Source organism: Schistocerca americana, chromosome X (assembly GCF_021461395.2).
Source record: "Schistocerca americana isolate TAMUIC-IGC-003095 chromosome X, iqSchAmer2.1, whole genome shotgun sequence".
In the NCBI taxonomy this organism is placed as follows: Eukaryota; Metazoa; Arthropoda; class Insecta; order Orthoptera; family Acrididae; genus Schistocerca; species Schistocerca americana.
The window spans coordinates 13,316,625-13,460,803 of NC_060130.1; positions in this window are offsets into that span (position 1 = coordinate 13,316,625).

Below are 144,179 nucleotides of genomic sequence, written 5' to 3' on the forward strand. Positions count from 1 at the left end.
CTGTATCCCTCTGACCGGCTTATTGACGATGTAACACCGAAATTGAATCGGAATTAAATACAAAAGGCACAATGCCCACTTATGTTCAAGAAAACTGACTCTTCTTACTGTCTATGTTATGAAATATTCCTGTGACACTACTTATAGATTCCGATGCTTCACTTCAGGTTTACTGTATCCCTCTGACTTTCATATTGACGATGAAACACAGAAATTACATCGGAATTACATACAAGTGGCACAATGCCGACTTAAGTACAAGAAGACTGACCCTTCTTATTGTCTAAGTTTTGAACCATTCCTGTGACACTAGTTATTGATTCAGATGCTTCACTTCATGTTTACTGTATCCCTGTGACCTTCTTATTGACGATGAAACACAGAAATTGCATCGGAATTAAATATAAAAGGCACAATGCCGACTTCAGTACTAGAAGACTGACTCTCCCTACTGTCTATGTTTTGAACCATTCCCGTGACACTAGTTATAGATTCCGATGCTTCACTTCAGGTTTTCTGTAACCCTCTGATCTTCTTATTGACGATGAAGCACAGAAATTGCATCGGAATTAAATACAAAAGGCACAATGCCGACTTAAGTACAAAAAACTGACTCTCCTCACTATCTATGATTTGAACCATTCCTGTGAATCTAGTTATAGATTCCGATGCTTCACTTCAGGCTTACTGTATCCCTCTGACGTTCGTATTGGCGATGACACACAGAAATTACTTTGGAATTAAATACAAAAGGCACAATGCTGACTTAAGTACAAGAAAACTGACGCTTCTTACTGTCTATGTTTTGAACCATTCCTGTGACACTAGTTATAGATTCAGATGCTTCACTTCAGGTTTACTGTATCCCTCTGTCCGCCTTATTGACGATGAAACATAGAAATTGCATCGGAATTAAATACAAGAGGCACAATGCCGACTCAAGTACAACAAGACTGGCGCTTCTTATTGTCCATGTTTTGAACCATTCCTGTGACACTAGTTATAGATTCCGATGCTTCACTTCAGGATTACTGTATCCCTCTGACCTACTTATTGACGATGAAACACAGAAATTGCATCGGAATTAAATACAAAGGCACAATGCCGACTTAAGTACTAGAAGACTGACTTTTCTTAATGTCTATGTTTTGAACCATTCCTGTGATACTAGTTATAGATTCCGATGCTTCACTTCAGGTTTACTGTATCCCTCTGACCGTCTTATTGACGATGAAACACAGAAATTGCATCGGAATAAAATACAAAAGGCACAATGGCGACTTAAGTACAAGAAAACTGACTCTTCTTACTGTCTATGATTTTAGCCATTCCTGTGACACTAGTTATAGATTCCGGTGCTTCACTTCAGGTTTGCTGTATCCCTCTGACCTTCTTATTGACGATGAAACACAGAAATTGCATCGGAATTAAATACAAATGGCACAATGCCGACTTAAGTACAAGAAAACTGACTCTTCTTACTGTCTATGCTTTTAGCCATTCCTGTGACACTAGTTATAGATTCCGGTGCTTCACTTCAGGTTTGCTGTATCCCTCTGACCTTCTTATTGACGATGAAACACAGAAATTGCATCGGATTTAAATACAAAAGGCACAATGCCGACTTAAGTACAAAATGACTGACTCTTCTTACCATGTATGTTTTGAACCATTCCTGTGACACTAGTTATAGATTCCGATGCTTTACTTCAGGTTTACTGTTCTCCTCTGACCTTCGTATTGACGATGAAGCACAGAAATTGCATCGGAATTAAATACAAAAGGCACAATGCCGACTTAAGTACAATAAAACTGACTCTTCTTAATGTCTATGTTTTGAACCTTTCCTGTGTTACTAGTTATAGATTCCGATGCTTCAATTCAGGTGTACTGTATCCCTCTGACCTTCTTATTGATGATGAAACACAGAAATTGCAACGGAATTAAATACAAAAGGCACAATGCCGACTTCAGTACTAGAAGACTGACTCTTCCTACTGTCTATGTTTTGAACCATTCCTGTGACACTAGTTATAGATTCCGATGCTTCACTTCAGGTTTCCTGTAACCCTCTGACCTTCTTATTGACGATGAAACACAGAAATTGCATCGGAATTAAATACAAAAGGCACAATGCCGACTTAAGTGCAAGAAAACTGACTCCTCTTACTGTCTATGCTTTGAACCATTCCTGTTACACTAGTAATAGATTCAGATGCTTCACTTCAGGTTTACTGTATCCCTCTGTCCGCCTTATTGACGATAAAACACAGAAATTGCGTCGGAATTGAATACAAGTGGCACAATGCCGACTTAAGTACAAGAAGACTGACCCTTCTTATTGTCTAAGTTTTGAACCATTCCTGTGACACTAGTTATTGATTCAGATGCTTCACTTCATGTTTACTGTATCAATGTGACCTTCGTATTGACGATGAAACACAGAAATTGCATCGGAATTAAATACAAAAGGCACAATGCCGACTTCAGTACTAGAAGACTGACTCTTCCTACTGTCTATGTTTTGAACCATTCCTGTGACACTAGTTATAGATTCCGATGCTTCACTTCAGGTTTACTGTAACCCTTTGACGTTCTTATTGACGATGAAGCACAGAAATTGCATCGGGATTAAATACAAAAGGCACAATGCCGACTTAAGTACAAGAAAACTGATTCTTCTTACAGTCTATGTTTTGAACCATTCCTGTGACACTAGTTATAGATTCCGATGCTTCACTTCAGGTTTACTGTATCCCTCTCACCTTCATGTTGACGATGAAACGCAGAAATTGCATCGGAATTATATACAAGTGGCACAATGCCGACTTAAGTACAAGTAAACTGACCCTTCTTACCGTCTATGTTTTAACCATTCCTGTGACACTAGTTATAGATTCCGATGCTTCACTTCAGGTTTACTGTATCCCTCTGACCGTCTTTTTGACGATGTAACACCGAAATTGAATCGGAATTAAATACAAAAGGCACAATGCCCACTTAAGTTCAAGAAAACTGTCTCTTCTTACTGTCTATGTTATGAAATATTCCTGTGACACTACTTATAGATTCCGATGCTTCACTTCAGGTTTACTGTATCCCTCTGTCCTTTATATTGACGATGAAACACAGAAATTACATCGGAATTACATACAAGTGGCACAATGCCGACTTATGTACAAGAAGAATGACCCTTCTTATTGTCTAAGTTTTGAACCATTCCTGTGACACTAGTTATTGATTCAGATGCTTCACTTCATGTTTACTGTATCCCTGTGACCTTCTTATTGACGATGAAACACAGAAATCGCATCGGAATTCAATATAAAAGGCACAATGCCGACTTCAGTACTAGAAGACTGACTCTTCCTACTGTCTATGTTTTGAACCATTCCTGTGACACTAGTTATAGATTCCGATGCTTCACTTCAGGTTCACTGTAACCCTCTGATCGTCTTATTGACGATGAAGCACAGAAATTGCATCGGAATTAAATACAAAAGGCACAATGCCGACTTAAGTACAAGAAAACTGAATCTTCTTACTGTCTATGTTTTGAACCATTCCTGTGACACTAGTTATAGATTCCGATGCTTCACTTCAGGTTTACTGTATCCCACCCACCTTCATGTTGACGATGAAACACAGAAATTGCATCGGAATTATATACAAGTGGCACAATGCCGACTTAAGTACAAGTAAACTGACCCTTCTTACCGTCTATGTTTTAACCATTCCTGTGACACTAGTTATAGATTCCGATGCTTCACTTCAGGTTTACTGTATTCCTCTGACCGTCTTATTGACGATGTAACACCGAAATTGAATCGGAATTAAATACAAAAGGCACAATGCCCACTTAAGTACAAGAAAACTGACTCTTCTTACTGTCTATGTTATGAAATATTCCTGTGACACTAGTTATAGATTCCGATGCCTCACTTCAAGTTTACTGTATCCCTCTGACCTTCTTATTGACGATGAAACACAGAAATTTCATCGGCATGAAATACAAATGGCACAATGCCGACTTAAGTACAAGAAGACTGACTCTTCGTACTGTCTATGTTGTGAAACATTCCTGTTACACTAGTTATAGATTTCGATGCTTCACTTCAGATTACTGTATCCCTCTGACCTTCTTACTGACGATGAAACACAGATATTGCATCGGGATTAAATACAAAAGGCACAATGCCGACTTAAGTACAAAAAACTGACTCTCCTCACTATCTATGATTTGAACCATTCCTGTGAATCTAGTTATAGATTCCGATGCTTCACTTCAGGTTTACTGTATCCCTCTGACGTTCGTATTGGCGATGACACACAGAAATTACATCGGAATTAAATACAAAAGGTACAATGCCGACTTAAGTACAAGAAAACTGACTCTTCTTACTGTCTATGTTTTGAACCATTCCTGTGACACTAGTTATAGATTCAGATGCTTCACTTCAGGTTTACTGTATCCCTCTGTCCGCCTTATTGACGATGAAACATAGAAATTGCATCGGAATTAAATACAAGAGGCACAATGCCGACTCAAGTACAACAAGACTGGCGCTTCTTATTGTCCATGTTTTGAACCATTCCTGTGACACTAGTTATAGATTCCGATGCTTCACTTCAGGATTAGTGTATCCCTCTGACCTTCTTATTGACGATGAAACACAGAAATTGCATCGGAATTAAATACAAAAGGCACAATGCCGACTTAAGTACTAGAAGACTGACTCTTCCTAATGTCTATGTTTTGAACCATTCCTGTGATACTAGTTATAGATTCCGATGCTTCACTTCAGGTTTCCTGTATCCCACTGACCGTCTTATTGACGAGGAAACACAGAAATTGCATCGGAATTAAATACAAGAGGCACAATTCCGACTTAAGTAAAAGTAAACTGACTCTCCTTACTAACTATGTTTTGAACCATTCCTGTGAAACTAGTTATAGATTCCGGTGCTTCACTTCAGGTTTGGTGTATCCCTCTGCCCTTCTTATTGACGATGAAACACAGAAATTGCATCGGATTTAAATACAAAAGGCACAATGCTGACATAAGTACAAAATGACTGACTCTTCTTACCCTGTATGTTTTAACCATTCCTGTGACACTAGTTATAGATTCCGATGCTTCACTTCAGGTTTACTGTAATCCTCTGACCTTCGTATTGACAATGAAGCACAGAAATTGCATCGGAATTAAATACAAAAGGCACAATGCCAACTTAAGTACAATATAACTGACTCTTCCTACTGTCTACGTTTTGAACCATTCCTGTGACACTAGTTATGGATTCCGATGCTTCACTTCAGATTTACTGTATCCCTCTCACCTTCATGTTGACGATGAAACACAGAAATTGCATCGGAATTATATACAAGTGGCACAATGCCTACTTAAGTACAAGGAGACTGACCCTTCTTAACGTCTATGTTTTAACGAGTCCTGTGACACTTGTTATAGATTTAGATGCTTCACTTCAGGTTTACTGTATCCCTCTGACCTCCTTATTGACGATGAAACACAGAAATTGCATCGGAACTAAATACAAAAGGCACAATGCCGACTTAAGTACAAGTAAACTGACTCTCCTTACTATCTATGATTTGAACCATTCCTGTGAAACTAGTTACAGATTCCGATGCTTCACTTCAGGTTTACTGTATCCCTCTGACCTTCTTATTGACGATGAAACACAGAAATTGCATCGGAATTAAATACAAATGGCACAATGCCGACTTAAGTACAGGAAAACTGACTCTTCTTATTGTCTATGCTTTTAGCCATTCCTGTGACACTAGTTATAGATTCCGGTGCTTCACTTCAGGTTTGCTGTATCCCTCTGACCTTCTTATTGACGATGAAACACAGAAATTGCATCGGATTTAAATACAAAAGGCACAATGCTGACATAAGTACAAAATGACTGACTCTTCTTACCCTGTATGTTTGAACCATTCCTGTGACACTAGTTATAGATTCCGATGCTTCACTTCAGGTTTACTGTAATCCTCTGACCTTCGTATTGACAATGAAGCACAGAAATTGCATCGGAATTAAATACAAAAGGCACAATGCCGACTTAAGTACAATAAAACTGACTCTTCCTACTGTCTATCTTTTTGAACCATTCCTGTGACACTAGTTATGGATTCCGATGCTTCACTTCAGATTTACTGTATCCCTCTCACCTTCATGTTGACGATGAAACACAGAAATTGCATCGGAATTATATACAAGTGGCACAATGCCTACTTAAGTACAAGGAGACTGACCCTTCTTAACGTCTATGTTTTAACGAGTCCTGTGACACTTGTTATAGATTTAGATGCTTCACTTCAGGTTTACTGTATCCCTCTGACCTCCTTATTGACGATGAAGCACAGAAACTGCATCGGAACTAAATACAAAAGGCACAATGCCGACTTAAGTACAAGTAAACTGACTCTCCTTACTATCTATGATTTGAACCATTCCTGTGAAACTAGTTATAGATTCCGATGCTTCACTTCAGGTTTACTGTATCCCTCTGACGTTCGTATTGACGATGACACACAGATATTGCATCGGATTTAAATACAAAAGGCACAATGCCGACCTAAGTACAAAAAGACTGACTCTTCTTACCATGTATGTTTTGAACCATTCCTGTGACACTAGTTATAGATTCCGATGCTTCACTTCAGGTTTACTGTAACCCTCTGACCTTCGTATTGACGATGAAGCACAGAAATTGCATCGGAATTAAATACAAAAGGCACAATGCCGACTTAAGTACAAGAAGACTGACTCTTCTTACTGTCTATGTTTTGAACCATTCCTGTGACACTAGTGATAGATTCCGATGCTTCACTTCAGGTTTCCTGTAACCCTCTGACCTTCTTATTGACGATGAAACACAGAAATTGCATCGGAATTAAATACAAAAGGCACAATGCCGACTTAAGTACAAGAAAACTGACGCTTGTTACTGTTTATGTTTTGAACCATTCCTGTGACACTAGTTATAGATTCCGATGCTTCACTTTATGTTTACTGTATCCCTGTGACCTTCTTATTGAAGATGAAACACAGAAATTACATCGGAATTAAATACAAGAGGCACAATGCCGACTCAAGTACAAGAAGACTGGCTCTTCTTATTGTCCATGATTTGAACCATTCCTGTGACACTAGTTATAGATTCCGATGCTTCACTTCAGGATTACTGTATCCCTCTGACCTTCCTATTGACGATGAAACACAGAAATTGCATCGGAATTAAATACAAAAGGCTCAATGCCGACTCAAGTACAAGAAGACTGTCTCTTCTTACCCTCTATGTTTTGAACCATTCCTGTGACACTAGTTATAGATTCAGATGCTTCACTTCAGGTTTACTGTATCCATCCGACCTTCTTATTGACGATGAAACACAGATATTGCATCGTAATAAAATCCAAAAGGCACAATGCCGGCTCAAGTACAAGCAGACTGGCTCTTCTTACTGCATATGTTTTGAACCATTCCTGTGACACTAATTATAAATTCCGATGCTTCGATTCAGGTTTACTGTATCCCTCTGACCTTCATATTGACGATGAAACATAGAAATTGCATCGGAATTAAATACAAAAGGCACAATGCCGACTTAAGTACAAGAAAACTGACGCTTCTTACTGTTTATGTTTTGAACCATTCCTGTCACACTAGTTATAGATTCCGATGCTTCACTTCAGGTTTACTGTATCCCTGTGACCTTCTTATTGATATTGAAACACAGAAATTGTTTCGGAATTAAATACAAAAGGCACAATGCCGACTTCAGTACTAGAAGACTGACTCTACCTACTGTCTATGTTTTGAACCATTCCTGTGACACTAGTTATAGATTCCGATGCTTCACTTCAGGTTTACTGTATCCCTCTAACCTTCTTATTGATGATGAAACACAGAAATTGCATCGGAACTAAATACAAAAGGCACAATGCCGACTCAAGTACAAGCAGACTGGCTCTTCTTACTGTCTATGCTTCGAACCATTCCTGTGACACTAGTTATGGATTCCGATGCTTCACTTCAGATTTACTGTATCCCTCTCACCTTCATGTTGACGATGAAACATAGCAATTGCATCGGAATTATATACAAGTGGCACAATGCCTACTTAAGTACAAGGAGACTGACCCTTCTTAACGTCTATGTTTTAACGAGTCCTGTGACACTTGTTATAGATTTAGATGCTTCACTTCAGGTTTACTGTATCCCTCTGACCTCCTTATTGACGATGAAACACAGAAATTGCATCGGAACTAAATACAAAAGGCACAATGCCGACTTAAGTACAAGTAAACTGACTCTCCTTACTATCTATGATTTGAACCATTCCTGTGAAACTAGTTATAGATTCCGATGCTTCACTTCAGGTTTACTGTATCCCTCTAACGTTCGTATTGACGATGACACACAGATATTGCATCGGATTTAAATACAAAAGGCATAATGCCGACCTATGTACAAAAAGACTGACTCTTCTTACCATGTATGTTTTGAACCATTCCTGTGACACTAGTTATAGATTCCGATGCTTCACTTCAGGTTTACTGTAACCCTCTGACCTTCGTATTGACGATGAAGCGCAGAAATTGCATCGGAATTAAATACAAAAGGCACAATGCCGACTTAAGTACAAGAAAACTGACTCTTCTTACTGTCTATGTTTTGAACCTTTCCTGTGACACTAGTTATAGATTCCGATGCTTCACTTCAGGTTTACTGTATCCCTCTGACCTTCTTATTGACAACGAAACACAGAAATTGCATCGGAATTAAATACAAAAGGCACAATGCCGACTTGAGTACTAGAAGACTGACTCTTCCTACTGTCTATGTTTTGAACCATTCCTGTGACACTAGTTATAGATTCCGATGCTTCACTTCAGGTTTCCTGTAACCCTCTGACCTTCTTATTGACTATGAAGCGCAGAAATTGAATCGGAATGAAATACAAAAGGCACAATGCCGACATAAGCACAAGAAAACTGACTCTTCTTACTGTCTATGTTTTGAACCATTCCTGTGACACTAGTTACAGATTCAGATGCTTCACTTCAAGTTTACTGTATCCCTCTGTCCCCATTATTGACGATGAAACACAGAAATTGCATCGGAATTAAATACAAGAGGCACAATGCCGACTCAAGTACAAGAAGACTGGCTCTTCTTATTGTCCATGATTTGAACCATTCCTGTGACACTAGTTATAGATTCCGATGCTTCACTTCAGGATTACTGTATCCCTCTGACCTTCCTATTGACGATGAAACACAGAAATTGCATCGGAATTAAATACAAAAGGCTCAATGCCGACTCAAGTACAAGAAGACTGTCTCTTCTTACCCTCTATGTTTTGAACCATTCCTGCGACACTAGTTATAGATTCAGATGCTTCACTTCAGGTTTACTGTATCCATCCGACCTTCTTATTGACGATGAAACACAGATATTGCATCGTAATTAAATACAAAAGGCACAATGCCGGCTCAAGTACAAGCAGACTGGCTCTTCTTACTGCATATGTTTTGAACCATTCCTGTGACACTAATTATAAATTCCGATGCTTCGATTCAGGTTTACTGTATCACTCTGACCTTCATATTGACGATGAAACATAGAAATTGCATCGGAATTAAATACAAAAGGCACAATGCCGACTTAAATACAAGAAAACTGACGCTTCTTACTGTTTATGATTTGAACCATTCCTGTCACACTAGTTATAGATTCCGATGCTTCACTTCAGGTTTACTGTATCCCTGTGACCTTCTTATTGATATTGAAACACAGAAATTGCATCGGAATTAAATACAAAAGGCACAATGCCGACTTCAGTACTAGAAGACTGACTCTACCTACTGTCTATGTTTTGAACCATTCCTGTGACACTAGTTATAGATTCCGATGCTTCACTTCAGGTTTACTGTATCCCTCTAACCTTCTTATTGACGATGAAACACAGAAATTGCATCGGAACTAAATACAAAAGGCACAATGCCGACCTAAGTACAAAAAGACTGACTCTTCTTACCATGTATGTTTTGAACCATTCCTGTGACACTAGTTATAGATTCCGATGCTTCACTTCAGGTTTACTGTAACCCTCTGACCTTCGTATTGACGATGAAGCACAGAAATTGCATCGAAATTAAATACAAAAGGCACAATGCCGACTTAAGTACAAGAAAACTGACTCTTCTTACTGTCTATGTTTTGAACCATTCCTGTGACACTGGTGATAGATTCCGATGCTTCACTTCAGGTTTCCTGTATCCCTCTGACCTTCCTATTGACGATGAAACACAGAAATTGCATCGGAATTAAATACAAAAGGCTCAATGCCGACTCAAGTACAAGAAGACTGTCTCTTCTTACCCTCTATGTTTTGAACCATTCCTGTGACACTAGTTATAGATTCAGATGCTTCACTTCAGGTTTACTGTATCCATCCGACCTTCTTATTGACGATGAAACACAGATATTGCATCGTAATTAAATACAAAAGGCACAATGCCGGCTCAAGTACAAGCAGACTGGCTCTTCTTACTGCATATGTTTTGAACCATTCCTGTGACACTAATTATAAATTCCGATGCTTCGATTCAGGTTTACTGTATCCCTCTGACCTTCATATTGACGATGAAACATAGAAATTGCATCGGAATTAAATACAAAAGGCACAATGCCGACTTAAGTACAAGAAAACTGACGTTTCTTACTGTTTATGTTTTGAACCATTCCTGTCACACTAGTTATAGATTCCGATGCTTCACTTCAGGTTTACTGTATCCCTGTGACCTTCTTATTGATATTGAAACACAGAAATTGCATCGGAATTAAATACAAAAGGCACAATGCCGTCTTCAGTACTAGAAGACTGACTCTACCTACTGTCTATGTTTTGAACCATTCCTGTGACACTAGTTATAGATTCCGATGCTTCACTTCAGGTTTACTGTATCCCTCTAACCTTCTTATTGACGATGAAACACAGAAATTGCATCGGAACTAAATACAAAAGGCACAATGCCGACTCAAGTACAAGCAGACTGGCTCTTCTTACTGTCTATGCTTCGAACCATTCCTGAGACACTAGTTATGGATTCCGATGCTTCACTTCAGATTTACTGTATCCCTCTCACCTTTATGTTGACGATGAAACACAGAAATTGCATCGGAATTATATAGAAGTGGCACAATGCCTACTTAAGTACAAGGAGACTGACCCTTCTTAACGTCTATGTTTTAACGAGTCCTGTGACACTTGTTATAGATTTGGATGCTTCACTTCAGGTTTACTGTATCCCTCTGACCTCCTTATTGACGATGAAACACAGAAATTGCATCGGAACTAAATACAAAAGGCACAATGCCGACTTAAGTACAAGTAAACTGACTCTCCTTACTATCTATGCTTTGAACCATTCCTGTGAAACTAGTTATAGATTCCGATGCTTCACTTCAGGTTTACTGTATCCCTCTGACGTTCGTACTGACGATGACACACAGATATTGCATCGGATTTAAATACAAAAGGCACAATGCCGACCTAAGTACAAAAAGACTGACCCTTCTTACCATGTATGTTTTGAACCATTCCTGTGACACTAGTTATAGATTCCGATGCTTCACTTCAGGTTTCCTGTAACACTCTGACCTTCTTATTGACTATGAAGCGCAGAAATTGAATCGGAATGAAATACAAAAGGCACAATGCCGACATAAGCACAAGAAAACTGACTCTTCTTACTGTCTATGTTTTGAACCATTCCTGTGACACTAGTTACAGATTCAGATGCTTCACTTCAAGTTTACTGTATCCCTCTGTCCCCATTATTGACGATGAAACACAGAAATTGCATCGGAATTAAATACAAGAGGCACAATGCCGACTCAAGTACAAGAAGACTGGCTCTTCTTATTGTCCATGATTTGAACCATTCCTGTGACACTAGTTATAGATTCCGATGCTTCACTTCAGGATTACTGTATCCCTCTGACCTTCCTATTGACGATGAAACACAGAAATTGCATCGGAATTAAATACAAAAGGCTCAATGCCGACTCAAGTACAAGAAGACTGTCTCTTCTTACCCTCTATGTTTTGAACCATTCCTGCGACACTAGTTATAGATTCAGATGCTTCACTTCAGGTTTACTGTATCCATCCGACCTTCTTATTGACGATGAAACACAGATATTGCATCGTAATTAAATACAAAAGGCACAATGCCGGCTCAAGTACAAGCAGACTGGCTCTTCTTACTGCATATGTTTTGAACCATTCCTGTGACACTAATTATAAATTCCGATGCTTCGATTCAGGTTTACTGTATCCCTGTGACCTTCTTATTGATATTGAAACACAGAAATTGCATCGGAATTAAATACAAAAGGCACAATGCCGACTTCAGTACTAGAAGACTGACTCTACCTACTGTCTATGTTTTGAACCATTCCTGTGACACTAGTTATAGATTCCGATGCTTCACTTCAGGTTTACTGTATCCCTCTAACCTTCTTATTGACGATGAAACACAGAAATTGCATCGGAACTAAATACAAAAGGCACAATGCCGACTCAAGTACAAGCAGACTGGCTCTTCTTACTGCATATGTTTTGAACCATTCCTGTGACACTAATTATAAATTCCGATGCTTCGATTCAGGTTTACTGTATCCCTCTGACCTTCTTATTGACGATGAAACACAGAAATTGCATCGGAATTAAATACAAAAGGCTCAATGCCGACTTAAGTACAAGAAGACTGGCTCATCTTACCGTCTATGTTTTGAACCATTCCTGTGACACCAGTTATAGATTCCGATGCTTCACTTCAGGTTTACTGTATCCCTCTGACCTTCATATTGACGATGAAACACAGAAATTGCATCGGAATTAAATACAAAAGACACAATGCCGACTTAAGTACAAGAAAACTGACGCTTCTTACTGTTTATGTTTGAACCATTCCTGTGACACTACTTATAGATTCCGATGCTGCACTTCAGGTTTACTGTATCCCTGTGACCTTGTTATTGATATTGAAACACAGAAATTGCATCGGAATTAAATACAAAAGGCACAATGCCGAATTCAGTACTAGAAGACTGACTCTTCCTACTGTCTATGTTTTGAACCATTCCTGTGACACTAGTTATAGATTCCGATGCTTCACTTCAGGATAACTGTAACCCTCTGACCTTCTTATTGACGATGAAGCACAGAAATTGCATCGGAATTAAATACAAAAGGCTCAATGCCGACTTAAGTACAGGAAGACTGGCTCTTCTTACCGTCTATGTTTTGAACCATTCCTGTGACACTAGTTTTAGATTCAGATGCTTTACTACAGGTTTACTGTATCCCTCTTTCCGCCTTATTGACGATGAAACACAGAAATTGCATCGGAATTAAATACAAGAGGCACAATGCCGACTCAAGTACAAGAAGACTGGCTCTTCTTATTGTACATGTTTTGAACCATTCCTGTGACACTAGTTATAGATTCCGATGCTTCACGTCAGGATTACTGTATCCCTCTGACCTTCTTATTGACGATGAAACACAGAAATTGCATCCTAATTAAATACAAAAGGCACAATGACGACTTAAGTACAAGAAGACTGGCTCTTCTTACCGTCTATGTTTTGAACCATTCCAGTGACACTAGGTATAGATTCAGATGCTTACTTCAGGTTTACTGTATCCCTCCGACCTTCTTTTTGACGATGAAACACGGAAATTGAATCGGAGTTAAATACAAAAGGCACAATGCCGACTCAAGTACAAGCAGACTGGCTCTTCTTACTGTCTATGTTTTGAACCATTCCTGTGACACTAGTTATAGATTCCGATGCTTCACTTCAGGCTTACTGTATCCCTCTGACCTTCATATTGACGATGAAACACAGATATTGCATCGGAATTAAATACAACAGGCACAATGCCGACTTAAGTACAAGAAAACTCACGCTTCTTACTGTTTATGTTTTGAACCATTCCTGTGACACTCGTTATAGATTCCGATGCTTCACTATAGGTTTACTGTATCCCTGTGACCTTCTTATTGACGATGAAACACAGAAATTGCATCGGAATTAAATACCAAAGGCACAATGCCGATTTCAGTACTTGAAGACTGACTCTTCCTACTGTCTATGTTTTGAACCATTCCTGTGACACTAAGTTATAGATTCCGATGCTTCACTTCAGGTTTACAGTAACCCTCTGACCTTCTTATTGACGATGAAGCGCAGAAATTGCATCGGAATTAAATACAAAAGGCACAATGCCGACTTAAGTACAAGACAACTGACTCTTCTTACTGTCTACGTTTTGAACCTTTCCTGTGACACTAGTTATAGATTCAGATGCTTCACTTCAGGTTTACTGTATCCGTCTGTCCGCCTTATTGACGATGAAACATAGAAATTGCATCGGAATTAAATACAAGAGGCACAATGCCGACTCAAGTACAAGAAGACTGGCTCTTCTTATTGTCCATGTTTTGAACCATTCCTGTGACACTCGTTATAGATTCCGATGCTTCACTATAGGTTTACTGTATCCCTGTGACCTTCTTATTGACGATGAGACACAGAAATTGCATCGGAATTAAATACAAAAGGCACAATGCCGACATAAGTACAAGAAAACTGACGCTTACTTACTGTTTATGTTTGGAACCATTCCTGTGACACTAGTTATAGATTCCGATGCTTCACTTCAGGTTTACTGTCTCCCTCAGACGTTAGTATTGACTATGACACACAGAAATTACATCGGAATTAAATAAAAAATGCACAATGCCGACTTAAGTACAAGAGAACTGACTCTTATTACTGTCTATGTTTTGAACCATTCCTGTGACACTAGTTATAGATTCCGATACTTCACTTGAGGTTTACTGTATCCCTCTGACCTTCATATTGACGATGAAACACAGATATTGCATCGGAATTAAATGCAAAAGGCACAATGCCGACTTAAGTACAAGAAAACTGACGCTTGTTACTGTTTATGTTTTGAACCATTCCTGTGACACTAGTTATAGATTCCGATGCTTCACTTCAGGTTTACTGTTTCCCTCCGATCTTCTTATTGACGATGAAACACAGATATTGCATCGGAATTAAATTTAAAAGGCACTTTGCCGACTGAAGTACAAGAAGACTGACCTTTCTTACTGTCTATGTTTTGAACCATTCCTGTGACACTAATTATAGATTCCGATTCTTCACTTCAGGTGTACTGTAACCCTCTGACCTTCGTATTGACGATGAAACACAGAAATTGCATCGGAATTAAATACAAAAATCACAATGACGACTTAAGTACTAGAAAACTGACTCTTCCCACTGACTATGTTTTGAACCATTCCTGAGACACTAGTCATAGATTCCGATGATTCACATCAGGTTTACTGTATCCCTCTGACCCTCTTATTGACGATGAAACACAGAAATTGCATCGTAATTAAATACAAAAGGCTCAATGCCAACTCAAGTACAAGATGACTGGCTCTTCTTACTGTCTATGTTGGAACCATTCCTGTGACACTAGTTATAGATTCCAATGCTTCACTTAAGGTTTACTGTGTCTCTCTAATCATCTTATTGACGATGAAACACAGATATTGCATCGGAATTAAATACAAAAGGCTCATTGCCGACTGAAGTACAAGAAGACTGACCTTTCTTACTGTCTATGTTTTGAACCATTCCTGTGACACTAGTTATAGATTCCGATGCTTCACTTCGTGTTTACTGTATACCTCTGACCTTCTTATTGACGATGAAACACAGATATTGCATCGGAATTATATACAAAAGGCACAATGCCGACTTAAGTACAAGAAAACTGACGCTTGTTACTGTTTATGTTTTGAACCATTCCTGTGACACTAGTTATAGATTCAGATGCTTCACTTCAGGTTTACTGTAACCCTCTGACCTTCGCATTAACGATGAAGCAAAAGGCACAATGCCGACTTTAGTACAGGAAAACTGACTCTTCTTACTGTCTATGTTTTGAACCATTCCTGTGACACTAGTTATAGATTCAGATGCTTCACTTCAGGTTTACTGTATCCCTCTGTCCGCCTTATTGGCGATGAAACACAGCAATTGCGTCGGTATTAAATACAAGAGGCACAATGCTGACTCAAGTACAAGACGACTGGTTCTTCTTATTGCTCATGTTTTGAAACATTCCTGTGACACTAGTTATAGATTCCGATGCATCACTTCAGTATTACTGTATCCCTCTGACCTTCTTATTGACGATGAAACACAGACATTGCATCGGAATTAAAAACAAAAGGCACAATGAAGACTTAAGTACTAGAAGACTAACTCTTCCTACTGTCTATGTTTTGAACCATTCCTGTGACACTAGTTATAGATTCCGATGCTTCACTTCAGGTTTACTGTATCCCTCTGACCTTCTTATTGACGATGAAACACAGAAATTGCATCGGAATTAAATACAAAAGGCTCAATGCCGACTCAAGTACAAGAAGACTGGCTCTTCTTACCGTCTATGTTTTGAACCATTCCTGTGACACTAGTTATAGATTCAGATGCTTCACTTCAGGTTTAGTGTACCCCTCCGACCTTCTTATTGACGATGAAACACAGAAATTGCATCGGAATTAAATACAAAAGGAACAATGCCGACTCAAGTACATGTAGACTGGCTCTTCTTACTATCTATGACTTGAACCATTCCTGTGACACTACTTATAGATTCCGATGCTTCACTTCAGGTTTACTGTATCCCTCTGTCCTTCATCTTGACGATGAAACACAGAAATTGCATCGGAAATAAATACAAAAGGGACAATGCCGAATTAAGTACAAGAAAACTGACGCTTGTTACTGTTTAAGTTTTGAACCATTCCTGTGACACTAGTTATAGGTTCCGATGCTTCACTTCATGTTTACTGTATCCCTGTGACCTTCTTATTGACGATGAAACACAGAAATTGCATCGGAATTAAATACAAAAGGCACAATGCCGACTTCAGTATTAGAAGACTGACTCTCCCTACTGTCTATGTTTTGAACCACTCCTGTGCCACTAGTTATAGATTCCTATGCTTCACGTCAGGTTTTCTGTAACCCTCTGACCTTCTTATTGACGATGAAGCACAGAAATTGCATCGGAATTAAATACAAAAGGCACAATGCCGACTTAAGTACAAGAAAACTGACTCTTCTTACTGTCTATGTTTTGAACCATTCCTGTGACACTCGTTATAGATTCAGATTCTTCACTTCAGGTTTACTGTATCCCTCTGTCCGCCTTATTGACGATAAAACACTGAAATTGCATCGGAATTAAATACAAGAGGCACAATGCCGACTCAAGTACAAGAAGACTGACTCTTCTTACTGTCTATGTTTTGAACCATTCCTGTGACACTAGTTATAGACTCCGATGCTTCACTTCATGTTTACTGTATCCCTGTGACCTTCTTATTGACGATGAAACACAGAAATTGCATCGGAATTAAATACAAAAGGCGCAATGCCGACTTCAGTACTAGAAGACTGACTCTTCCTACTGTCTATGTATTGAACCATTCCTGTGACACTAGTTATAGGTTCCGATGCTTCACTTCAGGATTACTGTATCCCTCTGACCTTCATATTGACGATGAAACACAGATATTGCATTGGAATGAAATACAAAAAGCACAATGCCGACTTAAGTACAAGAAAACTGACGCTTGTTACTGTTTATGTTTTGAACCATTCCTGTGACACTAGTTATAGACTCCGATGCTTCACTTCATGTTTACTGTATCCCTGTGACCTTCTTATTGACGATGAAACACAGAAATTGCATCGGAATTATATACAAGTGGCAGAATGCCGACTTAAGTACAAGTAAACTGACCCTTCTTACCATCTATGTTTTAACCATTCCTGTGACACTAGTTATAGATTCCGATGCTTCACTTCAGGTTTACTGTATCCCTCTGACCGTCTTATTGACGATGTAACACCGAAATTGAATCGGAATTAAATACAAAAGGCACAATGCCCAGTTAAGTACAAGAAAACTGACTCTTCTTAGTGTCTATGTTTTGAAATACTCCTGTGACACTAGTTATAGATTCCGATGCCTCACTTCAGGTTTACTGTATCCCTCTGACCTTCTTATTGACGTAGAAACACAGAAATTTCATCGGCATGAAATACAAATGGCACAATGCCGACTTAAGTACAAGAAGACTGATTCTTCGTACTGTCTATGTTGTGAAACATTCCTGTTACACTAGTTATAGATTTTGATGCTTCACTTCAGGTTTACTGTATGCTTCTGTCCTTCTTACTGACGATGAAACACAGATATTGCATCGGGATTAAATACAAAAGGCACAATGCCGGCCTAAGTACAAGTAAACTGACTCTCCTCACTATCTATGATTTGAACCATTCCTGTGAATCTAGTTATAGATTCCGATGCTTCACTTCAGCTTTACTGTATCCCTCTGACGTTCGTATTGACGATGAAACACAGAAATTGCATCGGACTTAAATATAAAAGGCACAATGCCGACTTAAGTATAAGAAAACTGACTCTTCTTACTGTCTATGTTTTGAACCATTCCTGTGACACTAGTTATAGATTCCGATGCTTCACTTCAGGTTTACTGTATCCCACTGACCATCTTATTGACGATGAAACCTAGAAATTGCATCGGAATGAAATACAAAAGGCACAATGCCGACTTAAGTACAAGAAAACTGACGCTTCTTACTGTTTATGCTTTGAACCATTCCTGTGACACTAGTTATAGATTCGAATGCTTCACTTCAGGTTTACTGTATCCCTGTGACCTTCATATTGACGATGAAACGCAGAAATTGCATCGGAATTAAATACAAAAATCACAATGGCGACTTAAGTACTAGAAAACTGACTCTTCCTACTGTCTATGTTTTGAACCGTTCCTGTGACACTAGTTATGGATTTTGATGCTTTACATCAGGTTGACTGTATGCCTCTGACCCTCTTATTGACGATGAAACACAGAAATTGCATCGGAATTAAATACAAAAGGCACAATGCCGACTTAAGTACAAGAAAACTGACTCTTCTTACTGTCTATGTTTTGAACCATTCCTGTGACACTAGTTATAGATTCAGATTCTTCACTTCAGGTTTACTGTATCCCTCTGTCCGCCTTATTGACGATAAAACACAGAAATTGCATCGGAATTAAATACAAGAGGCACAATGCCGACTTAAGTACTAGAAGACTGACTCATCCTACTGTCTATGTTTTGAACCATTCCTTTGACACTAGTTATAGATTCCGATGCTTCACTTCACGTTTACTGTATCCCTCTGACCTTCTTATTGACGATGAAACACAGAAATTGCATCGGAATTAAATTCAAAAGGCTCAATGCCGACTCAAGTACAAGAAGACTGGCACTTCTTACCGTCTATGTTTTGAATCATTCCTAGGACACTAGTTATAGATTCCGATGCTTCACTTCAGGCTTACTGTATCCCTCCGACCTTCTCATTGACGATGAAAGACAGAAATTGCATCGGAATTAAATACAAAAGGCACAATGCCGACTCAAGTACAGGCAGACTGGCTCTTCTTACTGTCTACGTTTTGAACCATTCCTGTGACACTAGTTATAGATTCCGATGCTTCACTTCAGGTTTACTGTATCCCTCTGACCTTCATATTGACGATGAAACACAGAAATTACATCGGAATTATATACAAGTGCCACAATGCCGACTTAAGTACAAGAAGACTGACCCTTCTTATTGTCAAAGTTTTGAACCATTTATGTGACACTAGTTATTGATTCAGATGCTTCACTTCATGTTTACTGTATCCCTGTGACCTTCGTATTGAAGATGAATCACAGAAATTGCATCGGAATTAAATACAAAAGGCACAATGGCGACTTCAGTACTAGAAGACTGACTCTTCCTTCTTTCTTTGTTTTGAACCATTCCTGTGACACTAGTTATAGATTCCGATGCTTCACTTCAGGTTTACTGTAACCCTCTGACCTTCTTATTGACGATGAAGCACAGAAATTGCATCGGAATTAAATACAAAAGGCACAATGCCGACTTAAGTACAAGAAAACTGACTCTTCTTACTGTCTATGTTTTGAACCATTCCTGTGACACTAGTTATAGATTCCGATGCTTCACTTCAGGTTTACTGTATCCCTCTCACCTTCATGTTGACGATGAAACACAGAAATTGCATCGGAATTATATACAAGTGGCACAATGCCGACTTAAGTACAAGTAAACTGACCCTTCTTACCGTCTATGTTTTAACCATTCCTGTGACACTAGTTATAGATTCCGATGCTTCACTTCAGGTTTACTGTATCCCTCTGACCTTCATATTGACGATGAAACACACAAATTACATCGGAATGATATACAAGTGGCACAATGCCGACTTCAGTACAAGAAGACTGACCCTTCTTATTGTCTAAGTTTTGAACCGTTCCTGTGACACTAGTTATTGATTCAGATGCTTCACTTCATGTTTACTGTATCAATGTGACCTTCTTATTGACGATGAAACACAGAAATTGCATCGGAATTAAATACAAAAGGCACAATGCCGACTTCAGTACTAGAAGACTGACTCTTCCTTCTTTCTTTGTTTTGAACCATTCCTGTGACACTAGTTATAGATTCCGATGCTTCACTTCAGGTTTACTGTAACCCTCTGACCTTCTTATTGACGATGAAGCACAGAAATTGCATCGGAATTAAATACAAAAGGCACAGTGCCGACTTAAGTACAAGAAAACTGACTCTTCTTACTGTCTATGTTTTGAACCATTCCTGTGACACTAGTTATAGATTCCGATGCTTCACTTCAGGTTTACTGTATCCCTCTCACCTTCATGTTGACGATGAAACACAGAAATTGCATCGGAATTATATACAAGTGGCACAATGCCGACTTAAGTACAAGTAAACTGACCCTTCTTACCGTATATGTTTTAACCATTCCTGTGACACTAGTTATAGATTCCGATGCTTCACTTCAGGTTTACTGTATCCCTCTGACCTTCATATTGACGATGAAACACACAAATTACATCGGAATGATATACAAGTGGCACAATGCCGACTTCAGTACAAGAAGACTTACCCTTCTTATTGTCTAAGTTTTGAACCATTCCTGTGACACTAGTTATTGATTCAGATGCTTCACTTCATGTTTACTGTATCCCTGTGACCTTCTTATTGACGATGAAACACAGAAATTGCATCGGAATTAAATGTAAAAGGCACAATGCCGACTTCAGTACTAGAAGACTGACTCTTCCTACTGTCTATGGTTTGAACCATTCCTGTGACACTAGTTATAGATTCCGATGCTTCACTTCATGTTAACTGTAACCCTCTGATCTTCTTATTGACGATGAAGCACAGAAATTGCATCGGAATTAAATACAAAAGGCACAATGCCGACTTAAGTACAAGAAAACTGACTCTTCTTACTGCCTATGTTTTGAACCATTCCTGTGACACTAGTTATAGATTCCGATGCTTCACTTCAGGTTTACTGTATCCCTCTCACCTTCATGTTGACGATGAAACACAGAAATTGCATCGGAATTAAATACAAAAATCACAATGCCCACTTAAGTACAAGAAAACTGACTCTTCTTACTGTCTATGTTATGAAATATTCCTATGACACTAGTTATAGATTCCTATGCCTCACTTAAAGTTTACTGTATCCCTCTGACCTTCTCATTGACGATGAAACACAGAAATTTCATCGGCATGAAATACAAATGGCACAATGCCGACTTAAGCACAAGAGGACTGACTCTTCGTACTGTCTATGTTGTGAAACATTCCTGTTACACTAGTTATAGATTTCAGTGCTTCACTTCAGATTACTGTATCCCTCTGACCTTCTTACTGACGATGAAACACAGATATTGCATCGGGATTAAATACAAAAGGCACAATGCCGACTTAAGTACAAAAAACTGACTCTTCTCACTATCTATGATTTGAACCATTCCTGTGAATCTAGTTATAGATTCCGATGCTTCACTTCGGGGTTACTGTATCCCTCTGACGTTCGTATTGACGATGACACACAGAAATTACATCGGAATTAAATACAAAAGGCACAATGCCGACTTAAGTACAAGAAAACTGACTCTTCTTACTGTCTATGTTTTGAACCATTCCTGTGACACTCGTTGTAGATTCAGATGCTTCACTTCAGGTTTACTGTATCCCTCTGTCCGCCTTATTGACGATGAAACATAGAAATTGCATCGGAATTAAGTACAAGAGGCACAATGCCGACTCAAGTACAACAAGACTGGCGCTTCTTATTGTCCATGTTTTGAACCATTCCTGTGACACTAGTTATAGATACCGATGCTTCACTTCAGGATTACTGTATCCCTCTGACCTTCTTATTGACGGTGAAACACAGAAATTGCATCGGAATTAAATACAAAAGGCACAATGCCGACTTAAGTACTAGAAGACTGACTCTTCCTAATGTCTATGTTTTGAACCATTCCTGTGATACTAGTTATAGATTCCGATGCTTCACTTCAGGTTTACTGTATCCCTCTGACCTTCTTATTGACGATGAAACACAGAAATTGCATCGGAATTAAATACAAAAGGCTCAATGCCGACTCAAGTACAAGAAGACTGGCTCTTCTTACCGTCTATGTTTTGAACCATTCCTGTGACACTAGTTATAGATTCAGATGCTTCACTTCAGGTTTAGTGTATCCCTCCGACCTTCTTATTGACGATAAAACATAGAAATTGCATCGGAATTGAATACAAAAGGCACAATGCCGACTCAAGTACAAGCAGACTGGCTCTTCTTACTGCCTATGTTTTGAAACATTCCTGTGACACTACTTATAGATTCCGATGCTTCACTTCAGGTTTACTGTAACTTTCTGATCTTCTTATTGACGATGAAGCACAGAAATTGCATCGGAATTAAATAGAAAAGGCACAATGCCAACTTAAGAACAAGAAGACTGGCCCTTGTTATTGTCTAAGTTTTGAACCATTCCTGTGACACTAGTTATTGATTCAGATGCTTTACTTCATATTTACTGTATCAATGTGACCTTCTTATTGACGATGAAACACAGAAATTGCATCGGAAATAAATACAAAAGGCACAATGCCGACTTCAGTACTAGAAGACTGACTCTTCCTACTGTCTATGTTTTGAACCATCCCTGTGACACTAGTTATAGATTCCAATGCTTCACTTCAGGTTTACTGTAACCCTCTGACCTTCTTATTGACGATGAAGCACAGAAATTGCATCGGAATTAAATACAAAAGGCACAATGCCGACTTAAGTACAAGAAAACTGACTCTTCTTACTGTCTATGTTTTGAACCATTCCTGTGACACTAGTTATAGATTCCGATGCTTCACTTCAGGTTTTCTGTATCCCTCTCACCTTCATGTTGACGATGAAACACAGAAATTGCATCGGAATTAAATACAAAAGGCACAATGCCGACTTAAGTACAAGAAAACTGACTCTTCTTACTGTCTATGTTTTGAACCATTCCTGTGACACTAGTTGTAGATTCAGATGCTTCACTTCAGGTTTACTGTATCCCTCTGTCCGCCTTATTGACGATGAAACATAGAAATTGCATCGGAATTAAGTACAAGAGGCACAATGCCGACTCAAGTACAACAAGACTGGCGCATCTTATTGTCCATGTTTTGAACCATTCCTGTGACACTAGTTATAGATACCGATGCTTCACTTCAGGATTACTGTATCCCTCTGACCTTCTTATTGACGGTGAAACACAGAAATTGCATCGGAATTAAATACAAAAGGCACAATGCCGACTTAAGTACTAGAAGACTGACTCTTCCTAATGTCTATGTTTTGAACCATTCCTGTGATACTAGTTATAGATTCCGATGCTTCACTTCAGGTTTACTGTATCCCTCTGACCTTCTTATTGACGATGAAACACAGAAATTGCATCGGAATTAAATACAAAAGGCTCAATGCCGACTCAAGTACAAGAAGACTTGCTCTTCTTACCGTCTATGTTTTGAACCATTCCTGTGACACTAGTTATAGATTCAGATGCTTCACTTCAGGTTTAGTGTATCCCTCCGACCTTCTTATTGACGATAAAACATAGAAATTGCATCGGAATTGAATACAAAAGGCACAACGCCGACTCAAGTACAAGCAGACTGACTCTTCCTACTGTCTATGTTTTGAACCATTCCTGTGACACTAGTTATAGATTCCAATGCTTCACTTCAGGTTTACTGTAACCCTCTGACCTTCTTATTGACGATGAAGCACAGAAATTGCATCGGAATTAAATACAAAAGGCACAATGCCGACTTAAGTACAAGAAAACTGACTCTTCTTACTGTCTATGTTTTGAACCATTCCTGTGACACTAGTTATAGATTCCGATGCTTCACTTCAGGTTTACTGTATCCTTCTCACCTTCATGTTGACGATGAAACACAGAAATTGCATCGGAATTATATACAAGTGGCACAATGCCGACTTAAGTACAAGTAAACTGACCCTTCTTACCGTCTATGTTTTAACCATTCCTGTGACACTAGTTATAGATTCCGATGCTTCACTTCAGGTTTACTGTATCCCTCTGACCTTCATATTGACGATGAAACACACAAATTACATCGGAATTATACACAAGTGGCACAATGCCGACTTCAGTACAAGAAGACTGACCCTTCTTATTGTCTAAGTTTTGAACCATTCCTGTGACACTAGTTATTGATTCAGATGCTTCACTTCATGTTTACTGTATCCCTGTGACCTTCTTATTGACGATGAAACACAGAAATTGCATCGGAATTAAATATAAATGGCACAATGCCGACTTCAGTACTAGAAGACTGACTCTTCCTACTGTCTATGTTTTGAACCATTCCTGTGACACTAGTTATAGATTCCGATGCTTCACTTCAGGTTAACTGTAACCCTCTGATCTTCTTATTGGCGATGAAGCACAGAAATTGCATCGGAATTAAATACAAAAGCCACAATGCCGACTTAAGTACAAGAAAACTGACTCTACTTACTGCCTATGTTTTGAACCATTCCTGTGACACTAGTTATGGATTCCGATGCTTCACTTCAGGTTTACTGTATCCCTCTCACCTTCATGTTGACGATGAAACACAGAAATTGCATCGGAATTATATACAAGTGGCACAATGCCGACTTAAGTACAAGTAAACTGACCCTTCTTACCGTCTATGTTTTAACCGTTCCTGTGACACTAGTTATAGATTCCGATGCCTCACTTCAAGTTTACTGTAACCCTCTGACCTTCTTACTGACGATGAAACACAGAAATTTCATCGGCATGAAATACAAATGGCACAATGCCGACTTAAGTACAAGAAGACTGACTCTTCGTACTGTCTATGTTGTGAAACATTCCTGTTACACTAGTTATAGATTTCGATGCTTCACTTCAGATTACTGTATCCCTCTGACCTTCTTACTGACGATGAAACACAGATATTGCATCGGGATTAAATACAAAAGGCACAATGCCGACTTAAGTACAAAAAACTGACTCTTCTTATTGTCTAAGTTTTGAACCATTCCTGTGACACTAGTTATAGATTCCGATACTTCACTTCAGGTTTACTGTATCCCTCTGCCCTTTCTATTGACGATGAAACACAGAAATTGCATCTTAGTTAAATACAAAAGGCTCAATGCCGACATAAGTACAGGAAGACTGACTCTTCTTACCGTCTATGTTTTGAACCATTCCTGTGACACTAGTTATAGATTCCGATGCTTCACTTCAGGTTTACTGTATCCCTCTGACATTCTTATTGACGATCTAACACAGAAATTGCATCGGAATTAAATACAAAAGGCACAATGCCGAGTTAAGTACAAGAGGACTGGCTCTTCTTACTGTCTATGTTTTGAACCTTTCTTGTGAGACAGGATTTAGATTCCGATGCTTCACTTCAGGTTTACTGTATCCCTTGGACTTTCTTGTAGACGACGAAACACAGAAATTGCATCGGAATTAAATACAAAAGGCACAATGCCGACTCAAGTACAAGCAGACTGGCTCTTCTTACTGCCTTTGATTTGAACCATTCCTGTGACACTAGTTACAGATACCGATGCTTCACTTCAGGTTTACTGTATCCCTCTGACCGTCTTATTGACGATGAAACACAGAAATTGCATCGGAATTAAATACAAAAGGCACAATGCCAACTTAAGTAGAAGTAAACTGACTCTATTTACTATCTATGTTTTGAACCATTCCTGTGAAACTATTTATAGATTCCGATGCTTCACTTCGGGTTTACTGTATCCCTCTGACGTTCGTATTGACGATGACACACAGAAATTACAACGGGATTAAATACAAAAGGCACAATGCCGACTTAAGTACAAGATAACTGACTCTTCTTACTGTCTATGTTTTCAACCATTCCTGTGACACTAGTTATAGATTCCGATGCTTCACTCCAGGTTTGCCATATCCCTCTGACCTTCTTATCGACGTGAAACACAGAAATTGCATCGGAATTAAATACAAATGCACAATGCCGACTTAAGTACAAGAAAACTGAATCTTCTTACTGTCTATGTTTTGAACTATTCCTGTGACACTAGTTACACTTTCCGATGCTTCACTTCAGGTTTACTGTATGCCTCCGACCGTCTTATTGACGATGTAACACCGAGATTGAATCGGATTTAAATACAAAGGGCATAATCCCCACTTAAGTACAAGAAGACTGGCTCTTCTTATTGCCCATGTTTTGAAAGATTCCTGTGACACTAGTTATAGATTCCGATGCTTCACTTCAGGATTACTGTATCCCTCTGACCTTCTTATTGACGATGAAACACAGAAATTGCATCGGAGTTAAATACAAACGGCACAATGCCGACTTAAGTACTAGACGACTGACTCTTCCTACTGTCTATGTTTTGAACCATTCCTGTGACACTAGTTATAGATTCCGATGCTTCACTTCAGGTTTACTGTATCCCTCTGACCTTCTTATTCACGATGAAACACAGAAATTGCATCGGAATTAAATACAAAAGGCTCAATGCCGACTCAAGTACAAGAAGACTGGCTCTTCTTACCGTCTATGTTTTGAACCATTCCTGTGACACTATTTATAGATTCAGATGCTTCACTTCAGGATTACTGTATCCCATCGACCTTCTTATTGACGATGAAACACAGAAATTGCTTCGGAATTAAATACAAAAGGCACAATGTTGACTCAAGTACAAGCAGACTGGCTCTTCTTACTGTCTATGTTTTGAACCATTCCTGTGACACTAGTTATAGATTCCGATGCTTCACTTCAGGTTTACTGTATCCCTCTGACCTTCATATTGACGATGGAACACAGATATTGCTTCGGAATTAAATACAAAAGGCACAATGCCGACTTAAGTACAAGAAAACTGACGCTTGTTACTGTTTATGTATTGAACCATTCCTGTGACACTAGTTATAGATTCCGATGCTACACTTCATGTTTACTGTATCCCTGTGACCTTCTTATTGACGATGAAACACAGAAATTGCATCGGAATAAAATACAAAAGGCGCAATGCCGACTTCAGTACAAGATAACTGACTCTTCTTACTGTCTATGTTTTCAACCATTCCTGTGACACTAGTTATAGATTCCGATGCTTCACTCCAGGTTTGCCATATCCCTCTGACCTTCTTATCGACGATGAAACACAGAAATTGCATTGGAATTAAATACAAATGGCACAATGCCGACCTAAGTACAAGAAAACTAACTCTTCTTACTGTCTATGTTTTGAACCATTCCTGTGACACTAATTATAGATTCCGATACTTCACTTGAGGTTTACTGTATCCCTCTGACCTTCTTATTGACGATGAAACACAGAAATTGCGTCGGAATTAAATACAAAAGGCACAATGCCGTCTTAAGTACAAGAAAACTGATGCTTCTTAATGTTTATGTTTTGAACCATTCCTGTGACACTAGTTATAGATTCGGATGCTTCACTTCTGGTTTACTATATCCCTGAGACCTTCTTTTTGACGATGAAACGCAGAAATTGCATCGGAATTAAATACAAATGCACAATGCCGACTTAAGTACAAGAAAACTGAATCTTCTTACTGTCTATGTTTTGAACTATTCCTGTGACACTAGTTATACTTTCCGATGCTTCACTTCAGGTTTACTGTATCCCTCCGACCGTCTTATTGACGATGTAACACCGAAATTGAATCGGAATTAAATACAAAGGGCATAATCCCCACTTAAGTACAAGAAAACTGAGTCTTCTTACTGTCTATGTTTTGAACCATACCTGTGACACTAGTTATAGATTCCGATGCTTCATCACAGGTTTACTGTATCCCTCTGACCTTCATATGGACGATGAAACACAGAAATTGCATCCGAATTAAATACAAAAGGCACAATGCCGACTTAAGTACAAAAAACTGACTCTACTTACTGTCTATGTTTTGAATCATTCCTGTGACACTAGTTATAGATTCCGATGCTTCTCTTCAGGTTTACTGTATCCCTCTGACCTTCTTATTGACGATGACACACAGAAATTGCATCGGAATTAAATACAAAAGGCATAATGCCGACTTAAGTACAAGAAAACTGACGCTTCTTACTGTTTATATTTTGAACCATTCCTGTGACACTAGTTATAGATTCCGATGCTTCACTTCAGGTTTACTGTATCCCTGTGACCTCCTTATTGACGATGAAACACAGAAATTGCATCGGAATTAAATACAAAAGGCACAATGCCGACTTAAGTACAAGAAAACTGACTCTTCTTACTGTCTATGCTTTGAACCATTCCTGTGACACTAGTTGTAGATTCCGATGCTTCACTTCAGGTTTACTGTATCCCTCTGACCATCTTATTGACGATGAAACACAGAAATTGCATCGGAATTAAACACAAAGGGCACATTGCCGACTTAAGTAATAGAAGACTGACTCTTCCTACTGTCTACATTTTTAACCATTCCTGTGACACTAGTTATAGATTCCGATGCTTCACGTCAGGTTTACTGTATCCCTCTGACATTCTTATTGACGATGAAACACAGAAATTGCATCGGAATTAAATACAAAAGGCTCAATGCCGACTCAAGTACAAGACGACTGGCTCTTCTTGCCGTCGATGTTTTGAACCATTCCTGTGACACTAGTTATTGATTCAGATGCTTCACTTCAGGTTTACTGTATCCCTCTGACCTTCTTATTGACGATGAAACACAGAAATTGCATCGGAATTAAATACAAAAGACACAATGCCGACTCAAGTACAAGCAGACTGGCACTTCTTACTGTCAATGTTAGAACCATCCCTGTGACACTAGTTATAGATTCCGATGCTTCACTTCAGGTTTACAGTATCCCTCTGACCTTCATATTGACGATGACACACAGAAATTACATCGGAATTATATACAAGTGGCACAATGCCTACTTAAGTACAAGAAGACTGACCCTTCTTATTGTCTGTTTTTTGAACCATTCCTGTGACACTAGTTATAGATTCCAATACTTCACTTCAGGTTTACTGTTTCCCTCTGACATTCTTATTGACGATAAAAACACAGAAATTGCATCTTAGGTAAATACAAACGGCTCAATGATGAGTTCAGTACAAGAAGATTGACTCTTCTTACCGTCTATGTTCTGAACCATTCCTGTGACACTAGTTACAGATTCCGATGCTTCACTTCAGTTTTACTGTATCCCTCTCACCTTCTTATTGACGATGAAACACAGAAATTGCATCGGAATTAAATACAAAAGGTTCAATGCCGACTCAAGTACAAGACGACTGGCTCGTCTCGCCGTCTATGTTTTGAACCATTCCTGTGACACTAGTTATTGATTCAGATGCTTCACTTCAGGTTTACTGTATCCCTCTGAACTTCTTATTGACGATGAAACACAGAAATTGCATCGGAATTAAATACAAAAGACACAATGCCGACTCAAGTACAAGCAGACTGGCTCTTCTTACTGTCTATGTTAGAACCATTCCTGTGACACTAGTTATAGATTCCGATGCTTCACTTCAGGTTTACAGTATCCCTCTGACCTTCATATTGACGATGGCACACAGAAATTACATCGGGATTATATACAAGTGGCACAATGCCGACTTAAGTGCAAGAAGACTGACCCTTCTTATTGTCTGTGTTTTGAACCATTCCTGTGACACTAGTTATAGTTTCCGATACTTCACTCCAGGTTTACTGTATCCCTCTGACATTCTTATTGTCGATAAAAACACAGAAATTGCATCTTAGGTAAATACAAAATGCTCAATGCCGACTTCAGTACAGGAAGATTGACCCTTCTTACCGTCTATGTTTTGAACCATTCCTGTGACACTAGTTCTAGATTCCGATGATTCACTTCAGTTTTACTGTATCCCTCTCACATTTTTATTGACGATGAAACACAGACATTGCATCGGAATTAAATACAAAAGGCACAATGGCGACTTAAGTACTAGGAGACTGACTCTTCCTACTGTCTATGTTTTGAACCATTCCTGTGACACTAGTTATAGATTCTGATGCTTCACTTCAGGTTTACCGCAACCCTCTGACCTTCTTATTGACGATGAAGCACAGAAATTGCATCGGAATTAAATACAAAAGGCACAATGTGGACTTAAGTACAAGAAAACTGACTCTTCTTACTGTCTATGTTTTGAACCATTCCCGTGACACTAGTTATAGATTCAGATGCTTTACTTCAGGTTTACTGTATGCCTCTGTCCGCCTTATTGACGATGAAACACAGAAAATGCATCGGAATTTAATACAAGAGGCACAATGAAGACTCAAGTACAAGAAGACTGGCTCTTCTTATCGTCTATGTTTTGAACCATTCCTGTGACACTAGTTATCGATGCCGATGCTTCACTTCAGGATTACTGTATCCCTCTGACCCTCTTATTGACGATGAAACACAGAAATTGCATCGGAATTAAATACAAAAGGCACAATGCCGACTTAAGTACTAGAAGACTGACTCTTCCCACTGTCTATATTTTGAACCATTCCTGTGACACTAGTTATAGATTCCGATGCTTCACTTCAGGTTTACTGTATCCCTCTGACATTCTTATTGACGATGAAACACAGAGATTGCATCGGAATTAAATACAAAAGGCTCAATGCCGACTCAAGTACAAGACGACTGGCTCTTCTTGCCGTCTATGTTTTGAACCATTCCTGTGACACTAGTTATTGATTCAGATGCTTCACTTCAGGTTTACTGTATCCCTCTGACCTTCTTATTGACGATGAAACACAGAAATTGCATCGGAATTAAATACAAAAGACACAATGCCGACTCAAGTACAAGCAGACTGGCTCTTCTTACTGTCTATGTTAGAACCATTCCTGTGACACTAGTTATAGATTCCGATGCTTCACTTCAGGTTTACAGTATCCCTCTGACCTTCATATTGACGATGACACACAGAAATTACATCGGAATTATATACAAGTGGCACAATGCCGACTTAAGTACAAGAAGACTGACCCTTCCTATTGTCTGTGGTTTGAGCCATTCCTGTGACACTAGTTATAGATTCCGATACTTCACTTCAGGTTTACTGTATCCCTCTGACATTCTTATTGACGATAAGAACACAGAAATTGCATCTTAGGTAAATACAAAATGCCCAATGCCGACTTCAGTACAGGAAGATTGACTCTTCTTACCGTCTATGTTTTGAACCATTCCTGTGACACTAGTTATAGATTCAGATGCTTTACTTCAGGTTTACTGTATGCCTCTGTCCGCCTTATTGACCATGAAACACAGAAAATGCATCGGAATTTAATACAAGAGGCACAATGCCGACTCAAGTACAAGAAGACTGGCTCTTCTTATTGTCTATATTTTGAACCATTCCTATGACACTAGTTATAGATTCCGATGCTTCACTTCAGGTTTACTGTATCCCTCTGACCTTCTTACTGAGGATGAAACACAGAAATTGCATCGGAATTAAATACAAAAGGCTGAATGCCGACTCAAGTACAAGACGACTAGCTCTTCTTACCGTCTATGTTTTGAACCATTCCTGTGACACTAGTTATAGATTCAGATGCTTTACTTCAGGTTTACTGTATGCCTCTGTCCGCCTTATTGACGATGAAACACAGAAAATGCATCGGAATTTAATACAAGAGGCACAATGAAGACTGAAGTACAAGAAGACTGGCTCTTCTTATCGTCTATGTTTTGAACCATTCCTGTGACACTAGTTATCGATTCCGATGCTTCACTTCAGGTTTACAGTGTGCCTCTGTCCGCGTTATTGACGATGAAACACAGAAAATGCATCGGAATTTAATACAAAAGGCACAATGCCGACTTAAGTACTAGAAGACCGACTCTTCCTACTGTCTATATTTTGAACCATTCCTATGACACTAGTTATAGATTCCGATGCTTCACTTCAGGTTTGCTGTATCCCTCTGACCTTCTTCTTGACGATGAAACACAGAAATTGCATCGGAAATAAATACAAAAGCAACAATGCCGACTCAAGTACATGACGACTGGCTCTTCTTACCGTCTATGTTTTGAACCATTCCTGTGACACTAGTTATTGATTCAGATGCTTCACTTCAGGTTTACTGTATCCCTCTGACCTTCTTCTTGACGATGAAACACAGAAATTGCATCGGAAATAAATACAAAAGCAACAATGCCGACTCAAGTGCAAGCAGGCTGGCTCTTCTTACTGTCTATGTTAGAACCATTCCTGTGACACTAGTTATAGATTCCGATGCTTCACTTCAGGTTTACAGTATCTCTCTGGCCTTCATATTGACGATGTTACACAGAAATTACTTCGGAATTATACACAAGTGGCACAATGCCCACTTAAGTACAAGAAGACTGACCCTTCTTATTGTCTATGTTTGAACCATTCCTGTGACACTAATTATAGATTCCGATACTTCACTTCAGGTTTACTGTATCCCTCTGACATTCTTATTGACGATAAAAACACAGAAATTGCATCTTAGGTAAATACAAAATGCTCAATGCCGACTTCAGTACAGGAAGATTGACTCTTCTTACCGTCTATGCTTTGAACCATTCCTGTGACACTAGTTATAGATTCCGATGCTTCACTTCAGGTTTAATGTATCCCTCTGACCTTCTTATTGACGATGAAGCACAGAAATTCTATCGGAATTAAATACAAAAGGCACAATGCCGACTTAGGTACAAGAAAACTGACGCCTCTTACTGTTAATGTTTTGAACCATTCCTGTGACACTAGTTATAGATTCCGATGCTTCACTTTAGGTTTACTGTATCCCTGTGACCCTCTTATTGACGATGAAACACAGAAATTGCATCGGAATCAAATACAAGAGGCACAATGCCGACTTAAGTACAAGAAAACTGACTCTTCTTACTGTCTATGTTTCGAACCATTCCGGTGACACTAGTTATAGATTCCGATGCTTCACTTCAGGTTTACTGTAACCCTCTGACCGTCTTATTGACGATGAAACACAGAAATTGCATCGGAATTAGATACAAAAGGCATAATGCCGACTTAAGTACAAGAAAACTGACTCTTCTTACTGTCTATGTTTTGAACCATTCCTGTGACACTAGTCACAGATTCAGATGCTTCACTTCAGGTTTACTGTATCCTTCTGACCTTCTTATTGACGATAAAACACAGAAATTGTTACGGAATTAAATACAAAAGGCACAATACCGACTCAAGTACAAGAGGACTGGCTCTTCTTACTGTCTATGTTTTGAAACTTTGCTGTGAGACCGGATTTAGATTCCGAAGCTTCACTTCAGGTTTACTGTATCCCTGTGACCTTCTTATTGACGATGAAACACAGAAATTGCATCGGAATTAAATACAAAAGGCACAATGCCGACTTCAGTACTAGGAGACTGACTCTTCCTACTGTCTATGTTTGAACCATTCCTGTGACACTAGTTATAGATTCCGATGCTTCACTTCAGGTTTACTGTAACCCTCTGACCTTCTTATTGACGATGAAGCACAGAAATTGCATCGAAATTAAATACAAAAGGCACAATGCGGACTTAAGTACAAGAAAACTGACTCTTCTTTCTGTCTATGTTTTGAACCATTCCTGTGACACTAGTTATAGATTCAGATGCTTCATTTCGGGTTTACTGTATCCCTCTGTCCGCCTTATTGACGATTAAACACAGAAAATGCATCGGAATTTAATACAAGAGGCACAATGCCGACTCAAGTACAAGAAGACAGGCTCTTCTTATTGTCTATGTTTTGTACCATTCCTGTGACACTAGTTGTAGATTCCGATGCTTCACTTCAGGATTACTGTATCCCTCTGACCTTCTTATTGACGATTAAACACAGAAATTGCATCGGAAATAAATACAAAAGGCACAACGCCAACTTAAGTACTAGAAGACTGACTCTTCCTACTGTCTATATTTTGAACCATTCCTGTGACACTAGTTATAGATTCCGATGCTTCACTTCAGGTATACTGTGTCCCTCTGACGTTCTTAGTGACGATGAAACACAGAAATTGCATCGGAATTAAATACAAAAGGCTCAATGCCGACTCAAGTACAAGAAGACTGGCTCTTCTTACCGTCTATGTATTGAACCATTCCTGTGACACTAGTTATTGATTCAGATGCTTCACTTCAGGTTTACTGTATCCCTCTGACCTTCTTATTTTTCGATGAAGCACAGAAATTGCATCGGATTTAAATACAAAAGGCACAATGCCGACGTAAGTACAAGAGAATTGATGCTCCTTACTGTTAATGCTTTGAACCATTCCTGTGACACTAGTTATAGATTCCGATGCTTCACTTTAGGTTTACTGTATCCCTGTGACCTTCTTATTGACGATGAAACACAGAAATTGAATCGGAATTAAATACAAAATGCACAATGCCGACTTAAGTACAAGAAAACTGACTCTACTTACTGTCTATGTTTGAACCATTCCAGTGACACTAGTCATAGATTCAGATGCTTCACTTCAGGTTTACTGTATCCCTCGGTCTGCCTTGTTGACGATGAAACACAGAAATTGCATCGGAATTAAATACAAGAGGCACAATGCCGACTCAAGTACAAGTAGACTGGCTCTTCTTATTGTCAATGCTTTGAACCATTCCTGTGACACTAGTTATAGATTCCGATGCCTCACTTCAGGTTTACTGTATCACTCTGACGTTCGTATTGACGATGACACACAGAAATTACATCGGAATTAAATACAAAAGGCACAATGCCGACTTAAGTACAAGAAAACTGACTCTTCTTACTGTCTATGTTTTTAACCATTCCTGTGACACCAGTTATAGATTCCGATGCTTCACTTCAGGTTTGCTCTATCCCTCTGACCTTCTTATTGACGATGAAACCCAGAAATTGCATCGGAATTAAATACAAAAGGCACAATGCCGACTTAAGTACAAGGAAACTGACGACTCTTACTGTTTATGTTTTGAACCATTCCTGTGACACTAGTTATAGATTCGGATGCATCACTTCAGGTTTACTGTATCCCTGTGACCTTCTTTTTGACGATGAAACACAGAAATTGCATCGGAATTAAATACAAAAGGCACAATGCCGACATAAGTACAAGAAAACTGACTCTTCTTACTGTCTATATTTGAACTATTCCTGTGACACTAGCTATAGATTCCGATGCTTCACTTCAGGTTTACTGTATCCCTCCGACCGTCTTATTGACGATGTAACACCGAAATTGAATCGGAATTAAATACAAAAGGCACAATGCCCACTTAAGTACAAGAAAACTGACTCTTCTTACTGTCTATGTTTCTAACCATTCCTGTGACACTAGTTATAGATTCCGATGCTTCACTTCAGGTTTACTGTATCCCTCTGACCTTCTTATTGACGATGAAACACAGAAATTCCATCGGCATGAAATACGAAACGCGCAATGCCGACTTAAGTACAAGAAACCTGACTCTTCGTACTGTCTATGTTTTGAAACATTGCTGTGCCACTAGTTATAGATTCCGATGCTTGAATTCAGGTTCACTGTATCCCTCTGACTTTCATATTGGCGATGAAACACAGAAATTGCATCCGAATTAAATTCAAAAGGCACAATGCCGACTTAAGTACAAGAAAACTGACTCTTCTTACTGTCTATGTTTTGAACCATTCCTGTGACACTAGTTATTGATTCCGTTGCTTCACTTCAGGTTTACTGTATCCCTCGTCCCCTCTTATTGACGATGAAACACAGAAATTGCATCGGAATTAAATACGAAAATCACAATGCCGACTTAAGTACTAGCAAACTGACTCTTCCTACTGTCTATGCTTTGAACCATTCCTGTGACACAAGTTATAGATTACGATGCTTCACTTCCCGTTTACTGTATCCCTCTGACCTTCTTATTGACGATGAAACACAGAAATTGCATCGGAATTAAATACAAATGGCTCAATGCCGACTCAAGTAGAAGAAGACTTGCTCTTCTTAATGTCTATGTTCGAACCATTCCTGTGACACTAGTTATAGATTCCGGTGCTTCACTTCAGGTTTACTGTATCCCTCTGACCTTCTTATTGACGATGAAACACAGAAATTGCTTCGCAATTAAATATAAAAGGCACAATGCCGACTTAAGAACAAAAAGACTGATATTTCTTACTCTCTATACTTTGAACCATTCCTGTGTCACCAGTTATAGATTCCGATGCTTCACTTCAGGTTTCCTCTATCCCTCTGACCTTCTTATTGACGATGAAACCCAGAAATTGCATCGGAATTAAATACAAAAGGCACAATGCCGACTTAAGTACAAGGAAACTGACGCTTCTTACTGTTTATGTTTTGAACCATTCCTGTGACACTAGTTATAGATTCGGATGCATCACTTCAGGTTTACTGTATCCCTGTGACCTTCTTTTTGACGATGAAACACAGAAATTGCATCGGAATTAAATACAAAAGGCACAATGCCGACTTAAGTACAAGAAAACTGACTCTTCTTACTGTCTATATTTGAACTATTCCTGTGACACTAGCTATAGATTCCGATGCTTCACTTCAGGTTTACTGTATCCCTCCGACCGTCTTACTGACGATGTAACACCGAAATTGAATCGGAATTAAATACAAAAGGCACAATGCCCACTTAAGTACAAGAAAACTGACTCTTCTTACTGTCTATGTTTCTAACCATTCCTGTGACACTAGTTATAGATTCCGATGCTTCACTTCAGGTTTACTCTATCCCTCTGACCTTCTTATTGACGATGAAACACAGAAATTGCATCGGAATTAAGTACAATAGGCACAATGCCGACATAAGTACAAGAAAACTGACGCTTCTTACTGTTTATGTTTTGAACCATTCCTGTGACACTAGTTATAGATTCCAATGCTTCACTTCAAGTTTACTGTATCCCTGTGACCTTCTTATTGACGATGAAACACAGAAATTGCATCCGAATTAAATACAAAAGGCACAATGCCGACTTAAGTACAAGAAAACTGACTCTTCTTACTGTCTATGCTTTGAACCATTCCTGTGACACTAGTTATTGATTCCGATGCTTCACTTCAGGTTTACTGTATCCCTCTGACCCTCTTATTGACCATGAAACACAGAAATTGCATCGGAATTAAATACAAAAATCACAATGCCGACTTAAGTACTAGCAAACTGACTCTTCCTACTGTCTATGCTTTGAACCATTCCTGTGACACAAGTTATAGATTACGATGCTTCACTTCCCGTTTACTGTATCCCTCTGACCTTCTTATTGACGATGAAACACAGAAATTGCATTGGAATTAAATAAAAAAGGCTCAATGCCGACTCAAGTAGAAGAAGACTTGCTCTTCTTACTGTGTATGTTCGAACCATTCCTGTGACACTAGTTATAGATTCCGGTGCTTCACTTCAGGTTTACTGTATCCCTCTGACCTTCTTATTGACGATGAAACACAAAAATTGCATCGGAATTAAATATAAAAGGCACAATGCCGACTTAAGAACAAAAAGACTGATCCTTCTTACTCTCTATACTTTGAACCATTCCTGTGACACTAGTTATAGATTAAGATGCTTCACTTCAGGTTTACTGTATCCCTGTGACCTTCTTATTGACGATGAAACACAGAAATTGCATCGGAATTAAATACAAAAGGCACAATGCCGACTTAAGTACAAGAAAACTGACTCTTCTTACTGTCTATATTTGAAATATTCCTGTGACACTATCTATAGATTCCGATGCTTCACTTCAGGTTTACTGTATCCCTCCGATCGTTTTATTGACGATGTAACACCGAAATTGAATCGGAGTTAAATACAAAAGGCACAATGCCCACTTAAGTACAAGAAAACTGACTCTTCTTACTGTCTATGTTTCTAACGATTCCTGTGACACTAGTTATAGATTCCGATGCTTCACTTCAGGTTTACTGTATCCCTCTGACCTTCTTATTGACGATGAAACACAGAAATTCCATCGGCATGAAATACAAATGGCACAATGCTGACTTAAGTACAAGAAAACTGACTCTTCGTACTGTCTATGTTTTGAAACATTCCTGTGCCACTAGTTATAGATTCCGATGCTTCAATTCAGGTTTACTGTATCCCTCTGACCTTCATATTGACGATGAAACACAGAAATTGCATCCGAATTAAATACACAAGGCACAATGCCGACGTAAGCACAAAAACTGACTCTGCTTACTGTCTATGTTTTGAACCATTCCTGTGAAACTAGTTATAGATTCCGATGCTTCACTTGAGGTTTACTGTATTCCTCTGACCTTCTTATTGACGATGAAACACAGAAATTGCATCGGAATTAAGTACAATAGGCACAATACCGACTTAAGTACAAGAAAACTGACGCTTCTTACTGTTTATGTTTTGAACCATTCCTGTGACACTAGTTATAGATTCCAATGCTTCATTTCAAGTTTACTGTATACCTGTGACCTTCTTATTGACGATGAAACACAGAAATTGCATCCGAATTAAATACAAAAGGCACAATGCCGACTTAAGTACAAGAAAACTGACTCTTCTTACTGTCTATGTTTTGAACCATTCCTGTGACACTAGTTATTGATTCCGATGCTTCACTTCAGGTTTACTGTATCCCTCTGACCTTCGTATTGACGATGAAACACAGAAATTGCATCGGAATTAAATACAAAAATCAAAATGCCGACTTAAGTACTAGAAAACTGACTCTTCCTACTGTCTATGTTTAGAACCATTCCTGTGACACAAGATATAGATTACGATACTTCACTTCACGTTTACTGTATCCCTCTGACCTTCATGTTGACGATGAAACACAGAAATTGCATCTGAATTAAATACAAAAGGCTCAATGCCGACTCAAGTACAAGAAGACTGGCTCATTTTACTGTCTATGTTCGAACCATTCCTGTGACACTAGTTATAGATTCCGATACTTCACTTTAGGTTTACTGTATCCCTCTGACCTTCTTATAGACGATGAAACACAGATATTGCATCGGAATTAAATATAAAAGGCACAATGCCGACTCAAGTACAAAAAGAGTGATTCTTCTTACTCTCTATGTTTAGAACCATTCCTGTGACACTAGTTATAGATACCGATGCTTCACTTCAGGTTTACTGTAACCCTCTGACCTTCTTATTGACGATGAAGCACAGAAATTGCATCGGAATTAAATGCAATAGGCACAATGCCGACTTAAGTACAAGAAAACTGACTCTTCTTACTGTCTATGTTTTCAACCATACCTGTGACACTAGTTATAGATTCCGATGCTTCACTTCAGGATTACTGTATCCCTCTGACCTTCTTATTGACGATGAAACACAGTAATTGCATCGGAATTAAATACTAAGGTCACAATGCCGACGTGAGTACTAGAAGACTGACTCTTCCTACTGTCTATGTTTTGAACAATTCCTGTGACACTAGTTATAGATTCCGATTCTTCACTTCAGGATTACTGTATCGCTCTGACCTTCTTATTGACGATGAAACACAGAAATTTCATCGGAATTAAATACAAAAGGCACAATGCCGACTCAAGTACAAGCAGACTGGCTCTTCTTACTGTCTATATTTTGAACCATTCCTGTGACACTAGTTATAGATCCGATGCTTCACTTCAGGTTTACTGTATCCCTCTGACCTTCATATTGACGATGAAACACAGAAATTACATCGGAATTATATGCAAGTGTCACAATGCCGTCTTAAGTACAAGAAGACTGACCCTACTTATTGTCTACGATTTGAACCATTCCTGTGACACTAGATATAGATTCCGATACTTCACTTCAGGTTTACTGTATCCCTCCGACCTTCTTATTGACGATGAAACACAGAAATTGCATCTTAGTTAAATACAAAAGGCTCAATGTCGACTTAAGTACAGGGAGACTGACTCTTCTTACCGTCTATGTTTGAACCATTCCTGTGACACTAGTTATAGATTCCGATGCTTCACTTCAGGTTTACTGTATCCCTCTGACCTTCTTATTGACGATCAAACACAGAAATTGCATCGGAATTAAATACAAAGGCACAATGCCGACTCAAGTACAAGAGGACTGGCTCTTCTTACTGTCTATGTTTTGGACCTTTCCTGTGAGACCGGATTTAGATTCCGATGCTTCACTTCAGGTTTACTGTATCCCTTGGACCTTCTTATAGACGACGAAACACAGAAATTGCGTCGGAATTAAATAGAAAAGCAAAATGCCGACTTAAGTACAAGAAAACTGACTCTTCTTACTGCCTTTGTTTTGAACCATTGCTGTGACACTAGTTATAGATACCGATGCTTCACTTCAGGTTTACTGTATCCCTCTGACCGTCTTATTGACGATTAAACACAGAAATTGCATCGGAATTAAATACAAAAGGCACAATGCCGACTCAAGTACAAGAAGACTGGCTCTTCTTACTGTCTATGTTTTGAACCATTCCTTTGAGACCGGTTTCAGATTCCGATGCTTCACTTCAGGTTTACTGTATCCCTTGGACCTTCTTTATGACGACGAAACACAGACACTGCATCGGAATTATATAGAAAAGCCACAATGTCGACTTAAGTACAAGAAAACTGACTCTTCTTACTGTCTTTGTTTTGAAATATTCCTGTGACACTAGCTATAGATTCCGTGCATCACTTCAGGTTTATTGTATCCCTCCGTCGTTCTTATTGATGACGAAACACAGAAATTGCATCGGATTTAAATACAAAAGGCACAATGCCGACTTAAGTATAAGAAAACTGACTCTTCTTACTGTCTATGCTTTGAACCATTCCTGTGACACTAGTTATGGATTCCGATGCTTCACTTCTGGTTTACTGTATCCCTCTGACCTTCTTATTGACGATGAAACACAGAAATTTCATGGGAATTAAATACAAAGGGCACAATGCCGACGTAAGTACTAGAAGACTGACTCTTCCTACTGTCTATGTTTTGAACCATTCCTGTGACACTAGTTATAGATTCCGATACTTCACTTCAGGTTTACTGTATCCCTCTGACCCTCTTATTGACGATGAAACACAGAAATTGCATCTTAGTTTAATACAAAAGGCTCAATGCTGTCTTAGGTACAGGGAGACTGACTCTTCTTACTGTCTATGTTTTGAACCATTCCTGTGACACTAGTTATAGATTCCGATGCTTCACTTCAGGTTTACTGTAACCCTCTGCCCTTTTTATTGTCGATGAAACACAGATATTGCATCGGAATTAAATACAAAAGGCACAATGCCGACTTAAGTACTAGAAGACTGACCATCCTTACTGTCTATGTTTTGAACTATTCCTGTGTCACTAGTTATAGATTCCGATCCTGCACTTCAGGTTTACTGTATCACTCTGACCTTCTTATTGACGATGAAACACAAAAATTGCATCGGAATTAAATACAAAAGACACAATGCCGACTCAAGTAAGAGAAGACTGGCTCTTTTTACAGTCTATGTTTTGATCCTTTCCTGTGAGATCGGTTTTAGGTTCCGATGCTTCACCTCAGGTCTACTGTATCCCGCTGACCTTCTTATTGACGATGAAGCACGGATATTGCATTGGAATTAAATACAAAAGGCAGAATGCCGACTTAAGTACAAGAAAACTGACTCTTCTTACTGTCTATGTTTTGAACCATTCCTGTAACACTAGTTATAGATTCTGATGCATCACTTCAGGTTTACTGTATCCCTCTGTCCACCTTATTGACGATGAAACACAGAAATTGCATCAGAATTAAATACAAGAGGCACAATGCCGACTCAAGTAGAAGAAGACTAAATCTTCTTACTGTCTATGTTTTGAACCATTCCTGTGACACTAGTTATAGATTCCGATGCTTCGCTTCAGGATTACTGTATCCCTCTGACCTTCTTATTGACGATGAAACACAGAAATCGCATCGGAGTTAAATACAAAGGGAACAATGACGACTTAAGTACTAGAAGACTGACTCTTCGTACTCCCTATGTTTTGAACCATTCTGTGACACTAGTTATAGATTCCGATGCTTCACTTCAGGTTTACTGAATCCCTCTGACCTTCTTATTGACGATGAAACACAGAAATTGCATCGGAATTAAATACAAAAGGCTCAATGCCGACTCAAGTATAAGAAGACTGGCTCTTCTTACCGTCTATGTTTTGAAACATTCCTGCTACACTAGTTATAGATTACGATGCTTCACTTCAGGTTTACTGTATCCCTCTGACCTTCTTATTGACGATGAAACACAGAAATTTCATCGGAATTAAATACAAAAGGCACAATGCCGACTCAAGTACAAGCAGACTGGCTCTTCTTACTGTCTATGTTTTGAACCATTCCTGTGAAACTAGTTATAGATTCCGATGCTTCACTTCAGGTTTACTGTATCCCTCTGACCTTCTTATTGACGATGAAACACAGAAATTGCATCTTAGTTAAATACAAAAGGCTCAATGCCGACTTTAGTACAGGGAGACTGACGCTTCTTACCGTCTATGTTTTGAACCATTCCTGTGAAACTAGTTATAGATTCCGATGCTTCACTTCAGGTTTACTGTATCCCTCTGACCGTCTTATTGACGATGAAACACAGAAATGGCATCGGAATTAAATACAAAAGGCACAATGCCGATTCAAGTACAAGAAGACTGGCTCTTCTTACTGTCTATGTTTTGAACCATTCCTGTGAGACCGGTTTTAGATTCCGATGCTTGACATCAGGTTTACTGTATCCCTTGGACTTTCTTATTGACGACGAAACACAGAAACTGCTTTGGAAATAAATAGAAAAGCCACAATGTCGACTTAAGTACAAGAAAACTGACTCTTCTTACTGTCTATGTTTTGAAACATTCCTGTGACACTAGTTATACATTCGCTGCATAACTTCAGGTTTATTGTATCCCTCTGACCTTCTTATTGATGACGAAACACAGAAATTGCATCGGAATTGAATACAAAAGTCACAATGCCGACATAAGTATAAGAAAACTGACTCTTATTACTGTCTATGATTTGAACCATTACTGAGACACTAGTTATAGATTCCGATGTTTCACTTCAGGTTTACTGTATCCCTCTGACCTTCGTATTGACGATAAAACACAGATATTGCATCGGAATTAAATACAAAAGGCACAATGCCGACTTAAGTACAAAAAGACTGACTCTTCTTACTCTCTATGATTTGAACCATTCCTGTGACCCTAGTTATAGATTCCGATGCTTCACTTCAGGTTTACTGTAACCCTCTGACCTTCTTATTGACGATGAAACACAGATATTGCATCGGAATTAAATACAAAAGGCACAATGCCAACTTAAGTAATAGAAGACTGACCATCCTTACTATCTATGTTTTGAACTATTCCTGTGTCACTAGTTATAGATTCCGATCGTGCACTTTAGGTTTACCGTATCACTCTGACCTTCTTATTGACGATGAAACACAAAAATTACATCGGAATTAAATACAAAACGCACAATGCCGACTCAAGTAAGAGAAGACTGGCTCTTCTTACTGTCTATGCTTTGATCCTTTCCTGTGAGATCGGTTTTAGGTTCCGATGCTTCACCTCAGGTTTACTGTATCCCGCTGACCTTCTTATTGACGATGAAGCACAGAAATTGCATCGCATTAAATACAAAAGGCACAATTCCGGCTTAAGTACAAGAAAACTGACTCTTCTTACTGTCTATGTTTTGAACCATTCCTGTGACACTAGTTATAGATTCAGATGCTTCACTTCTGGTTTACTGTATCCCTCAGTCCGCCTTATTGACGATGAAACACAGAAATTGCATCGGAATTAAATACAAGAGGCACAATGCCGACTCAAGTACAAGAAGACTGGCTCCTCTTATTGTCTATGTTTTGAACCATTCCTGCGACACTAGTTATAGATTCCGATGCTTCACTTCAGGATTACTGTATCCCTCTGACCTTCTTATTGACGATGAAACACAGAAATCGCATCGGAATTAAATACTAAGGGCACAATGCCGACTTAATACTAGAAGACTGACTCTTCCTACTCTCTATGTTTTGAACCATTCCTGTGACACTAGTTATAGATTCCGATGCTTCACTTTAGGTTTACTGAATCCCTCTGACCTTCTTATTGACGATGGAACACAGAAATTGCATCGGAATTAAATGCAAAAGCCTCAATGCCGACTCAAGTATAAGAAGACTGGCTCTTCTTACCGTCTATGTTTTGAACCATTCCTGTGACACTAGTTATAGACTCCGATGCTTCACTTCCGGTTTACTGTATCCCTCTGACCTTCTTATTGACGATGAAACACAGAAATCGTTTCGGAATTAAATACAAAAGGCACAATGCCGACTCAAGTACAAGCAGACTGGCTCTTCTTACTATCTATGTTTTTAACCATTCCTGTGACACTAGTTATAGATACCGATGCTTCACTTCAGGTTTACTGTAACCCTCTGACCTTCTTATTGACGATGAAGCACAGAAATTGCATCGGAATTAAATGCAAAAGGCACAATGCCGACTTAAGTACAAGAAAACTGACTCTTCTTACTGTATATGTTTTGAACCATACCTGTGACACTAGTTATAGATTCCGATGCTTCACCTCAGGATTACTGTATCTCTCTGACCTTCTTATTGACGATGAAACACAGTAATTGCATCGGAACTAAATACTAAGGTCACAATGCCGACGTGAGTACTAGAAGACTGACCCTTCCTACTGTCTATGTTTTGAACCATTCCTGTGACACTAGTTATAGATTCCGATGCTTCACTTCAGGATTACTGTATCGCTCTGACCTTCTTATTGACGATGAAACACAGAAATTTCATCGGAATTAAATACAAAAGGCACAATGCCGACTCAAGTACAAGCAGACTGGCTCTTCTTACTGTCTATATTATGAACCATTCCTGTGACACTAGTTATAGATTCCGATGCTTCACTTCAGGTTTACTGTATCCCTCTGACCTTCATATTGACGATGAAACACAGAAATTACATCGGAATTATATACAAGTGGCACAATGCCGACTTAAGTACAAGAAGACTGACCCTACTTATTGTCTACGATTTGAACCATTCCTGTGACACTAGATATAGATTCCGATACTTCACTTCAGGTTTACTGTATCCCTCTGACCTTCTTATTGACGATGAAACACAGAAATTGCATCTTAGTTAAATACAAAAGGCTCAATGCCGACTTAAGTACAGGGAGACTGACTCTTCTTACCGTCTATGTTTGAACCATTCCTGTGACACTAGTTATAGATTCCGATGCTTCACTTCAGGTTTACTGTATCCCTCTGACCTTCTTATTGACGATGAAACACAGAAATTTCATCGGAATTAAATACAAAGGGCACAATGCCGACGTAAGTACTAGAAGACTGACTCTTCCTACTGTCTATGTTTTGAACCATTCCTGTGACACTAGTTATAGATTCCGATACTTCACTTCAGGTTTACTGTATCCCTCTGACCCTCTTATTGACGATGAAACACAGAAATTGCATCTTAGTTAAATACAAAAGGCTCAATGCCGTCTTAAGTACAGGGAGACTGACTCTTCTTACTGTCTATGTTTTGAACCATTCCTGTGACACTAGTTATAGATTCCGATGCTTCACTTTAGGTTTACTGAATCCCTCTGACCTTCTTATTGACGATGAAACACAGAAATTGCATCTTAGTTAAATACTAAAGGCTCAATGCCAACTTAAGTACGGGGAGACTGACTCCTGTTACCGTCTATGTTTTGAACTATTCCTGTGACACTAGTTATAGATTCCGATGCTTCACTCCAGGTTTACTGTATCCCTCTGACCTTCTTATTGTCGATCAAACACAGAAAATGCGTCGGAATTAAATACAAAAGGCACACTGCCGACTCAAGTACAAGAGGACTGGCTCTTCTTACTGTCTATGTTTCGAACCTTTCCTGTGAGACCGGATTTAGATTCCGATGCTTCATTTCAGGTTTACTGTATCCCTTGGACCTTCTTATAGACGACGAAACACAGAAATTGCGTCGGAATTAAATAGAAAAGCACAATGCCGACTTAAGTACAAGAAAACTGACTCTTCTTACTGCCTTTGTTTTGAACCATTGCTGTGATACTAGTTATAGATACCGATGCTTCACTTCAGGTTTACTGTATACCTCTGACCGTCTTATTGACGATTAAACACAGAAATTGCATCGGAATTAAATACAAAAGGCACAATGCCGACTCAAGTACAAGAAGACTGGCTCTTCTTACTGTCTATGTTTTGAACCATTCCTTTGAGACCGGTTTCAGATTCCGATGCTTCACTTCAGGTTTACTGTATCCCTTGGACCTTCTTTATGACGACGAAACACAGACACTGCATCGGAATTATATAGAAAAGCCACAATGTCGACTTAAGTACAAGAAAACTGACTCTTCTTACTGTCTATGTTTTGAAATATTCCTGTGACACTAGCTATAGATTCCGTGCATCACTTCAGGTTTATTGTATCCCTCCGTCGTTCTTATTAATGACGAAACACAGAAATTACATCGGAATTAAATACAAAAGGCACAATGCCGACTTAAGTATAAGAAAACTGACTCTTCTTACTGTCTATGCTTTGAACCATTCCTGTGGCACTAGTTATAGATTCCGATGCTTCACTTCAGGTTTACTGTATCCCTCTGACCTTCTTATTGACGATGAAACACAGAAATTTCATCGGAATTAAATACAAAAGGCACAATGCCGACTCAAGTACAAGCAGACTGGCTCTTCTTACTGTCTATGTTTTGAACCATTCCTGTGACACTAGTTATGAATTCCGATGCTTCACTTCAGGTTTACTGTATCCCTCTGACCTTCATATTGACGATGAAACACAGAAATTACATCGGAATTATATACAAGTGGCACAATGCCGACTTAAGTACAAGAAGGTTGACCCTTCTTATTGTCTACGATTTGAACCATTCCTGTGACACTAGTTATAGATTCCGATACTTCACTTCAGGTTTACTGTATCCCTCTGACCTTCATATTGACGATCAAACACAGAAATTGCGTCGGAATTAAATACAAAAGGCACAATGCCGACCCAAGTACAAGAGGACTGGCTCTTCTTACTGTCTATGATTCGAACCTTTCCTGTGAGACCGGATTTAGATTCCGATGCTTCACTTCAGGTTTACTGTATCCCTTGGACATTCTTATAGACGACGAAACACAGAAATTGCATCGGAATTAAATAGAAAAGCACAATGCCGACTTAAGTACTAGAAAACTGACTCTTCTTACTGCCTTTGTTATGGACCATTCCTGTGACACTAGTTGTACATACCGATGCTTCACTTCAGGTTTACTGTATCCCTCTGACCGTCTTATTGACGATGAAACACAGAAATTGCATCGGAATTAAATACAAAAGGCACAATGCCGACTCAAGTACAAGAAGACTGGCTCTTCTTACTGTCTATGTTTTGAACCATTCCTGTGAGACCGGTTTTAGATTCCGATGCTTCACCTCAGGTTTACTGTATCCCTTGGACTTTCTTATTGACGACGAAACACAGAAACTGCTTTGGAAATAAATAGAAAAGCCACAATGTCGACTTAAGTACAAGAAAACTGACTCTTCTTACTGTCTATGTTTTGAAACATTCCTGTGACACTAGTTATAGATTCCCTGCATAACTTCAGGTTTATTGTATCCCTCTGACCTTCTTATTGATGACGAAACACAGAAATTGCATCGGAATTAAATACAAAAGGCACAATGCCGACATGAGTATAAGAAAACTGACTCTTCTTACTGTCTATGATTTGAACCATTACTGAGACACTAGTTATAGATTCCGATGCTTCACTTCAGGTTTACTGTATCCCTCTGACCTTCGTATTGACGATAAAACACAGATATTGCATCGGAATTAAATACAAAAGGCACAATGCCGACTTAAGTACAAAAAGACTGACTCTTCTTACTCTCTATGATTTGAACCATTCCTGTGACCCTAGTTATAGATTCCGATGCTTTACTTCAGGTTTACTGTAACCCTCTGACCTTCTTATTGACGATGAAACACAGATATTGCATCGGAATTAAATACTAAAGGCACAATGCCAACTTAAGTAATAGAAGACTGACCATCCTTACTATCTATGTTTTGAACTATTCCTGTGTCACTAGTTATAGATTCCGATCGTGCACTTCAGGTTTACCGTATCACTCTGACCTTCTTATTGACGATGAAACACAAAAATTACATCGGAATTAAATACAAAACGCACAATGCCGACTCAAGTAAGAGAAGACTGGCTCTTCTTACTGTCTATACTTTGATCCTTTCCTGTGAGATCGGTTTTAGGTTCCGATGCTTCACCTCAGGTTTACTGTATCCCGCTGACCTTCTTATTGACGATGAAGCACAGAAATTGCATCGCATTAAATACAAAAGGCACAATGCCGGCTTAAGTACAAGAAAACTGACTCTTCTTACTGTCTATGTTTTGAACCATTCCTGTGACACTAGTTATAGATTCAGATGCTTCACTTCTGGTTTACTGTATCCCTCAGTCCGCCTTATTGACGATGAAACACAGAAATTGCATCGGAATCAAATACAAGAGGCACAATGCCGACTCAAGTACAACAAGACTGGCTCCTCTTATTGTCTATGTTTTGAACAATTCCTGTGACACTAGTTATAGATTCCGATGCTTCACTTTAGGTTTACTGAATCCCTCTGACCTTCTTATTGACGATGGAACACAGAAATTGCATCGGAATTAAATACAAAAGCCTCAATGCCGACTCAAGTATAAGAAGACTGGCTCTTCTTACCGTCTATGTTTTGAACCATTCCTGTGACACTAGTTATAGACTCCGATGCTTCACTTCCGGTTTACTGTATCCCTCAGACCTTCTTATTGACGATGAAACACAGAAATCGTTTCGGAATTAAATACTAAAGGCACAATGCCGACTCAAGTACAAGCAGACTGGCTCTTCTTACTATCTATGTTTTTAACCATTCCTGTGACACTAGTTATAGATTCCGATGCTTCACTTCAGGTTTACTGTATTACTCTGACCTTCATATTGACGATGAAACACAGAAATTACATCGGAATTATATACAAGTGGCTTAATGCCGACTTAAGTGGAAGAAGACTGACCCTTCTTATTGTCTGTGTTTTGAACCATTCCTGTGACACTAGTTATAGATTCCGATACTTCACATCAGGTTTACTGTATAACTCTGACCTTCTTATTGACGATGAAACACAGAAATTGCATCTTAGTTAAATACTAAAGGCTCAATGCCAACTTAAGTACGGGGAGACTGACTCCTGTTACCGTCTATGTTTTGAACTATTCCTGTGACACTAGTTATAGATTCCGATGCTTCACTCCAGGTTTACTGTATCCCTCTGACCTTCTTATTGTCGATCAAACACAGAAAATGCATCGGAATTAAATACAAAAGGCACAATGCCGACTCAAGTACAAGAAGACTGGCTCTTCTTACTGTCTATGTTTTGAACCATTCCTTTGAGACCGGTTTCAGATTCCGATGCTTCACTTCAGGTTTACTGTATCCCTTGGACCTTCTTTATGACGACGAAACACAGACACTGCATCGGAATTGTATAGAAAAGCCACAATGTCGTCTTAAGTACAAGAAAACTGACTCTTCTTACTGTCTATGTTTTGAAATATTCCTGTGACACTAGCTATAGATTCCGTGCATCACTTCAGGTTTATTGTATCCCTCCGTCGTTCTTATTAATGACGAAACACAGAAATTACATCGGAATTAAATACAAAAGGCACAATGCCGACTTAAGTATAAGAAAACTGACTCTTCTTACTGTCTATGCTTTGAACCATTCCTGTGGCACTAGTTATAGATTCCGATGCTTCACTTCAGGTTTACTGTATCCCTCTGACCTTCTTATTGACGATGAAACACAGAAATTTCATCGGAATTAAATACAAAGGGCACAATGCCGACGTAAGTACTAGAAGACTGACTCTTCCTACTGTCTATGTTTTGAACCATTCCTGTGACACTAGTTATAGATTCCGATACTTCACTTCAGGTTTACTGTATCCCTCTGACCCTCTTATTGACGATGAAACACAGAAATTGCATCTTAGTTAAATACAAAAGGCTCAATGCCGTCTTAAGTACAGGGAGACTGACTCTTCTTACTGTCTATGTTTTGAACCATTCCTGTGACACTAGTTATAGATTCCGATGCTTCACTTCAGGTTTACTGTAACCCTCTGCCCTTTTTATTGTCGATGAAACACAGATATTGCATCGGAATTAAATACAAAAGGCACAATGCCGACTTAAGTACTAGAAGACTGACCATCCTTACTTTCTATGTTTTGAACTATTCCTGTGTCACTAGTTATAGATTCCGATCCTGCACTTCAGGTTTACTGTATTACTCTGACCTTCTTATTGACGATGAAACACAAAAATTGCATCGGAATTAAATACAAAAGACACAATGCCGACTCAAGTAAGAGAAGACTGGCTCTTTTTACAGTCTATGTTTCGATCCTTTCCTGTGAGATCGGTTTTAGGTTCCGATGCTTCACCTCAGGTCTACTGTATCCCGCTGACCTTCTTATTGACGATGAAGCACAGATATTGCATCGGAATTAAATACAAAAGGCACAATGCCGACTTAAGTACAAGAAAACTGACTCTTCTTACTGTCTATGTTTTGAACCATTCCTGTAACACTAGTTATAGATTCTGATGCATCACTTCAGGTTTACTGTATCCATCTGTCCGCCTTATTGACGATGAAACACAGAAATTGCATCGGAATTAAATACAAGAGGCACAATGCCGACTCAAGTAGAAGAAGACTAAATCTTCTTACTGTCTATGTTTTGAACCATTCCTGTGACACTAGTTATAGATTCCGATGCTTCGCGTCAGTATTACTGTATCCCTCTGACCTTCTTATTGACGATGAAACACAGAAATCGCATCGGAGTTAAATACAAAGGGAACAATGCCGACTTAAGTACTAGAAGACTGACTCTTCGTACTCCCTATGTTTTGAACCATTCTGTGACACTAGTTATAGATTCCGATGCTTCACTTCAGGTTTACTGAATCCCTCTGACCTTCTTATTGACGATGAAACACAGAAATTGCATCGGAATTAAATACAAAAGGCTCAATGCCGACTCAAGTATAAGAAGACTGGCTCTTCTTACCGTCTATGTTTTGAAACATTCCTGCTACACTAGTTATAGATTACGATGCTTCACTTCAGGTTTACTGTATCCCTCTGACCTTCTTATTGACGATGAAACACAGAAATTTCATCGGAATTAAATACAAAAGGCACAATGCCAACTCAAGTACAAGCAGACTGGCTCTTCTTACTGTCTATGTTTTGAACCATTCCTGTGACACTAGTTATGAATTCCGATGCTTCACTTCAGGTTTACTGTATCTCTCTGACCTACATATTGACGATGAAACACAGAAATTACATCGGAATTATATACAAGTGGCACAATGCCGAATTAAGTACAAGAAGACTGACCCTTCTTATTGTCTACGATTTGAACCATTCCTGTGAGACCGGTTTTAGATTCCGATGCTTCACCTCAGGTTTACTGTATCCCTTGGACTTTCTTATTGACGATGAAACACAGAAATTGCATCTTAGTTAAATACAAAAGGCTCAATGCCGACTTAAGTACAGGGAGACTGACTCTTCTTACCGTCTATGTTTTGAACCATTCCTGTGAAACTAGTTATAGATTCCGATGCTTCACTTCAGGTTTACTGTATCCCTCTGACCTTCATATTGACGATCAAACACAGAAATTGCGTCGGAATTAAATACAAAAGGCACAATGCCGACCCAAGTACAAGAGGACTGGCTCTTCTTACTGTCTATGATTCGAACCTTTCCTGTGAGACCGGATTTAGATTCCGATGCTTCACTTCAGGTTTACTGTATCCCTTGGACATTCTTATAGACGACGAAACACAGAAATTGCATCGGAATTAAATAGAAAAGCACAATGCCGACTTAAGTACTAGAAAACTGACTCTTCTTACTGCCTTTGTTATGGACCATTCCTGTGACACTAGTTATACATACCGATGCTTCAATTCAGGTTTACTGTATCCCTCTGACCGTCTTATTGACGATGAAACACAGAAATTGCATCGGAATTAAATACAAAAGGCACAATGCCGACTCAAGTACAAGAAGACTGGCTCTTCTTACTGTCTATGTTTTGAACCATTCCTGTGAGACCGGTTTTAGATTCCGATGCTTCACCTCAGGTTTACTGTATCCCTTGGACTTTCTTATTGACGACGAAACACAGAAACTGCTTTGGAAATAAATAGAAAAGCCACAATGTCGACTTAAGTACAAGAAAACTGACTCTTCTTACTGTCTATGTTTTGAAACATTCCTGTGACACTAGTTATAGATTCCCTGCATAACTTCAGGTTTATTGTATCCCTCTGACCTTCTTATTGATGACGAAATACAGAAATTGCATCGGAATTAAATACAAAAGGCACAATGCCGACATAAGTATAAGAAAACTGACTCTTCTTACTGTCTATGATTTGAACCATTACTGAGACACTAGTTATAGATTCCGATGCTTCACTTCAGGTTTACTGTATCCCTCTGACCTTCGTATTGACGATAGAACACAGATATTGCATCGGAATTAAATACAAAAGGCACAATGCCGACTTAAGTACAAAAAGACTGACTCTTCTTACTCTCTATGATTTGAACCATTCCTGTGACCCTAGTTATAGATTCCGACTCTTCACTTCAGGCTTACTGTAACCCTCTGACCTTCTTATTGACGATGAAACACAGATATTGCATCGGAATTAAATACAAAAGGCACAATGCCAACTTAAGTAATAGAAGACTGACCATCCTTACTATCTATGTTTTGAACTATTCCTGTGTCACTAGTTATAGATTCCGATCGTGCACTTCAGGTTTACCGTATCACTCTGACCTTCTTATTGACGATGAAACACAAAAATTTTATCGGAATTAAATACAAAACGCACAATGCCGATTCAAGTAAGAGAAGACTGGCTCTTCTTATTGTCTATGCTTTGATCCTTTCCTGTGAGATCGGTTTTAGGTTCCGATGCTTCACCTCAGGTTTACTGTATCCCGCTGACCTTCTTATTGACGATGAAGCACAGAAATTGCATCGCATTAAATACAAAAGGCACAATGCCGGCTTAAGTACAAGAAAACTGACTCTTCTTACTGTCTATGTTTTGAACCATTCCTGTGACACTAGTTATAGATTCAGATGCTTCACTTCTGGTTTACTGTATCCCTCAGTCCGCCTTATTGACGATGAAACACAGAAATTGCATCGGAATTAAATACAAGAGGCACAATGCCGACTCAAGTACAAGAAGACTGGCTCCTCTTATTGTCTATGTTTTGAACCATTCCTGTGACACTAGTTATAGATTCCGATGCTTCACTTCAGGATTACTGTATCCCTCTGACCTTCTTATTGACGATGAAACACAGAAATCGCATCGGAATTAAATACTAAGGGCACAATGCCGACTTAAGTACTAGAAGACTGACTCTTCCTACTCTCTATGTTTTGAACAATTCCTGTGACACTATTTATAGATTCCGATGCTTCACTTTAGGTTTACTGAATCCCTGTGACCATCTTATTGACGATGGAACACAAAAATTGCATCGGAATTAAATACAAAAGCCTCAATGCCGACTCAAGTATAAGAAGACTGGCTCTTCTTACCGTCTACGTTTTGAACCATTCCTGTGACACTAGTTATAGACTCCGATGCTTCACTTCCGGTTTACTGTATCCCTCTGACATTCTTATTGACGATGAAACGCAGAAATCGTTTCGGAATTAAATACAAAAGGCACAATGCCGACTCAAGTACAAGCAGACTGACTCTTCTTACTCTCTATGATTTGAACCATTCCTGTGACCCTAGTTATAGATTCCGACTCTTCACTTCAGGTTTACTGTAACCCTCTGACCTTCTTATTGACGATGAAACACAGAAATTGCATCGGAATTAAATACAAGAGGCACAATGCCGACTCAAGTACAAGAAGACTGGCTCCTCTTATTATCTATGTTTTTAACCATTCCTGTGACACTAGTTATAGATTCCGATGCTTCACTTCAGGTTTACTGTATCCCTCTGACCTTCATATTGACGATGAAGCACAGAAATTACATCGGAATTATATACAAGTGGCACAATGCCGACTTAAGTAGAAGAAGACTGACCCTTCTTATTGTCTGTGTTTTGAACCATTCCTGTGACACTAGTTATAGATTCCGATACTTCACATCAGGTTTACTGTATAACTCTGACCTTCTTATTGACGATGAAACACAGAAATTGCATCTTAGTTAAATACTAAAGGCTCAATGCCAACTTAAGTACGGGGAGACTGACTCCTGTTACCGTCTATGTTTTGAACCATTCCTGTGACACTAGTTATAGATTCCGATGCTTCACTCCAGGTTTACTGTATCCCTCTGACCTTCTTATTGACGATCAAACACAGAAAATGCGTCGGAATTTAATACAAAAGGCACACTGCCGACTCAAGTACAAGAGGACTGGCTCTTCTTACTGTCTATGTTTCGAACCTTTCCTGTGAGACCGGATATAGATTCCGATGCTTCATTTCAGGTTTACTGTATCCCTTCGACCTTCTTATAGACGACGAAACACAAAAATTGCAATGGGATTAAATAGAAAAGCACAATGCCGATTTATGTACAAGAAAACTGACTCTTCTTACTGCCTTTGTTATGGACCATTCCTGTGACACTAGTTATACATACCGATGCTTCACTTCAGGTTTACTGTATCCCTCTGACCGTCTTATTGACGATGAAACACAGAAATTGCATCGGAATTAAATATAAATGGCACAATGCCGACTCAAGTACAAGAAGACTGGCTCTTCTTACTGTCTACGTTGTGAACCATTCCTGTGAGACCGGTTTTAGATTCCGATGCTTGTCTTCAGGTTTACTGTATCCCTTGGACCTTCTTATTGACGACGAAACACAGAAACTGCATTGGAATTAAATAGAAAAGCCACAATGTCGACTTAAGTACAAGAAAACTGACTCTTCTTACTGTCTATGTTATGAAACATTCCTGTGACACAAGTTATAGATTCCGTGCATAACGTCAGGTTTATTGTATCCCTCTGACCTTCTTATTGATGACGAAACACAGAAATTGCATCGGAATTAAATACAAAAGGCACAATGCCGACTCAAGTACAAGAAGACTGGCTCTTCTTACTGTCTATGCTTTGAACCTTTCCTGTGAGACCAGTTTTAGATTCCGATGCTTGACTTCAGTTTTACTGTATCCCTTGGACCATCTGATTGACGACGAAACATAGAAATTGCTTCGGAATTAAATACAAAAGGCTCAAAGCCGACTTAACAACAAGAAAACTGACTCTTCTTACTGTCTATGTTTTGAACCATTCCTGACACACTAGTTATAGTTTCCGATGCTTCACTTCAGGTTTACTGTATCCCTCTGATTTTCTTATTGACGAAGAAACACAGATATTGCATCGTAATTAAATACAACAGACACAATGCCGACTTAAGTACAAAAAGACTGACTCTTCTTACTCTCTATGATTTGAACCATTCCTGTCACCCTAGTTATAGATTCCGATGCTTCACTTCAGGTTTACTGTAACCCTCTGACCTTCTTATTGACGATGAAACACAGATATTGCATCGGAATTAAATACAAAAGGCACAATGCCAACGTAAGTAATAAAAGACTGACCATCCTTACTGTCTATGTTTTGAACTATTCCTGTGTCACTAGTTATAGATTCCGATCGTGCACTTCAGGTTTACCGTATCACTCTGACCTTCTTATTGACGATGAAACACAAAAATTTCATCTGAATTAAATACAAAACGCACAATGCCGACTCCAGTAAGAGAAGACTGGCTCTTCTTACTGTCTATGCTCTGATCCTTTCCTGTGAGATCGGTTTTAGGTTCCGATGCTTCACCTCAGGTTTACTGTATCCCGCTGACGTTCTTATTGACGATGAAGCACAGAAATTGCATCGCATTAAATACAAAAGGCACAATGCCGGCTGAAGTACAAGAAAACTGACTCTTCTTACTGTCTATGTTTTGAACCATTCCTGTGACACTAGTTATAGATTCAGATGCTTCACTTCTGGTTTACTGTATCCCTGAGTCAACCTTATTGACGATGAAACACAGAAATTGCATCGGAATTAAATACAAGAGGCACAATGCCGACTCAAGTACAAGAAGACTGGCTCCTCTTATTGTCTATGTTTTGAACCATTCCTGTGACACTAGTTATAGATTCCGATGCTTCACTTCAGGATTACTGTATCCCTCTGACCTTCTTATTGACGATGAAACACAGAAATCGCATCGGAATTAAATACTAAGGGCACAATACCGACTTATGTACTAGAAGACTGACTCTTCCTACTCTCTATGTTTTGAACCATTCCTGTGACACTAGTTATAGATTCCGATGCTTCACTTTAGGTTTACTGAATCCCTCTGACCTTCTTATTGACGATGGAACACAGAAATTGCATCGGAATTAAATACAAAAGGCTCAATGCCGACTCAAGTATAAGAAGACTGGCTCTTCTTACCGTCTATGCTTTGAACCATTCCTGTGACACTAGTTATGGACTCCGATGCTTCACTTCCGGTTTACTGTATCCCTCTGACCTTCTTATTGACGATGAAACACAGAAATCGTTTCGGAATTAAATACAAAAGGCACAATGCCGACTCAAGTACAAGCAGACTACCTCTTCTTACTATCTATGTTTTAACCATTCCTGTGACACTAGTTATAGATTCCGATGCTTCACTTCAGGTTTACTGTATCCCTCTGACCTTCATACTGACGATGAAACACAGAAATTACATCGGAATTATATACAAGTGGCACAATGCCGACTTAAGTAGAAGAAGACTGGCCCTTCTTATTGTCTGTGTTTTGAACCATTCCTGTGACACTAGTTATAGATTCCGATACTTCACATCAGGTTTACTGTATCCCTCTGACCTTCTTATTGACGATGAAACACAGAAATCGCATCGGAGTTAAATACAAAGGGAACAATGCCGACTTAAGTACTAGAAGACTGACTCTTCGTACTCCCTATGTTTTGAACCATTCTGTGACACTAGTTATAGATTCCGATGCTTCACTTCAGGTTTACTGAATCCCTCTGACCTTCTTATTGACGATGAAACACAGAAATTGCATCGGAATTATATACAAAAGGCTCAATGCCGACTCAAGTATAAGAAGACTGGCTCTTCTTACCGTCTATGTTTTGAAACATTCCTGCTACACTAGTTATAGATTACGATGCTTCACTTCAGGTTTACTGTATCCCTCTGACCTTCTTATTGACGATGAAACACAGAAATTTCATCGGAATTAAATACAAAAGGCACAATGCCAACTCAAGTACAAGCAGACTGGCTCTTCTTACTGTCTATGTTTTGAACCATTCCTGTGACACTAGTTATGAATTCCGATGCTTCACTTCAGGTTTACTGTATCTCTCTGACCTACATATTGACGATGAAACACAGAAATTACATCGGAATTATATACAAGTGGCACAATGCCGAATTAAGTACAAGAAGACTGACCCTTCTTATTGTCTACGATTTGAACCATTCCTGTGACACTAGTTACAGTTTCCGATACTTCAGGTTTACTGTATCCCTCTGACCTTCTTATTGACGATGAAACACAGAAATTGCATCTTAGTTAAATACAAAAGGCTCAATGCCGACTTAAGTACAGGGAGACTGACTCTTCTTACCGTCTATGTTTTGAACCATTCCTGTGAAACTAGTTATAGATTCCGATGCTTCACTTCAGGTTTACTGTATCCCTCTGACCTTCATATTGACGATCAAACACAGAAATTGCGTCGGAATTAAATACAAAAGGCACAATGCCGACCCAAGTACAAGAGGACTGGCTCTTCTTACTGTCTATGATTCGAACCTTTCCTGTGAGACCGGATTTAGATTCCGATGCTTCACTTCAGGTTTACTGTACCCCTTGGACATTCTTATAGACGACGAAACACAGAAATTGCATCGGAATTAAATAGAAAAGCACAATGCCGACTTAAGTACTAGAAAACTGTCTCTTCTTACTGCCTTTGTTATGGACCATTCCTGTGACACTAGTTATACATACCGATGCTTCAATTCAGGTTTACTGTATCCCTCTGACCGTCTTATTGACGATGAAACACAGAAATTGCATCGGAATTAAATACAAAAGGCACAATGCCGACTCAAGTACAAGAAGACTGGCTCTTCTTACTGTCTATGTTTTGAACCATTCCTGTGAGACCGGTTTTAGATTCCGATGCTTCACCTCAGGTTTACTGTATCCCTTGGACTTTCTTATTGACGACGAAACACAGAAACTGCTTTGGAAATAAATAGAAAAGCCACAATGTCGACTTAAGTACAAGAAAACTGACTCTTCTTACTGTCTATGTTTTGAAACATTCCTGTGACACTAGTTATAGATTCCCTGCATAACTTCAGGTTTATTGTATCCCTCTGACCTTCTTATTGATGACGAAATACAGAAATTGCATCGGAATTAAATACAAAAGGCACAATGCCGACATAAGTATAAGAAAACTGACTCTTCTTACTGTCTATGATTTGAACCATTACTGAGACACTAGTTATAGATTCCGATGCTTCACTTCAGGTTTACTGTATCCCTCTGACCTTCGTATTGACGATAGAACACAGATATTGCATCGGAATTAAATACAAAAGGCACAATGCCGACTTAAGTACAAAAAGACTGACTCTTCTTACTCTCTATGATTTGAACCATTCCTGTGACCCTAGTTATAGATTCCGACTCTTCACTTCAGGCTTACTGTAACCCTCTGACCTTCTTATTGACGATGAAACACAGATATTGCATCGGAATTAAATACAAAAGGCACAATGCCAACTTAAGTAATAGAAGACTGACCATCCTTACTATCTATGTTTTGAACTATTCCTGTGTCACTAGTTATAGATTCCGATCGTGCACTTCAGGTTTACCGTATCACTCTGACCTTCTTATTGACGATGAAACACAAAAATTTTATCGGAATTAAATACAAAACGCACAATGCCGATTCAAGTAAGAGAAGACTGGCTCTTCTTATTGTCTATGCTTTGATCCTTTCCTGTGAGATCGGTTTTAGGTTCCGATGCTTCACCTCAGGTTTACTGTATCCCGCTGACCTTCTTATTGACGATGAAGCACAGAAATTGCATCGCATTAAATACAAAAGGCACAATGCCGGCTTAAGTACAAGAAAACTGACTCTTCTTACTGTCTATGTTTTGAACCATTCCTGTGACACTAGTTATAGATTCAGATGCTTCACTTCTGGTTTACTGTATCCCTCAGTCCGCCTTATTGACGATGAAACACAGAAATTGCATCGGAATTAAATACAAGAGGCACAATGCCGACTCAAGTACAAGAAGACTGGCTCCTCTTATTGTCTATGTTTTGAACCATTCCTGTGACACTAGTTATAGATTCCGATGCTTCACTTCAGGATTACTGTATCCCTCTGACCTTCTTATTGACGATGAAACACAGAAATCGCATCGGAATTAAATACTAAGGGCACAATGCCGACTTAAGTACTAGAAGACTGACTCTTCCTACTCTCTATGTTTTGAACAATTCCTGTGACACTAGTTATAGATTCCGATGCTTCACTTTAGGTTTACTGAATCCCTGTGACCATCTTATTGACGATGGAACACAAAAATTGCATCGGAATTAAATACAAAAGCCTCAATGCCGACTCAAGTATAAGAAGACTGGCTCTTCTTACCGTCTACGTTTTGAACCATTCCTGTGACACTAGTTATAGACTCCGATGCTTCACTTCCGGTTTACTGTATCCCTCTGACATTCTTATTGACGATGAAACACAGAAATCGTTTCGGAATTAAATACAAAAGGCACAATGCCGACTCAAGTACAAGCAGACTGGCTCTTCTTATTATCTATGTTTTTAACCATTCCTGTGACACTAGTTATAGATTCCGATGCTTCACTTCAGGTTTACTGTATCCCTCTGACCTTCATATTGACGATGAAGCACAGAAATTACATCGGAATTATATACAAGTGGCACAATGCCGACTTAAGTAGAAGAAGACTGACCCTTCTTATTGTCTGTGTTTTGAACCATTCCTGTGACACTAGTTATAGATTCCGATACTTCACATCAGGTTTACTGTATAACTCTGACCTTCTTATTGACGATGAAACACAGAAATTGCATCTTAGTTAAATACTAAAGGCTCAATGCCAACTTAAGTACGGGGAGACTGACTCCTGTTACCGTCTATGTTTTGAACCATTCCTGTGACACTAGTTATAGATTCCGATGCTTCACTCCAGGTTTACTGTATCCCTCTGACCTTCTTATTGACGATCAAACACAGAAAATGCGTCGGAATTTAATACAAAAGGCACACTGCCGACTCAAGTACAAGAGGACTGGCTCTTCTTACTGTCTATGTTTCGAACCTTTCCTGTGAGACCGGATATAGATTCCGATGCTTCATTTCAGGTTTACTGTATCCCTTCGACCTTCTTATAGACGACGAAACACAAAAATTGCATCGGGATTAAATAGAAAAGCACAATGCCGATTTATGTACAAGAAAACTGACTCTTCTTACTGCCTTTGTTATGGACCATTCCTGTGACACTAGTTATACATACCGATGCTTCACTTCAGGTTTACTGTATCCCTCTGACCGTCTTATTGACGATGAAACACAGAAATTGCATCGGAATTAAATATAAAAGGCACAATGCCGACTCAAGTACAAGAAGACTGGCTCTTCTTACTGTCTACGTTATGAACCATTCCTGTGAGACCGGTTTTAGATTCCGATGCTTGTCTTCAGGTTTACTGTATCCCTTGGACCTTCTTATTGACGACGAAACACAGAAACTGCATTGGAATTAAATAGAAAAGCCACAATGTCGACTTAAGTACAAGAAAACTGACTCTTCTTACTGTCTATGTTATGAAACATTCCTGTGACACAAGTTATAGATTCCGTGCATAACGTCAGGTTTATTGTATCCCTCTGACCTTCTTATTGATGACGAAACACAGAAATTGCATCGGAATTAAATACAAAAGGCACAATGCCGACTCAAGTACAAGAAGACTGGCTCTTCTTACTGTCTATGCTTTGAACCTTTCCTGTGAGACCAGTTTTAGATTCCGATGCTTGACTTCAGTTTTACTGTATCCCTTGGACCATCTGATTGACGACGAAACATAGAAATTGCTTCGGAATTAAATACAAAAGGCTCAAAGCCGACTTAACAACAAGAAAACTGACTCTTCTTACTGTCTATGTTTTGAACCATTCCTGACACACTAGTTATAGTTTCCGATGCTTGACTTCAGGTTTACTGTATCCCTCTGATTTTCTTATTGACGAAGAAACACAGATATTGCATCGTAATTAAATACAACAGACACAATGCCGACTTAAGTACAAAAAGACTGACTCTTCTTACTCTCTATGATTTGAACCATTCCTGTCACCCTAGTTATAGATTCCGATGCTTCACTTCAGGTTTACTGTAACCCTCTGACCTTCTTATTGACGATGAAACACAGATATTGCATCGGAATTAAATACAAAAGGCACAATGCCAACGTAAGTAATAAAAGACTGACCATCCTTACTGTCTATGTTTTGAACTATTCCTGTGTCACTAGTTATAGATTCCGATCGTGCACTTCAGGTTTACCGTATCACTCTGACCTTCTTATTGACGATGAAACACAAAAATTTCATCTGAATTAAATACAAAACGCACAATGCCGACTCCAGTAAGAGAAGACTGGCTCTTCTTACTGTCTATGCTCTGATCCTTTCCTGTGAGATCGGTTTAGTTTCCGATGCTTCACCTCAGGTTTACTGTATCCCGCTGACCTTCTTATTGACGATGAAGCACAGAAATTGCATCGCATTAAATACAAAAGGCACAATGCCGGCTGAAGTACAAGAAAACTGACTCTTCTTACTGTCTATGTTTTGAACCATTCCTGTGACACTAGTTATAGATTCAGATGCTTCACTTCTGGTTTACTGTATCCCTGAGTCAACCTTATTGACGATGAAACACAGAAATTGCATCGGAATTAAATACAAGAGGCACAATGCCGACTCAAGTACAAGAAGACTGGCTCCTCTTATTGTCTATGTTTTGAACCATTCCTGTGACACTAGTTATAGATTCCGATGCTTCACTTCAGGATTACTGTATCCCTCTGACCTTCTTATTGACAATGAAACACAGAAATCGCATCGGAATTAAATACTAAGGGCACAATACCGACTTATGTACTAGAAGACTGACTCTTCCTACTCTCTATGTTTTGAACCATTCCTGTGACACTAGTTATAGATTCCGATGCTTCACTTTAGGTTTACTGAATCCCTCTGACCTTCTTATTGACGATGGAACACAGAAATTGCATCGGAATTAAATACAAAAGGCTCAATGCCGACTCAAGTATAAGAAGACTGGCTCTTCTTACCGTCTATGCTTTGAACCATTCCTGTGACACTAGTTATGGACTCCGATGCTTCACTTCCGGTTTACTGTATCCCTCTGACCTTCTTATTGACGATGAAACACAGAAATCGTTTCGGAATTAAATACAAAAGGCACAATGCCGACTCAAGTACAAGCAGACTACCTCTTCTTACTATCTATGTTTTTAACCATTCCTGTGACACTAGTTATAGATTCCGATGCTTCACTTCAGGTTTACTGTATCCCTCTGACCTTCATATTGACGATGAAACACAGAAATTACATCGGAATTATATACAAGTGGCACAATGCCGACTTAAGTAGAAGAAGACTGGCCCTTCTTATTGTCTGTGTTTTGAACCATTCCTGTGACACTAGTTATAGATTCCGATACTTCACATCAGGTTTACTGTATCCCTCTGACCTTCTTACTGACGATCAAACACAGAAAATGCGTCGGAATTAAATACAAAAGGCACACTGCCGACTCAAGTACAGGAGGACTGGCTCTTCTTACTGTCTATGTCGTGAACCATTCCTGTGAGACCGGTTTTAGATTCCGATGCTTTGTCTTCAGGTTTACTGTATCCCTTGGACCATCTTATTGACGACGAAACACAGAAACTGCATTGTAATTAAATAGAAAAGCCACAATGTCGACTTAAGTACAAGAAAACTGACTCTTCTTACTGTCTATGTTATGAAACAATCCTGTGACACAAGTTATAGATTCCGTGCATAACGTCAGGTTTATTGTATCCCTCTGACCTTCTTATTGATGACGAAACACAGAAATTGCATCGGAATTAAATACAAAAGGCACAATGCCGACTCAAGTACAAGAAGACTGGCTCTTCTTACTGTCTATGCTTTGAACCTTTCCTGTGAGACCAGTTTTAGATTCCGATGCTTGACTTCAGTTTTACTGTATCCCTTGGACCATCTGATTGACGACGAAACATAGAAATTGCTTCGGAATTAAATAGAAAAGGCTCAAAGCCGACTTAACAACAAGAAAACTGACTCTTCTTACTGTCTATGTTTTGAACCATTCCTGACACACTAGTTATAGTTTCCGATGCTTCACTTCAGGTTTACTGTATCCCTCTGATTTTCTTATTGACGAAGAAACACAGATATTGCATCGTAATTAAATACAAAAGGCACAATGCCGACTTAAGTACAAAAAGACTGACTCTTCTTACTCTCTATGATTTGAACCATTCCTATGACCCTAGTTATAGATTCCGATGCTTCACTTCAGGTTTACTGTAACCCTCTGACCTTCTTATTGACGATGAAACACAGATATTGCATCGGAATTAAATACAAAAGGCACAATGCCAACTTAAGTAATAAAAGACTGACCATCCTTACTGTCTGTGTTTTGAACTATTCCTGTGTCACTAGTTATAGATTCCGATCGTGCACTTCAGGTTTACCGTATCACTCTGACCTTCTTATTGACGATGAAACACAAAAATTACATCGGAATTAAATACAAAACGCACAATGCCGACTCAAGTAAGAGAAGACTGGCTCTTCTTACTGTCTATGCTTTGATCCTTTCCTGTGAGATCGGTTTTTGGTTCCGATGCTTCACCTCAGGTTTACTGTATCCCGCTGACCTTCTTATTGACGATGAAGCACAGAAATTGCATCGGAATTAAATACAAAAGGCACAATGCCGGCTTAAGTACAAGAAAACTGACTCTTCTTACTGTCTATGTTTTGAACCATTCCTGTGACACTAGTTATAGATTCAGATGCTTCACTTCTGGTTTTCTGTATCCCTCTGTCCGCCTTATTGACGATGAAACACAGAAATTGCATCGGAATTAAATACAAGAGGCACAATGCCGACTCAAGTACAAGAAGACTGGCTCCTCTTATTGTCTATGTTTTGAACCATTCCTGTGACACTAGTTATAGATTCCGATGCTTCACTTCAGGATTACTGTATCCCTCTGACCTTCTTATTGACGATGAAACACAGAAATCGCATCGGAATTAAATACAAAGGGCACAATGCCGACTTAAGTACTAGAAGACTGACTCTTCCTACTCTCTATGTTTTGAACCATTCCTGTGACACTAGTTATAGATTCCGATGCTTCACTTTAGGTTTACTGAATCCCTCTGACCTTCTTATTGACGATGGAACACAGAAATTGCATCGGAATTAAATACAAAAGGCTCAATGCCGACTCAAGTATAAGAAGACTGGCTCTTCTTACCATCTATGTTTTGAACCATTCCTGTGACACTAGTTACAGACTCCGATGCTTCACTTCAGGTTTACTGTATCCCTCTGACCTTCTTATTGACGATGAAACACAGAAATCGCATCGGAATTAAATAAAAAAGGCACAATGCCGACTGATGTACAAGCAGACTGGCTCTTCTTACTGTCTATGTTATGAACCATTCCTGTGACACTAGTTATAGATTCCGATGCTTCACTTCAGGTTTACTGTATCCCTCTGACCTTCATATTGACGATGAAACACAGAAATTACATCGGAATTATATACAAGTGGCACAATGCCGACTTAAGTAGAAGAAGACTGACCCTTCTTATTGGCTATGTTTTGAACCATTCCTGTGACACTAGTTACAGATTCCGATACTACACATCAGGTTTACTGTATCCCTCTGACCTTCTTATTGACGATGAAACACAGAAATTGCATCTTAGTTAAATACTAAAGGCTCAATGCCAACTTAAGTACGGGGAGACTGACTCCTCTTACCGTCTATGTTTTGAACCATTCCTGTGACTCAAGTTATAGATTCCGATGCTTCACTCCAGGTTTACTGTATCCCTCTGACCTTCTTATTGACGATCAAACACAGAGAATGCGTCGGAATTAAATACAAAAGGCACACTGCCGACTCAAGTACAAGAGGACTGGCTCTTCTTACTGCCTATGTTTCGAACCTTTCCTGTGAGACCGGATTTAGATTCCGATGCTTGTCTTCAGGTTTACTGTATCCCTTGGACCTTCTTATTGACGACGAAACACAGAAACTGCATTGGAATTAAATAGAAAAGCCACAATGTCGACTTAAGTACAAGAAAACTGACTCTTCTTACTGTCTATGTTATGAAACATTCCTGTGACACAAGTTATAGATTCCGTGCATAAAGTCAGGTTTATTGTATCCCTCTGACCTTCTTATTGCTGACGAAACACAGAAATTGCATCGGAATTAAATACAAAAGGCACAATGCCGACTCAAGTACAAGAAGGCTGGCTCTTCTTACTGTCTATGCTTTGAACCTTTCCTCTGAGACCAGTTTTAGATTCCGATGCTTGACTTCAGGTTTACTGTATCCCTTGGACCATCTGATTGACGACGAAACATAGAAATTGCTTCGGAATTAAATAGAAAAGGCTCAAAGCCGACTTAACAACAAGAAAACTGACTCTTCTTACTGTCTATGTTTTGAACCATTCCTGAGACACTAGTTATAGTTTCCGATGCTTCACTTCAGGTTTACTGTATCCCTCTGATTTTCTTATTGACGAAGAAACACAGATATTGCATCGTAATTAAATACAAAAAGCACAATGCCGACTTAAGTACAAGAAGACTGACCTTTCTTACTGTCTATGTGTTGAACCATTCCTGTGACACTAGTTATAGATTCCGATGCATCACTTCAGGTTTACTGTATCCCTCTGACCTTCGTATTGACGATGAAACACAGAAATTACATCGGAATTATATACAAGTGGCACAATGCCGACTTAAGTACAAGAAGACTGACCCTTCTTATTGTCTACGATTTGAACCATTCCTGTGACACTAGTTATAGATTCCGATACTTCACTTCAGGTTTACTGTATCCCTCTGACCTTCTTATTGACGATGAAACACAGAAATTGCATCTTAGTTAAATACAAAAGGCTCAATGCCGACTTAAGTACAGGGAGACTGACTCTTCTTACCGTCTATGTATTGAACCATTCCTGTGAAACTAGTTATAGATTCCGATGCTTCACTTCAGGTTTACTGTATCCCTCTGACCTTCATATTGACGATCAAACACAGAAATTGCGTCGGAATTAAATACAAAAGGCACAATGCCGACCCAAGTACAAGAGGACTGGCTCTTCTTACTGTCTATGATTCGAACCTTTCCTGTGAGACCGGATTTAGATTCCGATGCTTCACTTCAGGTTTACTGTATCCCTTGGACATTCTTATAGACGACGAAAATCAGAAATTGCATCGGAATTAAATAGAAAAGCACAATGCCGACTTAAGTACTAGAAAACTGACTCTTCTTACTGCCTTTGTTATGGACCATTCCTGTGACACTAGTTACACATACCGATGCTTCACTTCAGGTTTACTGTATCCCTCTGACCGTCTTATTGACGATGAAACACAGAAATTGCATCGGAATTAAATACAAAAGGCACAATGCCGACTCAAGTACAAGAAGACTGACCATCCTTACTATCTATGTTTTGAACTATTCCTGTGTCACTAGTTATAGATTCCGATCGTGCACTTCAGGTTTACCGTATCACTCTGACCTTCTTATTGACGATGAAACACAAAAATTACATCGGAATTAAATACAAAACGCACAATGCCGACTCAAGTAAGAGAAGACTGGCTCTTCTTACTGTCTATGCTTTGATCCTTTCCTGTGAGATCGGTTTTAGGTTCCGATGCTTCACCGCAGGTTTACTGTATCCCGCTGACCTTCTTATTGACGATGAAGCACAGAATTTGCATCGCATTAAATACAAAAGGCACAATGGCGGCTTAAGTACAAGAAAACTGACTCTTCTTACTGTCTATGTTTTGAACCATTCCTGTGACACTAGTTATAGATTCAGATGCTTCACTTCTGGTTTTCTGTATCCCTCTGTGCGCCTTATTGACGATGAAACACAGAAATTGCATCGGAATTAAATACAAGAGGCACAATGCCGACTCAAGTACAAGAAGACTGGCTCCTCTTATTGTCTATGTTTTGAACCATTCCTGTGACAGTAGTTATAGATTCCGATGCTTCACTTCAGGATTACTGTATCCCTCTGACCTTCTTATTGACGATGAAACACAGAAATCGCATCGGAATTAAATACAAAGGGCACAATGCCGACTTAAGTACTAGAAGACTGACTCTTCCTACTCTCTATGTTTTGAACCATTCCTGTGACACTAGTTATAGATTCCGATGCTTCACTTTAGGTTTACTGAATCCCTCTGACCTTCTTATTGACGATGGAACACAGAAATTGCATCGGAATTAAATACAAAAGGCTCAATGCCGACTCAAGTATAAGAAGACTGGCTCTTCTTACCGTCTATGTTTTGAACCATTCCTGTGACACTAGTTACAGACTCCGATGCTTCACTTCAGGTTTACTGTATCCCTCTGACCTTCGTATTGACGATGAAACACAGGAATCGCATCGGAATTAAATAAAAAAGGCACAATGCCGACTCATGTACAAGCAGACTGGCTCTTCTTACTGTCTATGTTATGAACCATTCCTGTGACACGAGTTATAGATTCCGATGCTTCACTTCAGGTTTACTGTATCCCTCTGACCTTCATATTGACGATGAAACACAGAAATTACATCGGAATTATATACAAGTGGCACAATGCCGACTTAAGTAGAAGAAGACTGACCCTTCTTATTGGCTATGTTTTGAACCATTCCTGTGACACTAGTTACAGATTCCGATACTTCACATCAGGTTTACTGTATCCCTCTGACCTTCTTATTGACGATGAAACACAGAAATTGCATCTTAGTTAAATACTAAAGGCTCAATGCCAACTTAAGTACGGGGAGACTGACTCCTCTTACCGTCTATGTTTTGAACCATTCCTGTGACACAAGTTATAGATTCCGATGCTTCACTCCAGGTTTACTGTATCCCTCTGACCTTCTTATTGACGATGAAACACAGAAAATGCGTCGGAATTAAATACAAAAGGCACACTGCCGACTCAAGTACAAGAGGACTGGCTCTTCTTACTGTCTATGTTTCGAACCTTTCCTGTGAAACCGGATTTAGATTCCGATGCTTGTCTTCAGGTTTACTGTATCCCTTGGACCTTCTTATTGACGACGAAACACAGAAACTGCATTGGAATTAAATAGAATAGCCACAATGTCGACTTAAGTACAAGAAAACTGACTCTTCTTACTGTCTATGTTATGAAACATTCCTGTGACACAAGTTATAGATTCCGTGCATAAAGTGAGGTTTATTGTATCCCTCTGACCTTCTTATTGCTGACGAAATACAGAAAATGCATCGGAATTAAATACAAAAGGCACAATGCCGACTCAAGTACAAGAAGACTGGCTCTTCTTACTGTCTATGCTTTGAACCTTTCCTGTGAGACCAGTTTTAGATTCCGATGCTTGACTTCAGGTTTACTGTATCCCTTGGACCATCTGATTGACGACGAAACATAGAAATTGCTTCGGAATTAAATAGAAAAGGCTCAAAGCCGACTTAACAACAAGAAAACTGACTCTTCTTACTGTCTATGTTTTGAACCATTCCTGAGACACTAGTTATAGTTTCCGATGCTTCACTTCAGGTTTACTGTATCCCTCTGATTTTCTTATTGACGAAGAAACACAGATATTGCATCGTAATTAAATACAAAAAGCACAATGCCGACTTAAGTACAAGAAGACTGACCTTTCTTACTGTCTATGTGTTGAACCATTCCTGTGACACTAGTTATAGATTCCGATGCATCACTTCAGGTTTACTGTATCCCTCTGACCTTCGTATTGACGATGAAACACAGAAATTACATCGGAATTATATACAAGTGGCACAATGCCGACTTAAGTACAAGAAGACTGACCCTTCTTATTGTCTACGATTTGAACCATTCCTGTGACACTAGTTATAGATTCCGATACTTCACTTCAGGTTTACTGTATCCCTCTGACCTTCTTATTGACGATGAAACACAGAAATTGCATCTTAGTTAAATACAAAAGGCTCAATGCCGACTTAAGTACAGGGAGACTGACTCTTCTTACCGGCTATGTATTGAACCATTCCTGTGAAACTAGTTATAGATTCCGATGCTTCACTTCAGGTTTACTGTATCCCTCTGACCTTCATATTGACGATCAAACACAGAAATTGCGTCGGAATTAAATACAAAAGGCACAATGCCGACCCAAGTACAAGAGGACTGGCTCTTCTTACTGTCTACGATTCGAACCTTTCCTGTGAGACCGGATTTAGATTCCGATGCTTCACTTCAGGTTTACTGTATCCCTTGGACATTCTTATAGACGACGAAACACAGAAATTGCATCGGAATTAAATAGAAAAGCACAATGCCGACTTAAGTACTAGAAAACTGACTCTTCTTACTGCCTTTGTTATGGACCATTCCTGTGACACTAGTTATACATACCGTTGCTTCACTTCAGGTTTATTGTATCCCTCTGACCGTCTTATTGACGATGAAACACAGAAATTGCATCGGAATTAAATACAAAAGGCACAATGCCGACTCAAGTACAAGAAGACTGGCTCTTCTTACTGTCTATGTTTTGAACCATTCCTGTGAGACCGGTTTTAGATTCCGATGCTTCACCTCAGGTTTACTGTATCCCTTGGACTTTCTTATTGACGACGAAACACAGAAACTGCTTTGGAAATAAATAGAAAAGCCACAATGTCGACTTAAGTACAAGAAAACTGACTCTTCTTACTGTCTGTGTTTTGAAACATTCCTGTGACACTAGTTATAGATTCCCTGCATAACTTCAGGTTTATTGTATCCCTCTGACCTTCTTATTGATGACGAAACACAGAAATTGCATCGGAATTAAAAACAAAAGGAACAATGCCAACTTAAGTAATAGAAGACTGACCATCCTTACTATCTATGTTTTGAACTATTCCTGTGTCACTAGTTATAGATTCCGATCGTGCACTTCAGGTTTACCGTATCACTCTGACCTTCTTATTGACGATGAAACACAAAAATTACATCGGAATTGAATACAAAACGCACAATGCCGACTCAAGTAAGTGAAGACTGGCTCTTCTTACTGTCTATGCTTTGATCCTTTCCTGTGAGATCGGTTTTAGGTTCCGATGCTTCACCGCAGGTTTACTGTATCCCGCTGACCTTCTTATTGACGATGAAGCGCAGAAATTGCATCGCACTAAATACAAAAGGCACAATGCCGGCTTAAGTACAAGAAAACTGACTCTTCTTACTGTCTATGTTTTGAACCATTCCTGTGACACTAGTTATAGATTCAGATGCTTCACTTCTGGTTTACTGTATCCCTCAGTCCGCCTTATTGACGATGAAACACAGAAATTGCATCGGAATTAAATACAAGAGGCACAATGCCGACTCAAGTACAAGAAGACTGGCTCCTCTTATTGTCTATGTTTTGAACCATTCCTGTGACACTAGTTATAGATTCCGATGCTTCACTTCAGGATTACAGTATCCCTCTGACCTTCTTATTGACGATGAAACACAGAAATCGCATCGGAATTAAATACTAAGGGCACAATGCCGACTTAAGTACTAGAAGACTGACTCTTCCTACTCTCTATGTTTTGAACCATTCCTGTGACACTAGTTATAGATTCCGATGCTTCACTTTAGGTTTACTGAATCCCTCTGACCTTCTTATTGACGATGGAACACAGAAATTGCATCGGAATTAAATACAAAAGCCTCAATGCCGACTCAAGTATAAGAAGACTGGCTCTTCTTACCGTCTATGTTTTGAACCATTCCTGTGACACTAGTTATAGACTCCGATGCTTCACTTCCGGTTTACTGTATCCCTCTGACCTTCTTATTGACGATGAAACACAGAAATCGTTTCGGAATTAAATACAAAAGGCACACTGCCGACTCAAGTACAAGAGGACTGGCTCTTCTTACTGTCTATGTTTCGAACCTTTCCTGTGAGACCGGATTTAGATTCCGATGCTTCATTTCAGGTTTACTGTATCCCTTGGACCATCTTATAGACGACGAAACACAAAAATTGCATCGGGATTAAATAGAAAAGCACAATGCCGATTTAAGTACAAGAAAACTGACTCTTCTTACTGCCTTTGTTATGGACCATTCCTGTGACACTAGTTATACATACCGATGCTTCACTTCAGGTTTACTGTATCCCTCTGACCGTCTTATTGACGATGAAACACAGAAATTGCACGGAATGAAATATAAAAGGCACAATGCCGACTCAAGTACAAGAAGACTGGCTCTTCTTACTGTCTATGTTGTGAACCATTCCTGTGAGACCGGTTTTAGATTCCGATGCTTGTCTTCAGGTTTACTGTATCCCTTGGACCTTCTTATTGACGACGAAACACAGAAACTGCATTGTAATTAAATAGAAAAGCCACAATGTCGACTTAAGTACAAGAAAACTGACTCTTCTTACTGTCTATGTTATGAAACATTCCTGTGACACAAGTTATAGATTCCGTGCATAACGTCAGGTTTATTGTATCCCTCTGACCTTCTTATTGATGACGAAACACAGAAATTGCATCGGAATTAAATACAAAAGGCACAATGCCGACTCAAGTACAAGAAGACTGGCTCTTCTTACTGTCTATGCTTTGAACCTTTCCTGTGAGACCAGTTTTAGATTCCGATGCTTGACTTCAGTTTTACTGTATCCCTTGGACCATCTGATTGACGACGAAACATAGAAATTGCTTCGGAATTAAATAGAAAAGGCTCAAAGCCGACTTAACAACAAGAAATCTGACTCTTCATACTGTCTATGTTTTGAACCATTCCTGACACACTAGTTATAGTTTCCGATGCTTCACTTCAGGTTTACTGTATCCCTCTGATTTTCTTATTGACGAAGAAACACAGATATTGCATCGTAATTAAATACAAAAGGCACAATGCCGACTTAAGTACAAAAAGACTGACTCTTCTTACTCTCTATGATTTGAACCATTCCTGTGACCCTAGTTATAGATTCCGATGCTTCACTTCAGGTTTACTGTAACCCTCTGACCTTCTTATTGACGATGAAACACAGATATTGCATCGGAATTAAATACAAAAGGCACAATGCCAACTTAAGTAATAAAAGACTGACCATCCTTACTGTCTATGTTTTGAACTATTCCTGTGTCACTAGTTATAGATTCCGATCGTGCACTTCAGGTTTACCGTATCACTCTGACCTTCTTATTGACGATGAAACACAAAAATTACATCGGAATTAAATACAAAACGCACAATGCCGACTCAAGTAAGAGAAGACTGGCTCTTCTTACTGTCTATGCTTTGGTCCTTTCCTGTGAGATCGGTTTTAGGTTCCGATGCTTCACCTCAGGTTTACTGTATCCCGCTGACCTTCTTATTGACGATGAAGCACAGAAATTGCATCGGAATTAAATACAAAGGGCACAATGCCGGCTTAAGTACAAGAAAACTGACTCTTCTTACTGTCTATGTTTTGAACCATTCCTGTGACACTAGTTATAGATTCAGATGCTTCACTTCTGGTTTACTGTATCCCTCTGTCCGCCTTATTGACGATGAAACACAGAAATTGCATCGGAATTAAATACAAGAGGCACAATGCCGACTCAAGTACAAGAAGACTGGCTCCTCTTATTGTCTATGTTTTGAACCATTCCTGTGACACTAGTTATAGATTCCGATGCTTCATTTCAGGATTACTGTATCCCTCTGACCTTCTTATTGACGATGAAACACAGAAATCGCATCGGAATTAAATACAAAGGGCACAATGCCGACTTAAGTACTACAAGACTGACTCTTCCTCCTCTCTATGTTTTGAACCAATCCTGTGACACTAGTTATAGATTCCGAAGCTTCACTTTAGGTTTACTGAATCCCTCTGACCTTCTTATTGACGATGGAACACAGAAATTGCATCGGAATTAAATACAAAAGGCTCAATGCCGACCCAAGTACAAGAGGACTGGCTCTTCTTACTGTCTACGATTCGAACCTTTCCTGTGAGACCGGATTTAGATTCCGATGCTTCACTTCAGGTTTACTGTATCCCTTGGACATTCTTATAGACGACGAAACACAGAAATTGCATCGGGATTAAATAGAAAAGCACAATGCCGATTTAAGTACAAGAAAACTGACTCTTCTTACTGCCTTTGTTATGGACCATTCCTGTGACACTAGTTATACATACCGATGCTTCACTTCAGGTTTACTGTATCCCTCTGACCGTCTTATTGACGATGAAACACAGAAATTGCATCGGAATTAAATATAAAAGGCACAATGCCGACTCAAGTACAAGAAGACTGGCTCTTCTTACTCTCTATGTTTTGAACCATTCCTGTGAGACCGGTTTTAGATTCCGATGCTTCACCTCAGGTTTACTGTATCCCTTGAACTTTCTTATTGACGACGAAACACAGAAACTGCTTTGGAAATAAATAGAAAAGCCACAATGTCGACTTAAGTACAAGAAAACTGACTCTTCTTACTGTCTGTGTTTTGAAACATTCCTGTGACACTAGTTATAGATTCCCTGCATAACTTCAGGTTTATTGTATCCCTCTGACCTTCTTATTGATGACGAAACACAGAAATTGCATCGGAATTAAAAACAAAAGGAACAATGCCAACTTAAGTAATAGAAGACTGACCATCCTTACTATCTATGTTTTGAACTATTCCTGTGTCACTAGTTATAGATTCCGATCGTGCACTTCAGGTTTACCGTATCACTCTGACCTTCTTATTGACGATGAAACACAAAAATTACATCGGAATTAAATACAAAACGCACAATGCCGACTCAAGTAAGAGAAGACTGGCTCTTCTTACTGTCTATGCTTTGATCCTTTCCTGTGAGATCGGTTTTAGGTTCCGATGCTTCACCGCAGGTTTACTGTATCCCGCTGACCTTCTTATTGACGATGAAGCACAGAAATTGCATCGCATTAAATTCAAAAGGCACAATGCCGGCTTAAGTACAAGAAAACTGACTCTTCTTACTGTCTATGTTTTGAACCATTCCTGTGACACTAGTTATAGATTCAGATGCTTCACTTCTGGTTTACTGTATCCCTCAGTCCGCCTTATTGACGATGAAACACAGAAATTGCATCGGAATTAAATACAAGAGGAACAATGCCGACTCAAGTACAAGAAGACTGGCTCCTCTTATTGTCTATGTTTTGAACCATTCCTGTGACACTAGTTATAGATTCCGATGCTTCACTTCAGGATTACTGTATCCCTCTGACCTTCTTATTGACGATGAAACACAGAAATCGCATCGGAATTAAATACTAAGGGCACAATGCCGACTTAAGTACTAGAAGACTGACTCTTCATACTCTCTATGTTTTGAACCATTCCTGTGACACTAGTTATAGATTCCGATGCTTCACTTTAGGTTTACTGAATCCCTCTGACCTTCTTATTGACGATGGAACACAGAAATTGCATCGGAATTAAATACAAAAGCCTCAATGCCGACTCAAGTATAAGAAGACTGGCTCTTCTTACCGTCTATGTTTTGAACCATTCCTGTGACACTAGTTATAGACTCCGATGCTTCACTTCCGGTTTACTGTATCCCTCTGACCTTCTTATTGACGATGAAACACAGAAATCGTTTCGGAATTAAATACAAAAGGCACAATGCCGACTCAAGTACAAGCAGACTGGCTCTTCTTACTATCTATGTTTTTAACCATTCCTGTGACACTAGTTATAGATTCCGATGCTTCACTTCAGGTTTACTGTATCCCTCTGACCTTCATATTGACGATGAAACACAGAAATTACATCGGAATTATATACAAGTGGCACAATGCCGACTTAAGTAGAAGAAGACTGACCCTTCTTATTGTCTGTGTTTTGAACCATTCCTGTGACACTAGTTATAGATTCCGATACTTCACATCAGGTTTACTGTATAACTCTGACCTTCTTATTGACGATGAAACACAGAAATTGCATCTTAGTTAAATACTAAAGGCTCAATGCCAACTTAAGTACGGGGAGACTGACTCCTGTTACCGTCCTTGTTTTGAACCATTCCTGTGACACTAGTTATAGATTCCGATGCTTCACTCCAGGTTTACTCTATCCCTCTGACCTTCTTATTGACGATCAAACACAGAAAATGCGTCGGAATTAAATACAAAAGGCACACTGCCGACTCAAGTACAAGAGGACTGGCTCTTCTTACTGTCTATGTTTCGAACCTTTCCTGTGAGACCGGATTTAGATTCCGATGCTTCATTTCAGGTTTACTGTATCCCTTGGACCTTCTTATAGACGACGAAACACAAAAATTGCATCGGGATTAAATAGAAAAGCACAATGCCGATTTAAGTACAAGAAAACTGACTCTTCTTACTGCCTTTGTTATGGACCATTCCTGTGACACTAGTTATACATACCGATGCTTCACTTCAGGTTTACTGTATCCCTCTGACCGTCTTATTGACGATGAAACACAGAAATTGCATCGGAATTAAATATAAAAGGCACAATGCCGACTCAAGTACAAGAAGACTGGCTCTTGTTACTGTCTATGTTGTGAACCATTCCTGTGAGACCGGTTTTAGATTCCGATGCTTGTCTTCAGGTTTACTGTATCCCTTGGACCTTCTTATTGACGACGAAACACAGAAACTGCATTGTAATTAAATAGAAAAGCCACAATGTCGACTTAAGTACAAGAAAACTGACTCTTCTTACTGTCTATGTTATGAAACATTCCTGTGACACAAGTTATAGATTCCGTGCATAACGTCAGGTTTATTGTATCCCTCTGACCTTCTTATTGATGACGAAACACAGAAATTGCATCGGAATTAAATACAAAAGGCACAATGCCGACTCAAGTACAAGAAGACTGGCTCTTCTTACTGTCTATGCTTTGAACCTTTCCTGTGAGACCAGTTTTAGATTCCGATGCTTGACTTCAGTTTTACTGTATCCCTTGGACCATCTGATTGACGACGAAACATAGAAATTGCTTCGGAATTAAATAGAAAAGGCTCAAAGCCGACTAAACAACAAGAAAACTGACTCTTCTTACTGTCTATGTTTTGAACCACTCCTGACACACTAGTTATAGTTTCCGATGCTTCACTTCAGGTTTACTGTATCCCTCTGATTTTCTTATTGACGAAGAAACACAGATATTGCATCGTAATTAAATACAACAGACACAATGCCGACTTAAGTACAAAAAGACTGACTCTTCTTACTCTCTATGATTTGAACCATTCCTGTGACCCTAGTTATAGATTCCGATGCTTCACTTCAGGTTTACTGTAACCCTCTGACCTTCTTATTGACGATGAAACACAGATATTGCATCGGAATTAAATACAAAAGGCACAATGCCAACTTAAGTAATAAAAGACTGACCATCCTTACTGTCTATGTTTTGAACTATTCCTGTGTCACTAGTTATAGATTCCGATCGTGCACTTCAGGTTTACCGTATCACTCTGACCTTCTTATTGACGATGAAACACAAAAATTTCATCGGAATTAAATACAAAACGCACAATGCCGACTCAAGTAAGAGAAGACTGGCTCTTCTTACTGTCTATGCTCTGATCCTTTCCTGTGAGATCGGTTTTAGGTTCCGAAACTTCACCTCAGGTTTACTGTATACCGCTGACCTTCTTATTGACGATGAAGCACAGAAATTGCATCGCATTAAATACAAAAGGCACAATTCCGGCTTAAGTACAAGAAAACTGACTCTTCTTACTGTCTATGTTTTGAACCATTCCTGTGACACTAGTTATAGATTCAGATGCTTCACTTCTGGTTTACTGTATCCCTCAGTCCGCCTTATTGACGATGAAACACAGAAATTGCATCGGAATTAAATACAAGAGGCACAATGCCGACTCAAGTACAAGAAGACTGGCTCCTCTTATTGTCTATGTTTTGAACCATTCCTGTGACACTAGTTATAGATTCCGATGCTTCACTTCAGGATTACTGTATCCCTCTGACCTTCTTATTGACGATGAAACACAGAAATCGCATCGGAATTAAATACTAAGGGCACAATGCCGACTTAAGTACTATAAGACTGACTCTTCCTACTCTCTATGTTTTGAACCATTCCTGTGACACTAGTTATAGATTCCGATGCTTCACTTTAGGTTTACTGAATCCCTCTGACCTTCTTATTGACGATGGAACACAGAAATTGCATCGGAATTAAATACAAAAGGCTCAATGCCGACTCAAGTATAAGAAGACTGGCTATTCTTACCGTCTATGTTTTGAACCATTCCTGTGACACTAGTTATGGACTCCGATGCTTCACTTCCGGTTTACTGTATCCCTCTGACCTTCTTATTGACGATGAAACACAGAAATCGTTTCGGAATTAAATACAAAAGGCACAATGCCGACTCAAGTACAAGCAGACTACCTCTTCTTACTATCTATGTTTTTAACCATTTCTGTGACACTAGTTATAGATTCCGATGCTTCACTTCAGGTTTACTGTATCCCTCTGACCTTCATATTGACGATGAAACACAGAAATTACATCGGAATTATATACAAGTGGCACAATGCCGACTTAAGTAGAAGAAGACTGACCCTTCTTATTGTCTGTGTTTTGAACCATTCCTGTGACACTAGTTATAGATTCCGATGCTTCACTCCAGGTTTACTCTATCCCTCTGACCTTCGTATTGACGATCAAACACAGAAAATGCGTCGGAATTAAATACAAAAGGCACACTGCCGACTCAAGTACAAGAGGACTGGCTCTTCTTACTGTCTATGTTTCGAACCTTTCCTGTGAGACCGGATTTAGATTCCGATGCTTCATTTCAGGTTTACTGTATCCCTTGGACCATCTTATAGACGACGAAACACAAAAATTGCATCGGGATTAAATAGAAAAGCACAATGCCGATTTAAGTACAAGAAAACTGACTCTTCTTACTGCCTTTGTTATGGACCATTCCTGTGACACTAGTTATACATACCGATGCTTCACTTCAGGTTTACTGTAACCCTCTGACCTTCTTATTGACGATGAAACACAGATATTGCATCGGAATTAAATACAAAAGGCACAATGCCAACTTAAGTAATAAAAGACTGACCATCCTTACTGTCTACGTCTTGAACTATTCCTGTGTCACTAGTTATAGATTCCGATCGTGCACTTCAGGTTTACCGTATCACTCTGACCTTCTTAATGACGATGAAACACAAAAATTACATCGGAATTAAATACAAAACGCACAATGCCGACTCAAGTAAGATAAGACTGGCTCTTCTTACTGTCTATGCTTTGGTCCTTTCCTGTGAGATCGGTTTTAGGTTCCGATGCTTCACCTCAGGTTTACTGTATCCCGCTGACCTTCTTATTGACGATGAAGCACAGAAATTGCATCGGAATTAAATACAAAAGGCATAATGCCGGCTTAAGTACAAGAAAACTGACTCTTCTTACTGTCTATGTTTTGAACCATTCCTGTGACACTAGTTATAGATTCAGATGCTTCACTTCTGGTTTACTGTATCCCTCTGTCCGCCTTATTGACGATGAAACACAGAAATTGCATCGGAATTAAATACAAGAGGCACAATGCCGACTCAAGTACAAGAAGACTGGCTCCTCTTATTGTCTATGTTTTGAACCATTCCTGTGACACTAGTTATAGATTCCGATGCTTCATTTCACGATTACTGTATCCCTCTGACCTTCTTATTGACGATGAAACACAGAAATCGCATCGGAATTCAATACAAAGGGCACAATGCCGACATAAGTACTAGAAGACAGACTCTTCCTCCTCTCTATGTTTTGAACCATTCCTGTGACACTAGTTATAGATTCCGATGCTTCACTTTAGGTTTACTGAATCCCTCTGACCTTCTTATTGACGATGGAACACAGAAATTGCATCGGAATTAAATACAAAAGGCTCAATGCCGACTCAAGTATAAGAAGACTGGCTCTTCTTACCGTCTATGTTTTGAACCATTTCTGTGACACTAGTTACAGACTCCGATGCTTCACTTCAGGTTTACTGTATCCCTCTGACCTTCTTATTGACGATGAAACACAGAAATCGCATCGGAATTAAATAAAAAAGGCACAATGCCGACTCATGTACAAGCAGACTGGCTCTTCTTACTGTCTATGTTATGAACCATTCCTGTGACACTAGTTATAGATTCCGATGCTTCACTTCAGGTTTACTGTATCCCTCTGACCTTCATATTGACGATGAAACACAGAAATTACATCGGAATTATATACAAGTGGCGCAATGCCGACTTAAGTAGAAGAAGACTGACCCTTCTTATTGGCTATGTTTTGAACCATTCCTGTGACACTAGTTACAGATTCCGATACTTCACATCAGGTTTACTGTATCCCTCTGACCTTATTATTGACGATGAAACACAGAAATTGCATCTTAGTTAAATACTAAAGGCTCAATGCCAACTTAAGTACGGGGAGACTGACTCCTCTTACCGTCTATGTTTTGAACCATTCCTGTGACACAAGTTATAGATTCCGATGCTTCACTCCAGGTTTACTGTATCCCTCTGACCTTCTTATTGACGATCAAACACAGAAAATGCGTCGGAATTAAATACAAAAGGCACACTGCCGACTCAAGTACAAGAGGACTGGCTCTTCTTACTGTCTATGATTCGAACCATTCCTGTGAGACCGGTTTTAGATTCCGACGCTTGTCTTCAGGTTTACTGTATCCCTTGGACCTTCTTATTGACGACGAAACACAGAAACTGCATTGGAATTAAATAGAAAAGCCACAATGTCGACTTAAGTACAAGAAAACTGACTCTTCTTACTGTCTATGTTATGAAACATTCCTGTGACACAAGTTATAGATTCCGTGCATAACGTCAGGTTTATTGTATCCCTCTGACCTTCGTATTGACGATGAAACACAGAAATTGGATCGGAATTAAATACGAAAGGCACAATGCCGACTTAAGTACAAAAGCACTGACTCTTCTTACTCTCTATGATTTGAACCATTCCTGTGACACTAGTTATAGATTCCGATGCTTCACTTCAGGTTTACTGTAACCCTTTGACCTTCTAATTGACGATGAAACACGGATATTGCATCGGAATTAAATACAAAAGGCACAATACCGACTTAAGTACTAGATGACTGACCATCGTTAGTGTCTATGTTTTGAACTAGTCCTGTGACAATAGTTATAGATTCCGATCCTGTACATCAGGTTTACTGTATCACTCTCACCTTCTTATTGACGATGAAACACAGGAATTGCATCGGAATTAAATACAAAAGGCACAATGCCGACTCAAGTACAAGAAGACTGGCTCTTCTTACTGTCTATGTTTTGAACCTTTCCTGTGAGACCGTTTTTAGATTCCGATGCTTCACTTGAGGTTTACTGTATCCCTCTGACCTTCTTATTGACGATTAAACACAGAAATTGCATCGGAATTAAATACAAAAGGCTCAATACCGACTCAAGTACAAGAAGACTGGCTCTTCTTACTGTCTATGTTATGAACCATTCCTGTGACACTAGTTATAGTTTCCGATGCTTCACTTCAGGTTTACTGTATCTCTATGATCTTCTCACTGACGATGAAACACAGATATTGCATCGGAATTAAATACAAAAGGCACAATGCCGACTTAAGTACAAGAAGACTGACCTTTCTTACTGTCTATGTTTTGAACCATTCCTGTGACACTAGTTATAGATTCAGATGCTTCACTTCAGGTTTACTGTATCCCTCTGACCTTCTTATTGACGATGAAACACAGAAATTGCATCGGAATTAAATACAAAAGGCACAATGCTGACTTAAGTACAAGAGAACTGACTCTTCTTACTGTCTATGTTTTGAACCATTCATGTGACACTAGTTATAGTTTCCGATGCTTCACTTCAGGTTTACTGTAACCCTCTGACCTTCTTATTGACGATGAAGCACAGAAATTGCATCGGAATTAAATACAAAAGGCCCAATGCCGACTTAAGTACAAGAAAACTGACTCTTCTTACTGTCTACGTTGTGAACCATTCCTGTGACACTAGTTATAGATTCAGATGCTTCACTTCAGGTTTACTGTATCCCTCTGACCTTCTTATTGACGATGAAACACAGAAATTGCATCGGAATTATATACAAGTGGCACAATGCCGACTCAAGTACAAGAGGAACGGCTTTTCATACTGTCTATGTTTTGAACCTTTCCTGTGAGACCGGATTTAGATTCCGATGCTTCACTTCAGGTTTACTGTATCCCTTGGACCTTCTTATAGACGACGAAACACAGAAATTGCATCGGGATTAAATAGAAAAGCACAATGCCGACTTAAGTACAAGAAAACTGACTCGTCTTACTGCCTTTGTTATATACCATTCCTGTGACACTAGTTATACATACCGATGCTTCACTTCAGGTTTACTGTATCCCTTGGACCATCTGATTGACGACGAAACACAGAAATTGCTTCGGAATTAAATAGAAAAGGCTCAAAGCCGACTTAACAACAAGAAAACTGACTCTTCTTAGTGTCTATGATTTGAAACATTCCTGAGACACTAGTTATAGTTTCCGATGCTTCACTTCAGGTTTACTGTATCCCTCTGATCTTCTTATTGACGAAGAAACACAGAAATTGCATCGGAATTAAAAACAAAAGGCTCAATACCGACTCAAGTACAAGAAGACTGCCTCTTCTTACTGACTATGTTTTGAACCATTCCTGTGACACTAGTTATAGTTTCCGATGCTTCACTTCAGGTTTACTGTATCTCTCTGATCTTCTTATTGACGATGAAACACAGAAATTGCATCGGAATTAAATACAAAAGTCTCAATGCCGACTCAAGTACAAGAAGACTGGCTCTTCTTACTGTCTATGTTTTGAACCATTCCTGTGTCACTGGTTATAGATTCAGATGCTTGACTTCAGGTTTACTGTCTCCCTCTGACCTTCTTATTGACGATGAAACACAGAAATTGCGTCGGAATTAAATACAAAAGGCACAATGCCGACTCAAGTAAAAGGAAACTGGCTCTTCTTACCGTCTATGTTTTGATCCTTTCCTGTGAGTTCGGTTTTTGATTCCGATGCTTCACTTCAGGTTAACTGTATCCCGCTGACCTTCTTATTGACGATGAAACACAGGACTTGCATTGGAATTAATCACAAAAGGCACAATGCCGACACAAGAACAAGAAGACTGGCTCTTCTTACTGTCTATGTTTTGAACCTTTCCTGTGAGACCGTTTTTAGATTCCGATGCTTCACTTGAGGTTTACTGTATCCCTCTGACCTTCTTATTGACGATGAAACACAGAAATCGCATCGGAATTAAATACAAAAGGCTCAATACCGACTCAAGTACAAGAAGACTGCCTCTTCTTACTGACTATGTTTTGAACCATTCCTGTGACACTAGTTATAGCTTCCGATGCTTCACTTCAGGTTTACTGTATCTCTCTGATCTTCTTATTGACGATGAAGCACAGATATTGCATCGGAATTAAATACAAAAGGCACAATGCCGAGTTAAGTACAAGAAGACCGACCTTTCTTACTGTCTATGTTTTGAACCATTCCTGTGACACTAGTTATAGATTCCGATGCTTCACTTCAGGTTTACTGTATCCCTCTGACCTTCATATTGCCGATGAAGCACAGAAATTGCATCGGAATTAAATAGAAAAGGCCCAATGCCGACTTACGTACAAGAAAACTGACTCTTCTTACTGTCTATGTTGTGAACCATTCCTGTGACACTAGTTATAGATTCAAATGCTTCACTTCTGGTTTACTGTATTCCTCTGACCGTCTTATTGACGATGAAACACAGAAATTGCATCGGAATTAAATACAAAAGGCACAATGCCGACTCAAGTACAAGAAGACAGGCTCTTCTTACTGTCTATGCTTTGAACCATTCCTGTGACACTAGTTATAGATTCCGATGATTCACTTCAGGTTTACTGTATCCCTCTGACCTTCTTATTGACGATGAAACACAGAAATTGCATCGGAATTAAATACAAAAGTCTCAATGTCGACTCAAGTACAAGAAGACTGGCTCTTCTTACTGTCTATGTTTTGAACCATTCCTGTGTCACTGGTTATAGATTCAGATGCTTGACTTCAGGTTTACTGTCTCCCTCTGACCTTCTTATTGACGATGAAACACAGAAATTGCGTCGGAATTAAATACAAAAGGCACAATGCCGACTCAAGTACAAGAAGACTGGCTCTTCTTACTGTCTATGTTTTGAACCATTCCTGTGACACCAGTTAAAGATTCCGAGGCTTCACTTTAGGTTTACTGTATCCCTCTGACCTTCATATTGACGATGAAACACAGACATTGCATCGGAATTTTATACAAGTGGCACAATGCCGACTCAAGTACAAGAGGACCGGCTTTTCTTACTGTCTATGTTTTGAACCTTTCCTGTGAGACCGGATTTAGATTCCGATGCTTCACTTCAGGTTTACTGTATCCCTTGGACCTCCTTATTGTCGACGAAACACAGAAAATGCATCGGAATTAAATAGAAAAGCACAATGCCAACTTAAGTACAAGACAACTGACTCTTCTTACTGCCTTTGTTTTGTACCATTCCTGTGACACTAGTTATAGATTCAGATGCCTCACTACAGGTTTACTGTATCCCTCTGACCTTCTTATTGACGATGAAACACAGAAATTGCGTCGGAATTAAATACAAAAAGCACAATGCCGACTCAAGAACAAGAAGACTGGCTCTTCCTACTGTCTATGTTTTGAACCATTATTATGACACCAGTTGTAGATTCCGATGATTCAATTCAGGCACTTGTACTTAAGTACAAGAAGACTGACCCTTCTTACTATCTATGTTTTGAACCATTCCTGTGGCACTAGTTAGAGATTCCGATATTCCACGTCAGGTTTACTACACCCCTCTGACCTTCTTATTGACGATGAAACACAGAAATTGCATCGGAATTTAATACAAAAGGCACAATGCCGACTTAAGTACAAGAAAACTGACGCTTCTTACTGTTTATGTTTCGAACCATTCCTGTGACACTAGTTATAGATACCGATGCTTCACGTCAGGTTTACTGCATCCCTCTGACCTTCTTATTGACGATGAAACACAGAAATTGCATCTTAGTTAAATACAAAAGGCTCAATGCCGACTTAAGTACAGGAAGACTGACTCTTCTTACCGCCTATGTCTTGAACCATAAGTGTGCCACTAGTTATAGATTCCGATGCTTCACTTCAGATTTACTGTATCCCACTGACCTTCTTATTGACGATCAAACACAGAAATTGCATCGGAATTAAATACAAAAGTCACAATGCCGACTCAAGTACAAGAGGACTGGCTTTCCTTACTGTCTATGTTTTTAACCTTTCCTCTGAGACCGGATTTAGATTCCGAAGCTTCACTTCAGGTTTACTGTATCCCTTCGACCGTCTTATAGACGACGAAACACAGAAACTGCATCGGAATTAAATAGAAAAGGCACAATGTCGACTTAAGTACAAGAAAACTGACTCTTCTTACTGTCTATGTTTGAAACATTCCTGTGACACTAGTTATAGATTCCGATGCATCACTTCAGGTTTATTGTATCCCTCTGACCTTCTTATTGATGACGGAAAACAGAAATTGCATCTTAATTAAATACAAAAGGCACAATGCCGACTTAAGTATAAGAAAACTGACACTTCTTACTGTCTATGCTTTGAACCATTCCTGTGACACTAGTTATAGATTCCAATGCTTCACTTCAGGTTTACTGTATCCCTCTGACATTCTTATTGACGATGAAACACAGAAATTGCATCGGAATTAAATACAAAAGACACAATGCTGACTCAAGTACAAGAAGACTGGCTCATCCTACTGTCTATGTTTTGAACCTTTCCTGTGAGCCCAGTTTTAGATTCCGATGCTTGACTTCAGGTTTACTGTATCCCTTGGACCTTCTTATTGACGATGAAACACAGAAATTGCATCGGAAATAAATAGAAAAGGTACAAAGCCGACATAAAAACAAGAAAACTGACTCTTCTTACTGTCAATGTTTTGAACCATTCCTGTGACACCAGTTGTAGATTCCGATGCTTCACTTCAGGTTAACTGTGTCCCTCTGACCTTCTTAATGACGATGAAACACAGAAATTGCATCAGAATACAAACAAAAGGCACAATGCCGACTTAAGTACTAGAAGACTGACCATCCTTACTGTCTATGTTTTGAACTATTCCTGTGACACTAGTTATTGATTCCGATCCTTTACTTCAGGTTTACTGTATCACTCTGACCTTCTTATTGACAATGAAACACGGAAATTGCATCGGAATTAAATATAAAAGGCACAATGCCGACTCAAGTACAAGAAGACTGGCTCTTCTTACTGCCTATGTTTTGAACCTTTCCTGTGAGACCGGTTTTAGATTCCGATGCTTCACTTCAGGTTCACTGTATCCCTCTGACCTTCTTATTGACGATGGGACACAGGAATTGCATCGGAATTAAATACAAAAGGCACAATGCCGACTCAAGTGCAAGAAGATTGGCTCTTCTTACTGTCAATGTTTTGATCCTTTCCAGTGAGACCGGTTTTAGATTCCAATGCTTCACTTCAGGTGTACTGTATCCCTCTGACCTTCCTATTGACGATGAAACAAAGAAATTGCATCGGAATTAAATACAAAAGTCTCAATGCCGACTCAAGTACAAGAAGACTGGCTCTTCTTACAGTCTATGTTTTGAACCATTCCTGTGACACTAGTTATAGATTCAGATGCTTCACTACAGGTTTACTGTATCCCTCTGACCTTCCTATTGACGATGAAATACAGAAATTGCGTCGGAATTAAATACAAAAGGCACAAAGTCGACTCAAGTACAAGAAGACTGGCTCTTCTTACTGTCTATGTTTGAACCATTCCTATGACACCAGTTATAGATTCCGATGATTCAATTCAGGTGTACTGTATCCCTCTGACCTTCTTATTGACGATCAAACACAGAAATTGCATCGGAATTAAATACAAAAGTCACAATGCCGACTCAAGTACAGGAGGACTGGCTCTCCTTACTGTCTATGTTTTGAACCTTTCCTCTGAGACCGGATTTAGATTCCGATGCTTCACTTCAGGTTTAAAGTATCCCTTGGACCTTCTTATAGACGACGAAACACAGAAACTGCATCGGAATTAAATAGAAAAGGCACAATGCCGACTTAAGTACTAGAAGACTGACCATCCTTACTGTCTATGTTTTGAACTATTCCTGTGACACTAGTTATAGATTCCGATGCTTCACGTCAGGTTTACTATATCCCTCTGACCTTCTTATTGACGATGAAACACAGAAATTGCATCGGAATTAAATACAAAAGGCACAATGCCGACTTAAGTACAAGAAAACTGACGCTTCTTACTGTTTATGTTTCGAACCATTCCTGTGACACTAGTTATAGATTCCAATGCTTCACGTCAGGTTTACTGCATACCTCTGACCTTCTTATTGACGATGAAACACAGAAATTGCATCTTAGTTAAATACAAAAGGCTCAATGCCGACTTAAGTACAGGAAGGCTGACTCTTCTTACCGCCTATGTTTTGAACCATTCCTGTGACACTAGTTATAGATTCCGATGCTTCAATTCAGTTTTACTGTATCCCTCTGACCTTCTTATTGACGATCAAACACAGAAATTGCATCGGAATTAAATACAGAAGTCACAATGCCGACTCAAGTACAAGAGGACTGGCTCTCCTTACTGTCTATGTTTTGAACCTTTCCTCTGAGACCGGATTTAGATTCCGATGCTTCACTTCAGGTTTACTGTATCCCTTGGACCTTCTTATAGACGACGAAACACAGAAACTGCATCGGAATTAAATAGGAAAGGCACAATGTCGACTTAAGTACAAGAAAACTGACTCTTCTTACTGTCTATCTTTGAAACATTCCTGTGACACAAGTTATAGATTTCGATGCATCACTTCTGGTTTATTGTATCCCTCTGACCTTCTTATTGAATACGAAACACAGAAATTGCATCTTAATTAAATACAAAAGGCACAATGCCGGCTTAAGTAAAAGAATACTGACTCTTCTTACTGTCTATGCTCTGAACCATTCCTGTGACACTAGTTACAGATTCCAATGCTTCACTTCAGGTTTACTGTATACCTCTGCCATGCTTATTGACGATGAAACTCAGAAATTGCATCGGAATTAAATACAAAAGACACAATGCTGACTCAAGTACAAGAAGACTGGCTCATCCTACTGTCTATGTTTTGAACCTTTCCTGTGAGCCCAGTTTTAGATTCCGATGCTTGACTTCAGGTTTACTGTATCCCTTGGACCTTCTTATTGACGATGAAACACAGAAATTGCATCGGAAATAAATAGAAAAGGTACAAAGCCGACATAAAAACAAGAAAACTGACTCTTCTTACTGTCAATGTTTTGAACCATTCCTGTGACACCAGTTGTAGATTCCGATGCTTCACTTCAGGTTAACTGTGTCCCTCTGACCTTCTTAATGACGATGAAACACAGAAATTGCATCAGAATACAGACAAAAGGCACAATGCCGACTTAAGTACTAGAAGACTGACCATCCTTACTGTCTATGATTTGAACTATTCCTGTGACACTAGTTATTGATTCCGATCCTTTACTTCGGGTTTAATGTATCACTCTGACCTTCTTATTGACAATGAAACACGGAAATTGCATCGGAATTAAATATAAAAGGCACAATGCCGACTCAAGTACAAGGAGACTGGCTCTTCTTACTGTCTATGTTTTGAACCTTTCCCTTTGAGACCGGTTTTAGATTCCGATGCTTCACTTCAGGTTCACTGTATCCCTCTGACCTTCTTATTGACGATGAAACACAGGAATTGCATCGGAATTAAATACAAAAGGCACAATGCCGACTCTAGTACAAGAAGACTGGCTCTTCTTACTGTCAATGTTTTGAACCTTTCCTGTGAGACCGGTTTTAGATTCCAATGCTTCACTTCAGGTTTACTGTATCCTTCTGACCTTCTAATTGACGATGAAACACAGAAATTGCATCGGAATTAGATACAAAAGGCACAATGCCGACGCAAGTACCAGAAGACTGGCTCTTCTTACTGTCTATGTTTTGAACCATTCCTGTGACACTAGTAATAGATTCCGATGCTTCACTTCAGGTTTACTGTATCCCTCTGACCTTTATATTGACGATGAAACACAGAAATTGCATCGGTATTATATACAAGTGGCAAAATGATGACTTAAGTACAAGAAGACTGACCCTTCTTACTGTCTATGTTTTGAACCATTCCTGTGACACTAGTTATGGATTCCGATGCTTCTCTTCAGGTTTACAGTATCCCTCTGACCTTCCTATTGACGATCAAACACAGAAATTGCATCGGAATTAAGTACAAAAGGCACAATCCCGACTCAAGTACAAGAGGACTGGCTCTTCTTACTGCCTATGTTTTGAACCTTTTCTGTGAGACCGGATTTAGATTCCGCTGCTTCACTTCAGGTTTTTCTCTATCCCTTGGACCTTCTTATTGACGACGAAACACAGAAATTGCATCGGAGTTAAATAGAAAAGCACAATGCCAACTTAAGTACAAGAAAACTGACTCTTCTTACTGCCTTTGCTTTGTACCATTCCTGTGACACTAGTTATAGATACCGATGCTTCACTTCAGGTTTACTGTATTCCTCTGACCGTCTTATTGACGATGAAACACAGAAATTGCATCGGAACTAAATACAAAAGGCACAATGCCGACTCAAGTACAAGAAGACTGGCTCGTCTTACTGTCTATGTTTTGAACCTTTCCTGTGAGCCCAGTTTTAGATTCCGATGCTTGACTTCAGGTTTACTGTATCCCTTGGACCTTCTTATTGACGCCGAAACACAGAAATTGCATCGGAATTAGATACAAAAGGCACAATGCCGACTCAAGTACCAGAAGACTGGCTCTTCTTACTGTTTATGTTTCGAACCATTCCTGTGACACTAGTTATAGATTCCAATGCTTCACGTCAGGTTTACTGCATACCTCTGACCTTCTTATTGACGATGAAACACAGAAATTGCATCTTAGTTAAATACAAAATTCACAATGCCGACTCAAGTACAAGAAGACTGTCTCTTCTTACCATCTATGCTTTGAACCATTCCTGTGACACTACTTATAGATTCGGATGCTTCATTTCATGTTTACTGTATCCCTCTGACCTTCTTATTGACGATCAAACACAGAAATTGCATCGGAATTAAATACAAAGGGCACAATGCCGACTCAAGTACAAGGGGACTGGCTCTTCTTACTGTCTATGTTTTGAACCTTTCCTGTGAGACCGGATTTAGATTCCGATGCTTCACTTCAGGTTAACTGTATCCCTTGGACCATCTTATTGACGACGAAAGACAGTTATTGCATCGGAATTAAATTAAAAAGCAGAATGCCAACTTAAGTACAAGAAAACTGACTCTTCTTACTGCCTTTGTTTTGTACCATTCCTGTGAAACTAGATATAGATACTGATGCTTCACTTGAGGTCTACTGTATCCCTCTGACCGTCTTATTGACGATGAAACACAGAAATTGCATCGGAATTAAGTACAAAAGGCACAATGCCGACTCAAGAACAAGAAGACTGGCTCCTCTTACTGTCTATGTTTGGAACCTTTCCTGTGACACCGGTTTTAGATTCCGATGCTTCAATTCAGGTTTACTGTATCCCTCTGACTTTCTTATTGACGATGAAACACAGAAATTGCATCGGAATGAAATACAAAACGCACAATGCCAACTTAAGTACAATAAACTAACTCTTCTTACTGTCTATGTTTTGAACCATTCCTGTGACACTAGCTACAGATTCCAATGCATCCCTTCAGGGTCACAGTATAACTCTGACCTTCTTATTGACGATGAAACACAGAAATTGCATCGGAATTAAATACAAAAGGCACAATGCCGAATTAAGTGCAAGTAAATTGACACTTCTTACTGTCAATGTTTTGAACCATTCCTGTGACACTAGTTATAGATTCCGATGCTTCACTTCAGGTTTACTGTATCCCCCTGACTTTCTTATTGACAATGAAACACAGAAATTGCATCGGAATGAAATGCAAAACGCACAATGCCAACTTATGTACAATAAACTGACTCTTCTTACTGTCTATGTTTTGAACCATTCCCGTGACACTAGTTATAGATTCCGATGCTTCAGTTCAGGTTTACTGTATTCCTCTAACCTTCGTATTGACGATGAAACACAGAAATTGCATCGGAATTAAATATGAAAGGCACAATGCCGAATTAAGTACAAGTAAACTGACTCCTCTTATTGTCTATGCTTTGAACTATTCCTGTGACACTAGTTATAGAATCCAATGCTTCACTTCAGGTTTACTGTATCCCTCTGACCTTCTTATTGACGATGAAATACAGAAATTGCATCGGAATTAAATACAAATGGCACAATGCCGACTTAAGTACAAATAAACTGACTCTTCTTACTGGCTATGTTTTGAACCATTCCTGTGACACCAGTTATAGATTCCGATGCTTCACTTCAGGTTTATTGTATCCCTCTGACTTTCGTATTGACGATGACACACAGAAATTGCATCGGAATTAAATACAAAAGGCACAATGCTAACTTAAGTACAAGAAAACTGACTCTTCTTACTGTCTATGTTGTAACCATTCCTGTCACACTAGTTATAGATTCCTATTCTTCACGTCAGGTTTACTTTATCCCTCTGACCATCTGATTGACGTGAAACACAGTAATTGCATCGGAATTAAATACAAATGGCACAATGCCGACTTAAGTACAAGAAAACAGACTCTTGTTACTGCCTATGTCTTGAACCATTCCTGTGACACTACTTATAGATTTCGATACTTCACTTCAGGTTTACCGTATCCCTCTGACCTTCTTATTAACGATGAAACACAGAAATTGCATCGGAATTAAATACAAAAGGCACAATGCTGACTTAAGTACAAGAAATCTGACTCTTCTTACTGTCTATGCTTTGAAGCATTCCCGTGACACTAGTAATAGATTCCGATGCATCACTTCAGGTTTACTGTATCCCTCTGACCTTCATATTGACGATGAAACACAGAAATTGCATCGGAATTAAATACCAAAGGCACAATGCCGACTTAAGTACAAAAAAACTAAGTATTCCTATTGTCTATGTTTGAACCATTCCTGTGACACTAGTTATAGATTACGATGCTTCACTTCAGGTTTTCTGTACCCCTCTGACCTTCTTATTGACGATGAAACACAGAAATTGCATCGGAGTTAAATACAAAAGGCACAATGACGACTTAAGTACAAGAAGACTGACCTTTCTTACTGTCTATGTTTTGAACCATTCCTGTGACACTAGTTATAGATTCCGATGCGTCACATCAGGCTTACTGTAACCCTCTGACCTTCTTATTGACAATGAAACACAGAAATTGCATCGGAATTAAATACAAAAGGCACAATGCCGAGTTATGTACAAGAGGACTGACTCTTCTTACTGTCTATGTTTTGAACATTTCCTGTGACACTAGTTATAGATTCCGATGCTTCACTTTACGTTTACTGTATCCCTCTGACCTTCTTATTGATGATGAAACACAGAAATTGCATCGGAATTATATACAAAAGGCACAATGCCGACTTAAGTACAAGAAAATTGACTCTTCTTACTGTCTATGTTTTGAACCATTCCTGTGACACTAGTTACAGATTACGATGCTTCACTTCAGGTTCACTGTATCCCTCTGACTTCTTATTGACGATGAAACACAGAAATTGCATCGGAATGAAATACAAAACGCACAATGCCAACTTAAGTTCAAGTAAACTGACCCTTCTTACTGTCTATGTTTTGAACCATTCCTGTGACACTAGTTATGGATTCCGATGCTTCACTTCAGGTTTACTGTATCCCTCTGACCTTCTTATTGACGATGAAACACAGAAATTGCATCGGAATTAATTACAAAAGGCACAATGACGAATTAAGTACAAGTAAACTGACTCTTCTTACTGTCTATGTTCTGAACTATTCCTGTGACACTAGTTATAGATTCCGATGCTTCACTTCAGGTTTACTGTATCCCTCTGACCTTCTTATTGACGATGAAGCACAGAAATTACATCGGAATTAAATACAAAAGGCACAATGCCGAATTAAGTACAAGTAAACTGACTCTTCTTACTGTCTATGTTGTGAACCATTCCTGTGACACTAGTTATAGATTCCGATGCTTCACTTCAGGTTTACTGTAACCCTCTGACCTTCTTATTGACGATGAAACACAGAAATAGCATCGGAATTAAATATAAAAGGCACAATGCCGAGTTATGTACAAGAAGACTGACTCTTCTTACTGTCTATGTTCTGAAGCATTCCTGTGACACTAGTTATAGATTCCGATGCTTTACTTTACGTTTACTGTATCCCTCTGACCTTCGTATTGACGATGAAACACAGAAATTGCATCGGAATTAAATACAAAAGGTATAATGCCGACTTAAGTACAGGAAAATCGACTCTTCTTACTGTCTATGATTTGAACCATCCCTGTGACACTAGTTATAGATTCCGATGCTTCAGTTCAGGTTTACTGTATCCCTCTGACCTTCTTATTGACGATGAAACACAGAGATTGCATCGGAATGAAATACAAAACGCCCAATGCCAACTTAAGTACAAGTAAACTGACTCTTCTTGCTCTCTATGTTTTGTACCATTCCTGTGACACTAGTTATAGATTCCAATGCTTCACTTCAGGTTTACTGTATCCCTCTGACCTGCTTATTGACGATGAAACACAGAAATTGCATCGGAATTAAATACAAAAGGCACAATGCCGAATTAAGTACAAGTAAACTGACTCTTCTTACTGTCTATGTTTTGAAACATTCCTGTGACACTAGTTATAGATTCCGATGCTTGCCTTCAGGTTTACTGTATCCCTCTGACTTTCGTATTGACAATGACACACAGAAATTGCATCGGAATTAAATACAAAACGCACAATGCTAACTTAAGTACAAGAAAACTGACTCTTCTTACTGTCTATGTTATAACCATTCCTGTGACACTAGTTATAGATTCCTATGCTTCACTTCAGGTTTACTGTATCTCTCTGACCTTCATATTGACGACGAAACACAGAAATTGCATCGGAATTAAATACAAAAGGCACAATGCCGACTTAAGTACAAGAAATCTGACTCTTCTTACTGTCTATGCTTTGAAGCATTCCTGTGACACTAGTAATAGATTCCGATGCATCACTTCAGGTTTACTGTATCCCTCTGGCCTTCATATTGACGATGAAACACAGAAATTGCATCGGAAATAAATACCAAAGGCACAATGCCGACTTAAGTACAAAAAAACTAAGTATTCCTATTGTCTATGTTTGAACCATTCCTGTGACACTAGTTATAGATTACGATGCTTCACTTCAGGTTTTCTGTATCCCTCTGACCTTCTTATTGACGATGAAACACAGAAATTGCATCGGAGTTAAATACAAAAGGCACAATGACGACTTAAGTACAAGAAGACTGACCTTTCTTACTGTCTATGTTTTCAACCATTCCTGTGACACTAGTTATAGATTCCGATGCGTCACATCAGGCTTACTGTAACCCTCTGACCTTCTTATTGACAATGAAACACAGAAATTGCATCGGAATTAAATACAAAAGGCACAATGCCGAGTTATGTACAAGAGGACTGACTCTTCTTACTGTCTATGTTTTGAACAATTCCTGTGACACTAGTTATAGATTCCGATGCTTCACTTTACGTTTACTGTATCCCTCTGACCTTCTTATTGACGATGAAACACAGAAATTGCATCGGAATTATATACAAAAGGCACAATGCCGACTTAAGTACAAGAAAATTGACTCTTCTTACTGTCTATGTTTTGAACCATTCCTGTGACACTAGTTACAGATTACGATGCTTCACTTCAGGTTCACTGTATCCCTCTGACTTCTTATTGACGATGAAACACAGAAATTGCATCGGAATGAAATACAAAACGCACAATGCCAACTTAAGTTCAAGTAAACTGACCCTTCTTACTGTCTATGTTTTGAACCATTCCTGTGACACTAGTTATGGATTCCGATGCTTCACTTCAGGTTTACTGTATCCCTCTGACCTTCTTATTGACGATGAAACACAGAAATTGCATCGGAATTAATTACAAAAGGCACAATGCCGAATTAAGTACAAGTAAACTGACTCTTCTTACTGTCTATGTTTTGAACTATTCCTGTGACACTAGTTATAGATTCCGATGCTTCACTTCAGGTTTACTGTATCCCTCTGACCTTCTTATTGACGATGAAGCACAGAAATTACATCGGAATTAAATACAAAAGGCACAATGCCGAATTAAGTACAAGTAAACTGACTCTTCTTACTGTCTATGTTGTGAACCATTCCTGTGACACTAGTTATAGATTCCGATGCTTCACTTCAGGTTTACTGTAACCCTCTGACCTTCTTATTGACGATGAAACACCGAAATAGCATCGGAATTAAATATAAAAGGCACAATGCTAACTTAAGTACAAGAAAACAGACTCTTCTTACTGTATATGTTGTAACCATTCCTGTGACAGTAGTTGTAGATTCCGATGCTTCACTTCAGGTTTACAGTATCCCTCTGACCTTCTTATTGACGATGAAACACAGAAATTGCATCGGAATTAATTACAAAAGGCACAATGCCGAATTAAGTACAAGTAAACTGACTCTTCTTACTGTCTATGTTTTGAACTATTCCTGTGACACTAGTTATAGATTCCGATGCTTCACTTCAGGTTTACTGTATCCCTCTGACCTTCTTATTGACGATGAAGCACAGAAATTACATCGGAATTAAATACAAAAGGCACAATGCCGAATTAAGTACAAGTAAACTGACTCTTCTTACTGTCTATGTTGTGAACCATTCCTGTGACACTAGTTATAGATTCCGATGCTTCACTTCAGGTTTACTGTAACCCTCTGACCTTCTTATTGACGATGAAACACCGAAATAGCATCGGAATTAAATATAAAAGGCACAATGCCGAGTTATGTACAAGAAGACTGACTCTTCTTACTGTCTATGTTCTGAAGCATTCCTGTGACACTAGTTATAGATTCCGATGCTTTACTTTACGTTTACTGTATCCCTCTGACCTTCTTATTGACGATGAAACACAGAAATTGCATCGGAATTAAATACAAAAGGTATAATGCCGACATAAGTACAAGAAAATTGACTCTTCTTACTGTCTATGATTTGAACCATCCCTGTGACACTAGTTATAGATTCCGATGCTTCAGTTCAGGTTTACTGTATCCCTCTGACCTTCTTATTGACGATGAAACACAGAGATTGCATCGGAATGAAATACAAAACGCCCAATGCCAACTTAAGTACAAGTAAACTGACTCTTCTTACTCTCTATGTTTTGAACCATTCCTGTGACACTAGTTATAGATTCCGATGCTTCACTTCAGGTTTACTGTATCCCTCTGACCTGCTTATTGACGATGAAACACAGAAATTGCATCGGAATTAAATACAAAAGGCACAATGCCGAATTAAGTACAAGTAAACTGACTCTTCTTACTGTCTATGTTTTGAAACATTCCTGTGACACTAGTTATAGATTCCGATGCTTGCCTTCAGGTTTACTGTATCCCTCTGACTTTCGTATTGACAATGACACACAGAAATTGCATCGGAATTAAATACAAAAGGCACAATGCCGACTTAAGTACAAGAAATCTGACTCTTCGTACTGTCTATGCTTTGAAGCATTCCTGTGACACTAGTAATAGATTCCGATGCATCACTTCAGGTTTACTGTATCCCTCTGACCTTCTTATTGACGATGAAGCACAGAAATTGCATCGGAATTAAATACAAAAGGCACAATGCCGACTTCAGTACAAAAAAACTAACTCTTCCTATTGTCTATGTTGGAACCATTCCTGTGACACTAGTTATGGATTCCGATGCTTCACTTCAGGTTTACTGTATCTCTCTGACCTTCATATTGACGATGAAACACAGAAATTGCATCGGAATTAAATACAAAAGGCACAATGCCGACTTAAGTACAAGAAATCTGACTCTTCGTACTGTCTATGCTTTGAAGCATTCCTGTGACACTAGTAATAGATTCCGATGCATCACTTCAGGTTTACTGTATCCCTCTGGCCTTCATATTGACGATGAAACACAGAAATTGCATCGGAAATAAATACCAAAGGCACAATGCCGACTTAAGTACAAAAAAACTAAGTATTCCTATTGTCTATGTTTGAACCATTCCTGTGACACTAGTTATAGATTACGATGCTTCACTTCAGGTTTTCTGTATCCCTCTGACCTTCTTATTGACGATGAAACACAGAAATTGCATCGGAGTTAAATACAAAAGGCACAATGACGACTTAAGTACAAGAAGACTGACCTTTCTTACTGTCTATGTTTTCAACCATTCCTGTGACACTAGTTATAGATTCCGATGCGTCACATCAGGCTTACTGTAACCCTCTGACCTTCTTATTGACAATAAAACACAAAAATTGCATCGGAATTAAATACAAAAGGCACAATGCCTAGTTATGTACAAGAGGACTGACTCTTCTTACTGTCTATGTTTTGAACCATTCCTGTGACACTAGTTATAGATTCCGATGCTTCACTTTACGTTTACTGTATCCCTCTGACCTTCTTATTGACGATGAAACACAGAAATTGCATCGGAATTATATACAAAAGGCACAATGCCGAATTAAGTACAAGTAAACTGACTCTTCATACTGTCTATGTTTTGAACTATTCCTGTGACACTAGTTATAGATTCCGATGCTTCACTTCAGGTTTACTGTATCCCTCTGACATTCTTATTGACGATGAAATACAGAAATTGCATCGGAATTAAATACAAAGGGCACGATGCCGACTTAAGTACAAATAAACTGACCCTTCTTACTGTCTATGTTTTGAACCGCTCCTGTGACACCAGTTATAGATTCCGATGCTTCACTTCAGGTTTACTGTATCCCTCTGACTTTCGTATTGACGATGTCACACAGAAATTGCATCGGAATTAAATACAAATGGCACAATGCTAACTTAAGTACAAGAAAACAGACTCTTCTTACTGTATATGTTATAACCATTCCTGTGACAGTAGTTGTAGATTCCGATGCTTCACTTCAGGTTTACAGTATCCCTCTGACCTTCTTATTGACGATGAAACACAGAAATTGTATCGGAATCAAATACAAATGGCACAATGCCGTCTTAAGTACAAGAAATCTGACTCTTGTTACTGTCTATGTTTTCAACCATTCCTGTGACACTACTTATAGATTCCGATACTTCACTTCAGGTTTACTGTATCCCTCTGACCATCTTATTGACGATGAAACACAGAAATTGCATCGGAATTAAATACAAAAGGCACAATGCCGACTTAAGTACAAGAAATCTGACTCTTCTTACTGTCTATGCCTTGAAGCATTCCTGTGACACTAGTAATAGATTCCGATGCATCACTTCAGGTTTACTGTATCCCTCTGACCTTCATATTGACGATGAAACACAGAAATTGCATCGGAAATAAATACCAAGGCACAATGCCGACTTAAGTACAAAAAAACTAAGTATTCCTATTGTCTATGTTTGAACCATTCCTGTGACACTAGTTATAGATTACGATGCTTCACTTCAGGTTTTCTGTATCCCTCTGACCTTCTTATTGACGATGAAACACAGAAATTGCATCGGAGTTAAATACAAAAGGCACAATGACGACTTAAGTACAAGAAGACTGACCTTTCTTACTGTCTATGTTTTCAACCATTCCTGTGACACTAGTTATAGATTCCGATGCGTCACATCAGGCTTACTGTAACCCTCTGACCTTCTAATTGACAATGAAACACAGAAATTGCATCGGAATTAAATACAAAAGGCACAATGCCGAGTTATGTACAAGAGGACTGACTCTTCTTACTGTCTATGTTTTTAACCATTCCTGTGACACTAGTTATAGATTCCGATGCTTCACTTTACGTTTACTGTATCCCTCTGACCTTCTTATTGACGATGAAACACAGAAATTGCATCGGAATTAAATACAAAAGGCACAATGCCGACTTAATTATAAGAAAGCTGACTCTTCTTACTGTATATGCTTTGAACCATTCCTGTATCACTAGTTATAGATTCCGATGCTTCACTTCAGGTTTACTGTATCCCTCTGACCTTCTTATTGACGATGAAGCACAGAAATTGCATCGGAATTAAATACAAAAGGCACAATGCCGACTTCAGTACAAAAAAACTAACTCTTCCTATTGTCTATGTTGGAACCATTCCTGTGACACTAGTTATGGATTCCGATGCTTCACTTCAGGTTTACTGTATCTCTCTGACCTTCATATTGGCGATGAAACACAGAAATTGCATCGGAATTAAATACAAAAGGCACAATGCCGACTTCAGTACAAAAAAACTAACTTTTCCTATTGTCTATGTTGGAACCATTCCTGTGACACTAGTTATAGATTCCGATGCTTCACTTCAGGTTTACTGTATCCCTCAGACCTTCTTATTGACGGTGAAACACAGAAATTGCATCCGAATTAAATACAAAAGGCACAATGACGACTTAATTATAAGAAAACTGACTCTTCTTACTGTCAATGATTTAAACCATTCCTGTGACACTAGTTATAGATTCCGATGCTTCACTTCAGGTTTACTGTATCCCTCTGACGTTCTTATTGACGATGAAACACAGAAATTGCATCGGAATTAAATACAAAAGGCACAATGCCGACTTAAGTGCAAGAAAATTGAATCTTCTTACTGTCAATGCTTGAACCATTCCTGTGACACTAGTTATGGATTCCGATGCTTCACTTCAGGTTTACTGTATCCCTCTGACCTTCTTATTGACGATGAAACACAGAAATTGCATCGGAATTAAATACAAATGGCACAATGCCGACTTAAGTACAAGAAAAGTGACTCTTGGTATTGTCTATGTTTTGGACCATTCCTGTGACACTACTTATAGATTCCGATAATTCACTTCAGGTTTACTGTATCCCTCTGACCTTCTTATTGACGATGAAACACAGAAATTGCATCGGAATTAAATACAAAAAGCACAATGCCGACTTAAGTACAAGAAATCTGACTCTTCTTACTGTCTATGTTTTGAAGCATTCCTGTGACACTAGTAATAGATTCCGATGCTTCACTTCAGGTTTACTGTATCTCTCTGACCTTCATATTGACGATGAAACACAGAAATTGCATCGGAATTAAATACAAAAGGCACAATGCCGACTTCAGTACAAAAAAACTAATTCTTCCTATTGTCTATGTTGGAACCATTCCTGTGACACTAGTTATAGATTCCGATGCTTCACTTCAGGTTTACTGTGTCCCTCAGACCTTCTTATTGACGGTGAAACACAGAAATTGCATCCGAATTAAATACAAAAGGCACAATGACGACTTAATTATAAGAAAACTGACTCTTCTTCTGTCAATGATTTGAACCATTCCTGTGATACTAGTTATAGATTCCGATGCTTCACTTCAGGTTTACTGTATCCCTCTGACGTTCTTATTGACGATGAAACACAGAAATTGCATCGGAATTAAATACAAAAGGCACAATGCCGACTTAAGTACAAGAAAATTGAATCTTCTTACTGTCAATGCTTGAACCATTCCTGTGACACTAGTTATGGATTCCGATGCTTCACTTCAGGTTTACTGTATCCCTCTGACCTTCTTATTGACGATGAAACACAGAAATTGCATCGGAATTAAATACTTAAGGCACAATGCCCACTTAAGTACAAGACAACTGACTCTTCTTACTGTCTATGTTTTGAACCATTCCTGTGACACTAGTTATAGATTCCGATGCTTTACTTCAGGTTTACTGTATCCCTCTGACCTTCTTATTGACGATGAAACACAGAAAGTTCATCGGCATTAAATACAAAAGGCACAATGCCGGCTTAAGTACAAGAAAACTGACTCTTCTTACTGTCTATGATTTGAAACATTCCTGTGACACTAGTTGTAGATTCCGATGCTCCACTTCCGGTTTGCTGTATACCTCTGTCCATCTTATTGACGATGAAACACAGAAATAGCATCGGAATTCAATACATAGGCACAATGCCGACTTATGTACAAGTAAACTGAATCCTCTTACTGTCTATGATTTGAACCATTCCCGTGACAATAGTTATAAATTCCGATGCTTCACTTCAGGTTTACTGTATCCCTCTGACCTTCGTATCGACGATGACTCACAGAAATTGCATCGGAATTAAATACAAAATGCACAGTGCCGACTTAAGTACAAGAAAACTGACTCTTTTTACTTTCTATGTTTTAACCATTCCTGTGACACTAGTTATAGATTCCGATGCTACACATCACATTTACTGTATCCCTCTGACCTTCTTATTGACGACGAAACACAGAAATTGCATCGGAATTAAAAACAAATGGCACAATGCCGACTTAAGTACAAGAAAACTGACTCTTCTTACTATCTATGATTTGAACCATTCCTGTGACACTAGTATAGATTCCGATACTTCACTTCAGGTTTACCGTATCTCTCTGACCTTCTTATTGACGATGAAACACAGAAATTGCATCGGAATTAAATACAAAAGGCACAATGCCCACTTAAGTACAAGACAACTGACACTTCTTACTGTCTATGTTTTGAACCATTCCTGTGACACTAGTTATAGATTCCGATGCTTCACTTCAGGTTTACTGTATCCCTCTGACCTTCCTATTGACGATGAAACACAGAAATTTCATCGGCATTAAATAAAAACGCACAATGCCGGCTTAAGTACAAGAAAACTGACTCTTCTTACTGTCTATGTTTTGAAGCATTCCTGTGACACTAGTTATAGATTCCGATGCTTCACTTCAGGTTTACTGTATCCCTCTGTCCTTCTTATTGACGATGAAATACAGAAATTGCATCGGAATTCAATACAAAGGGCACAATGCCGACTTAAGAACAAGTAAACTAACTCTTCCTACTATCTATGTTTTGAGCTATTCCTGTGACGCTAGTTATAGATTCCGATGCTTCACTTCAGGTTTACTGTACCCCTCTGACTTTCGTATTGACGATGACTCACAAAATTGCACCGGAAATTAATACAAAAGGCACAATGCCGACTTAAGAACAAGAAAACTGACTCTACTTACTGTCTATGTTTTAGCTATTCCTGTGACACTAGTTATAGATTCCGAAGCTTCACTTCAGGTTTACTGTATCCCTCTGACCTTCTTATTGACGATGAAACACAGAAAGTGCATCGGAATTAAATACAAATGGCACAATGCCGACTTAAGTACAAGAAAACTGAGTCTGCTTACTGTCTATGTTCTGAACCATTCCTGTGACACTAGTTATAGATTCCGACACTTCACGGCAGGTTTACTGTATACCTCCGACCTTCTTCTTTGCGATGAAACACAGAAATTGCATCGGAATTAAATACAAATAGCACAATGCCGACTTAAGTACAAGAAAACTGACTCTTCTTACTGTCTATGTTCTGAACCATTCCTGTGACACTAGTTATAGATTCCGATGCTTCACTTTAGGTTTACTGTATCCCTCTGACCTTCTTATTGACGATGAAACACAGAAATTTCATCAGCATTAAATACAAAATGCACAATGCCGGCTTAAGTATAAGAAAACTGTCCCTTTTTACTGTCTATGTTTTGAAACATTCCTGTGACACTAGTTATAGATTCCGATGCTTCACTTCAGGTTTACTGTATCCCTCTGACCTTCTCAATGACGATGAAACACAGAAATTGCATCGGAATTAAATACAAATGGCACAATGCCGACTTAGGTACAAGAAAACTGACTCTTCTTACTGTCTATGTTTTGAACCATTCCTGTGACACTGGTATAGATTCCGAACTTCACTTCAGGTTTACTGTATCCCTCTGACCTCCTTATTGACGATGAAACACAGAAATTGCATCGGAATTAAATACAAAAGGCACAATGCCCACTTAAGTACAAGACAACTGACTCTTCTTACTGTCTATGTTTTGAACCATTCCTGTGACACTAGATATAGATTCCGATGCTTCACTTTAGGTTTACTGTATCTTTCTGACCTTCTTATTGACGATGAAACACAGAAATTTCATCAGCATTAAATACAAAATGCACAATGCCACTTAAGTACAAGACAACTGACTCTTCTTACTGTCTATGTTTTGAACCATTCCTGTGACACTAGTTATAGATTCCGATGCTTTACTTCAGGTTTACTGTATCCATCTGACCTTCTTATTGACCATGAAACACAGAAAGTTCATCGGCATTAAATACAAAAGGCACAATGAAGGCTTAAGTACAAGAAAACTGACTCTTCTTACTGTCTATGATTTGAAACATTCCTGTGATACTAGTTATAGATTCCGATGCTCCACTTCCGGTTTACTGTATACCTCTGTCCTTCTTATTGACGATGAAACACAGAAATAGCATTGGAAATCAATACAAAGGCACAATGCCGACTTATGTACAAGTAAACTGAATCCTCTTACTGGCTATGTTTTGAACCAATCCTGTGACACTAGTTATAAATTCCGATGCTTCACTTCAGGTTTACTGTATCCCTCTGACCTTCGTATCGACGGTGACACACAGAAATTGCATCGGAATTAAATACAAAATGCACAGTGCCGACTTAAGTACAAGAAAACTGACTCTTCTTACTTTCTAAGTTTTAACCATTCCTGTGACACTAGTTATAGATTCCGATGCTTCACATCACATTTACTGTATCCCTCTGACCTTCTTATTGACGATGAAACACAGAAATTGCATCGGGATTAAAAACAAATGGCACAATGCCGACTTAAGTACAAGAAAACTGACTCTTCTTACTATCTATTATTTCAACCATTCTTGTGACACTAGTATAGATTCCGATACTTCACTTCAGGTTTACTGTATCCCTCTGACCTTCTTATTGACGATGAAACACAGAAATTGCATCGGAATTAAATACAAAAGGCACAATGCCCACTTAAGTACAAGACAACTGACACTTCTTACTGTCTATGTTTTGAACCATTCCTGTGACACTAGTCATAGATTCCGATGCTTCACTTCAGGTTTACTGTATCCCTCTGACCTTCCTATTGACGATGAAACACAGAAATTTCATCGGCATTAAATACAAAACGCACAATGCCGGATTAAGTACAAGAAAACTGACTCTTCTTACTGTCTATGTTTTGAAACATTCCTGTGACACTAGTTATAGATTCCGATGCTTCACTTCAGGTTTACTGTATCCCTCTGTCCTTCTTATTGGCGATGAAATACAGAAATTGCATCGGAATTCAATACAAAGGGCACAATGCCGACTTAAGAACAAATAAACTGACTCTTCTTACTGTCTATGTTTTGATCCATTCCTGTGACGCTAGTTATAGATTCCGTTGCTTCACTTCAGGTTTACTGTACCCCTCTGATTTTCGTATTGATGATGACACACAAAATTGCACCGGAAATTAATATAAGAGGCACAATGCCGACTTAAGAACAAGAAAACTGACTCTTCTTACTGTCTGTGTTTTAACTATTCCTGTGACACTAGTTATAGATTCCGAAGCTTCACTTCAGGTTTACTGTATCCCTCTGACCTTCTTATTGACGATGAAACACAGAAATTGCATCGGAATTAAATACAAATGGCACAATGCCGACTTAAATACAAGAAAACTGAGTCTTCTTACTGTCTATGTTCTGAACCATTCCTGTGACACTAGTTATAGATTCCGACACTTCACTTCAGGTTTACTGTATACCTCTGACCTTCTTATTTGCGATGAAACACAGAAATTGCATCGGAATTAAATACAAAGTGCACAATGCCCACTTAAGTACAAGACAACTGACTCTTCTTACTGTCTATGTTTTGAACCATTCCTGTGACACTAGTTATAGATTCCGATGCTTCACTTTAGGTTTACTGTATCCCTCTGACCTTCTTATTGACGATGAAACACAGAAATTTCATCAGCATTAAATACAAAATGCACAATGCCGGCTTAAGTATAAGAAAACTGTCCCTTTTTACTGTCTATGTTTTGAAACATTCCTGTGACACTAGTTATAGATTCCGATGCTTCACTTCAGGTTTACTGTATCCCTCTGACCTTCTTAACGACGATGAAACACAGAAATTGCATCGGAATTAAATACAAATGGCACAATGCCGACTTAAGTACAAGAAAACTGACTCTTCTTACTGTCTATGTTTTGAACCATTCCTGTGACGCTAGTATAGATTCCGAACTTCACTTCAAGTTTACTGTATCCCTCTGACCTCCTTATTGACGATGAAACACAGAAATTGCATCGGAATTAAATACAAAAGGCACAATGCCTACTTAAGTACAAGACAACTGACTCTTTTTACTGTATATGTTTTGAACCATTCCTGTGACACTAGTTATAGATTCCGATGCTTTACTTCAGGTTTACTGTATCCATCTGACCTTCTTATTGACGATGAAACACAGAAAGTTCATCGGCATTAAATACAAAAGGCACAATGCCGGCTTAAGTACAAGAAAACTGACTCTTCTTACTGTCTATGATTTGAAACATTCCTGTGATACTAGTTATAGATTCCGATGCTCCACTTCCGGTTTACTGTATACCTCTGTCCTTCTTATTGACGATGAAACACAGAAATAGCATCGGAAATCAATACAAAGGCACAATGCCGACTTATGTACAAGTAAACTGAATCCTCTTACTGTCTATGTTTTGAACCAATCCTGTGACACTAGTTATAAATTCCGATGCTTCACTTCAGGTTTACTGGATCCCTCTGACCTACGTATCGACGGTGACACACAGAAATTGCATCGGAATTAAATACAAAATGCACAGTGCCGACTTAAGTACAAGAAAACTGACTCTTCTTACTTTCTAAGTTTTAACCATTCCTGTGACACTAGTTATAGATTCCGATGCTTCACATCACACTTACTGTATCCCTCTGACCTTCTTATTGACGATGAAACACAGAAATTGCATCGGGATTAAAAACAAATGGCACAATGCCGACTTAAGTACAAGAAAACTGACTCTTCTTACTATCTATGATTTCAACCATTCTAGTGACACTAGTATAGATTCCGATACTTCACTTCAGGTTTACTGTATCCCTCTGACCTTCTTATTGACGATGAAACACAGAAATTGCATCGGAATTAAATACAAAAGGCACAATGCCCACTTAAGTACAAGACAACTGACACTTCTTACTGTCTATGTTTTGAACCATTCCTGTGACACTAGTTATAGATTCCGATGCTTCACTTCAGGTTTACTGTATCCCTCTGACCTTCCTATTGACGATGAAACACAGAAATTTCATCGGCATTAAATAAAAACGCACAATGCCGGCTTAAGTACAAGAAAACTGACTCTTCTTACTGTCTATGTTTTGAAGCATTCCTGTGACACTAGTTATAGATTCCGATGCTTCACTTCAGGTTTACTGAATCCATCTGTCCTTCTTATTGACGATGAAATACAGAAATTGCATCGGAATTCAATACAAAGGGCACAATGCCGACTTAAGAACAAGTAAACTAACTCTTCTTACTATCTATGTTTTGAGCTATTCCTGTGACGCTAGTTATAGATTCCGATGCTTCACTTCAGGTTTACTGTACCCCTCTGACTTTCGTATTGACGATGACTCACAAAATTGCACCGGAAATTAATACAAAAGGCACAATGCCGACTTAAGAACAAGAAAACTGACTCTTCTTACTGTCTATGTTTTAGCTATTCCTGTGACACTAGTTATAGATTCCGAAGCTTCACTTCAGGTTTACTGTATCCCTCTGACCTTCTTATTGACGATGAAACACAGAAAGTGCATCGGAATTAAATACAAATGGCACAATGCCGACTTAAGTACAAGAAAACTGAGTCTGCTTACTGTCTATGTTCTGAACCATTCCTGTGACACTAGTTATAGATTCCGACACTTCACGGCAGGTTTACTGTATACCTCCGACCTTCTTCTTTGCGATGAAACACAGAAATTGCATCGGAATTAAATACAAATAGCACAATGCCGACTTAAGTACAAGAAAACTGACTCTTCTTACTGTCTATGTTCTGAACCATTCCTGTGACACTAGTTATAGATTCCGATGCTTCACTTTAGGTTTACTGTATCCCTCTGACCTTCTTATTGACGATGAAACACAGAAATTTCATCAGCATTAAATACAAAATGCACAATGCCGGCTTAAGTATAAGAAAACTGTCCCTTTTTACTGTCTATGTTTTGAAACATTCCTGTGACACTAGTTATAGATTCCGATGCTTCACTTCAGGTTTACTGTATCCCTCTGACCTTCTCAATGACGATGAAACACAGAAATGGCATCGGAATTAAATACAAATGGCACAATGCCGACTTAAGTACAAGAAAACTGACTCTTCTTACTGTCTATGTTTTGAACCATTCCTGTGACACTGGTATAGATTCCGAACTTCACTTCAGGTTTACTGTATCCCTCTGACCTCCTTATTGACGATGAAACACAGAAATTGCATCGGAATTAAATACAAAAGGCACAATGCCCACTTAAGTACAAGACAACTGACTCTTCTTACTGTCTATGTTTTGAACCAATCCTGTGACACTAGATATAGATTCCGATGCTTCACTTTAGGTTTACTGTATCTTTCTGACCTTCTTATTGACGATGAAACACAGAAATTTCATCAGCATTAAATACAAAATGCACAATGCCACTTAAGTACAAGACAACTGACTCTTCTTACTGTCTATGTTTTGAACCATTCCTGTGACACTAGTTATAGATTCCGATGCTTTACTTCAGGTTTACTGTATCCATCTGACCTTCTTATTGACGATGAAACACAGAAAGTTCATCGGCATTAAATACAAAAGGCACAATGCCGGCTTAAGTACAAGAAAACTGACTCTTCTTACTGTCTATGATTTGAAACATTCCTGTGATACTAGTTATAGATTCCGATGCTCCACTTCCGGTTTACTGTATACCTCTGTCCTTCTTATTGACGATGAAACACAGAAATAGCATCGGAAATCAATACAAAGGCACAATGCCGACTTATGTACAAGTAAACTGAATCCTCTCACTGTCTATGTTTTGAACCAATCCTGTGACATTAGTTATAAATTCCGATGCTTCACTTCAGGTTTACTGTATCCCTCTGACCTTCGTATCGACGGTGACACACAGAAATTTGAATCGGAATTAAATACAAAATGCACAGTGCCGACTTAAGTACAAGAAAACTGACTCTTCTTACTTTCTAAGTTTTAACCATTCCTGTGACACTAGTTATAGATTCCGATGCTTCACATCACATTTACTGTATCCCTCTGACCTTCTTATTGACGATGAAACACAGAAATTGCATCGGGATTAAAAACAAATGGCACAATGCCGACTTAAGTACAAGAAAACTGACTCTTCTTACTATCTATGATTTCAACCATTCTTGTGACACTAGTATAGATTCCGATACTTCACTTCAGGTTTACTGTATCCCTCTGACCTTCTTATTGACGATGAAACACAGAAATTGCATCGGAATTAAATACAAAAGGCACAATGCCCACTTAAGTACAAGACAACTGACACTTCTTACTGTCTATGTTTTGAACCATTCCTGTGACACTAGTCATAGATTCCGATGCTTCACTTCAGGTTTACTGTATCCCTCTGACCTTCCTATTGACGATGAAACACAGAAATTTCATCGGCATTAAATACAAAACGCACAATGCCGGATTAAGTACAAGAAAACTGACTCTTCTTACTGTCTATGTTTTGAAACATTCCTATGACACTAGTTATAGATTCCGATGCTTCACTTCAGGTTTACTGTATCCCTCTGTCCTTCTTATTGGCGATGAAATACAGAAATTGCATCGGAATTCAATACAAAGGGCACAATGCCGACTTAAGAACAAATGAACTGACTCTTCTTACTGTCTATGTTTTGATCCATTCCTGAGACGCTAGTTATAGATTCCGTTGCTTCACTTCAGGTTTACTGTACCCCTCTGATTTTCGTATTGATGATGACACACAAAATTGCACCGGAAATTAATATAAGAGGCACAATGCCGACTTAAGAACAAGAAAACTGACTCTTCTTACTGTCTGTGTTTTAACTATTCCTGTGACACTAGTTATAGATTCCGAAGCTTCACTTCAGGTTTACTGTATCCCTCTGACCTTCTTATTGACGATGAAACACAGAAATTGCATCGGAATTAAATACAAATGGCACAATGCCGACTTAAATACAAGAAAACTGAGTCTTCTTACTGTCTATGTTCTGAACCATTCCTGTGACACTAGTTATAGATTCCGACACTTCACTTCAGGTTTACTGTATACCTCTGACCTTCTTAATTGCGATGAAACACAGAAATTGCATCGGAATTAAATACAAAGTGCACAATGCCCACTTAAGTACAAGACAACTGACTCTTCTTACTGTCTATGTTTTGAACCATTCCTGTGACACTAGTTATAGATTCCGATGCTTCACTTTAGGTTTACTGTATCCCTCTGACCTTCTTATTGACGATGAAACACAGAAATTTCATCAGCATTAAATACAAAATGCACAATGCCGGCTTAAGTATAAGAAAACTGTCCCTTTTTACTGTCTATGTTTTGAAACATTCCTGTGACACTAGTTATAGATTCCGATGCTTCACTTCAGGTTTACTGTATCCCTCTGACCTTCTTAACGACGATGAAACACAGAAATTGCATCGGAATTAAATACAAATGGCACAATGCCGACTTAAGTACAAGAAAACTGACTCTTCTTACTGTCTATGTTTTGAACCATTCCTGTGACGCTAGTATAGATTCCGAACTTCACTTCAAGTTTACTGTATCCCTCTGACCTCCTTATTGTCGATGAAACACAGAAATTGCATCGGAATTAAATACAAAAGGCACAATGCCTACTTAAGTACAAGACAACTGACTCTTTTTACTGTATATGTTTTGAACCATTCCTGTGACACTAGTTATAGATTCCGATGCTTTACTTCAGGTTTACTGTATCCATCTGACCTTCTTATTGACGATGAAACACAGAAAGTTCATCGGCATTAAATACAAAAGGCACAATGCCGGCTTAAGTACAAGAAAACTGACTCTTCTTACTGTCTATGATTTGAAACATTCCTGTGATACTAGTTATAGATTCCGATGCTCCACTTCCGGTTTACTGTATACCTCTGTCCTTCTTATTGACGATGAAACACAGAAATAGCATCGGAAATCAATACAAAGGCACAATGCCGACTTATGTACAAGTAAACTGAATCCTCTTACTGTCTATGTTTTGAACCAATCCTGTGACACTAGTTATAAATTCCGATGCTTCACTTCAGGTTTACTGGATCCCTCTGACCTACGTATCGACGGTGACACACAGAAATTGCATCGGAATTAAATACAAAATGCACAGTGCCGACTTAAGTACAAGAAAACTGACTCTTCTTACTTTCTAAGTTTTAACCATTCCTGTGACACTAGTTATAGATTCCGATGCTTCACATCACACTTACTGTATCCCTCTGACCTTCTTATTGACGATGAAACACAGAAATTGCATCGGGATTAAAAACAAATGGCACAATGCCGACTTAAGTACAAGAAAACTGACTCTTCTTACTATCTATGATTTCAACCATTCTAGTGACACTAGTATAGATTCCGATACTTCACTTCAGGTTTACTGTATCCCTCTGACCTTCTTATTGACGATGAAACACAGAAATTGCATCGGAATTAAATACAAAAGGCACAATGCCCACTTAAGTACAAGACAACTGACACTTCTTACTGTCTATGTTTTGAACCATTCCTGTGACACTAGTTATAGATTCCGATGCTTCATTTCAGGTTTACTGTATCCCTCTGACCTTCCTATTGACGATGAAACACAGAAATTTCATCGGCATTAAATACAAAACGCACAATGCCGGATTAAGTACAAGAAAACTGACTCTTCTTACTGTCTATGTTTTGAAACATTCCTGTGACACTAGTTATAGATTCCGATGCTTCACTTCAGGTTTACTGTATCCCTCTGTCCTTCTTATTGACGATGAAATACAGAAATTGCATCGGAATTCAATACAAAGGGCACAATGCCGACTTAAGAACAAGTAAACAGACTCTTCTTACTGTCTATGTTTTGATCCATTCCTGTGACGCTAGTTATAGATTCCGTTGCTTCACTTCAGGTTTACTGTACCCCTCTGATTTTCGTATTGACGATGACACACAAAATTGCACCGGAAATTAATACAAGAGGCACAATGCCGACTTAAGAACAAGAAAACTGACTCTTCTTACTGTCTATGTTTTAACTATTCCTGTGACACTAGTTATAGACTACGAAGCTTCACTTCAGGTTTACTGTATCCCTCTGACCTTCTTATTGACGATGAAACACAGAAATTGCATCGGAATTTAATACAAATAGCATAATGCCGACTTAAGTACAAGAAAACTGACTCTTCTTACTGTCTATGTTCTGAACCATTCCTGTGACACTAGTTATAGATTCCGATGCTTCACTTTAGGTTTACTGTATCCCTCTGACCTTCTTATTGACGATGAAACACAGAAATTTCATCAGCATTAAATACAAAATGAACAATGCCGGCTTAAGTATAAGAAAACTGTCCCTTTTTACTGTCTATGTTTTGAAACATTCCTGTGACACTAGTTATAGATTCCGATGCTTCACTTCAGGTTTACTGTATCCCTCTGACCTTCTCAATGACGATGAAACACAGAAATTGCATCGGAATTAAATACAAATGGCACAATGCCGACTTAAGTACAAGAAAACTGACTCTTCTTACTGTCTATGTTTTGAACCATTCCTGTGACACTGGTATAGATTCCGAACTTCACTTCAGGTTTACTGTATCCCTCTGACCTCCTTATTGACGATGAAACACAGAAATTTCATCAGCATTAAATACAAAATGAACAATGCCGGCTTAAGTATAAGAAAACTGTCCCTTTTTACTGTCTATGTTTTGAAACATTCCTGTGACACTAGTTATAGATTCCGATGCTTCACTTCAGGTTTACTGTATCCCTCTGACCTTCTCAATGACGATGAAACACAGAAATTGCATCGGAATTAAATACAAATGGCACAATGCCGACTTAAGTACAAGAAAACTGACTCTTCTTACTGTCTATGTTTTGATCCATTCCTGTGACGCTAGTTATAAATTCCGTTGCTTCACTTCAGGTTTACTGTACCCCTCTGATTTTCGTATTGACGATGACACACAAAATTGCACCGGAAATTAATACAAGAGGCACAATGCCGACTTAAGAACAAGAAAACTGACTCTTCTTACTGTCTGTGTTTTAACTATTCCTGTGACACTAGTTATAGATTCCGAAGCTTCACTTCAGGTTTACTGTATCCATCTGAACTTCTTATTGACGATGAAACACAGAAATTGCATCGGAATTAAATTCAAAAGGCACAATGCCGGCTGAAGTACAAGAAAACTGTTCCTTTTTACTGTCTATGTTTTGAAACATTCCTGTGACACTAGTTATAAATTCCGATGCTTCACTTCAGGCTTACTGTATCTCTCTGACGTTCGTATTGACGATGACACACAGACATTGCATCGGAATTAGATACAAAATGCACAATGCCAACTTAAGTACAAGAAAACTGACCCTTCTTACTTTCTATGTTTTAACCATTCCTGTGACACTAGTTATAGATTCCGATGCTTCACTTCAGCTATACTGTATCCCTCTGACCTTCTTAATGACGATGAAACACAGTAATTGCATCGGAATTAAATACAAATGGCACAATGCCGACTTAAGTACAAGAAAACTGACTCTTCTTACTCTCTATGTTTTGAACCATTCCTGTGACACTAGTATAGATTCCGATACTTTACGTCAGGTTTTCTGTATTACTCTGACCTTCATATTGACGATGAAATACAGAAATTGCATCGGAATTAAATACAAAAGGCACAATGCTGACTTAAGTACAAAAAAACGAACTCTTCTTATTGTCGATGTTTTGAACCATTCCTGTGACACTAGGTATAGATTCCGATGCTTCACTTCAGGTTTACTGTATCCCTCTGACCTTCTTAATCACGATGAAACACAGAAATTGCATCGGAATTAAATACAAATGGCACAATGCCGACTTAAGTACAAGAAAACTGACTCTTCTTACTGTCTATGTTTTGAACCATTCCTGTGACACTAGTACAGATTCCGAACTTCACTTCAGGTTTACTGTATCCCTCTGACCTCATTATTGACGATGAAACACAGAAATTGCATCGGAATTAAATACAAAAGGCACAATGCCTACTTAAGTACAAGACAACTGACTCTTTTTACTGTATATGTTTTGAACCATTCCTGTGACACTAGTTATTGATTCAGATGCTTCACTTCAGGTTTACAGTATCCCTCTGACCTTCCTATTGACGATGAAACACAGAAATTTCATCAGCCTTAAATACAAAAGGCACAATGCCAGCTTAAGTACAAGAAAACTGACTCTTCTTACTGTCTATGTTCTGAACCATTCCTGTGACACTAGTTATAGATTCCGACACTTCACTTCAGGTTTACTGTATACCTCTGACCTTCTTATTTGCGATGAAACACAGAAATTGCATCGGAATTAAATACAAAGTGCACAATGCCCACTTAAGTACAAGACAACTGACTCTTCTTACTGTCTATGTTTTGAACCATTCCTGTGACACTAGTTATAGATTCCGATGCTTCACTTTAAGTTTACTGTATCCCTCTGACCTTCTTATTGACGATGAAACACAGAAATTTCATCAGCATTAAATACAAAATGCACAATGCCGGCTTAAGTATAAGAAAACTGTCCCTTTTTACTGTCTATGTTTTGAAACATTCCTGTGACACTAGTTATAGATTCCGATGCTTCACTTCAGGTTTACTGTATCCCTCTGACCTTCTTAACGACGATGAAACACAGAAATTGCATCGGAATTAAATACAAATGGCACAATGCCGACTTAAGTACAAGAAAACTGACTCTTCTTACTGTCTATGTTTTGAACCATTCCTGTGACGCTAGTATAGATTCCGAACTTCACTTCAAGTTTACTGTATCCCTCTGACCTCCTTATTGACGATGAAACACAGAAATTGCATCGGAATTAAATACAAAAGGCACAATGCCTACTTAAGTACAAGACAACTGACTCTTTTTACTGTATATGTTTTGAACCATTCCTGTGACACTAGTTATAGATTCCGATGCTTTACTTCAGGTTTACTGTATCCATCTGACCTTCTTATTGACGATGAAACACAGAAAGTTCATCGGCATTAAATACAAAAGGCACAATGCCGGCTTAAGTACAAGAAAACTGACTCTTCTTACTGTCTATGATTTGAAACATTCCTGTGATATTAGTTATAGATTCCGATGCTCCACTTCCGGTTTACTGTATACCTCTGTCCTTCTTATTGACGATGAAACACAGAAATAGCATCGGAAATCAATACAAAGGCACAATGCCGACTTATGTACAAGTAAACTGAATCCTCTTACTGTCTATGTTTTGAACCAATCCTGTGACACTAGTTATAAATTCCGATGCTTCACTTCAGGTTTACTGGATCCCTCTGACCTACGTATCGACGGTGACACACAGAAATTGCATCGGAATTAAATACAAAATGCACAGTGCCGACTTAAGTACAAGAAAACTGACTCTTCTTACTTTCTAAGTTTTAACCATTCCTGTGACACTAGTTATAGATTCCGATGCTTCACATCACACTTACTGTATCCCTCTGACCTTCTTATTGACGATGAAACACAGAAATTGCATCGGGATTAAAAACAAATGGCACAATGCCGACTTAAGTACAAGAAAACTGACTCTTCTTACTATCTATGATTTCAACCATTCTAGTGACACTAGTATAGATTCCGATACTTCACTTCAGGTTTACTGTATCCCTCTGACCTTCTTATTGACGATGAAACACAGAAATTGCATCGGAATTAAATACAAAAGGCACAATGCCCACTTAAGTACAAGACAACTGACACTTCTTACTGTCTATGTTTTGAACCATTCCTGTGACACTAGTTATAGATTCCGATGCTTCATTTCAGGTTTACTGTATCCCTCTGACCTTCCTATTGACGATGAAACACAGAAATTTCATCGGCATTAAATACAAAACGCACAATGCCGGATTAAGTACAAGAAAACTGACTCTTCTTACTGTCTATGTTTTGAAACATTCCTGTGACACTAGTTATAGATTCCGATGCTTCACTTCAGGTTTACTGTATCCCTCTGTCCTTCTTATTGACGATGAAATACAGAAATTGCATCGGAATTCAATACAAAGGGCACAATGCCGACTTAAGAACAAGTAAACTGACTCTTCTTACTGTCTATGTTTTGATCCATTCCTGTGACGCTAGTTATAGATTCCGTTGCTTCACTTCAGGTTTACTGTACCCCTCTGATTTTCGTATTGACGATGACACACAAAATTGCACCGGAAATTAATACAAGAGGCACAATGCCGACTTAAGAACAAGAAAACTGACTCTTCTTACTGTCTATGTTTTAACTATTCCTGTGACACTAGTTATAGATTACGAAGCTTCACTTCAGGTTTACTGTATCCCTCTGACCTTCTTATTGACGATGAAACACAGAAATTGCATCGGAATTAAATACAAATAGCATAATGCCGACTTAAGTACAAGAAAACTGACTCTTCTTACTGTCTATGTTCTGAACCATTCCTGTGACACTAGTTATAGATTCCGATGCTTCACTTTAGGTTTACTGTATCCCTCTGACCTTCTTATTGACGATGAAACACAGAAATTTCATCAGCATTAAATACAAAATGAACAATGCCGGCTTAAGTATAAGAAAACTGTCCCTTTTTACTGTCTATGTTTTGAAACATTCCTGTGACACTAGTTATAGATTCCGATGCTTCACTTCAGGTTTACTGTATCCCTCTGACCTTCTCAATGACGATGAAACACAGAAATTGCATCGGAATTAAATACAAATGGCACAATGCCGACTTAAGTACAAGAAAACTGACTCTTCTTACTGTCTATGTTTTGAACCATTCCTGTGACACTGGTATAGATTCCGAACTTCACTTCAGGTTTACTGTATCCCTCTGACCTCCTTATTGACGATGAAACACAGAAATTGCATCGGAATTAAATACAAAAGGCACAATGCCCACTTAAGTACAAGACAACTGACTCTTCTTACTGTCTATGTTTTGAACCATTCCTGTGACACTAGATATAGATTCCGATGCTTCACTTTAGGTTTACTGTATCTTTCTGACCTCCTTATTGACGATGAAACACAGAAATTTCATCAGCATTAAATACAAAATGCACAATGCCACTTAAGTACAAGACAACTGACTCTTCTTACTGTCTGTGTTTTAACTATTCCTGTGACACTAGTTATAGATTCCGAAGCTTCACTTCAGGTTTACTGTATCCATCTGAACTTCTTATTGACGATGAAACACAGAAATTGCATCGGAATTAAATACAAAAGGCACAATGCCGGCTGAAGTACAAGAAAACTGTTCCTTTTTACTGTCTATGTTTTGAAACATTCCTGTGACACTAGTTATAAATTCCGATGCTTCACTTCAGGCTTACTGTATCTCTCTGACGTTCGTATTGACGATGACACACAGACATTGCATCGGAATTAAATACAAAATGCACAATGCCAACTTAAGTACAAGAAAACTGACCCTTCTTACTTTCTATGTTTTAACCATTCCTGTGACACTAGTTATAGATTCCGATGCTTCACTTCAGCTATACTGTATCCCTCTGACCTTCTTAATGACGATGAAACACAGAAATTGCATCGGAATTAAATACAAATGGCACAATGCCGACTTAAGTACAAGAAAACTGACTCTTCTTACTCTCTATGTTTTGAACCATTCCTGTGACACTAGTATAGATTCCGATACTTCACGTCAGGTTTTCTGTATTACTCTGACCTTCATATTAACGATGAAATACAGAAATTGCATCGGAATTAAATACAAAAGGCACAATGCCGACTTAAGTACAAAAAAACGAACTCTTCTTATTGTCGATGTTTTGAACCATTCCTGTGACACTAGGTATAGATTCCGATGCTTCACTTCAGGTTTACTGTATCCCTCTGACCTTCTTAATCACGATGAAACACAGAAATTGCATCGGAATTAAATACAAATGGCACAATGCCGACTTAAGTACAAGAAAACTGACTCTTCTTACTGTCTATGTTTTGAACCATTCCTGTGACACTAGTACAGATTCCGAACTTCACTTCAGGTTTACTGTATCCCTCTGACCTCATTATTGACGATGAAACACAGAAATTGCATCGGAATTAAATACAAAAGGCACAATGCCTACTTAAGTACAAGACAACTGACTCTTTTTACTGTATATGTTTTGAACCATTCCTGTGACACTAGTTATTGATTCAGATGCTTCACTTCAGGTGTACAGTATCCCTCTGACCTTCCTATTGACGATGAAACACAGAAATTTCATCAGCCTTAAATACAAAAGGCACAATGCCAGCTTAAGTACAAGAAAACTGACTCTTCTTACTGTCTATGTATTGAAACATTCCTGTGACACTAGTTATAGGTTCCAATGCTTCACTTCAGGTTTACTGTATCCCTCTGACCTTCTTATAGACGATGAAATTCAGAAATTGCATCGGAATTCAATACAAAAGGCACAATGCTGACTTATGTACAAGTAAACCAACTCTCCTTACTGTCTATGTTTTGAACCATTCCTGTGACACTAGTTATAGATTCTGATGCTTCACTTCGGGTTTACTGTATTCCTCTGACCTTCGTATTTTTGATGACACAAAAAATTGCATCGGAATTAAATACAAAAGGCACAATGCCGACTTAAGTACAAGAAATCTGACTCTTCTTACTGTCTATGTTTTGAACCATTCCTGTGACACTAGTTATAGATTCCGATGCTTCACATCAGGTTTACTGTATCCCTCAGACCTTCTTGTTGACGGTGAAACACAGAAATTGCATCCGAATTAAATACAAATCGCACAATGACGACTTAATTATAAGAAAACTGACTCTTCTTATTGTCAATGCTTTGAACCATTCCTGTGATACTAGTTATAGATTCCGATGCTTCACTTCAGGTTTACTGTATCCCTCTGACGTTCTTATTGACGATGAAACACAGAAATAATATCGGAATTCAATACAAAAGTATAATGCCGACTTAAGTGCAAGTAAACTGAATCCTCTTACTGTCTATGTTTTGAACCATTCCTGTGACACTAGTTATAAATTCCGATGCTTCACTTCAGGTTTACTGTATCCCTCTGACCTTCGTATCGACGATGTCACACAGAAATTGCATCGGAATTAAATACAAAATGCACAGTGCCGACTTAAGTACAGGAAAACTGACTCTTCTTACTTTCTATGTTTTAACCATTCCTGTGACACTAGTTATAGATTCCGATGCTTCACATCACATTTACTGTATCCCTCTGACCTTCTTATTGACGATGAAACACAGAAATTGCATCGGAATTAGAGACAAAAGGCACAATGCCGGCTTAAGTACAAGAAAACTGACTCTTCTTACTGTCTATGTTTTCAAACATTCCTGTGACACTAGTTATAGATTCCGATGCTTCACTTCAGGTTTACTGTATCCCTCTGTCCTTCTTATTGACGATGAAATACAGAAATTGCAATGGAATTCAATACAAAAGGCACAATGCCGACTTAAGTACAAGTTAACTGACTCTTCTTACTGTCTATGTTTTGATCCATTCCTGTGACGCTAGTTATAGATTCCGATGCTTCACTTCAGGTTTACTGTACCCCTCTGACTTTCGTATTGACGATGACACACAAAACTGCATCGGAAATTAATACAAAAGGCTCAATGCCGACTTAAGAACAAGAAAACTGACTCTTCTTACTGTCTACGATTTAACTATTACTGTGACACTAGTTATAGATTCCAAAGCTTCACTTCAGGTTTACTGTATCCCTCCGACCTTCTTATTGACGATGAAACACAGAAATTGCATCGGAATTAAATACAAATGGCACAATGCCGACTTAAGTACAAAAAAACTGACTCTTCTTACTGTCTATGATCTGAACCATTCCTGTGACACTAGTTATAGATTCCGTCACTTCACTTCAGGTTTACTGTATACCTCTGACCTTCTTATTTGCGATGAAACACAGAAATTGCATCGGAATTAAATACAAAATGCACAATGCCCACTTAAGTACAAGACAACTGAGTCTTCTCACTGTCTATGTTTTGAACCATTCCTGTGACACTAGTTATAGATTCCGATGCTTCACTTCAGGTTCACAGTATCCCTTTGACCGTCTTATTGACGATGAAATTCAGAAATTGCATCGGAATTCAATACAAAAGGCACAATGCCGACTTATGTACAAGTAATCTGACTCTTCTTACTGTCTATGTTTTGAACCATTCCTGTGACACTAGTTATAGATTCCGATGCTTCACTTCGGGTTTACTGTATCCCTCTGACCTTCGTATTGACGATGACGCAAAAAATTGCATCGGAATTAAATACAAAAGGCACAATGCCGACTTGAGTACAAGAAATCTGACTCTTCTTACTGTCTATGTTTTGAACCATTCCTGTGACACTAGTTATTGATTCCGATGCGTCATTTCAGGTTTACTGTATCCCTCTGACCTTCATATTGACGATGAAACACAGAAATTGCATCGGAATTAAATACAAAAGGAACAATGCCGTTTTAAGTACAAAAAAACAAACTCTTCTTATTGTCAATGTTTTGAACCATTCCTGTGACACTAGTTATAGTTTCCGATGCTTCACTTCAGGTTTACTGTATCCATCTGACCTTCGTATTGACGATGAAACTCAGAAATTGCAACGGAATTAAATACAAAAGGCACAATGCCCACTTAAGTACAAGACAACTGACTCTTCTTACTGTCTATGTTTTGAACCATTCCTGTGACACTAGTTATAGATTCAGATGCTTCACTTCAGGTTTACTTTACCCCTCTGACTTTCGTATTGACGATGACACACAAAATTGCATCGGAAATAAATACAAAAGGCTCAATGCCGACTTAAGAACAAGAAAACTGACTCTCCTTACTGTCTATGTTTTAACTATTCCTGTGACACTAGTTATAGATTCCGAAGCTTCACTTCAGGTTTACTGTATCCCTCCGACCTTATTGACGATGAAACACAGAAATTGCATCGGAAATAAATACAAATGGCACAATGCCGACTTAAGTACAACAAAACTGACTCTTCTTACTGTCTATGTTCTGAACCATTCCTGTGACACTAGTTATAGATTCCGATACTTCACTTCAGGTTTACTGTATACCTCAGACCTTCTTATTGGCGATGAAACACAGAAATTGCTTCAGAATTAAATACAAAAGGCTCAATGCCCACTTAAGTACAAGACAACTGACTCTTCTTACTGTCTATGTTTTGAACCATTCCTGTGACACTAGTTATAGATTCCGATGCTTCACTTTAGGTTCACTGTATCCCTCTGACCTTCTTATTGACGATGAAACACAGAAATTGCACCGGAATTAAATACAAAAGGCACAATGCCCACTTAAGTACAAGAGAACTGACTCGTCTTACTGTCTATGTTTTGAACCATTCCTGTGACACTAGTTATAGATTCCGATGCTTTACTTCGGGTTTACTGTATCCCTCTGACCTTCTTATTGTCGACCAAACACAGAAATTTCAACGGCATTAAATACAAAAGGCACAATGCCGGCATAAGTACAAGAAAACTGACTCTTCTTACTGTCTATGTTTTGAAACATTCCTGTGACACTAGTTACAGATTCCGATGCTTCACTTAGAATTTTACTGCAACCCTCTGACCTTCTTATTGACGATGAAGCACAGAAATTGCGTCGGAATTAAATACAAAAGGCACAATGCCGACTTAAGTACAAGAAGATTGACTATTCTTACTGTCTATGTTTCTAACCATTCCTGTGACGCTAGTTATAGATTCCGATGCTTCACTTCACGATTTATGTATCCCTCAGACCTTCTTATTGACGATGTAACACAGAAATTGCATCAGAATTATATACAAAAGGCACAATGCCGACTTAAGTACAAGTAAACTGACACTTCTTACTGTCTATGTTTTGAACCATTCCTGTGACACTAGTTATAGATTCCGATGCGTCACTTCAGGTTTACCGTATGCCTCTGACCTTCTTATTGACGATGAAACACAGAAATTGCATCGGAATTAAATACAAATGGCACAATGACGACTTAAGTACAAGAAAACTGAATCTATTTACCGTCAATGTTTTGAACCATACCTGTGACACTAGTTATAGTTTCCGATACTTCACTTCAGGTTTACTGTATCTCTCTGACCTTCTTATTGACGATGAAACACAGAAATTGCATCGGAATTAAATACAAAAGGGTCAATGCCGACTTAAGTACAAGTAAACTGACACTTCTTACTGTCTATGTTTTGAACCGTTCCTGTGACACTAGTTATAGTTTCCGATGCTTCACTTCAGGTTTACTGTATCCATCTGAACTTCTTATTGACGATGAAACACAGAAATTGCATCGGAATTAAATACAAACGGCACAATGCCGGCTGAAGTACAAGAAAACTGTTCCTTTTTACTGTCTATGTTTTGAAACATTCCTGTGACACTAGTTATAAATTCCGATGCTTCACTTCAGGCTTACTGTATCTCTCTGACGTTCGTATTGACGATGACACACAGACATTGCACCGGAATTAAATACAAAATGCACAATGCCAACTTAAGTACAAGAAAACTGACCCTTCTTACTTTCTATGTTTTAACCATTCCTGTGACACCAGTTATAGATTCCGATGCTTCACTTCAGCTATACTGTATCCCTCTGACCTTCTTAATGACGATGAAACACAGAAATTGCATCGGAATTAAATACAAATGGCACAATGCCGACTTAAGTACAAGAAAACTGACTCTTCTTACTCTCTATGTTTTGAACCATTCCTGTGACACTAGTATAGATTCCGATACTTCACGTCAGGTTTTCTGTATTACTCTGACCTTCATATTGACGATGAAATACAGAAATTGCATCGGAATTAAATACAAAAGGCACAATGCCGACTTAAGTACAAAAAAACGAACTCTTCTTATTGTCGATGTTTTGAACCATTCCTGTGACACTAGTTATAGATTCCGATGCTTCACTTCAGGTTTTCCGTATCCCTCTGACCTTCATATTGACGATGAAACACAGAAATTGCATCGGAATCAAATACAAAAGGCACAATGCCTACTTAAGTACAAGACAACTGATTCTTCTTACTGTCGATGTTTTGAACCATTCCTGCGACACTAGTTATAGATTCCGATGCTTCACTTCAGGTTTACTGTATCCCTCTGACCTTCCTATTGACGATGAAACACAGAAATTTCATCGGCGTTAAATACAAAAGGCACAATGCCTGCTTAAGTACATGAAAACTGACTCTTCTTACTGTCTATGATTTGAAATATTCCTGTGACACTAGTTATACATTGCGATGCTTCACATCAGGTTTACTGTATCCCTCTGACCTTCTTATTGACGATGAAATACAGAAATTGCATCGGAATCCAATACAAAAGGCACAATGCCTACTCAAGTACAAATAAACTGACTCTTCTTACTGTCTATGTTTTGAACCATTCCTGTGACACTAGTTATAGATTCCGATACTCACTTCAGGTTTGCTGTATACCTCTGACCCTCTTATTGACGATGAAACACAGAAATTTCATCAGCATTAAATACAAAAGGCACAATGTCGGCTGAAGTACAAGAAAACTGTCCCTTTTTACTGTCTATGTTTTGAAACATTCCTGTGACACTAGTTATAAATTCCGATATTTCACTTCAGGCTTACTGTATCCCTCTGTCGTTCGTATTGACGATGACACACAGACATTGCATCGGAATTAAATACAAAATGCACAATGCCGACTTAAGTACAAGAAAACTGACCCTTCTTACCTTCTACGTTTTAACCATTCCTGTGACACTAGTTATAGATTTCGATGCTTCACTTCAGGTATACTGTATCCCTCTGACCTTCTTAATGACGATGAAACACAGAAATTGCATCGGAATTAAATACAAATGGCACAATGCCGACTTAAGTACAAGAAAACTGACTCTTCTTACTGTCTATGTTTTGAACCATTCCTGTGACACTAGTATAGATTCCTATACTTCACTTCAGGTTTTCTGTATCCCTCTGACCTTCATATTGACGATGACATACAGAAATTGCATCGGAATTAAATACAAAAGGCACAATGCCGACTTAAGTACAAAAAAACAAACTCTTCTTATTTTCGATGCTTTGAACCATTCCTGTGACACTAGTTATAGATTCCGATGCTTCACTTCAGGTTTTCTGTATCCCTCCGACCTTCATATTGACGATGAAACACAGAAATTGCATCGGAATCAAATACAAAAGGCACAATGCCGACTTGAGTACAAAAAATCTGACTCTTCTTACTGTCTATGTTTTGAACCATTCCTGTGACACTAGTTATTGATTCCGATGCGTCATTTCAGGTTTACTGTATCCCTCTGACCTTCATATTGACGATGAAACACAGAAATTGCATCGGAATTAAATACAAAAGGAACAATGCCGTTTTAAGTACAAAAAAACAAACTCTTCTTATTGTCAATGTTTTGAACCATTCCTGTGACACTAGTTATAGTTTCCGATGCTTCACTTCAGGTTTACTGTATCCATCTGACCTTCGTATTGACGATGAAACTCAGAAATTGCATCGGAATTAAATACAAAAGGCACAATGCCCACTTAAGTACAAGACAACTGACTCTTCTTACTGTCTATGTTTTGAACCATTCCTGTGACACTAGTTATAGATTCAGATGCTTCACTTCAGGTTTACTTTACCCCTCTGACTTTCGTATTGACGATGACACACAAAATTGCATCGGAAATAAATACAAAAGGCTCAATGCCGACTTAAGAACAAGAAAACTGACTCTCCTTACTGTCTATGTTTTAACTATTCCTGTGACACTAGTTATAGATTCCGAAGCTTCACTTCAGGTTTACTGTATCCCTCCGACCTTCTTATTGACGATGAAACACAGAAATTGCATCGGAAATAAATACAAATGGCACAATGCCGACTTAAGTACAACAAAACTGACTCTTCTTACTGTCTATGTTCTGAACCATTCCTGTGACACTAGTTATAGATTCCGATACTTCACTTCAGGTTTACTGTATACCTCAGACCTTCTTATTGGCGATGAAACACAGAAATTGCTTCAGAATTAAATACAAAAGGCTCAATGCCCACTTAAGTACAAGACAACTGACTCTTCTTACTGTCTATGTTTTGAACCATACCTGTGACACTAGTTATAGATTCCGATGCTTCACTTTAGGTTCACTGTATCCCTCTGACCTTCTTATTGACGATGAAACACAGAAATTTCATCAGCATTAAATACAAAAGGCACAATGCCGGCTGAAGTACAAGAAAACTGTCCCTTTTTACTGTCTATGTTTTGAAACATTCCTGTGACACTAGTTATAAATTCCGATGCTTCACTTCAGGCTTACTGTATCTCTCTGACGTTCGTATTGACGATGACACACAGACATTGCATCGGAATTAAATACAAAATGCACAATGCCAACTTAAGTACAAGAAAACTGACCCTTCTTACTTTCTATGTTTTAACCATTCCTGTGACACTAGTTATAGATTCCGATGCTTCACTTCAGCTATACTGTATCCCTCTGACCTTCTTAATGACGATGAAACACAGAAATTGCATCGGAATTAAATACAAATGGCACAATGCCGACTTAAGTACAAGAAAACTGACTCTTCTTACTCTCTATGTTTTGAACCATTCCTGTGACACTAGTATAGATTCCGATACTTCACGTCAGGTTTTCTGTATTACTCTGACCTTCATATTGACGATGAAATACAGAAATTGCATCGGAATTAAATACAAAAGGCACAATGCCGACTTAAGTACAAAAAAACGAACTCTTCTTATTGTCGATGTTTTGAACCATTCCTGTTACACTAGTTATAGATTCCGATGCTTCACTTCAGGTTTTCTGTATCCCTCTGACCTTCATATTGACGATGAAACACAGAAATTGCATCGGAATCAAATACAAAAGGCACAATGCCTACTTAAGTACAAGACAACTGATTCTTCTTACTGTCGATGTTTTGAACCATTCCTGTGACACTAGTTATAGATTCCGATGCTTCACTTCAGGTTTACTGTATCCCTCTGACCTTCCTATTGACGATGAAACACAGAAATTTCATCGGCGTTAAATACAAAAGGCACAATGCCTGCTTAAGTACATGAAAACTGACTCTTCTTACTGTCTATGATTTGAAATATTCCTGTGACACTAGTTATACATTGCGATGCTTCACTTCAGGTTTACTGTATCCCTCTGACCTTCTTATTGACGATGAAATACAGAAATTGCATCGGAATCCTATACGAAAGGCACAATGCCTTCTCAAGTACAAATAAACTGACTCTTCTTACTGTCTATGTTTTGAACCATTCCTGTGACACTAGTTATAGATTCCGATACTCACTTCAGGTTTACTGTATACCTCTGACCCTCTTATTGACGATGAAACACAGAAATTTCATCAGCATTAAATACAAAAGGCACAATGTCGGCTGAAGTACAAGAAAACTGTCCCTTTTTACTGTCTATGTTTTGAAACATTCCTGTGACACTAGTTATAAATTCCGATATTTCACTTCAGGCTTACTGTATCCCTCTGTCGTTCGTATTGACGATGACACACAGACATTGCATCGGAATTAAATACAAAATGCACAATGCCGACTTATGTACAAGAAAACTGACCCTTCTTACTTTCTACGTTTTAACCATTCCTGTGACACTAGTTATAGATTTCGATGCTTCACTTCAGGTATACTGTATCCCTCTGACCTTCTTAATGACGATGAAACACAGAAATTGCATCGGAATTAAATACAAATGGCACAATGCCGACTTAAGTACAAGAAAACTGACTCTTCTTACTGTCTATGTTTTGAACCATTCCTGTGACACTAGTATAGATTCCTATACTTCACTTCAGGTTTTCTGTATCCCTCTGACCTTCATATTGACGATGACATACAGAAATTGCATCGGAATTAAATACAAAAGGCACAATGCCGACTTAAGTACAAAAAAACAAACTCTTCTTATTTTCGATGCTTTGAACCATTCCTGTGACACTAGTTATAGATTCCGATGCTTCACTTCAGGTTTTCTGTACCCCTCCGACCTTCATATTGACGATGAAACACAGAAATTGCATCGGAATCAAATACAAAAGGCACAATGCCGACTTAAGTACAAGTAAACTGACACTTCATACTGTCTATGTTTTGAACCATTCCTGTGACACTAGTTATAGTTTCCGATGCTTCACTTCAGGTATACTGTATCCATCTAACCTTCTTATTGACGATGAAACACAGAAATTGCATCGGAATTAAATACAAATGGCACTATGCCTACTTAAGTACAAGTCAACTGACTCTTCTTACTGTCTATGTTTGGAACCATTCCTGTGACACTAGTTATAGATTCCGATACTTTACTTCAGGTTTACTGTATACCTCTGACCCTCTTATTGACGATGAAACACAGAAATTTCATCAGCATTAAATACAAAAGGCACAATGTCGGCTGAAGTACAAGAAAACTGTCCCTTTTTACTGTCTATGTTTTGAAACATTCCTGTGACACTAGTTATATATTCCGATACTTCACCTCAGGCTTACTGTATCCCTCTGTCGTTCGTATTGACGATGACACACAGACATTGCATCGGAATTAAATACAAAATGCACAATGCCGACTTAAGTACAAGAAAACTGACCCTTCTTACTTTCTACGTTTTAACCATTCCTGTGACACTAGTTATAGATTCCGATGCTTCACTTCAGGTATACTGTATCCCTCTGACCTTCTTAATGACGATGAAACACAGAAATTGCATCGGAATTAAATACAAATGGCACAATGCCTACTTAAGTACAAGTCAACTGACTCTTCTTACTGTCGATGTTTTGAACCATTCCTGTGACACTAGTTATAGATTCCGATGTTTCACTTCAGGTTTACTGTATCCCTCTGACCTTCCTATTGACGATGAAACACAGAAATTTCTTCGGCGTTAAATACAAAATGCACAATGCCGACTTAAGTACAAGAAAACTGACCCTTCTTACTTTCTACGTTTTCACCATTCCTGTGACACTAGTTATAGATTCCGATGCTTCACTTCAGGTTTTCTGTATCCCTCCGACCTTCATATTGACGATGAAACACAGAAATTGCATCGGAATCAAATACAAAAGGCACAATGCCGACTTAAGTACAAGTAAACTGACACTTCATACTGCCTATGTTTTGAACCATTCCTGTGACACTAGTTATAGTTTCCGATGCTTCACTTCAGGTATACTGTATCCATCTGACCTTCTTATTGACGATGAAACACAGAAATTGCATCGGAATTAAATACAAATGGCACAATGCCTACTTAAGTATAAGTCAACTGACTCTTCTTACTGTCGATGTTTTGAACCATTCCTGTGACACTAGTTATAGATTCCGATGTTTCACTTCAGGTTTACTGTATCCCTCTGACCTTCCTATTGACGATGAAACACAGAAATTTCTTCGGCGTTAAATACAAAAGGCACAATGCCGGCTTAAGTACAAGAAAACTGACTCTTCTTACTGTCTATGATTTGAAACATTCCTGTGACACTAGTTATAGATTCCGATGCTTCACTTCATATTTACTGTATCCCTCTTCCCTTCTTATTGACGACAAAATACAGAAATTGCATCGGAATTCAATACAAAAGGCACAATGCGGACATAAGTACAAGTAAACTGACTCTTCTTACTGTCTATGTTTTGAACCATTCCTGTGACACTAGTTATAGATTCCGATGCTTCACTTGAGGTTTACTGTATCCCTCTGACCTTCATATTACAGATGAAACACAGAAATTGCATCGGAATTAAATACAAAAGGCACAATGCCGACATAAGTACCAAAAAAACAAACTCTTCTTATTATCTATGTTTTGTACCATTCTTGTGACACTAGTTATAGATTCCGATGCTTCACTTCAGGTTTTCTGTATCACTCTGACCTTCTTATTGACGATGAAACACAGACATTGCATCGGAATTAAATACAATAGACACAATGCCGACTTAAGTACAAGAAAACTGACTCTTCTTACTGTCTATATTCTGAACCATTCCTGTGACACTAGAATAGATTCCGATAGTTCACTTCAGGTTTACTGTATCCCTCTGACCTTCTTATTGACGATGAAACACAGAAATTGCATCGGAATTAAATACAAAAAGCACAATGCCCACTTAAGTACAAGACAACTGACTCTTCGTACTGTCTATGCTTTGAACCATTCCTGTGACACTAGTTATAAATTCCGATGCTTCACTTCAGGTTTACTGTATCCCTCTGACCTTCCTAAGGCGATGAAACACAGAAATTTCTTCGGCGTTAAATACAAAAGGCACAATGCCTGCTTAAGTACATGAAAACTGACTCTTCTTACTGTCTATGATTTGAAATATTGCTGTGACACTAGTTATACATTGCGATGCTTCACTTCAGGTTTACTGTATCCCTCTGACCTTCTTATTGACGATGAAATACAGAAATTGCATCGGAATCCAATACAAAAGGCACAATGCCTACTCAAGTACAAATAAACTGACTCTTCTTACTGTCTATGTTTTGAACCATTCCTGTGACACTAGAATAGATTCCGATACTTCACTTCAGGTTTACTGTATACCTCTGACCCTCTTATTGACGATGAAACACAGAAATTTCATCAGCATTAAATACAAAAGGCACAATGTCGGCTGAAGTACAAGAAAACTGTCCCTTTTTACTGTCTATGTTTTGAAACATTCCTGTGACACTAGTTATAAATTCCGATACTTCACTTCAGGCTTACTGTGTCCCTCTGTCGTTCGTATTGACGATGACACACAGACATTGCATCGGAATTAAATACAAAATGCACAATGCCGACTTAAGTACAAGAAAACTGACCCTTCTTACTTTCTACGTTTTAACCATTCCTGTGACACTAGTTATAGATTCCGATGCTTCACTTCAGGTATACTGTATCCCTCTGACCTTCTTAATGACGATAAAACACAGAAATTGCATCGGAATTAATTACAAATGGCACAATGCCGACTTAAGTACAAGAAAACTGACTCTTCTTACTGTCTATGTTTTGAACCATTCCTGTGACACTAGTATAGATTCCTACACTTCACTTCAGGTTTTCTGTATCCCTCTGACCTTCATATTGACGATGACATACAGAAATTGCATCGGAATTAAATACAAAAGGCACAATGCCGACTTAAGTACAAAAAAACAAACTCTTCTTATTTTCGATGCTTTGAACCATTCCTGTGACACTAGTTATAGATTCCGATGCTTCACTTCAGGTTTTCTGTATCCCTCCGACCTTCATATTGACGATGAAACACAGAAATTGCATCGGAATCAAATACAAAAGGCACAATGCCGACTTAAGTACAAGTAAACTGACACTTCATACTGTCTATGTTTTGAACCATTCCTGTGACACTAGTTATAGTTTCCGATGCTTCACTTCAGGTATACTGTATCCATCTGACCTTCTTATTGACGATGAAACACAGAAATTGCATCGGAATTAAATACAAATGGCACAATGCCTACTTAAGTACAAGTCAACTGACTCTTCTTACTGTCGATGATTTGAACCATTCCTGTGACACTAGTTATAGATTCCGATGTTTCACTTCAGGTTTACTGTATCCCTCTGACCTTCCTATTGACGATGAAATACAGAAATTGCATCGGAATCCAATACAAAAGGCACAATGCCTACTCAAGTACAAATAAACTGACTCTTCTTACTGTCTATGTTTTGAACCATTCCTGTGACACTAGTTATAGATTCCGATTCTTCACTTCGGGTTTACTGTATCCCTCTGACCTTCGTATTGACGATGACGCAAAAAATTGCATCGGAATTAAATACAAAAGGCACAATGCCGACTTGAGTACAAGAAATCTGACTCTTCTTACTGTCTATGTTTTGAACCATTCCTGTGACACTAGTTATAGTTTCCGATGCTTCACTTCAGGTTTACTGTATCCATCTGACCTTCGTATTGACGATGAAACTCAGAAATTGCATCGGAATTAAATACAAAAGGCACAATGCCCACTTAAGTACAAGACAACTGACTCTTCTTACTGTCTATGTTTTGAACCATTCCTGTGACACTAGTTATAGATTCAGATGCTTCACTTCAGGTTTACTTTCCCCCTCTGACTTTCGTATTGACGATGACACACAAAATTGCATCGGAAATAAATACAAAAGGCTCAATGCCGACTTAAGAACAAGAAAACTGACTCTCCTTACTGTCTATGTTTTAACTATTCCTGTGACACTAGTTATAGATTCCGAAGCTTCACTTCAGGTTTACTGTATCCCTCCGACCTTCTTATTGACGATGAAACACAGAAATTGCATCGGAAATAAATACAAATGGCACAATGCCGACTTAAGTACAACAAAACTGACTCTTCTTACTGTCTATGTTCTGAACCATTCCTGTGACACTAGTTATAGATTCCGATACTTCACTTCAGGTTTACTGTATACCTCAGACCTTCTTATTGGCGATGAAACACAGAAATTGCTTCAGAATTAAATACAAAAGGCTCAATGCCCACTTAAGTACAAGACAACTGACTCTTCTTACTGTCTATGTTTTGAACCATTCCTGTGACACTAGTTATAGATTCCGATGCTTCACTTTAGGTTCACTGTATCCCTCTGACCTTCTTATTGACGATGAAACACAGAAATTTCATCAGCATTAAATACAAAAGGCACAATGCCGGCTGAAGTACAAGAACACTGTCCCTTTTTACTGTCTATGTTTTGAAACATTCCTGTGACACTAGTTATAAATTCCGATGCTTCACTGCAGGATTACTGTATCCCTCTGACGTTCGTATTGACGATGACACACAGACATTGCATCGGAATTAAATACAAAAGGCACAGTGCCGACTTAAGTGCAGGTAAACTGACACTTCTTACTGTCTATGTTTTGAACCATTCCTGTGACACTAGTTATAGTTTCCGATGCTTCACTTCAGGTTTACTGTATCCATCTGACCTTCTTATTGACGATGAAACACAGAAATTGCACCGGAATTAAATATAAAAGGCACAATGCCCACATAAGTACAAGAGAACTGACTCGTCTTACTGTCTATGTTTTGAACCATTCCTGTGACACTAGTTATAGATTCCGATGCTTCACTTCGGGTTTACTGTATCCCTCTGACCTTCTTATTGTCGACCAAACACAGAAATTTCAACGGCATTAAATACAAAAGGCACAATGCCGGCATAAGTACAAGAAAACTGACTCTTCTTACTGTCTATGTTTTGAAACATTCCTGTGACACTAGTTACAGATTCCGATGCTTCACTTAGAATTTTACTGTAACCCTCTGACCTTCTTATTGACGATGAAGCACAGAAATTGCGTCGGAATTAAATACAAAAGGCACAATGCCGACTTAAGTACAAGAAGATTGACTATTCTTACTGTCTATGTTTCTAACCATTCCTGTGACGCTAGTTATAGATTCCGATGCTTCACTTCACGATTTATGTATCCCTCAGACCTTCTTATTGACGATGTAACACAGAAATTGCATCAGAATTATATACAAAAGGCGCAATGCCGACTTAAGTACAAGTAAACTGACACTTCTTACTGTCTATGTTTTGAACCATTCCTGTGACGCTAGTTATAGATTCCGATGCGTCACTTCAGGTTTACCGTATGCCTCTGACCTTCTTATTGACGATGAAACACAGAAATTGCATCGGAATTAAATACAAATGGCACAATGACGACTTAAGTACAAGAAAACTGAATCTATTTACCGTCAATGTTTTGAACCATACCTGTGACACTAGTTATAGTTTCCGATACTTCACTTCAGGTTTACTGTATCTCTCTGACCTTCTTATTGACGATGAAACACAGAAATTGCATCGGAATTAAATACAAAAGGCACAATGCCGACTTAAGTACAAGTAAACTGACACTTCTTACTGTCTATGTTTTGAACCGTTCCTGTGACACTAGTTATAGTTTCCGATGCTTCACTTCAGGTTTACTGTATCCATCTGAACTTCTTATTGACGATGAAACACAGAAATTGCATCGGAATTAAATACAAAAGGCACAATGCCGGCTGAAGTACAAGAAAACTGTTCCTTTTTACTGTCTATGTTTTGAAACATTCCTGTGACACTAGTTATAAATTCCGATGCTTCACTTCAGGCTTACTGTATCTCTCTGACGTTCGTATTGACGATGACACACAGACATTGCATCGGAATTAAATACAAAATGCACAATGCCAACTTAAGTACAAGAAAACTGACCCTTCTTACTTTCTATGTTTTAACCATTCCTGTGACACTAGTTATAGATTCCAATGCTTCACTTCAGCTATACTGTATCCCTCTGACCTTCTTAATGACGATGAAACACAGAAATTGCATCGGAATTAAATACAAATGGCACAATGCCGACTTAAGTACAAGAAAACTGACTCTTCTTACTCTCTATGTTTTGAACCATTCCTGTGACACTAGTATAGATTCCGATACTTCACGTCAGGTTTTCTGTATTACTCTGACCTTCATATTGACGATGAAATACAGAAATTTCATCGGAATTAAATACAAAAGGCACAATGCCGACTTAAGTACAAAAAAACGAAATCTTCTTATTGTCGCTGTTTTGAACCATTCCTGTGACACTAGTTATAGATTCCGATGCTTCACTTCAGGTTTTCTGTATCCCTCTGACCTTCATATTGACGATGAAACACAGAAATTGCATCGGAATCAAATACAAAAGGCACAATGCCTACTTAAGTACAAGACAACTGATTCTTCTTACTGTCGATGTTTTGAACCATTCCTGTGACACTAGTTATAGATTCCGATGCTTCACTTCAGGTTTACTGTATCCCTCTGACCTTCCTATTGACGATGAAACACAGAAATTTCATCGGCGTTAAATACAAAAGGCACAATGCCTGCTTAAGTACATGAAAACTGACTCTTCTTACTGTCTATGATTTGAAATATTCCTGTGACACTAGTTATACATTGCGATGCTTCACTTCAGGTTTACTGTATCCCTCTGACCTTCTTATTGACGATGAAATACAGAAATTGCATCGGAATCCAATACAAAAGGCACAATGCCTACTCAAGTACAAATAAACTGACTCTTCTTACTGTCTATGTTTTGAACCATTCCTGTGACACTAGTTATAGATTCCGATACTCACTTCAGGTTTACTGTATACCTCTGACCCTCTTATTGACGATGAAACACAGAAATTTCATCAGCATTAAATACAAAAGGCACAATGTTGGCTGAAGTACAAGAAAACTGTCCCTTTTTACTGTCTATGTTTTGAAACATTCCTGTGACACTAGTTATAAATTCCGATATTTCACTTCAGGCTTACTGTATCCCTCTGTCGTTCGTATTGACGATGACACACAGACATTGCATCGGAATTAAATACAAAATGCACAATGCTGACTTAAGTACAAGAAAACTGACCCTTCTTACTTTCTACGTTTTAACCATTCCTGTGACACTAGTTATAGATTTCGATGCTTCACTTCAGGTATACTGTATCCCTCTGACCTTCTTAATGACGATGAAACACAGAAATTGCATCGGAATTAAATACAAATGGCACAATGCCGACTTAAGTACAAGAAAACTGACTCTTCTTACTGTCTATGTTTTGAACCATTCCTGTGACACTAGTATAGATTCCTATACTTCACTTCAGGTTTTCTGTATCCCTCTGACCTTCATATTGACGATGACATACAGAAATTGCATCGGAATCAAATACAAAAGGCACAATGCCGACTTAAGTACAAGTAAACTGACACTTCATACTGTCTATGTTTTGAACCATTCCTGTGACACTAGTTATAGATTCCGATGCTTCACTTCGGGTGTACTGTATCCCTCTGACCTTCGTATTGACGATGACGCAAAAAATTGCATCGGAATTAAATACAAAAGGCACAACGCCGACTTGAGTACAAGAAATCTGACTCTTCTTACTGTCTATGTTTTGAACCATTCCTGTGACACTAGTTATTGATTCCGATGCGTCATTTCAGGTTTACTGTATCCCTCTGACCTTCATATTGACGATGAAACACAGAAATTGCATCGGAATTAAATACAGAAGGAACAATGCCGTTTTAAGTACAAAAAAACAAACTCTTCTTATTGTCAATGTTTTGAACCATTCCTGTGACACTAGTTATAGTTTCCGATGCTTCACTTCAGGTTTACTGTATCCATCTGACCCTCGTATTGACGATGAAACTCAGAAATTGCATCGGAATTAAATACAAAAGGCACAATGCCCACTTAAGTACAAGACAACTGACTCTTCTTACTGTCTATGTTTTGAACCATTCCTGTGACACTAGTTATAGATTCAGATGCTTCACTTCAGGTTTACTTTACCCCTCTGACTTTCGTATTGACGATGACACACAAAATTGCATCGGAAATAAATACAAAAGGCTCAATGCCGACTTAAGAACAAGAAAACTGACTCTCCTTACTGTCTATGTTTTAACTATTCCTGTGACACTAGTTATAGATTCCGAAGCTTCACTTCAGGTTTACTGTATCCCTCCGACCTTCTTATTGACGATGAAACACAGAAATTGCATCGGAAATAAATACAAATGGCACAATGCCTACTTAAGTACAACAAAACTGACTCTTCTTACTGTCTATGTTCTGAACCATTCCTGTGACACTAGTTATAGATTCCGATACTTCACTTCAGGTTTACTGTATACCTCAGACCTTCTTATTGGCGATGAAACACAGAAATTGCTTCAGAATTAAATACAAAAGGCTCAATGCCCACTTAAGTACAAGACAACTGACTCTTCTTACTGTCTATGTTTTGAACCATTCCTGTGACACTAGTTATAGATTCCGATGCTTCACTTTAGGTTCACTGTATCCCTCTGACCTTCTTATTGACGATGAAACACAGAAATTTCATCAGCATTAAATATAAAAGGCACAATGCCGGCTGAAGTACAAGAAAACTGTCCCTTTTTACTGTCTATGTTTTGAAACATTCCTGTGACACTAGTTATAAATTCCGATGCTTCACTGCAGGATTACTGTATCCCTCTGACGTTCGTATTGACGATGACACACAGACATTGCATCGGAATTAAATACAAAAGGCACAGTGCCGACTTAAGTGCAGGTAAACTGACACTTCTTACTGTCTATGTTTTGAACCATTCCTGTGACACTAGTTATAGTTTCCGATGCTTCACTTCAGGTTTACTGTATCCATCTGACCTTCTTATTGACGATGAAACACAGAAATTGCACCGGAATTAAATACAAAAGGCACAATGCCCACTTAAGTACAAGAGAACTGACTCGTCTTACTGTCTATGTTTTGAACCATTCCTGTGACACTAGTTATAGATTCCGATGCTTCACTTCGGGTTTACTGTATCCCTCTGACCTTCTTATTGTCGACCAAACACAGAAATTTCAACGGCATTAAATACAAAAGGCACAATGCCGGCATAAGTACAAGAAAACTGACTCTTCTTACTGTCTATGTTTTGAAACATTCCTGTGACACTAGTTACAGATTCCGATGCTTCACTTAGAATTTTACTGTAACCCTCTGACCTTCTTATTGACGATGAAGCACAGAAATTGCGTCGGAATTAAATACAAAAGGCACAATGCCGACTTAAGTACAAGAAGATTGACTATTCTTACTGTCTATGTTTCTAACCATTCCTGTGACGCTAGTTATAGATTCCGATGCTTCACTTCACGATTTATGTATCCCTCAGACCTTCTTATTGACGATGTAACACAGAAATTGCATCAGAATTATATACAAAAGGCACAATGCCGACTTAAGTACAAGTAAACAGACACTTCTTACTGTCTATGTTTTGAACCATTCCTGTGACACTAGTTATAGATTCCGATGCGTCACTTCAGGTTTACCGTATGCCTCTGACCTTCTTATTGACGATGAAACACAGAAATTGCATCGGAATTAAATACAAATGGCACAATGACGACTTAAGTACAAGAAAACTGAATCTATTTACCGTCAATGTTTTGAACCATACCTGTGACACTAGTTATAATTTCCGATACTTCACTTCAGGTTTACTGTATCTCTCTGACCTTCTTATTGACGATGAAACACAGAAATTGCATCGGAATTAAATACAAAAGGCACAATGCCGACTTAAGTACAAGTAAACTGACACTTCTTAGTGTCTATGTTTTGAACCGTTCCTGTTACACTGGTTATAGTTTCCGATGCTTCACTTCAGGTTTACTGTATCCATCTGAACTTCTTATTGACGATGAAACACAGAAATTGCATCGGAATTAAATACAAAAGGCACAATGCCGGCTGAAGTACAAGAAAACTGTTCCTTTTTACTGTCTATGTTTTGAAACATTCCTGTGACACTAGTTATAAATTCCGATGCTTCACTTCAGGCTTACTGTATCTCTCTGACGTTCGTATTGACGATGACACACAGACACTGCATCGGAATTAAATACAAAATGCACAATGCCAACTTAAGTACAAGAAAACTGACCCTTCTTACTTTCTATGTTTTAACCATTCCTGTGACACTAGTTATAGATTCCGATGCTTCACTTCAGCTATACTGTATCCCTCTGACCTTCTTAATGACGATGAAACACAGAAATTGCATCGGAATTAAATACAAATGGCACAATGCCGACTTAAGTACAAGAAAACTGACTCTTCTTACTCTCTATGTTTTGAACCATTCCTGTGAAACTAGTATAGATTCCGATACTTCACGTCAGGTTTTTTGTATTACTCTGACCTTCATATTGACGATGAAATACAGAAATTGCATCGGAATTAAATACAAAAGGCACAATGCCGACTTAAGTACAAAAAAATGAACTCTTCTTATTGTCGATGTTTTGAACCATTCCTGTGACACTAGTTATAGATTCCGATGCTTCACTTCAGGTTTTCTGTATCCCTCTGACCTTCATATTGACGATGAAACACAGAAATTGCATCGGAATCAAATACAAAAGGCACAATGCCTACTTAAGTACAAGACAACTGATTCTTCTTACTGTCGATGTTTTGAACCATTCCTGTGACACTAGTTATAGATTCCGATGCTTCACTTCAGGTTTACTGTATCCCTCTGACCTTCCTATTGACGATGAAACACAGAAATTTCATCGGCGTTAAATACAAAAGGCACAATGCCTGCTTAAGTACATGAAAACTGACTCTTCTTACTGTCTATGATTTGAAATATTCCTGTGACACTAGTTATACATTGCGATGCTTCACTTCAGGTTTACTGTATCCCTCTGACCTTCTTATTGACGATGAAATACAGAAATTGCATCGGAATCCAATACAAAAGGCACAATGCCTACTCAAGTACAAATAAACTGACTCTTCTTACTGTCTATGTTTTGAACCATTCCTGTGACACTAGTTATAGATTCCGATACTCACTTCAGGTTTACTGTATACCTCTGACCCTCTTATTGACGATGAAACACAGAAATTTCATCAGCATTAAATACAAAAATCACAATGTCGGCTGAAGTACAAGAAAACTGTCCCTTTTTACTGTCTATGTTTTGGAACATTCCTGTGACACTAGTTATAAATTCCGATATTTCACTTCAGGCTTACTGTATCCCTCTGTCGTTCGTATTGACGGTGACACACAGACATTGCATCGGAATTAAATACAAAATGCACAATGCCGACTTAAGTAGAAGAAAACTGACCCTTCTTACTTTCTACGTTTTAACCATTCCTGTGACACTAGTTATAGATTTCGATGCTTCACTTCAGGTATACTGTATCCCTCTGACCTTCTTAATGACGATGAAACACAGAAATTGCATCGGAATTAAATACAAATGGCACAATGCCGACTTAAGTACAAGAAAACTGACTCTTCTTACTGTCTATGTTTTGAACCATTCCTGTGACACTAGTATAGATTCCTATACTTCACTTCAGGTTTTCTGTATCCCTCTGACCTTCGTATTGACGATGACATACAGAAATTGCATCGGAATTAAATACAAAAGGCACAATGCCGACTTAAGTACAAAAAAACAAACTCTTCTTATTTTCGATGCTTTGAACCATTCCTGTGACACTAGTTATAGATTCCGATGCTTCACTTCAGGTTTTCTGTATCCCTCCGACCTTCATATTGACGATGAAACACAGAAATTGCATCGGAATCAAATACAAAAGGCACAATGCCGACTTAAGTACAAGTAAACTGACACTTCATACTGTCTATGTTTTGAACCATTCCTGTGACACTAGTTATAGTTTCCGATGCTTCACTTCAGGTATACTGTATCCATCTAACCTTCTTATTGACGATGAAACACAGAAATTGCATCGGAATTAAATACAAATGGCACAATGCCTACTTAAGTACAAGTCAACTGACTCTTCTTACTGTCTATGTTTGGAACCATTCCTGTGACACTAGTTATAGATTCCGATACTTTACTTAAGGTTTACTGTATACCTCTGACCCTCTTATTGACGATGAAACACAGAAATTTCATCAGCATTAAATACAAAAGGCACAATGTCGGCTGAAGTACAAGAAAACTGTCCCTTTTTACTGTCTATGTTTTGAAACATTCCTGTGACACTAGTTATATATTCCGATACTTCACCTCAGGCTTACTGTATCCCTCTGTCGTTCGTATTGACGATGACACACAGACATTGCATCGGAATTAAATACAAAATGCACAATGCCGACTTAAGTACAAGAAAACTGACCCTTCTTACTTTCTACGTTTTAACCATTCCTGTGACACTAGTTATAGATTCCGATGCTTCACTTCAGGTATACTGTATCCCTCTGACCTTCTTAATGACGATGAAACACAGAAATTGCATCGGAATTAAATACAAATGGCACAATGCCTACTTAAGTACAAGTCAACTGACTCTTCTTACTGTCGATGTTTTGAACCATTCCTGTGACACTAGTTATAGATTCCGATGTTTCACTTCAGGTTTACTGTATCCCTCTGACCTTCCTATTGACGATGAAACACAGAAATTTCTTCGGCGTTAAATACAAAATGCACAATGCCGACTTAAGTACAAGAAAACTGACCCTTCTTACTTTCTACGTTTTCACCATTCCTGTGACACTAGTTATAGATTCCAATGCTTCACTTCAGCTATACTGTATCCCTCTGACCTTCTTAATGACGATGAAACACAGAAATTGCATCGGAATTAAATACAAATGGCACAATGCCGACTTAAGTACAAGAAAACTGACTCTTCTTACTCTCTATGTTTTGAACCATTCCTGTGACACTAGTATAGATTCCGATACTTCACGTCAGGTTTTCTGTATTACTCTGACCTTCATATTGACGATGAAATACAGAAATTTCATCGGAATTAAATACAAAAGGCACAATGCCGACTTAAGTACAAAAAAACGAAATCTTCTTATTGTCGCTGTTTTGAACCATTCCTGTGACACTAGTTATAGATTCCGATGCTTCACTTCAGGTTTTCTGTATCCCTCTGACCTTCATATTGACGATGAAACACAGAAATTGCATCGGAATCAAATACAAAAGGCACAATGCCTACTTAAGTACAAGACAACTGATTCTTCTTACTGTCGATGTTTTGAACCATTCCTGTGACACTAGTTATAGATTCCGATGCTTCACTTCAGGTTTACTGTATCCCTCTGACCTTCCTATTGACGATGAAACACAGAAATTTCATCGGCGTTAAATACAAAAGGCACAATGCCTGCTTAAGTACATGAAAACTGACTCTTCTTACTGTCTATGATTTGAAATATTCCTGTGACACTAGTTATACATTGCGATGCTTCACTTCAGGTTTACTGTATCCCTCTGACCTTCTTATTGACGATGAAATACAGAAATTGCATCGGAATCCAATACAAAAGGCACAATGCCTACTCAAGTACAAATAAACTGACTCTTCTTACTGTCTATGTTTTGAACCATTCCTGTGACACTAGTTATAGATTCCGATACTCACTTCAGGTTTACTGTATACCTCTGACCCTCTTATTGACGATGAAACACAGAAATTTCATCAGCATTAAATACAAAAGGCACAATGTTGGCTGAAGTACAAGAAAACTGTCCCTTTTTACTGTCTATGTTTTGAAACATTCCTGTGACACTAGTTATAAATTCCGATATTTCACTTCAGGCTTACTGTATCCCTCTGTCGTTCGTATTGACGATGACACACAGACATTGCATCGGAATTAAATACAAAATGCACAATGCTGACTTAAGTACAAGAAAACTGACCCTTCTTACTTTCTACGTTTTAACCATTCCTGTGACACTAGTTATAGATTTCGATGCTTCACTTCAGGTATACTGTATCCCTCTGACCTTCTTAATGACGATGAAACACAGAAATTGCATCGGAATTAAATACAAATGGCACAATGCCGACTTAAGTACAAGAAAACTGACTCTTCTTACTGTCTATGTTTTGAACCATTCCTGTGACACTAGTATAGATTCCTATACTTCACTTCAGGTTTTCTGTATCCCTCTGACCTTCATATTGACGATGACATACAGAAATTGCATCGGAATCAAATACAAAAGGCACAATGCCGACTTAAGTACAAGTAAACTGACACTTCATACTGTCTATGTTTTGAACCATTCCTGTGACACTAGTTATAGATTCCGATGCTTCACTTCGGGTGTACTGTATCCCTCTGACCTTCGTATTGACGATGACGCAAAAAATTGCATCGGAATTAAATACAAAAGGCACAACGCCGACTTGAGTACAAGAAATCTGACTCTTCTTACTGTCTATGTTTTGAACCATTCCTGTGACACTAGTTATTGATTCCGATGCGTCATTTCAGGTTTACTGTATCCCTCTGACCTTCATATTGACGATGAAACACAGAAATTGCATCGGAATTAAATACAGAAGGAACAATGCCGTTTTAAGTACAAAAAAACAAACTCTTCTTATTGTCAATGTTTTGAACCATTCCTGTGACACTAGTTATAGTTTCCGATGCTTCACTTCAGGTTTACTGTATCCATCTGACCCTCGTATTGACGATGAAACTCAGAAATTGCATCGGAATTAAATACAAAAGGCACAATGCCCACTTAAGTACAAGACAACTGACTCTTCTTACTGTCTATGTTTTGAACCATTCCTGTGACACTAGTTATAGATTCAGATGCTTCACTTCAGGTTTACTTTACCCCTCTGACTTTCGTATTGACGATGACACACAAAATTGCATCGGAAATAAATACAAAAGGCTCAATGCCGACTTAAGAACAAGAAAACTGACTCTCCTTACTGTCTATGTTTTAACTATTCCTGTGACACTAGTTATAGATTCCGAAGCTTCACTTCAGGTTTACTGTATCCCTCCGACCTTCTTATTGACGATGAAACACAGAAATTGCATCGGAAATAAATACAAATGGCACAATGCCTACTTAAGTACAACAAAACTGACTCTTCTTACTGTCTATGTTCTGAACCATTCCTGTGACACTAGTTATAGATTCCGATACTTCACTTCAGGTTTACTGTATACCTCAGACCTTCTTATTGGCGATGAAACACAGAAATTGCTTCAGAATTAAATACAAAAGGCTCAATGCCCACTTAAGTACAAGACAACTGACTCTTCTTACTGTCTATGTTTTGAACCATTCCTGTGACACTAGTTATAGATTCCGATGCTTCACTTTAGGTTCACTGTATCCCTCTGACCTTCTTATTGACGATGAAACACAGAAATTTCATCAGCATTAAATATAAAAGGCACAATGCCGGCTGAAGTACAAGAAAACTGTCCCTTTTTACTGTCTATGTTTTGAAACATTCCTGTGACACTAGTTATAAATTCCGATGCTTCACTGCAGGATTACTGTATCCCTCTGACGTTCGTATTGACGATGACACACAGACATTGCATCGGAATTAAATACAAAAGGCACAGTGCCGACTTAAGTGCAGGTAAACTGACACTTCTTACTGTCTATGTTTTGAACCATTCCTGTGACACTAGTTATAGTTTCCGATGCTTCACTTCAGGTTTACTGTATCCATCTGACCTTCTTATTGACGATGAAACACAGAAATTGCACCGGAATTAAATACAAAAGGCACAATGCCCACTTAAGTACAAGAGAACTGACTCGTCTTACTGTCTATGTTTTGAACCATTCCTGTGACACTAGTTATAGATTCCGATGCTTCACTTCGGGTTTACTGTATCCCTCTGACCTTCTTATTGTCGACCAAACACAGAAATTTCAACGGCATTAAATACAAAAGGCACAATGCCGGCATAAGTACAAGAAAACTGACTCTTCTTACTGTCTATGTTTTGAAACATTCCTGTGACACTAGTTACAGATTCCGATGCTTCACTTAGAATTTTACTGTAACCCTCTGACCTTCTTATTGACGATGAAGCACAGAAATTGCGTCGGAATTAAATACAAAAGGCACAATGCCGACTTAAGTACAAGAAGATTGACTATTCTTACTGTCTATGTTTCTAACCATTCCTGTGACGCTAGTTATAGATTCCGATGCTTCACTTCACGATTTATGTATCCCTCAGACCTTCTTATTGACGATGTAACACAGAAATTGCATCAGAATTATATACAAAAGGCACAATGCCGACTTAAGTACAAGTAAACAGACACTTCTTACTGTCTATGTTTTGAACCATTCCTGTGACACTAGTTATAGATTCCGATGCGTCACTTCAGGTTTACCGTATGCCTCTGACCTTCTTATTGA